At 40.8% G+C, this 144,179-nt stretch overlaps 2 protein-coding genes across 7 annotated transcripts; one reads left to right on the top strand and one right to left on the bottom strand.

Annotated features, from left to right (window-relative positions):
• Positions 1-50,492: 50,492 nt before the first annotated feature.
• Positions 50,493-90,929, bottom strand: SH3BGRL2 (SH3 domain binding glutamate rich protein like 2). Of its 4 annotated transcripts, none has more exons than XM_083858465.1 (4): positions 90,054-90,929; positions 67,985-68,170; positions 56,078-56,158; positions 50,493-54,938 (listed from the first exon to the last, which is right to left on the bottom strand). In XM_083858465.1, the coding sequence occupies exons 1-4, from the start codon at positions 90,081-90,083 to the stop codon at positions 54,924-54,926; spliced, it is 312 nt and encodes a 103-aa protein (XP_083714591.1). In that variant the 5' UTR covers positions 90,084-90,929; the 3' UTR covers positions 50,493-54,923. The 4 variants fall into 4 exon arrangements, with proteins under 4 accessions (XP_083714591.1, XP_083714588.1, XP_083714589.1 ...); XM_083858462.1 differs by lacking the exon at positions 90,054-90,929 and adding an exon at positions 89,592-90,046; XM_083858463.1 differs by lacking the exon at positions 90,054-90,929 and adding an exon at positions 89,592-90,046 and having other exon boundaries at positions 50,494-54,941.
• Positions 90,930-112,597: 21,668 nt separating this feature from the next.
• LCA5 (lebercilin LCA5) lies at positions 112,598-130,264 on the top strand. 3 transcript variants are annotated; one of them, XM_083856895.1, is made up of 9 exons: positions 112,598-112,697; positions 112,984-113,055; positions 117,434-117,810; positions 120,339-120,868; positions 122,404-122,541; positions 123,790-123,886; positions 125,018-125,163; positions 126,990-127,128; positions 128,867-130,264. In XM_083856895.1, exons 3-9 carry the CDS (start codon positions 117,612-117,614, stop codon positions 129,670-129,672), a joined length of 2,055 nt encoding a protein of 684 aa, XP_083713021.1. In that variant the 5' UTR covers positions 112,598-112,697; positions 112,984-113,055; positions 117,434-117,611; the 3' UTR covers positions 129,673-130,264. The 3 variants fall into 3 exon arrangements, with proteins under 3 accessions (XP_083713021.1, XP_083713022.1, XP_083713023.1); XM_083856896.1 differs by lacking the exons at positions 112,598-112,697; positions 112,984-113,055 and adding an exon at positions 113,805-113,926; XM_083856897.1 differs by lacking the exons at positions 112,598-112,697; positions 112,984-113,055 and adding an exon at positions 113,969-114,087.
• Positions 130,265-144,179: the final 13,915 nt, after the last annotated feature.

Here is a 144,179-nt window from a genome sequence, read left to right on the forward strand (position 1 = left end):
ATTATGCAGAATATAGAATTGTGAAAAACTGTCTCTGCTGAACTCAAATGCATGTGACCATTAAGTTTCTTATCTGCTGTGTCTTCTGATTGTTCCAGCCTTTGTAATGATCCTTTTTGCAGTTGCATAACTGCGTATTTATGTAGTGTGGCATGGGGAAGAGGGATGGTGATCTACCCTTCCTTCTTGGACAAATGCCACTACCCTTAACCAAGCCAAAATGCTGGCTGACTCAGTAAATTTGGGATGGCTAAAGAGTAAATAACTACAAAGCAGATTTACAGCACACTTGCTACTCCAAAGTAGTGACTGGTGTAAATACAGTTACCCTGCTGTAATTTCAAGGTCATTTACCCCACTTTGATTAAAGGGTAGCTTCTTTCTATTTGCCATGGGATGTGGGCAGCTAACTTCTAAATCTGTATAATTCCTTGAATTGTATTAAATTGATCATTTGCTCTGTCATTCATTCAATAAGCCAGATCAGCTGAACTAATACTCTTAATATGATCTAGCTCTGAAACAGCATACCAGGGAGTCTTCCAGTACAGGTTCAATTGTGTCTTTACTCCACTTTCTGAGTTAAGAATTATGTCTTGCATGATGGTAAATATTTAAATAACTGAAAGTCAAAATTTTTTCCCCCTCATCATGCATGGAAGTGGATTAAAGTTCATTGCAACTTGAACCTTGTTGACATAACTTGAGTAGAAGCCTACTGTCAAATTCCGGGGTAATTGTTAAATTCTAAAAAACGTGAAAAAAATCATTGTGAGATATGTTGTCTGGCCCTGTGCATAAAACCAGTTTGAGAGATTGGGGTTTTTTCCCTGAAATGGCAGTTATTAAATTACTGGAACACTGCTGTTTTGAGTACATCTTTTGCAGTATGACTTTCCTAGGACTATTTATGATATATTTGATTGTTCATGTAATTCAAGTCCCATTACAATCTTGAATATAATGGCCTTATTAAATGTGCATTTTTGTAGGCATGGTCTTGAGTGCAATATTTCTGTTTCTGACTATGCAGCCAGACTCATAGAATACAGGGCTGAACTTGTACAGCTTTTTGTTTTTCAAAATATGAGGCAATAATGCACATGTGAAATATTGACAGATTCATTAGAGTCATCTTTAAGTCTAAGGAACCTTAAAAATTTGCCATGAAAGTATGCATAAATATGTGTATTTTCTATACGCAATACTGAAATTCAAATTATACAATCTTTTGCAGTACAATTATTCTTTACAGGGTTATTGGGGTTTTGTTCTTCTAAATCCTTTCAATTTATTGAAAAATTAAATTCAAACCATTTGAAACTTCTTTTCTTTTTTGCCAACAAATGGTAATTTTTTTGCTAAGAGTTTTAAAGCTCTTGGACCAGAGTCTCTAAATATTTGATGCCATATAAGTAATACCATTTCATTTAGCCTCATCTCTAGCAGTGACAGTTGTTGGATTATTTTAGCACTTTTTCAGTGTAAAATTAAATACAAATTATCTATACATGTGTGTGTATATATATATGTGTACACATACATAGTATGTGTGTGTATATATGTATGGATTCTTAGCAGATTCTTTCAATATATGTGAAGTAAATTCTATTTCTTGAATGTGAAATTGGCAGGAGCTAATAGAATGATTCCTACAGCTCCAGCAGTAAAATGAAGCAGTTTTCATTCCACAGATCAAATATCAGTCTTGCAAACATAAATAATGTTTGTCAGTCATTTTAGACATAGGATGGCAAACAAGACAGAGCCATTTCTACCAGCGTAATAAATATTTTGAGGCATCAGTTGTAGATTCTGAGGGGAGGGATCTCAACTCAGGGTAGCTGGGGAATTATACTGTATTATAGTAGGGATCATTGTAGTATCAGTAACTTGCTCCAGGTGAGTCTTTGAAATCATTGCCATCATATTATCTGTTTAACAGAAAACTTCTGAAAATAAATCATAGAGTCATAAAACCTTTTAGATTGGAGAAGACCATTAAGATGACTGAGTCCCATTATTAAATGTTTCTCTGTAAGTTCAAAAGCATGGCCTATTTGCTTACAGGACTATCAATTACTTCCAGCTCCAGATCAGGAGAAAAAGGTGAAGGCAAAATGAAAATGCTGCACAGATTTTTCAGGTTAACCTAAGGGCACATTTCTTCAGAGTAAACACTTGAACTGCATGTGCTGGGAAGGAAGGTAAGAAAGGACAAATAGCTTTTGTGATGTGAGATCTCAGTCCTAAAATAGCTTACAAGCACTAGCTATCTCTTGAAAACTTGAATAAAACTGTTCATGGTGCATAAAGTTAAACCTTGCATGAAGCTAGTATGGGCTGAGAGTCATATTTAAAATGAGATCTATTTCAGTTAAAACTGAAGAGGATGGGGAGCTAATTAACTACCTGGATAGTGTATTTATCTTGGTTAGAAACACAGAATTATCTAATTTGATACCTAAAGCAAGACACCCATATGACATCTCATTGCACTGCAGTCTGATGCACCAGCCCCTTTGCTAATGTAAGCAGAGGGAGCTCCATGGAAGTGAGTGGGTTGGTTCCCATTTACCTCAGCAGAGTATGCTGAGCACTAAAGAGCAGAGAAAATACTTGCTTTCTGCCAATATCCCAGGAGGATTGAGGGAAATGTATGGTTCGGGGTGCTGCTTTTGCATAAGGTGTTCATGCTTTTGTAAACATTAAAAATAAACATTACTTTTTTCATGCTGTTTGAGTTTGGTTTTATACATTCTATGTTCTTCTGTGTCCCATCTTGCCTCAAGATGCCTGCTAATTTTAGTGTTGTGCAGATCGTGTGATGTAATCTGTTTTGTTGCCCAAAGTTTGAGAAAACCATTTTTGTGACACATCCTCCTATTTTAAGGTAACAGGAACTTCCTAATTTTGAATACTGTCCCCAGAAAATAACAAAGTAGGCTTTGAAGTCACCCTTAGGGAGCTGACTGGAAATAGAATGCCCACTTAAACAAACAAACAAACAAAAAATCCCCTAAGTTTCCTTATTTGGTCTTGGAAGTGTTAACAATTAGAAATACAATTAGCCATGAAGTTTAAGCTTTTGCTGGACACTGTGTGGTGTGAATGAAGTCTCTCATCCCAGAGAATCTGGAGCACTTTTGGCATTAATGGTGCAATTCATGGTTACATATGCTGGGTACAGTAAGTTCCTTCATTGTCTGCCAAGTATGATCTCTGTAATCAACCTTGTAATATCAAGTTCCACCCATGTTGCATTCCTAGAACCTCAGTGCACATAGCTACTCCAGATGTCAAGTAGTAGAGAATCAAGTCTGCCATCATAACAAAATACGGTGCGGTCAATTATGGCTTGCACAATTCCCAGCTATTGCTTCAATCCACTGCTTACATCCTCGCTGGAATCAGAAAATACAGCAAGTGTTCAGAACAAGATTTGTCCCTTAGATGATTAACATGTGCTGGGGTAGGCTCTCTCTCCAGGCATCTTTCTTATAACTATTCTCCACCAGCAATTAAAAATAAGAACACAATCAAATCTGATTCATCAGGTGATTGGATAGAACAGACTGGATCCTCTGATGATCGATTTTCTTTTTTGTATCACTTGCTTCTTAATATCTGGGAAATTGGGGTTCAGTGGGAGAAGGATTTTATTACCTTTTTCTTTGCTTGGCTCAAAGCACTGGGTGAATGTGGGCTGCTCTCAGACACACACATGAAGCATGTACTCAAAGACAGCTGTGAAGGCAGTGCCTTCTATGGACTAGTGGCCTTCAGTGCTTCAGTGTCTTTTTATGCTTGGGACTTCTCAGTCACCTCATGAATGCAGGCACACTTTTCTGTTGACTGCCTGACATGTCAGTGACATTGAATTTGACTTAATTACAGAGATACTTATTGATGGATAAGTTTATGTCTCTTGATCAACCAGGCCTGATTAGTGCACACTATAAAACTGTGCTGGCAGTTCCTGCTAGAGCACCACACAGTCAGTACTGCTTTGAGGGAAAAAGCTATTTGCATTTTTATTCAGTAGGTGGGAATCGATACAAGCTCCTATGGCATCACTGCTATCTGTCAAATCAATATCAGGTAGGTTTTAGTCTGCTAAACAAAAATAAATATTTGATTTTTGAAATTATTTAAAGTGTTTTCTGTCCTTATCTTTAGCTAGAGAGCTATTGTTCTTTTAGTGGTATAACCTTAATTTGTTTGACAAGGAAACTACTATTATGTTAGGGTTTTTTTGGAGTGTGTTTATGAGAGAAAACTAGAGAAATACAAGAAACAACTTGGGCCAAAAACTGGGCAACATGAGGTAATTGCTCCTCTAGTTTTTGCTGCTGCCCCTAGATGTTGCAGGAGTTAAATGACTACTCTATAACTGTTATTGCTGTATATTCATTACAGATGCTGTAATGGTATGCAAGTAGGGCATAAATACATTCTGAAGTAGATAAAAGTTTGCTTTGTCTTAAATGGCAATCGAAAGTGATTAACTACAAATGCTTGGAGTCAAAGGAGTGACAAATGTCATACTCCTGCATTGGCAGGGCTCACTCTGTATTTTCTCATTAATAATCTTCAGAGCTTCTGAGTAGCTTTTTGCAGTAGCACAAAGCCCTCCAAAGCTGAAAATTGATGTATAACTGCTAAAAATATATTTTTGTGGAGCATCTCTTACTGCTTTGTTTCTTTTTGTACATGTATCTTCAGGTCAAGTGCTTGTTTACTAAATTATTCCAGAATAGGATGTATGTTATAGAAAGATCTTGTAGTAGCTGCAAGTGAGTAAAATGTTAAAATAAACTTTGGGCTGTTTTACAGTCAAGGGTTTCAAGTCCATGGCATCATTTGGTACACTGGCTTCACTTCAAATGCTGCTCTTGGGCACAGGGTACAGCAGTCTGGGTCTACCCTGCCTGATAGGAATTTTTCCTACTGAACAACAGATTCTCACCTGGAAATTGGTGTCTGACCTGGTTTCAACACATTTGGCAGATAGCATAGAAGGCGGCCCTGGGCCAAGCTGGAATGGGGGTTTTTTGTAGTTCTACCTATTCTCAAAACATCAGACTTGGCAGGGCATGTTGGAACATTTTCTGCTGACAGCATGAGGTACGGAGTTTGAAGAAAATGTGTCCCTGGAATCACTACTTGTAGAGAGCCTAGCATGCTTTTCAGTTCTTTGCTGCTTGACATAAACCAAATATGCTGGAAATGCTCCATTTAAGTAGAAAAAAACCCACCACATTGTTAGGATTTATTCAGAAAATGAGGTTTTATGTAATAGCTAGTTCTTTACTGAAAAATTCCCCTTTTCCCTCTTTGCCCACTTCAATTACTGTGCATGCCTTTCTGCTCTGCTAGAGTGGCTCCTTGGATGAAGACTGTGATGTGTGTTCAGGGAATAGTTTACTGCTGTGATTTGTCACTGGGGCATGTGAAGTGACTTTTCTTGCTGTCTGAAATGCCAAATAGCGGCCACACCGTCTGAGCAGGTTGAGTAGTAACAATGTTTTTCATTTAATGATCTCAAAACAGAGTGTTCTGGATACAATAAACTAATAGAACAGATAGCTTTTATTAAATTTTGTCTTCCTGCTTAACAAATACAGGGCTACAAGGACAAACTGCAGTTTTGTATTCTATGATATGAAGGCACACTGTACATTCATAACCAGAGCTTTTAGCTGTGAGAAACAGAGTTGACTGCTCTATAAAATCACCTTGTTAGAGATTTTCTACTGAGTTCTTCTGTGATAACAATTTAATAAACACCAGATATTTATATAAATCTGACTTTTGGGTATTTTTATTTTAAAATCAGGTAAGTTTTCTTGCACAGGTAAAATCCCTCATTGTAACTTTTGATGCTTTTTGGTATTCCTTAGGTGAAGTTTCACTTATTTCAGTGAGGATTTTCACTAAGGACCGTTGATGATGCTAACAGAATTTATAGAAGTTTACTTACCAACTAGACCTCACATTGCACACTGGGAAATTTGGAGTATAATAGAAAAATAAGGACCAAAACCTTTAATTTTTTTTTTCCACTTGGATTTTTTTGGTGTTTGTGGTCATTGGGTTTGGGGGTTCTTTTGTGTATGTGGGTTTGTGGGGTTTGTTTCTTTGGTTGTTTTGGTGTTTGTTTTTTGAAGACTTTACAATGAAGGTATAATTACTTTAGTAAAATACTAGAAGTGGCAATGTATTTTGAGCTTACACAGTGGTGGCTCTGGCAGGATTCTTACTGACAAAACTGCTTTGTGCTGCAGACCAGTGCATGGGTGATTTTTTTCTTGCTTTATGGCACTTTATTAAATCTGCTTTTGATAATGGATGAGATATGAGACTTTTATGTGCAGTGCTTGTAACCCAAGCTCTCCTTAATGCCTCTAGTTGCACCAGCACTATGGAATACACCTGTAGTACCATCTTGATAAGCAGCTGGCATAAGTTGCCTGTCTCACAGGTCTGTAAAATCTCTTGGATACAGAAAGTGTTGTCTGAAGCCGGTTGAAAGCTGCAGAGGGATTGATTTACTAAAATCCTTGAGCTGGACCATTAGAACAAGAATTTCAATTCCAAATTAATCAAGCCTGTAATTTTTTTTCGTACTTAGACTCACAGGGTGCCTTTCAAAATATATTTCAGCATATTTTTTGTCAGTGAGACAATTTTTCATTCTTTCAACACCTTGAGTGTGACTTTGCCAGACACTGGTCCAGGCACTGGCTTCCAGGGAGTAGCACTGGGCTCTCTGCTATTCATGGCAAGTGTTAGAAGATGGCTGCCCAGCTCAGTAGGAGATGCACTGAGTAGAAGGAATCCATTTACTTTGTAATGTGTTTTGTTAGGAATTTTAACTGGCTGGGGAATAAGTGGGTATTTTAATCTGACCAAAATATTCTTGATATTTTCTTCACATTATCTCTTGATGCATGTTTTCATGGGGAGTAGGAATGTGTGCCGTAGGAACAAAGAGATGCACAAAGCATTAGTGGTTTGCTTGCTTTTGCATTGCAAGGATGCTGAAAATAACATGGTGTTTTAGCCAGACAAAGGGTTTGAGACTCTGTTCTCAATTTTTGGTGTAGCAATTTAGGCAGCATGACATCTTTGAGGCAATGTAATTCTTTGTTAAAACAGCAGCAGTATGCTGTGCAGTGCCTCCTTCACTGAGCAGATTTCCCATTATAAGCATACGCCAGACATCAAGATTAGTTCTCAATATCATTGTGACCTGGTGAGCTGTGCATTCTGGATCTAAATTACAAATTTAAAAGAATTCCATAATCTGCCGCAAAATCAATATAGTCAACAGCTTTTTTTTTCAGCACTGTGACTAGGCCAGGATATACAGATTATTAGCTGCAAAAGCTATGTTTAGGAACTAGGAATTCAGAAAAAGAAACGAAAAAACTCAACAGATTGTTTGTGTCCTATTTCCTTGATTTAATTAAGTTTTTTAAGTCATTGCATACAATACAAATTTGTCATGTCTTTCTTTAGCTTTGAGGAATAGGGTAAAGAAAAGAAATCCCTGAACTGTGCTCATTGAGGTTATTACTTACTGCTCTTTTTGTGCCCTCTTCTATTTCAGTAGCTAAAGCAATCAAATCAAGAAATGCCCTCGTTTTTTTGCTTATTAATGCTGTTTATTTTAAGAAAATCAGTATCAGGTTTTAAATCTCCAGCTGGAGCCTGTTTCTCTTTGATGCTTAGATAAAGTAGCCATTACAGTTGACAAGAATGCTTTAGAGAAGAGGTTGATGATACATTCAATCAGAGGTGGGGGTGGGCTAATTAACTATATTTCTTAATTTCTTTTTTCCGCTGTTAAAATGCAATCTGAATGTTTGTGCCAGAATTTCAGGTCTTGAAACTGGAATTTCCAGAGCAAAAGGAACAATTTATGTTAGCAAGGAGGAATTCATCCACGCCCAGTGGGATGGCCCTGCTGCCCTATGAAAGTTGAAAGAATGAGAAAGGGTAGCAATATTCAGCTCTGACCCACTTTTAAAATTACAACATTCTCATCACTGGTCAGTCCTATTTCTTGGGACGGGTTTACCTTTGAGGACTTATGGGATTGACTGAGCACAAATTTAAATATGTAAATAAATAAAAATAACAGATGCAGAATATCTATTCCAAGTGATTTAGTGGGGAAAGTGAAAATTCCCACAGCTGGAAACCACATCCACTTGAAAAATATTTTTTTGGGTGGCATTTGAATTTAGCAGGTTTGCACAACCTGCAAGCTGTCACCAGATTGCAGGATGAAGGGATTGATACAGGTGAGTGGTGATGAAGGCACAGACAGCTGGATGATGCATTTCATTACAGTGTTTCCTTGGGAAAACTTGGAGCCTTTCCTAACTGCTGATGTTTTTTAAGGAAGAGCTAAATAGTGTTCTGGCATCGATAGGAAGGGCGTTTCTGCAGCTCCACCTCCACAGCTTTAGAGCTTTAACTGATGGGCAATATTAAAATGGCTTTTCTGGCATGTACCTACCACAAAAGCAAAAGGTGTTATTTCCAGAGCTCCTCAACACTGGTAAAAGACCACTGTCAGTTGTTTAGCTTTGGGGTATTCCTTACCTTAGCAGGGGAAGGAGACCAAAAGAAGACTTACAGTTTACCTTGAATGGCTATTGTGCAAACTATGAGAGGTTTGTATGTTTTCCAGTGGTTTACAGGCAAGGACAAGAGGACTAAACAAGTTTTAAGCAGACATCCTTTCTGCAGTGTGGTGTCATGCCTTAACAATAGTGTTATCCCTCCTGGCAGGGCTATAAAGTAAGATTTTAATTTAACAGTAGAAAGCACAGTAGGTAATTTGTGTTAGTCCTAGGTCTTTGTTAATATTTTTTTTCCAAGGAAAAAAAAAAAGGAGACATCTAAAAGGGGTTGGAATACCTGGTAAACAACCAGAAACAAGACCTGCAAGGATCTGGATAAGAATTACTCTCTCCTTTGATCCTGTTCCTTCTGCAGTGTGGCAGGCTAATACAGGGCTGGTGCTGTGTCTGCAAGCTCAGTGCAGGACCTGTCACTCTGTGGGGCTGTAAATGAGTTCCTGCAGCCACTGCTGCCTCCTGGGACATGGTGGTGTAGAGAAACACCGAGAACCAGCAGAGCTTTTGCTCTCCTGCCCATCCCCAGAGCACCCTGAATCTTCTCGTGCAATGAATGTGCTGCAACGCGTGATTTGTACCGTCACAGCTTTTGTAGTTTCTGGTCTGGGATAAGAGACTAAATTAGTTTGCACAGCATTAAACAGGAATTGTGCTGAATGCTGAAATCAAATGCCAAATCCCAGTATCTTATTCATTAATAAGGTCTTTTTTAATTTGAGATGTAATTAGCTTACATCATAAAAAAACTCTAGATAAGCATTTTCTAACAAACAGCTGAAAAGCAGTTACATGGAAATGTTCATAATTACTGGAAATAAGAACTAAAACCATTTTGCTTAAAAAGCTTCTAGTATAACAGCAGTTGTGTTAGCCAGAAAATCAAAGCGTCCATTTTTGCTACATGTCTAGATATACACACATGGACACCCATCTTCCTAATCATGGTGCTGCACTTTTTAGTTTTTCTACAGCTCTTGCAAAGTAAATTTGAAAATGCCCAGCACCTTTCTGGTGTTACTCATGAGCTTTCCCAGATACACCAGTTTACCTGCCTTGTGTGCAAGCCCTAAAGCCTTTGTCAGCTGCACAACAGCTCTTTGACTTAACTTTGTCTCTGAGCCGCGGGAGGGAGATTTTTATAACATCACAGAACTCCTCTGTCCTGAAACTCCAGAGCACTTGGAATAGTACAGTGCCAATGATAGCTGGTTTTATGAGGTATTTTTATATAAGTATTTTATCACCCTCTAATGAAGATTAATGATGTGACAGTACCACAGCCAGAAACAAAAAAATACTACATATGGAAGTGTTTAAAAAGCCAGCAACAGCTCAGGGATGAGACTGGTGGCTTCCCTGCAAAGGCTCGTCAGCACACGGGATCCAATCCCTTCACCTTGTCCAGGGGATGAGTGTCCTCACAGGGCTGGCAGTCACCTCTCCACTTCACCCATTCTCTGTTTCCTGATTCCAAACCTAACCCTCAGCTCATGCCCATTGCTTACAGAAAGGATCAACCAGTCTGGCTCCTGCTGCAGCAGCACTGGCTCAGGCAGGAGAACATGCCAAAACCTCACCAAGCAACAGGGAAACATGAGCAGGTTTGGTCTTGGTGTTGCCCAGGCTGCCTCTGAAGAGCACTGGCTGTTCAAGGCAGGCCTGCCCCTCACTTGCTGACAGCCTTGCATTATCTCCCCTGCCATCCTTCCCATCAACTCATCCTGCTTGGCTCTACCAGTGACTCAGTCTATTAAATGGGCGTCATATTTTATTACAAACCTGAGCTGATTAATTACATGCTGTTAGGCAAAAAAAATGCAGGGCAACTGTAGAGGGGAGTGGTGATGCAATGGAGGTGCAAACAGAAAAGTTGTCACTTCTGGAAAGGGAGAGAAAAGGATTAAAGAGCTAAACATAATGAGAAGAGCTGCTTTCCTAAGTGGATCAGTCATGGGAGGCATTAGGAAAGCATGACATCACAGGGCTGCCGCCATGGGAAGCACTGCCACCCACTATGCCAGTGCCTTGCAGCTCCACTTGCAGGCCTGGAGAGATGGGGAGCTCCTTGTCCCGTTTCAAAAGTAGTCATTGCCATCGGTGCTAATTAAAACAAAAAATGGTGATGCATTTTAGAAGAGATTTTGCTTTAAATTGGGAGCATCTTAGCTAGTTTGGGGGGATCCAGAAGGAGAGTTAGAAACATGGTGCTTCCCTCCTCTGCCCAGTAGTAAAGCAGGAGAAGGAAGTGCCTGCTCATCCTGGCTTTCTGTTTGGGTCAGCATCATAAGTATGCAGTCTAATTAGGAAAGGGCAAGGCACCTCTTCCCAGGAAGAGATGGAGAGTTCCTGGCAGCTCTGCATCTCATCTGACGCCTGTGGGTAGGGAGGATACACTCCATCCCTTCAAGTGGAAAAGCAAGCATGAAGAAAATGAGTAAGGCCAGGGAGGATGGTGACTTTCCACTGCCAGATCTGTCTCTTGGGGCACAGACTGGGATTGCCTGTCTTTCAAAAGAAGGCTCACACACACACATACAAGCACCCTTTAAAAACAACTTGGAAATTTTGGGTCCAAGGCAAAGGGTTAGTGGTGTGGTTTAAGAAGCCAGAAACATCAGTAGATGAGAGCATGAATCATTTAAGAGACCTTTTGCAAAGGGGAAGTCAGCAGGTATCACACTGAAATTACAATGGGTGGCAGCTCACACCCTTTGAATCGCTGGCTAAGCCAATTTATTTTTTGCTATACATGTTTGTTGCTCATGCTTGAAATCACACAGAAAAAAACCCACTTCTGCTTGCTCTGTAAAATAGCCTGTCTGCTTAGTGCTTGAGCTGGCACATCCCTGGGTGGTAGGTTCACCCTGACTGGATGCACAGTGTCCACCAAAGCCACTCTATCACTACTTTCCTTCACTGGGGCAGGGGAGAGAAAATAAAACAGACAGCGCATGGGTCAAGATAAGGGCAGGGAGAGATCACTCATTAATTGCTGTCATGGGCAAAACAGACTCAGCTTGGGGAAATTAGTTTAGTTTATTGCCAATTAAACACCAGAGTAGGGTAGTGCAAAGTAAAAACAAATTTGAAAACACTCTCCCCACCCCTCCCTTCCTCCCAGGCTAAACTTCACTCCTGATTTCTCTAATCTCCTCGCTCCCAGTGGCAGAGGGGTGCAGAGGCACAGGAAATGAGGGTTGCAGTCAAATTATCACATGATTTTTGCCTCTTCTTCCTCCTCAAAAGGGGGCTCCTTACACTCTTCCCCTGCTCCAGTGTGGGATCTTCCAGGGGCTGCAGGTGGATCTTTTCTCCAGCCATGGGCCTCCATGAGCAGCAGGGGCACAACCAGTCCACATTATAGGCTGCAGGGGAATCTCTCCTCTGGCACATGGAGCACCTCCTGCCCCACTGCTTCACTGACCTCGGTGTCTGTGGAGTTTTTCCTCTCCCGCATTCTCTCTCCTCTCTGGTCAAAATTTGCTCCTGGGCAGTAAATTTTCCACCTCCTTAAATGTGTTATCTCGGCAGAGGTACCACGGTCACCAATGGTCTGTTTGGCCAGCAGCAGTTCCATCTTGGAGCTGGCAGCCATTGGCTCTGTTGGGCATGGAGAAAGTTTCTAGCAACTTCCCACAGAGGCCACTGCTGATATCAAAACCTTGCTGTGCAAACAAAATACACCCTGTTTTCCAATGCCACAGGAAAGCAGAGTAAGTGAAAGGGGGGAAAAAAACCCTCCCTTATCCACCACTATACTCTCAAAGCCAAACCCGTGGACTCTCTGACTCTGGAGAGGCAGCACAAGCCTCCTGTGTGATAGATGTGCACTTGCAGAACTCTCTGACAAGCCAAGGATATGTGCACCCTGGGTACACATAGTTCCTTAGAAAACCATCATGGTCTAGATAACATCCTCCTGTGGCCCCCCACTGTCTGGTAGGTGCTTCAGAGGCCAGCTAAAACACATCCAGAAATGGCACGGATTTTCAATGTGTTACTAGCAAATGCAAGTGACTCACTGCTTGCAAAACAGCAGTGTTATCACTGTCTCTCTTTCCAGAGAGGACAGGTTCTGTGTAACAGAGAAGCCAACAAAGAAATGTACATCATCATGTGCTGGGTGCATCCCTGGGCATTAGCACTGCGGACTGTCATCAGCTGAAAACCTTCAAAGAAATTAAAAATATCACTGGATTAGGAAATACTAATTTTTTAAAGAATGGTTACACACTTCCTGTAGACCTTTTACTTCAGGAAGTAAAATTTAAAATTATAAAGTTTTTTCAACAATGTAATTATGTCATGTGTCTCATCCTGTACCCTGTCTTTGCCTCTTTAATATTTTCAGCCAGCTTACTAAGTGATATACCATATTTTTGCATAGAATTATAGAACAATTTAGCGTAAGAGGTCTCTCTAGTGACCTTCTGACCCAATTTCCTGCTCAGGTCAGGACCAATTTCTAATGACCAAGAAGCTCCTGAGATAACCCTTTCCCATTACTGAAAATGTGCCTTTCCGAACATTCACTTTTTGGACACCTTGACTAACCCAGGGACGGGGTAGAAGGAGTCGGAGGTATCTCAGCTTAGTGGAGAAGGTGAACCATGGAAGATCTGAAATAAGAGGTTAGAGAGAGGGTTTGAGGCTCAACTGACCCATCTGTTACCTACTTGCACACAGAGACAGCCTGGTTTTCTTTTAAAACATGACAAACTGAGAGCCAGCTACTTTCTGAAAATAATGCGATTCCCAGTGAAACCAAGCAAAACCTCACTCACCAGAATGGTTCAGAAATTGAAAATTCAGAATTTGGCATAAGAACAGGGCATATGAGGCCCAACTCCAGGAGCCATGGCCAAAAGCTCCACAAGAAAAGATGGTAAAAAAGGAGGTGGACTTACCACATACCACCAGGAAAGGCCACGAAGCCTTTAAAGCTGTGTAAACTGAGGTCTGTATTTGTTATGAAATACCCAACAGACCAGCACAGAACTTGTGCTCCAGAAGGGAAACAGAACATACAAAGGGAAAAGCCTGATAGAAACCTGGAAAACAGCAGGCAGCAGTGACATCCTACTAAGGAGAAGGGTAAGAAAATGTAGACAGATAAACAGAGATTTCTCTTACAAATTTAGAAACAAACAGGATGGTATTTTCAAGCATAATGAAAGAAGTGATATTTTTTTAGCTGCTAAGTTATAAGTGAGGACATTAAGAATCTGTATTAGACATTAACAGGTTTAAGTCTTGCTACATACTCAGGAGGCCTTGAAAATTTGCCAACAATATAATTGACCTACTCATCTTCATTTTGAAAACATCCTGGTGTACCAGGGAAATTCCTGAAGTCTTACAGAGCATTTGCATTAACCCACTGATAAAAGCCATAAAGATGCACATGCTAATGGCACATTTATTCTGACATCAACTCAAGACAAACTGACAAGACTGCTGACTGACAGGATTGGACTGACACATGACAGGAACAGAAACTAATGCTGCTCAACAATTCAGTGAAAATGGTATTGGTAAGTTTTATAAGAAAGCAGATAACTCTGGATGGGCAGGGGAGGAGGGAAAAAGTGAGAAACAGCAGAGGAGACACCAAGGGTGGAGGAGGAGAAGGAAGGGGCTGGGGGAAGAGTTACTCCAGGAGCTGAAGCACATATCTACTGCACTGTGAGAATCCGCACCAGAAAAGGTTTATCCTGAAGAACTGCAGCCCAGGGAGGACCCCATGCTGGAGCAGGGGAAAAGCACAAGAAGGAAAGAGCAGCAGTTATGGACTGACCTCAGCTTCCATTCCCACATCTCCCCATGCAACCTGGGGGTAAAAGGAAGCAGAAGAGTTGGGGATGAAGCTGAGCCTGTTAGAAGTGTGAGAAGAAAGGTATTGTTTTAATGTTTATGTTTGTTTTTCACTACCTGAATCTATTTTAATTGGCAACAACTTCAAATATTTCCTCCCACCTCCATCAAGTCTAGTCTGCCTGCGATGCTGACTGGCACGTTACCAAGCTCCCTGTCCTTCCTGTGACACAAGACCTTTGTCACACATTTCTGAGGACGGGGCTGTGAGTGAGTGAGCCGCTGGAGGGGGATTTAGGCTGTTTGGGAAGTTAACCCACCACATACAGATCATGGGAAGCAAAAAGCAAATGCATTAACTAATTTAGGGAAAAAACTCTAGAAAACCCTAGATTATTACTAAAGCTAATAAATAAAGGGTAAGGGAGGCCAATCATAGGGATATATTCTTGTTTCTCCCAGGAGCCTGCCCTTGGATGCCATAGGTGGGGGCTTGTTGCCATCTCAGGCTATTCCAAAAACTGAAATTGAATGTTATTGGCAGATTGATTTTCCTTACAGATATTTCTGGCCTTGTACGTGTCTACTAGATTAAAAAAAAAACCCAAGCAGTTTGTCTCAAAGTATTGATTTTTAATCTTGTTTGCCCTTCATGTTTGATTTAACTGAAGAGAGGGAGCTCTTGTAAAGGTTTGCAACTGTTTGCATGTGCTGTGCTTGCTGTAATCCATCCCCTGAGCACCTTAACTATAAACACAAGGCTTTCCAGAGAGCTGCTGCCGAGGCTCCAGGGGCCAGTAAAGAGCTGAGATATGTTTTCCAAAATATCCACTAGAGGGTACTCAATGACCTCCTAGTGGGAACGGGCTTGCGGTCTAACGACTGGGAGAGGGAAGCCAAAAGAAAATGTACCCTGATCGTTGCGTTAACAATTGCAGAGCACAGTGCAGCTCCGGAAAGCACACTAAGCAGGATTTTAGAGGAAAGAAATGTTGGACGAGCTTAAATCCATCAGGACTGTACGTGTACTACAGCTCCAGTGACCCCAAACTGCCAGATGAAAATGGGGCAATGGGAAATCGGGGGTTTGTTGCCCTTTCCTGGGAAGTGTGAGCCTATATCCAGCCCCACTGTGCTGGATGTGGGGCTGGCTGCAGCCCAATTCACACACCTGTGACAGCACATTGCTGGAATTTCTTCCTTTCTTTCCTTCTTTTGCTGTCTGACCTGCATTTGGGATGACCTCTGTGCAAGTTGGTTTGACATAGATGAGGTTTCCAGGGGGGAAAAAAAGTGCATTTTTTCATACTGCTGGCCATTGAGAGAGTTGATGTGGGATACTGTGGTATAACCACCCACCTCATAAAACACCAGCGATTATGATTCCACAGTGGTCTAGGTTTTTTGTTAATCAGCCATGATCAGTTTAAATGGGTAGCCATTGACTGTTCTTTTTTGCTAGAAAATGAGATATTGCAAGTAAGACACAGATAGACCCTTTGTAAACCGACCAAATCCCCTGCTCACAAATTTACGCTTGTTTTATTCCAGCCTTTTATTTCCCTATAAAATGCTACAAAGGACATGTAGAATGCTAGGAATGGCCTCAGAATGCTGGCCCTGCAAGGATATGCCATTCATCTTTTACCTTCTGCTTCCAACAAATCAATAATAAGCATCTTATTTCAGTGTTGAAAGAGAAGATTTTTACTATCCAGCAGGACATCTGAGTTATTGACCTTGAACACTAATCAGTATGTTTGAATGTTCTCACCAGGTTTAGAGCTGAGGCAAAAAAAACCTAATTAAATCAGCAGGGGGCACAATTTCTTCAAAATATCACAGGATTATCCAGCCATGTGCTGGGTATTCTTTCTGTTTCACAGAGCAGAGCTGCCCACCAATGCTATTTCGAAAGATCTAATATGTTTTTTTCTGAGTTAACCTGTTCAGGCCCTGAATTTTCCCTCAGAGAAGCCTCAGGTCTTACCGACATAGTTCATGCTCCTGCAAAGGGATCCTCTGCCCTAGTGATGGGTCAGTTTTCCAGGACATTACTTAAATCATCCTGGTGTCCTTTTCTTCTTCTTTTCCCAAAAGTCCAGATTTCCTGGGGACAGCCCAAGCCTTGGCTGCTTTACCACTAGTCTGCAGAATGCTGAAGAAGTGCTGATTCACTGCCATGGGGCAAGGGAACCAAGCCCAAAGGTCTTGGTGGGATGCAGGAGGGTTGCCTGCATCCCTGAAATCCTTCTTAGCAAGAAGCAAACAGAAAATACTTTCCCACTCAGTATTCAGCTTACTCCCTATTATGTCCCAGTGCAAATAATCTATTGAAATACACCTTCAGGTCAGATTCAAAACTCAGGGATAAAACAAAGATATGGTCAAGGATAACTGTGGGTGAATGGATTTTGTCTACTTTTAGTTCAGGCTAATGAAATTTCCCCCATTTCTCTAGCACATTGGCTGTGTGTACTTCCCATTTCTTTACCAGTTACACCTCTGGATGATTTTCACTTGCTGAACAGACAGGGCAAAACCAGTGAACATCCAGAAGGTGGTCAGTGGGATGGTGCTCTAAGGTGGAACACTGTCAGGTCTGATGCCCACAGCAGTATGGACAGATAACAAAAGAAGCTATCTAATAAGGAAGTATCCTTATTTTCTGTATGTCACCTTGGACACTTGATCCAAAGGCTCATGTCATTTTCACTGGAAATTCTCATTCAGATTCTGCCTCAACTTCTTGGAAATTCAAGTTCACCTTCAGCCTTTGATCGATAGAGAAGAGGATTCTCTCCTTGGCATCACTGATTGTACGTAGATTTGGAGGCTCAGATTGACTGAATTTGCTTTGTCTTGCTATAAAAATTGGCAATAAAGACACAGCTATGTGAGTCAATCAAAGTTCAGAATACAGAATAACCCTAAATGAGTGGCTCGTCATGGCTTATAAAGCAACATATTAGTTATTTTAGTAATTACACGGTGTCTTTTTGTTTCATGCAGATTCCCTGCCTTCACTCTAATTGCATCCCTTTGCTTCAGCATTAGTTGCCTTTCATGTGCATCTTCCAGCTTTTTGATGCCTCAGAAAATGAAACGGGGCTGGTCAGGGGCCTGTTGGGGCTTTGTTGCACAAGTCTGAGTGACAATACAATATTTTGGTTTCTGCTAAGATTCTGGCAGGAGGAAATCTGCACAATCGAGAAGACTTCCCAGAAGACAAAGTGCTTAATCTTTGCTGCTTCCCCAGTGAATACACAGGTGTGGATTAACGGGCACCCACGCTTTTCTGATCTCAGGCATAAATCATGGCTCATGAAGTGGACACATCTTACTGCCAGTTGCTAAAAAGCCTTAGTGATGCAATTTTAAAGAGCTATTAAATGCTGAGGAAAAAAATATATACAAACAAGTATTTTCCACTTGGGAAATGTTTTCCAACCATGTTTGATGAAAAGGCAGTGGGGATAGAAGGCAGGCTCCAAAAATCTCTTTTTACTTTGTCCCCAGTGCCCCCAGCAAATGCATGTGTAACTCCCCTCCTACAAATGTATGTGCCAACAACATCCTTGGGACAGGTCTCTATCTCCTGACTAGTCGAGACCTGTAGATCAGGCAGAGAGATGCCTATGCCTGCCCAGAGCCCCTCTGGCACTTCATTGTAGATATTTGTGCTAAATGGTCTGACAGTGCTGGATTGCTCAGTAATGTGGTGTGAGAGAACTGGAGAAGCAATGACCACAGGAAGAGTCAATTGTCACATCTGCCAACATGGTCAACTTATTGTCTGGGTACTTCCAAGAATGGAATAATTGAAGACAACAAACAAAACACAAACAAAAAGCTGATTTTTTTTATTATGCTGGTGTCCGGTGCAGCTTTACTGGCTGGGTCTCTCACCGGTTCACATATGAAGGGTTCAGCCTTGTACCTTTGATGTTTGGTGGGTCTAAACCTCAGACAGAAGCGTGGTTACGGTGTGGAAGAAGGAGGACTCTCACGTGGGTAGCAGATAGGTTTATTCAACCCCGAAAACCACCTGAAGAGTGAGGCTCTGGGGCTGAGGTTGCCCATTAAGTACCAGGGGCATCTCCCAGGCAAGGAGATATCCAGAACCAATCCTGGGGAAGAGGGGGAGTGACCAAGAACAGGTGACAATTGGCAGGGTCATCTATGAACAGAAAGGGGAGTGGGGAACTTGATACCTGGCTGAGTCACCCTGAAGCCTTACTAGAACTTTTCAGGCTTAGGGCGGGGTGGCAGTGATTGACAAGATCTATCACTAGGGAAAGACCACAGGGAATTGGGAATGGGGGGGTGTAGGGATAAACCATTACAAAACATTAATAACAAAACATACAGAACTTTGGAACCCAAAATGCACACTGCAACATTTTATCTTCAGGGTTAAGGAGATAAACAGATAGTTGATATTTGCCCACCATAAAATCCCTATCTTTCAAACAATGGATACAACATAAGGAAAGACGCTGATCTCTTCTCTGTGGTGACCAGTGACAGGAACCAAGGGAATGTCCTGAAGTTGTGCCAGGGGAGGTTTAGATTGCATAAGGTTCTTCCCACAGAGGGTGGTTGGGCACTGGAAAAAGATCTCCAGCACCAAGCCTGACAGAGTCCGAGAAGCATTTGGACAATACTCTTGGTGTAACTCTTGGGCATGGTGCAGGGCCAGGAATTAGATTCAGTGATCCTGGTGATCCTCAGTGATCCCTTCCAACTCAGCACATTCTGTGAATATTTGGGTGTTCTTGGTAGCTTTTGGATATTTCCTTATAACCAGGGCATTGCAGTTTCTTCTTCAATATGTTTTCTATCAGTGCACAATCTTACCAAAGGCTTCACAAGTGTTTAAACTCCTTTTTGTCCCTGGCTGTGGCAGCTGGCTGATCTGTGTTGGTGTCTCTCTTGGGAGGTTGCTCCGGGGAGGACAAACTTCTGCAAAGGTGGAAGAGAGATCAGTGTGTGCACTTCAGGGTCTCCTCAACATAGAACAAGTATTGACAGCTGGACTGTTCTTTCAAGATGAATGGAAAGCCCTCAGCTACTTCTACTTCAAGGTAGAAGTAAGAAGAGATTTTCCCTGTGTTAATTTGTTTGCTGACCATTCTCTGAAGACCATCAGTTTCAACCCCATGTTTAAATATTTGATGACCAAAACTGTCTAAAGCATTTGAATACAGGAGTACTACTGACTGATGAAATGGAATTTTCTCATTTCTCTATCCCAGTCTTTTCTGTGTTTTGCTGCAGATGCCTAGATCAGAGCCTGCTGTTGGATTATAGTCCCAAAGATTGCCCACATTTTATGCAAAAAAGGCAGATCACAGATGAAAAAGGGGACAGGACAGCTCAATGTATTTCTGTGAAGGCTCATTTATCTCATACTGACAACAGCAAATTTTCTCTTTCATCTTGTTTCATAAATGCCTTTCTTTTGCTTTCCTGGAGTTTCCCTAGTTCAGGAAAGACAGATTTACCTAAAAAACATCTGCCCTCTTCAAATTTTTGACTCTGTGTGCTGTACTTTTGAGATCTCTAAACGTGTTTTAAAATGGTCAACAGGTTTGCATTTTTCCTGTCTCTTATTTCCATTTCTGTTTTCACTAATACATGTGTCACCTTTTTTTTGTTTGCTCCAGTTTTGTTTTCCCCCTGTAAAAAAGCTGAAGAAATCTCTTCTACGTAGCCCCTGATCCTCAGCCAAAATCATAACTGCTATGTGATGTGTGGGTGGATATACAAACTCTTGACAGTCTCTGTAACTTACATCATGTGAACCATTTCCCATTTTACTCTTTATTTAGCAAAATTTAGCTTGTTTTTCAGTGCTTCAATATGTTTCTCAGTAAATGTTATGTACAAGATGATCATCATGTAAAATGCTTAAGAAAGTCCAGTTCTATGCTTAAAACTTGTCTGGCACCAGCCTTTGGTATAAATATATACATATATATTTACACACACACACACTATATACAAAAAGAGAACCACTGCATCCAAGCTGTCCACAGGAGCAATGCCATTGGGAGCAGCAGAGATCAGCCAAGGTACTTCCTGGCAATGTCCTTGTTTTGGGGGGAGAATAAGTGTGTTGAGCTGGATCAAACCCCAGACTTTACACCATGGTGCTCACACCTTTTTCACACCACTCTTAGGTGTCACCCACACCTGGGATTTCTACATCTTAGCCATTTGGCATCTCAGGGCCAGAGCTCCAGGATCTGGAAACAAAAAGGAGAAGTAGCACAGTGAGGAGGGGAGTTAGGCAGGCTGAATCTCATGGGGACTCCTCTTGGTTTTGGAACCCTTCAGTAGAAAAGCATTGCCTTAGATGTATTTTGTCCCAATTTTAAACCTGAGGTTGTTAAATTGCCACTCTTCTTATCATACACACACATTGCCCTAAATTTTTGAAGCAAAACGAGTGATATTACAGCAGAGATGGGTTTCTTGCTCTACTAGATTATGTCATCATATTGATGTATGGACACCCAGGAACACATCTGTCTTGATTTACTCATTCCTAGTGGGCAATGCTCTCTTTGTTTTCCAACTTCCCAGCAATGCAGGCCATTAATTAAAATGTATGGCTCTCTCAAGTGCTATTTTAATTGCATTTCAAGTCCAACCTAAAGGGCTGGCAAATAATAAAAATGGGTATTATGTTCATTTTGAAATGCTGAAAGATATAGGGAGAACAGACAACTCATGCAATTAATCTGCAGCCCCACACTGCTCCATTCCTGAGAGAGCCATTTGTTTGATTAATGGATGTTATTTTATTTTTCTGTAAAAATCAACAATTTTAATATTGTTTTCCATCAGAAACTATTTGTGCCTTGCTTGTGGACTAAAGAGAAACTTACTTATCATGTCTCCCACATGCTGGTGAAATCATTACTCAGAGCAGCCTCTCCTGATCTGGAAGGACAGGAGCTGTTCCAGGCACTTTGCACACATGTAGCTCATGTGTGACTGTATTGCTCCATTGACTTCTCATCTTCCTTCTCCTTTCACTTCTCCTCCTCCTACCCATTTTGGTTGGATGGGCAGTGTGGAAAGCCCTGTGCTCACCTGGGGGGGCCTGGGGTGCTGCAGGGGAGCTCACACAGCCAGTGGATGGCAAAGCTTTGGTGTCCTGTTAGCCACAGTAACAGGGTAGACGTTCACACCTCAAGCTCCCAAACCTGGTAGGACCATTAATACCATCACTTTCATATTCAAATAGCTGTGAACAAGCTCCACATTTGCAACAGTACTTCTGCCCCACAGATGCCAGGTCCCATTGCAGAGGGGACATCCCTAAGGGAGATAAGAAGTCCCCAGAGGCATGTAGCAAGACCTGGATGTCACTGTCATCTCATGTGGCCTCTTCCATGGGGATCTCCAAGCAGCTTGTCTTATTTTCACTCAGCATCAGTAGAGCTCTAAACTTTCCCTCCTTGGTCAGTATTGTCTTATACCAGGGTTTTCTCTTGATAGAGAGATTAAGAAATTATGTTGTGATCAAGCAGCTGCATCCTACTTCCAATCACCACTGACTCCATCAGAAACACCTCTCATCAGCATTTCTTCTCATATGTCACTTTTCTCTCTTAGCAGGAAAATCAGGGGAGAGTTGTGTTATTGAAAGCTCTTTTTAGACCTCACAGTACCTTTTCTTACTAGAGAGAGGTGCTGAATATATACATAAGTATTAAAAATAAAGGAAGAGCTTTCCAATAAGAAAGTCTACTTCTTGCTCTTTGTACCACTTGTTTCTCCAGCCTCGCTTCTTTTGTCTTGGCTGGTGCAAAGCAGCTGGAACTCACCCTCAGACTCAGCCCATCCTTGCAGAAAGGGCTGGGGCAAAGCTGTACAATCTGCTTGCAAATGTGGCAGGGGAACACTTGCCAAGAAATTTACTTTCTGCCAAGGAGGTGCTTCTGGCTTCAGGAAGCTCCTGGTTGTTTCTCTAACCTGGGACATGACACGGGTGCTGCTGACAGGATCAGCAGCTCTGTGCTCCAGCTTGCCTCTGTGAACTCAGGAACCAGCCTTTCTGTTACCCATTTCCAAAAGCTCACCAACAGCATTTCACAGCTTCCCAAAGTGATAGTGATTCACAGAGTTTCAAGAGGCTAAATGTTGTAGAGGATGAGGAGGCATATACATTTATTTTAAAGTCAGTATATTGATATGTATTTGTGGGACCTGTGGTTTCAACAGAAGTCATTGTATGCATCCCTTCCCTGCTTACATGTGCTGAGCATAGCAGACATATCTGCCTGCTGATTTCATACTCATATATATAAATATTAGGGTTCCTAAATCATGGTTGTAGAGGAAATGTTTTTCTTTATTAACTATTAGCCTGAGTGGCCCATTTGGATGCAGCTCACTCTGCACCCTCATGAATTTTATAACAATCCTAGGAATAAATAGATTAGTCCCTGATTTAAGAGTGCAGCTGATATCAAAAGTGATGAGCAGATGAAGAGAGGCCATTGACTTTGTCAAGAAGAATCTGTGTAATACACATATGAGCAGCTGAAATGGGAGTTCCTGATGCCTGCTGTGACATCCTATTACCAAGTGTCTGCTATGCTCATCACACAAAACAAGGTGGGGTTAACAGGGTTTCATGTCAAACCCTGGAATTCTCTTACTGGGTCTTCCCATTCTCCATTTGAATTACAGACCTTTAGACTATTTTGACAGACACAATTATGTTTTGTTTTTTTAAATCCTGTTGCGACTGATACTTCTTTGGCTTGCACTCTGTAATAGTTTTGCTGCCAAATTCATTGCTTGTTTCATAATATTTGGTCTGACCTGACACCTATCTGTTACCTGGTAAAGCTTGTCCCCTTTACTGCAGAAGAGCATCCTTGGCTTAGACAGTAGCAGACTCCTGATTTATTGAGATTTCATCACCATCTTTTATCAAGATGAACAAGAGTTAGCTAATACAGAGCATGCCCAGTACTTACCAGACAATTTGAATTTCTCTAGTATTCCTTTAAATATTTTAATCAGATGAGTGTGAGGGGAAGCTTGGTCTCATTAATCGGTACACTGAAAATGTTCCTGAGGGAAGAATTGCAGGATGAGGGTTATTTTAAGCAGCATTTGCCTGCCTGTGCAGAACTGAAAATGCTTGTGATCTACAACACTTGACAAATAAAAATTTGAGCAATTATGTGGAGACAAGAAAACCTGTGTATTCTGTGCTGAATTATAAATCATGCTGCATGGACAGGTGCAAGGAAGCAATTGCACTGGCTAACAAAAGGCCAAACAAATCTAATTACGTAACAATGGCCTCAAATCCAACTTTTAATCTCCTCTCAGACCTTCATCACTATGAGGAAGGGAAAATCTTTGAATGTTTATTACACTATCAAGCATTTAAAATGTATTAAATAAATTAAACACTCAGGAGCATTAAGAGCTTAAAACCTGTGCTTTTTTGGACAAATTAAAGCTGGCTCTGAATAAATGTTAGCTTTCATGTGTTGCCTCTTAACTTGGTAACCTGTAATCCCAAATGCTTTCCCAGTGCAATGCACCTTGGCAGGTTTGGTTGCACCAGTCAGATGCAGACATGGGGGTACAGTCAAATTGCTTGGGCATATGCTAGATGGATGTGTAGGGTTACTGAAAGCACATTTGAGGTCAGTGATTATCATAACTTATCAGCTGGTTTACTTACTAACCACATCAGCTATGTTGTGTGCCAGGCTGTGATTTGACAAAAGTTCCCTTTGATGGCTCCTGCTGTCTTGTGTCTCAGCCATCCCAGCCCCAAGTTACATCCTCAGTGTTGCCTCCACAGCATTTATGGGACCACAAAATGATGCTGATATAGGCCTTAAGTGAACCTTCTTTAATGGATTTTCTTAGGCAGATCGACTCCTCAGTGTGGCTCACTGTATGGCCCCAGCTGCAGAAGTACTGCTGTGATTTTCCCACTAGTAAGATTTGGGAACATCCCAAATCCTCCCCATGTTGCCTGAGTGATCCTGGGCATTGATTACAGCACACAAGAGTCCATATTAGAGGTTTTGTCAGCTGTAATTTCCAGCCCAGTTTAGAGGAACTTGAAAGAGGCTCTTTGGGATGTGCTTATGGAAAGGAGCAGCTTTGGGACAGCTTCTTCTCACCAAAACCAGGACACCCTCCAATAATGAATTGGAGAGTACCATGGGTCCCAGCTGGGACCCTCTAGTCTTCATCCCACAGAGCCAATGATAGGATGGGCTGACAGAAGAGAGCCACTGGCTCTGGGAGTGGCTGGGAAATGCTCCCAGTTTCCTACAAGAGTGGTGTGGGAACAGCCACCCTTGCTGCTTACACCTGCATGTCCACAATGACAACAGCAAGCTCACATCAGCTTCAAAGCTAAGGGAAGGACACTAAGAGACCTTTTTTTAATGCTCCGGTGCTGTATTTTACCTGTTTGTTTCTTTTGAACACCTCCACACCTTCACTGCAGGCTGCAGAAAGGAGCTCATCCAGGAGCAATCTGGAATTAGTGTCAAGGAATGGCATCATTTCAAAACAGTTGATTGGGTCTTATGACAAGAGCTAGTAATACCTACCTCTAAGAACATTAATTTTTAAGCTTCTAAAATTTTCTGTACATGCTGGGCAGTGATAAAATGGGCAACAAAACCACAGCTGAAATGTTTGGACAGATGAGTCTCTATGATATACAGCTTTAATGACAAATTTGGAGGTTTTGCAATATGGTTAAAATGAATTAATTTAAATAAAGTACTAGATTTCTACTTAAATCCCAAGGATTTGTTATAAAGAAATATTTGAAACCTCCAGTAGCCTCTTCAAAAAGCTGTCATAGCCTGACTGCTTATGCATAGGTATTTTCTTCATGATGATGCAGGTACCTTAGTGTTTAGACACCAGATTTGTGAGAGACATTGTACATACTACAGAAAAATTAATTCCCAGAGATTTTGTATGAACTGTGGGCACAGAGGGGATGAAGGTAATTGTGAGACAGTGTAAAGTGGCACAAAAGTTAAAGCCATGTTCTGCAGCTGCAAAAAACATTTTAATTATTGCTTTGGAGACATCTTGATCCTGCAGTTGTGACCATGAAATCTGATGAGGTTTAGAAGAGAATAACACGGTAGAAGTATAAGAGGATTCTTTTTGGGCTGCAATTTATTTATTTGAACATTTCATTGCTCAGAACTTACCCCCAGAACAATCTAATATCGTATGGAATAATGGTCCACATAGACTCATCTCAGCTCCATTGTATACTATGATTTAAAGAACAAAGACAACATCTTAAAGGGTATTTTGTTACTGCAGCTCTAATAGAGCTAAAAAAATAGCATTAGAGAGGTTAGAGATGCTGCTTGATAAAATGGCTTTAGGCTCAAAGAGAGTAGATTTAGATTTGAAATACTGAAGCTATTCTTTTCTTTGAGGGTTGTGAGGCACAAGAACAGGCTGCACAAAGAAGCTGTGGACGCCCCTTCCCTGGAAGTGTTCAAGGCCAGGTTGGATGGGTTTTGAACAGCCTGGTCTAGTGAAGGGCATCACTGCCCCCAGCAGGGTGGATCTAGGTGATCTTTAAGGTTCCTTACTATTCATGGTTCTATGACAAAGTAATCCTCCAAGGTTACCTGCAGCACAAATGAGGTAAGAGATGTAATTGCAAAAGTCATCAAGTTTGATTCGGTGTTAGAAAAATGGCAAGTTTAAGAAAGAAATAACCCTAAAAGACATTTTATTAAGGTATTGTTTATGAAACGTACAGTGATTGTATGTAAACTATATCGACAGAGAAATTTTGAAACACCTGAAAGGGACCTTTGGTTACTGGCAGCTAAAGCATACCCTAAGACAAGACAGAAAAAGTGAAATGGGACACTTTGTATTATTGCATGCCCCTTTTTCTCAGCACAACAAGCCAAAATATATAAAATGTGGCCAAAAAAACCCTTCCTCTCCTTCCTCTCCTCCAAAAAAGCTTTTTCCAACTAGCAGAAAAATTATATGTGATAATTGTAACATCTGTAATCTCAAAATGACCAAAACCACCAATTACTATAGCAAGACACTTCAAATGCCATCTCTTGGGAAATACTATGTTTCTAAATAGGGATGTATAATTAGAGTCTGACTGTCACTATGCAGCTGTGTGCATAGAAATAAATATTGAAAACAGTGAAGTGTCTGGAGTCCAAATGTGAGAGGACCTATAAACCAAGGATGGGGTTCTGGTGAGCCCAGCATTACAGAGCAGGAACACACCACCACATTTTTGCTGATTTCAAGGTTGTTGTTTTCCATTTGCAGTGTCCTTCCTATTATTCCTCACATATATTCCCTTTACAGAGAGATGATGGTTTTCACCATTTCTCTGATAATAGCATGCCATACTCAAGCTGTCTGCTATGCCACAAAGGTCAAGTTTTCATATCTCCCACACCAGAAAGCACTGAGTGAATCTGATCCACAAAATCCTAGGGTGGACACACCTTGATCTCTGCAGTCCAGGAACAAAAGGATTGTGTCACACAGCTCTTTCCTGGATGTCTAACTCAGCTTGCCCTGCTCCCTCTGTAGGGTAGCCATCTCTATGGAAATAGAGAGCCTACATCACCCACTGATGTCTTCTTCTGTGCTCTGAACATGCCCCTTTATGACTACTGGCTGCTTCATATTTATTTCTCTACTAATTAATAAAGCAGGATACTTGAAAAGAGAAAGTTGGGATCTCAGCTCTCTGTAGTTTTGCTTTTGCTCTCTTGTTTGGAGTCTCATTCCAGGCAATGGAGAAGCCATCATTTGCCACCAAAAATCTAGTTCACTGTGCTCACGCTTCTTAGCAGGCTGCAGGATTTACAAGGAGGATGGAGATATCCTCTTTTGTTTCACTGGGATACTGAATCCAAAGTACTGGAAGCCGTGGTCCCAGTCCAGTGCCTTGGATGTCAGAAAGGACAGGGAATTATACCCAGCTGGAGCATCTCCTTCTGACTTCAGGTAGGGCAGGACTGTCACTACCTGAGGGGTTCAGGGGGGCTCTTATATACATACATACTTGAGCAGGATTCCTGCTCTCTCCTGCCCTTGCAGCAAGCTGGCCTCAGGCCAGCCCTCGGTAGGATGCTGGAACACTGTGTCTCAGAAAGTCTGGAAGCAAGGCCATCAGTGCCTCTCTGCTGCTGCAGGCACGTTGTGAAGATAAGTTAATTAATGTTTGTGAAGGAAGCACATTATGAGGTAAGGAATGCCACAGGAAAAAAAGCATTAGGAAATTAGCATAAGAGAACAGGGCTTGGCTGGCAGGCAGTAAATACGGCCTGGAGCCACACGTTTAACAGCAAGGAAAAACAAAATACTGAGCAGCTTGGTCCCAAAGCAGGGCTGGTGCTTCCTCGGTTCAGACCCAGACAGCAGCCCAGTGGGAAAACCAAGCAGGAACAGGTGGCAGCGCTGCCCCAGAGGGGTCACTGCATCTCCTTGGAGTGCTTTTAGTGCAGCTCAGCCTGCACGTGGCTCTGTGTGAGTGTGTGTGTGATGGAATTACCCAAGGAGAAGTAAAGCAAAGCATGCTGAGATGAAGCTGCAACCTCCCACTCCCCAGGAGCCAGGGGACAGTGCCAGATGGTGCTGGAGGTCCACAGCAAGATCTGGCACTGGGAGTCTCTGAATTCCCATTCACATCAGGGCTGTCACGTGGCTTCAAGCACTGTTGGAAACTTATACAAGAGAGGGTAATTTCAGCCTTCATCCTGTAAATAATGTTTTGTTTGCTGAAGTGGCTGAGTGGGGAAATGAATTCCAGCATAGAAATGTATTTCTGTGATGACGAGAGCTCACAGTGAGTTAATCATGCCAGCAGCATACTTTGCACTATTACCCAGCAGCCTTTGTCTAACTATCACAGCATTTTATTAGACTAGGAGTTCTCCCTTGAAAATACAGTTTGTATGAAGAACGGGGAGGGAAAGAAAAATGTGACTGCAGTGAGCCAGATGTCCTGATTTGAGGTAAATCATAGAAATTTGGATATCTAAAATGGTCAGAAAAATATCATACAGGTGCCTCTAAGATTTATTTAGAAGTTTAGCGTGAAAAACACATTTCAAACCAGAGAGGGGAGGAAGGGAGAAGCACTCTAATTTAAATAATGAAAGAACACTGATTTGTTTCTATGTGAATCTCACATGCAGGAGGACACAGCTTCCCACTGGCACCTCAGTGCCAGCATGGAGTGGATGTTAAAGGCACATAAATACCTTCTTGGCAAAAATGCCAGCTGGATTTAAATCCAGTGAAGCCAGCTTTCACAAGGAGTGCTGAGAGGGCAATAACAAATGATTCCATTAGCATTAATGCAGTCAGCTTGTGCTATTTATAATGTAAATATCATCTGAGTATAAAAATTGCCTCATTGGCGGAACAGAGGTAAAATTCCCATTCATCACGTTTTAAAATAGCCTAATCACACAATATGTACTCAGTAACTGTAAACGAACAATGTTCTTAACATAAAGATGATTGATACTGGGCAGATATCTGTTATGTGATTTTCTGTTGATGGAAGACATAAATATTTTGACCCAAACATAAAAACTCTAAGTGTATAAAGTGTTTACATTAATACACCAAATAATTTATTTTATTCCTTCAGGGATTAGGGCCTTTAAAAGTATATAAAGGAAATATGGTTATATCTTATTTATTCGACCTTTGAAACATACTACAAAAGCCATACATACACTTATGTTTTCACACTGTTGCAGCAAACAACTCCAGGGGCTTGAACTACACACTGGTCCAAGCATAAAGCCTGACCACTATCTCCAGTCCTCAAATACTGACATTGTTTTTATTTGGGATACTCAGATGCTTTTATTATTCAGATGATGCTCTTCCAATGTAGTCAGCAGAAGAGCAGCCAGAAAGTGAAGGAAAGACCTTTTTCTGGAGCAATTATGTAAAATAATAAAAATATCTCCTTTCCAAATGTTGTTTGAATGTAGGACTGTGCAGCAGATGTAACCCCCAAAGAAGAGGTGTCCAACATCCTGTCCCCACCACATTTGGCACAGGCAGTCTCCCAGTCACCACTATCCCCACAGTGAATGTGCTTCCCCTGGGGGCCTCATGCACAGCTGGAAAGAGCCTGGTGCCACTATGCTACTCAGAGGTTTATGTCCCATCTCATCAATGGGAGGATTTTCAAACCAGCTCTTTTCCCACCTGCCTTGTCTTCAAGATCCTACAAACCCAAGAAACTGTCTCAGAACCTCTCTGCTGATCCAAACAGAAGACGCAGCTGTTCTCCCAACATACAGAAGCATGGTTTCAAAACCCTAGCTCCTCAGTTCAACTTAAAACACTCATCCTTAAAAACTATCTTATTCCCTGGTCATTGATGAGGTGAACCTCCCCACCACAGCACATGCTGCTCTGCTTTAGGTGTCACTGACAGAAATTGTCCACCAGGAAACTGTGTGACATGTTCTTTACATCATGACTCAGACTTTTGCAAGAAAAATCAATTTAAACACATTATGTCATTGCAAGTAGGGCAGCTGATGTACCTACTTACCTTATCTCATCCCACCCAACATTTTTAAAATTCCTCTTTGAAAGCAGATGGCTTTCTGCATTCACCTGGAAGTTATGCCACAATTTATATCACAGATAGTTAGAAAACAATGCGTAATGTAAGTTTATTCATGGCCAGTTTGCATCGCTTACTCTTGTGCCCATGTAGTGTGTGCTTGAATAACTCCATTCAGGAAGTCCCAGGAGAGATGAGAGTCCCATCAGGGATTCTTTCTCTCCCATTCTAACTCATTACTCTCATAAGTAGGGAACAAAGTTTGACAGATACCATGACTATCACACAAAACCAGATCTCTCACACAAATTACTTGGAACTATTTAGATTTCAAATAATGCTCAGGAACAATGGACTATTGTTCTGAAATTCATGTCAGAATAAAATAGCCCTTAACATCACTATACTGCTCTAGACAGTGACACTTGGAGGTACTTTCTCTACAAACTACCATGCCTGGTAATTCTGCCTTCTGTGCCACTGAGTCTCCCACTAATTCAAAGGACTCCACACAACTCAGCAAGATGAGCAAGGCAGGTTGGAAATGATGTAAGTAAAAATAGCAGTGAGTGATGCCTTGTCTTCATTTTGAGCACACCCATGTTCCCCAGTTCTCAGAGGAGGTAGAAAACCATCTGCTACCAGGCACCATACCTGCTTTTTAAAAATGCAGCATTCCACATCCCCCCTTGAACCAACGGGGAGAGCCCAAACCCACTGCTTCCTTCAGCCAGCACACGGATGTGCCTGGTGATGCTACCACACACCTGAAGAGAGGACAGGACCCTGGAGACACCTGAGCCTCTCTTTGCTGCATCAGCCCTCCAGAGGTCTTCCAGGGAACCATTGCCGATACTGAAGTGGAGTTTGTCATAGATCTGCTGCAATTTCCAACCAAACATTTTCAAAATCTACTTTATCATGAGGCTCACCATTATGGAAACAAAAAGTAGTTTCAGACTAGTTGGTTTTTTTTCATGCAGCCGTGTCATCCAACACTTCAGATTTTCTACAAGAAGGTTGGCTGAGTTTTATTTGTTTTCATTCTCAGTTTACATTGTATTTTTTGTATCAAAAATGTTCTTAATTAAAAGCTTTGGATGCAATGTCCACATGCAAAGGACTCTACCTCACCATGTTTGACAAAGCTGCTGACAGTAGGCAATAAAAGGAGATTACTGAGTTACAAAGGACAGAACTGTCACTGCCAGCACTTTTCAGGAGTATGCAAATGTATAGCCAAAGCCTTACTCTTCAATAATCTCTCTGAAACAGGCTGTTCCCTCTAACCTATTATGTAGCCTAGAAAAAATTAACTATGTTGCTGATGCGACTTGTGGAGACACTAGAAGGATCATCCTCTTCTGCCACAGGATTCCTCCACACTTCACAGACGTTTGTGCCAGTAATGCCTACTGCAGGGATGAGGGAGGAAAAAAGAAGGGTTTGAATATTAGGAGGCTCAGATAAGCATATTCCTGGATAGGAATATAAGGCTTTTCTTATCACTATAGTCTGACAGACTAAATTTTACAAACAAGAGAGAGAAGGGAGGGAGAAAGTCAGACTGTGACCTCCATCATCCACACCCCCACAACTACAGATATAAGGGATAAAATTTTTGAGAGAACACGAATAAGTATGGTGCCAAAAAAATATAACTTTCAGTTTGGCTGAGTTTGTTGTTTCTAAGGACTCTCATAAACACTGCCTAACTTCCAACAGCTACAGCTTTCCTGTAAATATTTTGCTCCTGAGGCACTTGTGCACATGGCTCTGCCACCTGATTTGAGACACTCTGATGTCTGTACCTTTGTCTCTGCTAATAACTCTTAGCAGCACTTCAGGTGTATTGCTGGCTGAGGCTGGAGAAGATCCCAGACACCCACTGCCTTGGCAGATTGGGAATTCGCTTGCTATTTCACCTGCTAGGCCTGGCCCAGAGGCATTTTGGAGAACACCAGCTGCTTTGAGCCTCTGCAAAACCCAACTGCAGAAGCGCTGCAGAGGAAACCACCTTTTCCCATGCTTGGTTCTCCTTATGAATTAAAAGGACCTGAAAACCCATAGGTGTATTCACTCTTTGGTAAAACTCTGCTTGAACCAGAACATGTCCCAGATTATCTCTCTGAGTCAAAATTGCATGGCAGTACACATCTTACCTCCTGTGGCTGTTTAAGGGGGAGGTGAAACACATCTTCAATGCCTCAGCTGCACATCTAAGGTATCATACCCTTTGTCTCCTCTTTAGCTAGATGGGTGGCAGTCACTTGTTTTGCTACTCATCACATAAGCAGCAAAGAATATTTGTCATCTGAACAAAATCGTATGTGTCACTGCCCTGCTTTCCAAAGGTGGTCCTCTATGTACCGTGATTTATTCCATTTACCTGTAATTTGAAAAACTAGAGTTGAGTCGTGAAATTTATCCAAAAGAAAGTGAAAAAACTCTGAGCTCTGCACAGAGAATATTGTATTACTGTAACTGAAGATGAAGAAACTTGGTTTAGTTGGGTTGGTAAGGACAGACAGATTTAGCTACAAGTCTTCTAGGCAAAAGTCAATGCTCCTCTAAAATTCTTGAATCTTTCTTTTGTTTCTCTCATTAGGAAAGCAAAAGAAAACATGAGAATTCAAAAAATGCATATAAATTTGCAGTGAAATGAAATTCAGAATTGCCTCATTTTATAGCTGATTGCTGGAAAATAAGCTGAAATAACAATATCTGGAATAAAAATAAGTATTGAAATAGGCACTATGGAGTAAACTTTCCCTTTTTTCTAAGTACCTCAGAGATAAGATACTTTACAAGGTGATAGTTAGCTTTCAAGGAAAATCAGGTCCCAGCATTGCCATTTCTTTGTGACTTGGCAGAAAAAGCCCTCTCAGGAGCATCCAGTGAAGCAATCTGACTGTTTTCCAGCAGAGATAACACATGCTAATGGGGCACTGCTCACAGTGAAATGCTGAGAGCAGGTTGTATTCCCGACTTTTATGAAAGATACCTTTCAATCCCACAGTTTACTTTCATGCTGCTTTGGCCATGGCAGTCAATAGAAAAGCATGTCAAATGGATTAGAAAAAAAGAGTGACATAGATCCAGCCTGAGAAGCGACTTTTTGAAATGAAAGGTAGGACTGTAAAGATAACTGAATTTAATATTTCAAATTGTAATTATAAATGACGAGTGCACTTGGAAAATGGAAAATACTTTGAAGGAATAATCTTTCAGATGAGGAAGAAAAGAGTGGCCCAGCAAGTGCATAGGTCTCAGTGAGTTACCCAAAAATGAAAATAAGTATAAGAGGATACAAATAACAAATATCTAAAAGACACTGACAAAGAGAAAGAGAATTACTCTTTCTCATTTGTCCTTGTTCCTCCCATCTAATTGCCTTTTTACATTGACTTGTTTGCCGGGCTGTTTCCTTTCCTGGCCAATATGCCCAGGTGGGCAAGGAGGCCAGTGGCATCCTGGGCTGTATCAGCAATAGTGTGGCAGGACCAGGGCAGGGATTGTTCCTCCTGGCACTGGTGGGGGCACACCTCAAATCCCGTGTCCATTCTGGGGCCCTCAGTTCAGGAAGGACATTGAAGTGCTGGAGTGCATCCAGAGAAGGGCAATGGAGCTGTGAAGGGTTTGGAGCACAAGTCCTGTGGGGAGCAGCTGAGGGAGCTGGGGGTCTTTAGCCTGGAGAAAAAGAAGCCTGTGGGTGACCTTATCACTCCCTGCAACTCCCTGAAAGGTGGTTGTGGCCAGCTGGAGAACAGTCTCTTCTCCAAGTAACAAGGAATAGGACAAGATTAAATGGACTCAAGCTGTGCTAGTGGAGGTTTAGATTGAATATTAGGAAAAAATTATTTGAAAGGGTTGTGCAGCATTGGAACAGGTTGCCCAGGGAAGTGTTGGAGTCACCATCCCAGGAGGCATCTAGAAGCTGTGCATCTGTGGCAGCTCAGGACATGGTTTAATGGTGGACTTGGTAGTGCTGGATAAATGGATTAATGGACTGGATGATCATATAGGTCTTTTCCAACTGAAATGATTGTGTGATTCTGTCTGATTTTTTTTTTCCTGTTGCTTTTCCTTTTGGTGCCAGGAAAGTGAAATATAGAAATACAAGATACTAAAATCATGCCAGGAAAACAAACCTAGTGAATTGTCTGATGGAAAGTAGAAAAGAAGCGAAAACACAAACATACAAATAATGTTGTATATAATATATATAACATTATGCAAATAATATAAATAATATAGGGTATAAAAATAGATATATATGTGTAGTTTTAGTCATTAAATTCTGGATTAGAAATAGCAAGTGATAGAAATGAATCTATTATCAAAATTCAAATGAACCAAAATCACAGATGTATAAAGCTATCTATCTGATGGATATTTAAGAAGAATATCGCTAAATAAATAAGAACTGTGAGATGCCTGCAAGCAAAGGCCCATTTATCATGGTAGGACTCAGAAACCAGAATATCAGTGACACCTCTGGAGACAGTTCAAAATAAATGAACAAATAGAATTAATCCATTTGCTTTTGTACAAATGTGAATCATTGGTACCTGAACAAACTGAGGCATTCCTGGGTTCCACATTTGTCCTCGTTATCCACTACCCACACAAACTGGTTTCTCATTTTTGTGTAAAATGAAAAATAGAGTATGATTTCATTTCACAAGAACATTATTTTTTCTTAGGAAAAACCGAGACACATCAGAAAAACCAAATAGGATAAAAAACAACAATCCTTCAAAACATCTTAGATTTGTGGCAAGTTCTCCAATCTCTGAAGAAGTAGTTGACATCCAAAATCAGAATTGCATAGTAGACTGGCTTCATGCAAAGCTGGATCAATTAATCCTGCTCACATCTGGAGCTACTACTCTATTCCATTATTCCCTTTCTTCAGTTCATTTTCTGACTTCCATTTTGCCATTGGTCACTGAGGGCCACACTGCAAACAGGACTGGGCAAATGAGGAACATCAACACTCCTGCAGTGCCAACAAACTGCAGTGCCTGGGGATGGGAAAGCCATGGAGGGGAACTGTTGGAATCCTGGAAGTGGTCTCCACCCATGGCATTTGAATGGAGGGAGTTTGTCGAGCTACCATCACAGTGAACAGCAAGGCTTTGTGTAGGAAACTCTATGAGATGGCAATAACTCCAGAAGGTCCTTCAAGACACAGAAGCGTGGTGGTCATCCATGTCTGGTCACTGCAACACAGACATAACTGATGGTCTCATTCTGCTGATCTCCTACAAGTGTGAAATTCATTACTTTGTAATAATGGGTGTTCCCTGCAGAAAATGATAAGAAATATAAATGCTAGAATGTTTAATTTTATTTTACTTTTTACTTTACTTGCAGGGAAAATGCCACTTCAAAACCAGGGGAAAAAAGTCACAGCACAGTTGGAAAGAGACGTGGACAGTTAAAATTCTCCAAAACTAAATCCAGTGAGGGACATAATGCAACAAGCTTCTTCAACTGTATCCCCAGATAAAGAAAGGCAGGAGATATATGGGCCTGCTGAGGAATTGTATAGGAGAGCTGGTGACAGAGGAAATGGGAAAAAACAAGCTTGGTGCCTTCTTTCCTTGGTCTTTATGGGTAAAATCAGTCTTCAGGTAGTGCTGGATAAATGGATTAATGGACTGGATGATCATATAGGTCTTTTCCAACTGAAATGATTGTGTGATTCTGTCTGATTTTTTTTTTTCTGCTGTTGCTTTTCCTTTTGGTGCCAGGAAAGTAAAATATGGAAATACAAGATACTAAAATCATGCCAGGAAAACAAACCTAGTGAATTGTCTGATGGAAAGTAGAAGAAAACAAATGTGAGCTCTGTCTTCAAGCAGGGTAAGAAGGAGGATTCAGAGAATTACAGGCTCATCAGACACACCTTCATCTCTGGAAGGTGATGAAAAAAGCCAGTGTCCTTAATACCTTCTTTGCCTTGATCTTTTCCAGCAAAACCAGACCTTAGAAATACCTGGGATTGGATGTGGCTCCCTCCTTGAAGGGAAAAGGAACTATAAAAGACTTACTATTACACCAAGTAAATGTTCACTATTGGTGTCCTTGTCTGAAGTATAGAAAAAATATTTAAATTCAGGAAACAAAAGATTATGAATATTTTTATAATGAATATTTTAATAATATTTTTATAATGAATATTTTTAAAGATAACTTGAACAAGTATGAAAATACATCATATCACACTGAATTTTCAAGACAGAGGCATAGTTCTACTTCATTCTACTCAGTCTGTCCCTTAGAATTTGCACTCATATATTTATTTGTTTGTTTGTTTGTTAGTTTATATATTTATTCATTAAATCTAAATGTAAGATAATGTACCAGAAACTTTGTGCTTTAGGGTATTCAATGAGCACCATGGAAAAGAAATCCTTGGCCTTTACCTGAATTTAGTGTTATTAGTTCTGCTCAAAAAGGGACATTTAATTTTTCCTGCAACCATTTTCTGTCTTTTGTCAGTTTTGTCAAACTCTCCAAAATAGAGAAGATTATCATCACTATCACACCCTTTTTTCTTCTAAATGCTCATGTAGACAAGGCAACCACACATCTCTGATGCACTAACAATAATTTTGAGCAGGCTAGTATGCTGCCTTTGCAGTCTGAGACCCTCTGAAATTTGTGTGGACTGAGATGACCCCTTGGGCAAGGTCAGCAGAATCTCAGCCACTTGCTCCCCAACCAGCTTAGCCAGTAAGCAGATTATGGATGCACTTGGAGAGTTTCTGAGTGCTTAACCCAATGAGAGTCCTGTGTTTTGCACTCTCAGGCCCATAAAGATGTGCAAGGCTGCAGAAGCTGTTCCATTCTTGATATGGCTGAACTATTACCTGCAGAACAGCTGGTTAATAGGGAACAGTCCAGCGTTATTTGTTTATAAACCAGCTCATAAATGATGAGCACTACTGTGTTACTTTCTAAATCCATACCTTTCCTCATCATTCATTGTAAAGAGGAAAAGCCAAGTTAACAATGTATCTGTCAACATACGTTTCACCTTACCTGCCCCTGCATTAAGAAGCACCTATAAAATACAAATATTATTTTTTTTCACAAAAACAATGTTCAAACCCTCATGCAATACTTATTTTCTTTAATTTTAGAGGAGGTAATATGAATTTTATTATATTTATATTTAGGATTAGTGATTTTCTTCCATTGGATGACTGCAATTTTATCTACCTGTTTATGAGGCTGACAAATGTAATGGAAAACTCTTAATAGATTGACAGATCATACCTGGGTAATTTCCAGGGTGTTCCAGCTCTGCTACTCCTCCCTGTGCCCTCCCACGCCATGTGTCACTGTAGTACACTTCCACCCTGCTCTAACCTCCCACACAAATCCTTTCAACTGATATGGAGTCCAGTGGATCATCCAAGGTGTTTCCTTCAGCATCCTGGTGGGCTTCAGATGTGCCCATCAGCTTCAGCACTGCCTGTAGTGTCTATGCTCCTGCCAGTGAATATCCCACCTCCTGATGTTCACAGAATGGTTTATTGCTGCCTTCTCCTTCCACCCCCATCCCCTCCCCCCGATTTCTGTTCTTCTTTTCACCACTCCTACTTGCCTTTCTCCACCCAGTCTCCTCCCAAACAAACCACTTGGTTATCTCCGTTGTGCTACATTTATTTCCAAAGGCCGGACACCGCTGTGATGTGCAATCTCAGCATTAAATGTCATTAATGATATGCTTTCCTGAGCACAGCTGTCCTTACAAAGCTCAATTTCCCAAAAGAGCTTGAATTACCTGGTTCATACTAGTTTCAGCTGGCTTGGCTTGTATGCTTTCTGACACACGATGTCTTGCCTATGTCTTGATTCCTCTATTCAGCTTCAAGTAAGCTCAAGCACTGTCTTGTCCCATATAAAGCTTCTCCTGTGACATGTTTTTTCTTGATCCCTGCTTTTTTGGCTTCACAGCTCATCCTGATCTCCCTTCCCAGTCACAAGTCATTAGCATGAACATGTCCTTGGGACACCATTCTGCTTCCTGCAAAGGCACCATCTCAACACCATTCTTATCCTCTGCAACCCACAAGGCTTTCCTGGTGTTGGAGGGAGACCCAGTCTGAGCACACTGCCAGTCTGGGCACTGCAGCAGGGGCAGGACCAGGGACAGATACAATGTCCTATTGCCTGCAGGCTGCACAAAAATGTCTCTGGGCTCAGGTCTGCCTGGATCTGTGACTGCTGGAGGGGAGTTTATCTGTGTCAAGGTTTGTGCTTGAACAGGCATGTACACTGCTGCTTTGTTTCAGGGAGGAAACAAATTTTCTGAGTGATACAGCTTTGCTGAGAATTGACCAAACCTGGGTTTGGCTAAAAAGAGGAGGAAGAAAACCAAAGCATTTTGCCACATTACTTGACACCTGATGGGGAAAAGGCAATTTTCCATTCTAAGTACCTGGGGAAAGTATCTTCTATTGGCAGATATTTTGCTTTGAGGTGATAAATAATTTATTGTAATAATTTTAGTAGGAATACAAGTTTTGGGAGACCTCTCTTATCCCTGCAGCTGATCAGTTCCCCTCTCAGGCACTGGCTGCAAATTCGAGACAGGTAATTTTGTGAACACAAAAATCTGTTATAATCAGGACACTTGATGAAAGGGTAAAGGAAAACACAGAAGAAATCTAGGATTCCTTCGAAACAGAAGTGCAACAATTAAAAACAGAGAGTGATGTTTTAGTACGAAAGCACAGAAAAACAGGACTTTCTTTTTATTCCTATCATTTATAAAGTATTTTATGAAGACATCTGGCCAGTGTGAAAGGAGTCACTTGCAGTATTGATTGATCTTCCTTCCCAACACCTAAACTAGATGAAATTCCAGTTGAGCAGAAAAGCCTGAGTAAGCATTTTCTGTGTAAGAGGGTTTTTTGTATTATCTGGTATCAATAAAGACCTGATTATGTTCTTATCTGATATCAGTAAAGATCTGATTGTATTCTTTCCTGATCTCTACTTCATAGAAAATGTATTTAAAGGTTATCATTGCTCATGTCAGTGACATTCCTGCTAAGCTCTGTGCCACTCCTGCTCCTTCCTTTGCTGCAAGGGCTGGACTCCTTGTAATCATATCTAAAAGGTCCTTCTGTGTGGTTTCTAGTTCAGTAATCTACTGTGGTAACAAACCATGGACAATGGTAATATTTATAGAGGTAATTGAAGGAAGGAGATTAATTAAAGGCCATTTTGAAAGGAAGATGGTCCCATTCCTTTAAAAAAAGGATATCAAGACCATGCAGCTGTAACTGCTTTGGAAAATTTACTTTTGCTTTTAAAACAGATGTCTCTGTTGTGATTTAATTATGAATAAACTGGAATAGCTGGATGCTATGGGAAATCTGCTGCAAAAGCAGATGTCAGCCAAACTGTTTTAGTTCATACAAAGCACTTGTAAACTCCAGAGGGTTATGGCCTCTTTTAGTTAAACCACAGAGCTTACAACATATAGTGCTTATTGTCTACTTAATGCAGTTTGTGAAAAGCAAGTTATTAGGGAATGTAGAGATTGTGCCATTACCTGACTTGTCTTGTCCTTCCCTGAAGAACAATTCAAGGATGTTCTGCTCTTTTTTGATATGTAAAATCAAGCACAATCAGGATAGTACCTTATTAACACTAAGCGCATTTTCAATCAAAAAAAAAGGTGATGCAAACATACAGGCTTGGAGAAAATCTTAAGCACAGCTGAGACCTTTGAAGTTCTTGTATGACCAATTTGCTTTGACTGGCCTTTTATTTTACGCTGAAATGATTTTTTTTTTCACTAAAAGACAGAACTTCTAAAATTACTCTAAGCAGACTTTTTCTAATTTCCCTCCATCCTCAAAATCTTGCCTCATAGTGACTACAGCAAAGTTTTGGGCAATTGTAGTACAACAAGGAGAACAAGCTGTGTCCCTGGAGGTCTGGGAGCTGTGACACCAGTGCATTGGAGATGGATATGGAATAAAACATGGAGTTCTCTTATCTTTTCCACAGAAGACAGGATTTGGGTCCAGGATTAGATAGCCAAATGCCTGCATTCAAGTAGCCTGTGGGCGTCCATTTGTGGTAATGGAAGCTTTGATGCCTTGTTCACATAAGAACATTCATCTACTTATCTTAAATTGAGCTGAGCTACATCTCACCATTAATATGTTTTCTAAACTGAATAAAAGTCTAAAGAATGAATTTAGTTTTTGTAACACCAGCTGATGAGGTGGGGGCATATATAGAGTTGCTATGATGGAATCCTTAACATTGAAGGGTTGTAACAAATATTTAGATGTGGTAGTGTGTGATTGAGTTTTCTGAAGTTCTGTATGGTTTTTGTTAGGTTTTCTGCTTGTTTAAAAATGTTTTTTTCTAATGGTTCTAACGGGTTTTTCCTGTACCCCCTGATGGTCTTCTCCCTGAGATGCTCTGTCAATCACCCTGTTAGATCTGGAAGATTCAGGGCAGAAAGACATGGGATTTGTTTGGGGGACAAGGCAACATCTTTTTCTTTTGTTCTGTTAAGTTCCCCTGTTCTAGGTCACACCCCTCTTTCCTTGCTATTGGTTCTGGGTTCCCCTGTCCTGGAGAACTCCGTCTAAAGTAAAAAGGGGAAACCCAAGGCCGGGAGCCCGTCTTTTGCCCGAGGTTTGACCAGGACAACAATAAAGCCTGGCAAAACCCAAGCAAGTGTCCACTCTCTTTCTTCCACATCTCTGATCAGGCTCCAGCCTGGGATTCCAGACCTGCCAAAAACTCCATCATATCACCAGAGGGCAAAAGCTAGCTGGTGGGCCATCCTGAAGCCGTGATATTTAAACAATTGAGACAGTGCTGTTTATGTCCTGTGGCTGCTCTGGCCATGGTTTGCTTTAACAGAGCTTGGGCTTCAGGTGGTTTGGGTTGTGAGAAAGCACACTGCTGTTTCCAAGATATACCTGTCCATCTGTTGGTCCTTCTGCTTACACAGCCAAGCAAGTGTGCAGGAGCACCATTGATGACAAGCTTGTGCTTCCTGCAAGTGCATCTTTGAACCCAGCAATGAGGAGGGATAACTTTACTTCAGGAATTTTGATGAATTTATGTCTTCCTACATAATTGCAGTCTGGGCTGCTCAGTAATGTGTGTAGGAAAAGCAACAGAGATTCACAGGGGCCTGTCCAATTGCAGCCTAATTTTCTGACTTGACAGCAGCATCACTGAAATTCTCTGAGGGTTTTTCCCATTTCCATGTGCCTGTGCAAAGAGAGGCATTTCACCTCTCCCCCAGCGATGCAGAGCTCCTGCCAGCCTCAGCAAAACAGCTGCTTCCCTGGAGAAACCACTCCTAGGAAAGCACATACTGCTATGAAGCAATGAGGCAATTGGCTTAAAATTGCATTTTTTTAACTTGAAAAATGTATGTGGTTAATATTTCATTCTGCATATAATTATTAATCTCTATTTCAGCTTTTCTGTAATCTATTTCTAGGCAAAGTAGGGATGAAAACAGGACTTTATATAACCCTGATGAAAGCATCTGTCAAGTAACAAGAAAGAAGTACAACAGACTTGTTAATAAAACAGTGAAAGTATCTGGAGATGTAGCATTAAAGCGAGGAAGCTTAGTGCTCTAATTAAACCATCTGCTTTTAAAATTGTTTTCCCTTAGCAACTGGCTTGATTGCTGGGGCATCCCTGTGTGGCACTGAGCTGAGCCCCTGGACTTGCCTCAGTCAGTCTTCCCTGGGCATGGAGGCACTGCCCTCCACACCAGCTGTCTCAGATGGTGCAAAAAGGGCCCCCAAAGCCATTGTTCTCATGCAGGACTGTTCCAAAGAGATGGCTCCTGTCCCAGGGGGTGATGTCACCTTAGCTTCCCCATGACCAATCCATGACTTCCATTTTCTATCTCATCCATACACCTCCTTCACTAGGTTCTATGCTGAAACAATAAATACAGCCCCACCGTTTGAGGGAACAGGGAGGAGGAATAAACTAACCTTTCTCCATCCACTGAAGAAATTTCCTTAGTTTAAGCATGATGACTATGGACTGGTTTATAACATGAAACAATAAATATTTGCAAGTTTTGATCCAGGGCATAACTGGAACAACTTTGCAATTTTAAAGCCTTGTGAAGAAGTCAGTCCCCATGTCATTCAGGTCTACTGAAACACCATCAGGTGTCTACTGCCTAATTTATTTTCCACACGTAACATGCTTTCACTGCAGATGAGCAGGTTTTCCTACTTTGTTGTTGTTGAGTTTGTCTGCTTTTCCTGACGTGGTGTGCAGGAGAAGCAGAAATGCCATTTCTATCACCACAGGCATCAGGACCATGCTCACTGTTTGCTTCTTTTTACTGAAGATCTTTCATCAATCTAATGAAATAAAATAAGAACCTGCAAATGTCAACCACTGGGATCCAATGCTGGCAAAAGCAAATGGGCAAGAGCCTCCCCAGCAGGAAAGTAGGCAGCAATGGGGGTGGCTGACTAGAGCCAATGTGCAGAGCTGCTGGGAAGCAGTGGCACAGGTTACACATACTGCATTACCTGCCCTCATTGAACTCAGCCTTGTAAATCCAGAGAGCAAAGCTGAAAGCATGGGAAAAGCTAATTAAATGCAGCACTCAATTAAAATCACTCTAAAATTTTTTATTAGTTTTGTGCAAAACACTTTACTCATCCTTTTACTACTCTTCTCAGTTTCTTTATGAGGAAAGACTGTCCAGGGGAGCTGAAAACCCAAGGTGTAAGGTAATCCATGAGCCTGGGAAAATAACCCTTTATGTGCCAGTGTGATGTGGTCTAAACAGATTGCTGAGCTGCTGCTGGCATGCTCAGCTACCCTGAGAGGAATCACAGAACCACAGAATATTGTGTTAGAAGGGACCTCTGGACAATCTGGTTCAACCTTTCTTGACAAAAACGTGGTCTAGGCAAGATGGCCCAGGACACTGTCCAGCCAAATCTTTAAACTGTCTAATGCTGGGCAGTCCACCATTACCCTGGGGAGATTATTCCAATGGCTGATTGTTCTCATTGTGAAAAATTTTCCTCATGTCTCTGGTCAGAATTTCCTCAGGAGTAACTTTTACTCCTTACCCCTAGTACTTGTGATGTGACTCCTTGTAAAAAGGGAGTCTCCACCTTGTTTATAGTAACCCCATAAATACTGGAGCATGGTAATAATACTCCCCTTTTCTTCTCAAGGTTGAACCAATTCTTTTCCCCATGTGGAGCCTTTCTAGTCCTTAAATTATCTTTGTGGCCCTTCTCTGGACGTTCTCCAGCCTGTCCACATCTCTTTTTGCCTTGTAGGGACCAAAACTGAACACGGCATTCCAAGTGTGGCCTCACAAGTGGGATAATGACTCCTTTATCATTGTTAATGCTGTCCTTGTTGATGCAGAAGCAGCTCTTTGGCTTGAAGTGATTACTGACCACCTTCTGGGCTGAGAGAATTGAGTCTAGCCCAAAGAGCGGCAAACAGGTAAAAATAATCCCTCTGAAACTTCCTGGAAATGGTAGGAATTGCTGTTTGAGACTTTTCTGGTTTTTTCTACTTCTGAAAAAGCTTGGTGTTGGCAGAAAGACACAGAGAAGGCAGAAAAGGGGGTCTGTCTATAATAACTTTTATTTTCTTCCTCTTCAGCTGTGCAAAAAGAGGAGCCTACTGAGAAAATACGTCTCTAAAATTAAAGCTAATTTATCAGGAGCACCCCTACTTATTTACTTTAATTTTAAAAGCTGCCTTCTGTTGCATTAACAGAAGCTTGAACAACATGTTCTTTATAGGCAGGCGTAAAGTGCTCATAATGCAAATGGATGACAACAGGCTCACACAAAGCTCCTGGATGCTCTTCCAAGAAGATGGACCCCATCCAGCCCCCAGCTAGAGTCCAGTGGGGCAGGAAACACATCTCGTGGTAAGGCTTGTACCCTACAGGACTCAGCAGCACCCCATAGCCCCTCCTGACACTGCAGTCAGCACAGGGTGCCAGCCAGGTGCCCAAGGACCTGGCATTTTTAGACAGAAGGCCCTGCCAGCCTCTGACCTCCCTCACCTGGCTGAATAAATCCCATGGGCTTCACAGCCACAGTGGGTGATGGCTCTGCCACCGTGTTCCCCATGATGAAACTTCTGTTGCTGCAAGTTGGTCTGGTCACTCTCAGATTTTGTGTTTGCTGGGGAGAGGAAGAAGAAGAAGGCACCCAGAGAAGACACTTGGTGCCTCACAGACAACAGAACACAGTCAGTGTTCAAACTGGATAAAATACTTAAAGGTGGCATGAGTATGGAAAGCCAGTGAGTTTCAGCTGCCAGGATCTCTGTACCTGTGAGTGGTAGGGAAGTCTCACCATACTGAGGGTTTGGTTACCTCGTTTCACAATATACAGACTGTCTGTGCTGTCCTCTAGATGTCAGTGATAGACAGCACATCCCAGCTCCCTGCTTCCATCCACACCCCGCCATGGCTGGGCCAAGCTCTTCCCTCCCTCCCTTTCCCTGGCTTCATTGTCTCTGATACAGGACTGACACTTTGTGGCAGCACCGAAGGATTCACCTTCTAAAGCAAGCCAAGATGCAAATCCATGACTTCCAGTTTCTGAAAAAGCTGGTTTCCAGTTTTCCCATGGGTAAACTGGAACATGGCTCCTTGGTACCACAGTGTGTCACTATGCACTGGTGAACCATCCATCTGGATGTCCATGAAAGCATGGCTCTGCTTCCCCAAAGCAGGTGTGCTCTCCTCAGAGGTGATCAGGTGATCCTTGATCGAGATGGGAATGCCACACCAGGGTGTGCTGATGGTGTTACAGCAGGACTTTCCAACAATGGATAGCTAAGGAGGGGCAGGAGAAAGAAAAGGCTATTCAACAACTTCCTGTGCTAATTTACATTAAGTGAACTTATTAATGGAACTGCTGGTAAAATAATTTTCCATCAATGCCTTTCTTGATGAAAAATGAGGTGATTGAAAGTGTACATATCTGCTCTCTTTGGGGCTTCTATCTTTCAAGAAAAATGCAAAAAATACTTATTGGGTTGGCTTGTTTTCCATCTCTTTATTCTACAAAGAAAATGAGTGATGTTTTTCCAAACATCCCTAATATAAAGATCTTCAGTTAGCACATAGTGAAGACCATACTCACTAGAGACCACATTCTCTAACTTCACTTTTTTCAGCCTCTCACCTCCCTTTTTATTCCCCAGGATGTGAAAAAGGTCTTCAGAAAGGTACAACAACTATATAGTTTGCCTTTATTGATCCCCTACAATGCTAAATCTCTAAGGGCATCTTTTATAAGGACTGCTGCTGATTGATTGAAGAAATTGCTAAGATACTGTAATGTAGTTGGGTGGGATACAGAAAGCTAAGAAAACCTGAAATGTTTTTCTAGTTTCAACTATTACCATCCCTGAAAAGAGTTTTATATAAATTTTAGGTCATCCTAACCCTGAGAGGATGTTGAACAGGTCTTCATTGTAAAGAAGGTCCTGTAAAGTTACAGTGATCAAAACTCTACCCAGACTTTACCCTAGGAAGAAGATAATCAGCATGTTTGTTACACTTCCCTTGATAAAATATCCCAAAACTTCTCATTTGTCTTCACAACCTCTCAGCTGGTAACACAAGGCAGGGAGACTGATGTGAAGCTGGGAGTGGTGGCAAAGAGAAGACACAACAGCACAGAGATTGCATTTGAAGGCAGAAGAAGGTGTAAAGCAAGGAGAGAGGACTGGAAATCACTCTGATAAATGTGTTGAAAGTCTAGGTAGGATGGTACAAGAAGGGGTGGGGGATTCAGTTGTAGGAGCCTGCTGAGAGATGCATGCAGGGAGCAGGCTGGGGCAAACACCACAAGAGTGATTTTGTTGAAACAAAAACAGTGATTTTGCTTTGACATTAGGAAATCCAGGCAGCAGCACTGTGCTGAGGGTGAATGAGAAGCAGCAGCAAGGACTGCCAGAGAAGGGGAAAGGGGGAGAGCCTGAGCCCTATACAGAAACAGTAGGCAGCATTCAGCAGCTGAAAGGAAGGAGACAGATTGTGTACATGCTTGGGGAAAAGTGGTCATTGCCCTTGTCTTGCTCACCACAGCCCACAAACAGAGCCATGACCCCAACAGATCTCAGGGCCCTCACATATAGGATCTTATGCTGGAGTTGCTGCTGTTTGCCAAGGATAGTCATGTTCCTTGTTTGAACTGGTGGAGAATTGGGATCTGCATTTACAAACATTTTTAAATAGATATGTCTATCTATTAAACTGAAATAAAATTTTAAAAGTTTTAAAAGATGACTGGCTACCCATATATATCTTTTCCAGATATGTATTTCAGTCCTGCAGCTGTTGTAAGATCAAGGAGCGCATCCCAGGCTATCGATTTTTCTGACACCTTTGAATTAACTGAAGGTTAAAGTCTGTCAAGAGAATGTTTAATTCATGTATTTAGCAAGCACAGTTCTTTCATCTGCCCACACAATATGCCAGGAAATATGCTAAACTGGAGCAATAGCTCAATCAGAGCTAAAATGAGAAACTGTTAAACAGCAACACTTCTGCCAAGACATTGAGAGCAAGTATCAAGATCATCCCTAATTATGAATTCTGCTAGCTGAAGTAGTTAAAGAGCTCATTCTGGACTTGATTAATGAAGCTACTCCATGCTATTGACTAGTGGGAATTTCCTCATCCTGGGGCTCTCAATTGGCCCTGGATGTAAGTGGTGCTATCAGGACAACTGGACTTTGCCCTGGCTCAGCCACTTCTTCTACCTGACAAAAACATAGCTAAGGCAGAAGAAACTAACTCATATGACAGGTAATTCCTGCAAGGGAGACTTATTCAAATGAAAGAACAACCAGGACAATGAAGACAAGCTGGTCACAAACACAGGTCAGCTAGAATTTGGAAGAAAATTTCTTTTTTGCTGTAAGAGAAGCAGGAGTTGAGACAACCTTCCAACTAGCAGAGCAGAGCCCAAAAACCACAGGAAAAAAGTATCAACCCAGACCCAATGTTGTGCTTTTAGATGGAGTTGGGTAGTTTTATGACATAGACTCTGTGGCAACAGAAACAGCAGAGGACTTGTCTCTGTAACCCAAGAATCTTCTCTAGGCTGATTATTTAATGCAGACCATGAAATCTGTTGCTTTGAAATGCCATCCCCTCTGCAGGTTTCAGTAGGTATAAGTGGGTTTGATGGATATTCACACTTTGCCCAGAGCAAGAATGTTCCAAAGGACATGAAATGGCCACTTAGGGCTTAAGTATTATAGTCCAGCTGGAGCAGCACTGATGCTACAGCAATTTACCTTAATGACTCGAGCATATTTCACAGCAATGTTGTATAGGTCTTCTGACCTAAAAGCCCTTTCATGGCTTAAACTCAAATTTATGCCACTCACAGAATATATCTAAAAGAAAAAAAGAGCATTTCCATCAAAACCAGGACGAAAAACAGAGGATTTGAAGCTATGAAAACCCAGAGACTAAAACATGATGAAGGAAAATTACACCAAGAGTGCCAATGATTACAGAAGTCTCATAGTAGGAAGACCATTACTTTGGGGGTCAGCAGTGGAAGCCATAAAACAGACATTACCAGGTGCACCGTGGTAGGGCAGCAGCAAGATGACCAGACTGCAGCACCAGTCAGAGGCAGTGCTTGTGGGACCACAGCCATCTCAGCAAGCAGCATTCCTGTCTTTCAGAAAGGGCACATGGCTGTGTCACTGCTCCAGGCAGGTGATATCAGCAAAGGACTCTGCAAGGGGCTGTTCCCAGCAGACAGCCATTAGGCAATAGCTGAAAGAGGACAATACAGGCGTGTGGGCAAAGAAATCCAAAGCAGAAAAGCTGGAGCCCCATCCAGATACAGCTTTAATTAGAAAATACACAACTAAATGATAAATGTTATGTATCTGAACACATTAGTGTGCTGCTTGTATCATGCTCAAGAGTGATTCAGCTTTCTCAATTCTCACACCTGAAAGGCTGACCTCTTCACACCCACATTCTTCCCACCTCCCTCCATTAAGAGTATAAAATAGTGAAATTCAGAGAATCTAAAGAAAAAGGAAGGGATGAGCTGTTAGCCTTAACATCAGGCTCCATGGGATGGATTTTGGAAACGAAGGATGAACTGGTGCTTATGTGCTGCATACTGGAGCCCCACAGTGGCAGCCCCCACGCCTTACCCAGCACCGTGTGTGCTTTCCTTACAGCTTTGCCCTGTGAAAGAGAAGTTGACACACAAATTGTCAGGAAAGAAGGAAAATTGGCTGAGGCTATCTTGGAAATGCATGCAGAAACCACCAAATCCGATAATTACCCTTTTCCTATTGGGAAGGTGTGAACTGGAACTATCTAATGAAGAGGAATAATGGGATAGTAGCAGCTGGAGAAGCAGAATGGGACAAACCTGAGCTGTTATCTTCAGCAAACCTCACCTGCTACAGCTCCATATTATTTGCCTGGCCTTGCCCCTGGACTCTTGATCACCTGCAGGTTTGTCTCCAAGCAAGCAGTGATTTGCTCCTCACTGCTTTAGTCACACATTGGTGAAACAAATCCCTCATGCTTAGGTGCAGTTGTGCTCTGGTCCCTTTGGGAGTCAGAAAAACAGTGATGGCTTTTGCTTGGCATCTGGGGCTACAAGTCCTCTACACCCTCAACTCTGGCACTCCACAGTAACATGTTTGCAAAATCTTGCTGATACCAGAAGTGCTTCATCCAAAGAAACAAGGCAAGAAAACAAGCTACTATTTTTTTTTTCTTTGGGTTCCCAGCAATTGAGTAACTCAATCTGCCAGGTTTATTTGTGGAAGGCGCTGTAGTGCAGACAGATGTTGTCTCAGCTCTTATTTTTCACATCTTGATATTCATTGATTGCAGTGGAATTGATCTTGATCTCTAAAGAGATACAAAGGAAAGATAAGCACAGGTTGCTGTGTGGTGTGGTTGACAGGAATAGTATCCCTAGACCTGGAATTGTGTGCTTTCCCTGGAGGGTGAGGTTCCTCTCCTGAACTAGATGTATGTACTGTGGACAGCTAAACTGGATGGAGCAACCAAGCAGCTAGAGACTGGCACACACTTCTCAAGGTCTCTGCTTCTCAACTCCTTGTTTCCAAATCAGAGTGTAACAATTTCTTTCTTGTCTTCTGAACACAACTTTTCAAGGCTCCAGCTGAACTTTTCTTTAGAGTGCTAATTCCTTAAACCTGTAATTTCCTGTTTCTCAAATTTACCAGGGGATTGAATCACATGCAATGGTCACTTTTAAAGAAATCATACAGAGCACTTGCACCTAAAATGTTTGCTTGTGCTGCACCATGCAGCCTGAGGAGGCTACTTCAGATGAGACCATCCAGGCACTTTCAGCGACAGCTTGGTTGAAGTCTAGGGAATGAGCTAGGCAAGTCCTTCTGGAACCTGAAAAGCAAATGAGAGTTCAGTAGGACCTTGCCACTGCCCAGACTGACTGCCCTGGGGCAGAAATGAGATGCAGAGCTGGGATGCATGGAAGGATGACAGCCAGGGGCCAGGCATGCCACACCATGTTCTTTGCCTGCTTTCTGCTCTCAGAGTGGTCTCTGGCAGCCAGTTAGGAGGAATGGCAGTGCCACTAGTTTTCACACAGTGTGATGAGATCGTAGCAGGCCATGATGCTACATGAGCAAAGTGACACAGAACATCACCTCCTCTGCAAATCAAGAAGATCCTGGCCACTGTGTGGCAAAATCTGTCTGCTTCTACTCACCATGACATAAGAGCTGAGCTACTACAGCTCCACTCACCTCAGAGCAGTGCTACTGAGCCTGCATCAGCTGAGGATCCCACTGCAGGCATTTCAGGCTTGCCTCTTCCATCTGTACCTTTTATGCATCCTGCCTAAAGTAGATGCCATAGAACCTTGCTCCAGGGTGCAGCAAAAGTCACAAATGGAGTTTTCATGGCAGCAACCACAATAGAGATTGGGCAAGCTTTAGACAGGAATGATAACATATTAAAACCTATTTACTAGACTGAGAATCAAGGGGAGACTGTAATTACGCAACCTGTACCTTTGCTTAGCCACTTAACTGGTAAAATGTATTTAATTACCTTCTATGGATTGGCAAAGTGTATAGGCAAACCAGGAACTCACATTCCTTTCAGACATAAAAAGCAGTGAAGGTTTTAGCCCCAGGAACAAGACTTCATTGTGTGAAAACTTCCCATCCCCAGTATCCAAGCCACCCCAAAGGATCTGCCCTTTATTTCCAGGTAACCCAAGTATAAAAAATGGAAGACAATACATCATCCCTTTTTTTTTTTTTTATTTACCTGGGGAGACCCCAAACCAGCAGGTATTCTGGATATATTGCAATTCCCATTCAGTCACCAGGGTTCAAAGGCAATTAATATCTTACAGAATCAGACTCACCCATTCCAGGTGAAAAGTTCTGCAGAGGCTGCCCAAACCAAAGCACTAAGGCTGCCACCAGAGCAAGCCGCAGCAAGAATAAACTCATAATTTTTCATTGTTTGTTTTAGCACATACTACACAGTGCAAATTTCCTTTTTTGAATTACAATTTTTTATTAGATGAACACAGTTGAATACATAACGTGTACACGACCTAGGATGCAACATGCTCCCTCCCCTACCGAGTTACAGAACACTGACGCCGTGAAGGGGAACACCAGCTCTGCGTTTGTGACCCCACAGGGATGTTACAGATGGCTGGGAGTGGAAGCTTTGCACACAGGTAGGTCTGCACAGGACAGGATGACACACATGAGAAGGGGTAAAGATTAGGAAGAAGGGAGTAGGCTGGATCTGCCCTGGTTGAAGGACTGCTCTCAAGAAGACGTTCTCTGTTTTCCCTCCCAAATTCCTCAGGGAGCAGGAGAGTGAAGCATAGGCCATGATGCAGTTGGGAGTCCTGTGGAAAGCAGTGGTGTGTGGTGTCACATGTGTCACTGCCAGCCAAGAGTCCCTGTGAGAAGGGTGCCAGAGCAAGCTGTGGGCCATTCTACACTGGGTCTTCCACTTGGGCCCTCTGTGAATGGTGAATATATGGGGCTCCATTCTCCTCCCACTGTTCATGCCAAGGTGCAGTGAAATCAGTAGATAAGTTACTGAAAACTAATGAGATTTGGCATTTTCCTAGTGATCACCCCACTCTTGCACTCCTGTGAAGGGCCACAAGGCAGGGTCCTACTTCTGAACCATGGTATTGCCTGAATAGGACACCTCAAATAAATGGCCTGATGGTGGAAAAGGACAGGGAGGGACAACCAAAAAATCCATTGAGAGCTTGGCAGCTACTCTTCATTTCAGTGATAGCACTTGGGCTGCTCAACATTAGAATCAGACACTATTTTAAAGAATGCGTAAGCATGAATTTATGGGCTTTACTCCAGGTTCACTTCCCTTGGAAGGTTTGATTCTAGACAGTCAACAAAAATGAAAGAAATTAAAAAAACAAAGTCACCTGGGAAAAATCAAGAGTTCAGAAGACTCATCAAAAACTGTTTCAGTCTTACAAAGCATGTGCCTTTTGACTCAGGCCTCAAAATAAATTTACTGTATTATTAAAAAAATAGCAATATAGAAACTACGCCTTTCTCAGTTCAAAGTTTAAGCACATCTAAGAAGACCCCACAGAAACAGTCCTCTTTCTGGCAAGGCACTATCCAGTAGTGTGTGGCACAAACAAAAACACCTCTATCAAAGCCACTGATACAGTGAATGTGCATGTGCACGTCAGCCCACACAGCAACTTTAGCTAGGTAAAAAGACTAAGTTTCACTCACACTGCTCTCCATTTCAAAAAGTGGGGTAGTTGTAAGTTTTAGCTAGAAATTGGGATCATTTGGTTCTTAAGCATAACTTTATATGCCAAAATTTTAAACAGAATTAAGAATTTCCTATTTCTTTCAATAAATGTCTCTAGTTTCCCCAGACCTTTGCAGTTACATGGTAGCTACATTTCATTACTACAAAACTGATTAAAAATATTCCAGATCATCTTGTGTAACAAACTAGAAGTCTACTTGCTTTAATTACAAAAATAAGGCTGTCATACAACAGACAAAATTCACACCCAAACATATATACTTTTTTTTTTTTTTAAACTAACTATTTATAATTCAAAAGCACACATTCTAAGGGACTTACACTGCCAATCCATGCAGGCAAGCAGGATATCTTTGGAGCTAGTGTTGTCCTTCACACAATTGACTATGCCCACATGCATGCCCTGAAATAAACCAGGTTTACTTAACAGCTGGAACAACACTAACTCTCCACTAAACGAGAGCCTTCTATTCTACAATTATCAAAATTCAAAAGGAGTTCTGTGAAACTAATTTCACCCCTGGAGAAATCAGTGTGGTTTTTCCAGTCACATCAGTAAGCCTGGGATTTCACCCAGGATTACTCATGTGTATATGCTTACACACTTAGATAAATTTTTCAAACCTGGGACTTCAGGCAGTTCTCAAAGTTTACAACGTATCAAGTACATGATAAATCCAGGATGGCTTCTCAACTGCAAGTAATCAACTGCAAAATTACATAAATTCATATCTCTATGCATTTACAATGTTAAATATTTAACTTCTTTTTAGGAATAGTTATATTGAACGTGGTGAAGTTAACAATGTACAGCTCCACCTCATGTCATATTCCCTTCCTAGAGTGAGCTTCAAGTCTCATGAAAATATGGGACTGGTTACAAGAATGTCACAGTAACACAGACAACATAATTCTTAAAAACACATGTACAAACATCAATGCCCGTTCAGGATTCCTCTAAAGAAGGTGCTCTGGCAAAGATTTTGACCAGTAAATACAACCACAGACTTCAAATCTGTGTGTGCCTTTGCTCCATCTAGCTCTTCAGCTCAGCTGAGCAGCCACGTTTGTTCAGTCTGGTAAGAAGGCTAAGAGGTGACCCAATGGCAGCCTACAACTATCTCAAGGGCCATTAAAAAAAGAATGGTGCCAATCTCTTCTTGTGAGTGCCAGAAAAACCCCAGGAAAGGCAGCAGCCTCAAATTAAAGCCTAGAAGTCAAAGCTGGACCTTAAAAGACGAAGTTTTCATAAGGAAAGCACTGCAGCAATGTCACAGGTTACCTAGAGAGTTATGAGATCTTCATCGCTGGATATTCTTAATACTCTGCTAGACAAACCCGCATCTGATCCAAGCTAGTGTGGTTCTTCGGCCTGATTTTGACAGTGCTGGACCAGATGACCTTCAATTGTCCCTTCCAGCTGATGTGTTTGGTATACCATGATTACTGATGTCAGCAGAAGAAGTGATTTGTTCCACAGTGATAGTGTTGCTTTCTGACGCTTTTTACAAGTCAGGCTTCCTTCAAACCACACAGTCTGAGTGATGCTGTGATTGTAAAGTAGCTTTTCTACATAGTGGTTGTCTTTCATTTACCCAAAGACATAAGGACATTCACTGTGATCGGCACTACCTTGCTAGTAAGAAATCACTTGAGTAAAAGCTACATTACAGCATAGCTGTTATTTATGTATCCAGATTTGATTCAGAATGCATGATGAAAATTTACTTCTGTCTAGAATGCATTTTGTAATTGTTATTGGCAAATCATGCATCAATGTAGTCCCACTGGAATAATCTCCACTTCCTTTACTTGGCTCCTGTTCCTCAGCTGAACAACCTCTCTGGCCTCTTTTGGTAAAGCACACACTCAGCTTTCTCACTGTCTTTGAGGCACCTCCATACAACCACATCTGGGGATATAACCAGGACAACAGCTAGGCAAGTTAGGCATGTTCTTGGACACTCTCACTCCTGGTGGAGTGTTTAACCATCATGGGACTGAAACCTGGCTCTCAAAGTATCCCCCTGACTCTCATGTGGCTTGTGGTGGAGCTGTGTGTTACTGAAGGTAAACTGAACTTTTTGGCAAATTTTCCTTTTAAGACAGTCCAACTATAGAGGTCCAGCCTTGGGGGTTAAGACTTTCTCAGTTAAGAGATAACTTCATATTATCAGTAGCTATTAGAGTCCCTTTAGCTCTTCTGAACTCCCCAGTATTGCCACCAAGTGTTTAACTGAACATTTCACCTGCATTTGAAAACATGTCAAAATATTTCACTTTGGCACCTCCTTCATGATAGCAATCTGTTTTAAACAGTCAGTTGCAATGTGCATCATTTGACAAATCAAGTCTTCATTAACAAGATTAGCAGCCCATGTCTCTTAAAATAACCATGATCTAGAATAAACATCACAATAAATAAATAAATGTAGAGCAAAACTATGGCAGTTATTGGCTTAGACTGGGATCTCAAGATTGATGCTTTTTACCTTCTGGATCATAGCCAGCACAAACATCATAATAACCACCAACACTTCAACTATCATGATGAGCTAATTTGAACTATAGTAGTGGGAAGAATTAAAAAAGGTAAGGAGTATGACTACATTAGTATACCCATGAACAATACAAGCCCTACATTTTCGCTCCTTATTCTGAAACATACATGCCTGTTAGAATATCAAGGCCAGTTGCAAAATCCAAAGACAAAAGTGAAACATCAACAGTGAGCATTTTTACAATGAAAGATGAGTAGCCCAGCCTTAATCCTATTTCATATGCATGTTATTAGCTCCACATTATTGGAGAGCACCATCTCATGGCAAGCAGAATACTACTAATGACACATGTTTGCTCTATCACAGTGATCCATTAGGGAAGCTGTTATGTGCTGAAGAATAGAGTCACTCATTCAGGAATGTGCTTGTTGATAATTCACATGGGTTTTCTACGGTTCTGACTCCTACTGCAAAGAGAAAAAAGAAAGAGTATTATTAATTATTATTAACATAACATCAATGTTATGAATACATTCTCATCTCCCATACCTGTGACCTTTGCATACAAGGTGACCCTAACCCCGTATATTTGCATATAAGGTGACTCCTAACCCACTTGGGAGCTGAGGATGCATCTCTCTGAAGTATCACCAGACTGAAGCAGGAACTTTACAGACACCCCTCCAGGCCTCCAACACCATATCTTCTAGGAACAAAGCTGCACAGAAGCTGCTATTTCAGATGGAGTCAGAACATTATATTTTTACTAGGACAAGTTCTCCAAGCTACAAAGTGAGGCAGGCTGCCAAAATAACCTGCTTCTGTGGTTCTATGAGGCTCCTTCCTACTCCTGTCCCTAAAGGGGTCCAGGAATAAATGAATTCCTGGCAGAAGAACTCCATAGATACCCAAGAGCTACCACCCAGGCCTGAAACAGTACTAGTACCAAATATATCTTTATCTACAGTATCCAAGGAAAGAAAAATCTTCCCCTCTGTGTCTGATCTACTACCAAAAGGTGCACCACACAGTTTGTTTGAACCAGTGTCCAGACTTCCATATGGCAATAAAATTTCCTCTGTTACACTGCCTTCAACAGAAAGATGTTACCTGGCCTTGTGTTTTGACCTCTATATACATGTTTGCTAAAATTGAATTCAAAAAGGTTAATATAAGCTCTGACTGCTCCAGCATTTCATCATTAAAAAAAAAAAAAAATAAAATAAAATGCCTAATGCTAAGCCATTACCCCAGGCTTCAGAAAGTCCAGTGATTAAGATCCTAGTTCTGTCTTCTGTTATTAAGAAGTTAATTAAGCCAGCTGCTTACAATTTAGACTGATAACATGAAGGAGAATGTAATCTTTAAACTTAATTTATCTGCTGTCCCAAATTATTCCCACGTATATGCTTGCTTTCATTTAAAATGCTTTACTTTTCCTTACAACCCTCAATTATTTCATTAGCATTAAGGTGATATGGACAAGGTATGGACCACAGCAGGGATGCATCCAAACACAGAATTCCACCCCACACAGAGATTAAAGAAAATTCAATCTCAACATCTCAAGAATTCCATGAAAAGTCTGCAATACTACACTAACCTTTGAGGCCAAAGTAGGTTTCAATCCAAGAAAGGAGAATACAGTGTTGCTCTCCTTTGATTCAAAAAAGCCATCATAATCCTGGAGAATTAAAAGAAGAAAAGATGAGTCAACATTTGTATTCCTATTTTCCTGATTGATATTACCACACTTCGTATTAGACTAAAGAGTGACATGTAATAATGCTCAGAAAAATATTGATACTTACCCCTATTCTCCTACCTGAACCTACAACCTAAACTGCAATGAGATCACAAACTACAGTGGCAAAGAAAAACACATCAATTCTCTAACTTCAACATTTCTCACTGCTTTGACAGGGAAGTACAAGCATGTACTTGCATCAAAATAAACTCTATTGTAGGTATATTTTAAAGGTATTTAAGTGCAGAATTTCTCCTAAAACCTTTATGGCGCACTAGATGAAAGTGCTTTACCAGCATTTCAGTAATGATATACTGCTATATCAGTGTGAACTGGGATACTTTGCAGTTGCATAATTATTTAAACAGCCTCAGCCCTCCCAAAACCACAACCCATAGCTGTATAAGGGCAGTTTCTCAGCCTGACCCTCTATACTAAAAGCACCTGTGAAAGACACCAAGCGGCCAGCAGGAGTGTATAATGGTCCTCAGGCCTCGGATATATTAGCTGACATAAGCAGAAAGAGTAAACCTTCTTAAGATGACTTTTTGTTGTTTTCTTCTTAAAACATGACATATGCTAACTTAGGAATTAACAAGAGTTTACAATTAATTGCCAGAAAGTAAATCCAAGTAAAACAGGGAAATCAACTAAGCCATGGTGTAAACGGAAAGATTACTGAAAGGATTCCCAACAGTGCCATGGATTTAAAAGGGACAATGTAATCATTGAATACCTAGAGGAGTAATAAGTAATACTGAAGCTCTGCAGAAGGATGTTTGATTATGCCCTTGACCTCTACAAATGAGACTTCAAAAGCTGCACAGACACTATTAAAGCTTAAAAAGGTCTGTTATGACTCTTGTAAAGCAGATGGAAACCCATGAGGGACACAGGCTATATAAGCAAGACACAAGAAGACAGCACATGATCTACCTGAGAAATAACCTTAATTTGCTCCACAGGGCTCAGTGACAAGTGAGTCACACTGTCTCGGGAGCTGAACATAGAGCAGCAGTGGATGAGTACAACCTACGTGAGAAGGACCCTTTCTTCAATATCAGGGCTGGTCTAAACTGCCTGAAGATGCCCATTACAGCCCTGTAGACTACCAGTAGCCAACCTGCAGGCACACAGCCATTGTGGCAGACACCTTTCTGGGTCTCCGCCAGGAATACTCTCCCTCCTAAGCACCACGGGCAGTCTTCACTAACCCTCAGACACTTCTTTGTCTCAGCAGTTTGCCCAAAGAAGGTTCTGTGTTTGTTTAGGTGAGTCATCATCTCTCAGCACCATTCCCAAGTTCTGAGGCTCTCCTGAAGTCTCTTAATCTCAGTACTTCAATTAGCTATAGAAGTATCACAACTCTAAGACCATGGTTTTTCACTCTTTGTTAATAAATTGGTAAGAAAAGAAAGAATGGAAGGACTAAGAGACTGAAAATAATGTCATAAGAAAAAAGGCTGCACTCCTGGCTCTGACAATGACTGACACTCAGCTAATCCACCAACATCTGTGGAACATCTGTTAACATCTGTTTAACCTAACCTTTGTAAAGTAATTTAATACTTACTAATAAAAAAGCTGTCTTCAAGTACTAGTTATCATTTTACTTTCAGAATTATCAAGTCCTGACTTAGTATGTTTTTTCCACATTTTTACTGATTAACAAACCTGGATTCACTTACTGAAAAAATTGTGAAGGTTAAACAGTGAGCTAAACTAGATCTATGTTTGAAAGAGTACAAAACCCAGTGGATTGATTCATTTTAAAGGGACCTGAATATTTAAGAACCACAAGAGATTATCCACCAGAAGCAATCTCCCTGATGTTTTGAAATATCTACACTGCAAAATGTATTTAAATGCTATTGACACTTACTTTCATGGGCGATGGGAGAGAAAAAGCATGATGATTTAGATAAAGTAGAAGTAAATTATAAATAGGAGAATTTTCCTAGTGATGTCTGCAATTACAACATATGATCTCAAAATATTGAAATGTGAAACAAAAAATGTTACAAAAATGCATAATAGTCCTATAAAAATGTTAAGAAATCCCTTTAGCACAGTAGTTTCTTAAAAGATTATTGAGAAGGATGATCTCAATGACTCAATGACAGTGTCATGAGTGGTAGGAGTTCAAAGTGAGCATCTCTGGCTTTTCCTGTAACACAAGCAAGATAAAAGATGCTCCAAAAACACCCTGCCTTTGATCTTACCATTAGAAGGAGAGGAAGTCTATGCAGATTTGGGCCACATGTAAAGACACTAAATCCATGGGTGAGGACACAAAAATTCTTATCTCAATAAAAAGCATCACACTGCTACCAGCAGTAGATGCAGGGGCTGAAGAAGGAAAACAGCACAAGCTCAGTGAAATGAGAATTTCATAGCCAGGCAGGAGCCCAACTCACTGGTGACCCAACAGGCCCCATTTGGAAAAACTCTGTGGGACATTCTGCCTCCCACAGAGGAAGGACACCACCATTCAGTGGTTTTGGCAAGGCAGTGGTTCCCTCTTGCTGCATCACACTTCAGCACCAGCAACAAATTACTACAACCCTCTTGTCACTGTCCCAAGCAGCTCTAGCCAGGGAGTGCTGTGGCTTTGCTGGGATCAGTGGAGCAGTGCAGTCCTGCCCCTGTGCAAGGAAGTGGCTCCCATTGTCAATGGGAGGCACCCAGAGAGCAGCTGTTAACCTAAAATGATACCAGTACAGCAAACTGCTACCTACTCCCCCACTTCAAAAGGCAACCATGTGTACAAAAATAATTTTGACTGTTGCATTTTAAATTATGAAACTTGGTGCTTTCCAGAGCTGCTAATCACACTTCATTAATGTACAGAATTCTGGCAACATCAGTAGCTGAATACTGACTAAAAACTGAGTACTAAAACTAGTAGGACATGGAGATAGTGGACATGAATCATCAGCAATGCAGAGATGCTCAATCCCTCTGGAGAAGTTGAAAAGCCAAAAATACAGATGATAAATCCCATGACTGAGAGTATGAAATGTTACCAAGAAAGACAAATGCCAGTTAGGAAAAAAAAATATATATCTCAGGATTGTTTAAAGCAATAAAGAAGGGACAGGAGGATAAAGAAGGTAAGTAAAAAGCTATTTCAAGGCAGAAAAGGTTTTTTAAGGATAACAATTAGGTGACTACTTCAGGCATGGTTCCTCATCCTTAAACTTGGTGGCAGGTCCATCACCCACCCTGTAATCTAAGCAGAATACAGATTTTCTGTTTTAACACCACAACAGTTACAGCATTCAATACGCTCAATGAACAGCTAGGGAGTGGATTAGCAGACCTAATAAGCTCTTGCTTTGTTGAAAATAAACTGAAACCACTGTAGGTGAGCTTCTTGCCTGTAGCTCACCTACAAACAAGCAAAATCTTGTTGGCCTTGTGTGGCCTAAAGCTCTGCTTTGCTTTCCCAGCTCCTACTGAGTGACTCTAAACCAGGATATAGAGACAAGTAGTGGCTGCAACCGTCTTCAGGACCAAAGTTACCCCAGAGGGTAATGGGAGGAAGGCTAGGAAGGCTGTGAAGTTCACTATGGCAGCAGAATTTTTGGTACTGGATGTGTTAGTGGACACATGGAATGCACTTTCAAAGCACACTGAAGATGCTAAAGGTTTCCACCAGAAGGTTCAAGTTCATGAATGAAAAATGTAGTAAGAATTACTAAATATGCTAAAGTGACATTTATTTCAGAAAAAAATAACTAGAAACAATGAAAATACTCAACCATTTTATATCTTGACTTGTTTGTGGTCTTTCCTAGGCTTATGGCCACTGTTGGGACAAAATTTGACTTGATGGACCTCCAATCTCACAAATGTAAGGCCATTTATGCTAATCTTAAGATGTATCATACACTTAGTTCTTAAAATGATCATAGAATCATAGAATGACTTGGGCTGGAAGGGACCTCAAAGATCATCTAGTTCCAATCCCCAAAAATCAGCAAAGCCATGTGATGTTGTCCATTAAGTATGATGGTAAAAGGAAAAAGAAGAAACCAAAACACAAAACAACCCAAGCCTCCAAGCTTCACACTTCCATGGCTTTGTTTCTAAAATTTGAATCTTTGCAGCTTATCCTGGAAATGAAAGGTGCTCTTGCTACTTTGCACCTCTTTAAAATCAGATTAATCAAAGACAGGAGAACTTTGTTAACATCTACATTATCAAGTAATCCCAAAGACCATATTGCCCAAATGCTACAGAAAACTAACATCAGTCTTAGTCTGAGACACTGGACAAGCATTCAGGAAATGTGATACAAATATCTTAGGCTCTTCTGGCCTTCATGAGGGTTTTATGCCAATTTACTCCAGTAGGAAAACCATTGGTCATTGAAGACCAATTTTTAGAAATCCCACTTCCAGAGTAGGTTCTTCTCTCAACAGCAACGGGCAAGTTCACAAAGCTCAAGCTGGCTACATCCCAGCTGTGATGATCACTAGACCTTAAGTGTGATGTATTCCTGGTGCTGGGAAACCAGATCACTGCAGTGATGTGATTACAGACCCTGCCATAATTAATTTGGCTCAGGATTTTGTTAAGCAGGTATACTCAGGATTGTTTAAATAAACACTGTCACTGCTGGGAGAAACTGTTTACTGCAGACCAAAGTTAAAATTGGCAGTACTGCATAAATAATTATTTTGGCTTCAAGGAGCATAACAGAAGTGTGAAGGCATTGGGTCAAAGTAAAACATTAACACAAAGTAGATTTACAATTAACAATTTTACCTTCATTACTGCACTGAGATTAGGAGAACATTACATTTAACGAACTTTCAAAGACAGCAACTGTGAATAAAATTCTTTCCACCAATTTTCTTTAAACAAGCAAGTTGGTTTTGTTGCTGCTCACTTTTAGTTGGCAACAAGAGCTTGTTAAACATCTCAGAAAAATCTTTATTGCTTACCACACTAAGAAGCAGAAAAACAAGAAACCCACCCAAACGTAGCTTTTCCTAAAGATTTTTAAAGTGCAGTGATTACTGGACAACACTTACAGATTACGCCACTGGCATGCTGTTCAAATTTATTTGTCAATATTTTTAATATAAGATTATGATCTCTCTGTTCTTCTAAAAGGGGCAACATAATTGTTCCTTTAAGTAATAGTGAGGAACTCATAATCTAAACACATTGAATCAGCACTTTGCTACTGACTGAGTTAATACTGTATGCCATTGAGAATGAGCTGTTTACATCCTCCCTGAAAAGGGCAGTTCAGTTCTCCAGAACAGATGACATTCATTTACTGATCTGATTAGGATTACAATGGAAAACTCTTACGCAGCACAGCTCTCCTCAGAGAATGTGTGTGCATGTCTGAGTCTCTTCTAATATTATATAAATATACAAATAAAAGAAGATCTTGTCTGTACAACACAGGACAAGCTAAACATGACAGCTTTCATTACCTAACCTTCTGATAAGATCTCCGCACAGGATTTTTAAAGAGCTTATGGAATTGACTCTACAAAGCAACTTGTTACTCTTCTACTAAAGGCCAGATGTTTATTTTGGTAATCTGTTTAGCTGTAGCCTTCCAGAAACAAAGGCTTTAGTAAAAGGGAGCAGATGTCAGCCACAGCTCTATTGTTTGGACAGTACAGGACAAACTCAGGCTGATGTGATGTTTGCCATTCATGCAGCAATGGTGCCAGGGTACACAGACATCCACTATCTAAGAACTGATAGCCCTCAGCAGGGAGTCCAGGTGCAGCAGGACTTCCCTTAGATAAGCACTGAAGACCTCAAACCTAATGCCTAGTGCCCACCTGGGGTAGGGGAATATTCAGGGGAGTTAGTGGCAGAATCCGTAAACACTGTGGATGGCAAGAGCTGTCACCTCCACCTTTTGTGCACCTTCCAGCACGTTGTGTCGTTTTACAAATTGTATGGATAAGAATATTATCAAATTGGACCATGACAGGAATTTGAGAAAGGGAGAGATGGAAATATCAGGAAGTATGGAAGTCAGCCTGTTACATGAGGTAGTGACTAAAAGACACAGAATTACCATGCTACACAGAAGCTCCGTAGGTGCATATTTTAACTTGACACAAGTGGAACAGTAATGGACTGAATTACTTATTTCACACTGACTGTTCTCTGACAACAGCCATGGCCTTTTCTAGATATTGTTCCAAAGTACTGCTACATCTGTATTCTTGGCAATACTATGTGACTTCAAAGTATAACTGCCACTTATTAAGATTTCTTAGCCTTTCCTCATATATAATTTATCCTCTGTTTTAGAACTGGCCTTTTAAAAAGACTTTAGTTAAAGCAGTCTAACAGCTTCAATAATAAAACCTGTTTTTTCAAGAAAGCATGGCACAATAGGAAGTTTCTGTTCCATGGAAAGAAGAATTAGGATCCCAAACAAAATTTTTAATAATTATGTCATACTTGCTCATAAGTTTTGCAGAATATCAGTGTAATAAATATAAAAATGAAAAATATATGTACAGTATTTTCTACTATATCCTGTAAAAGTAACAATTCTAATTTTATACCAGTCCCTTTTAAGTGTTCTAAAATACATTAGCACCCTACATTATTATATTTAGGAAATAAAAAGTCTGCAAACAGAGTAAAGTATCTCCAGACATGTCTTTGACACCTATCATCCTTAGGTAAAGGGATGGTTTACAAAATACCTGTTACTTCACTCTGAAACAGCTATTAATGAAGTTCATCTAGTCCAAATAAAACCTGTGGTGCTCCACATGGTTCTACTTTCTCCACTATAGGGTAAACAGCAGCACTATAATACATTAATGAAATGAGTCCTGACTTCTCTGAGGAAGATAAAATTCTTGGACAATTTTATTTTTATTTAGTTGCCCAGCTTCTACTTTTCAAGCCTTGACACTGGGCAAGCTGGCTACTCTACACTCTGCCAATGGAACCACATTTCCCTTTAAAAAGTACATATTACACAGAACTAAAGTGCTTTTCCTCAGGACACAGAAAAGCAATGGAGAAGTGGATAGCAAAAGCATAGGCATAGTCTGGAAGTTATAACTAGCCCTTGTGAATGATCTGAACAGAATCCTCCCAACATGGAGAAGAACACTTGGGCAGGGGTTGCTTTCCAACACCAGCTCTGCCTTCTATATCCCTCTCTTGAGACAAAACCTTAATCAGGATGATAAACAGGGCATGTCACCTCAAGTCCCATTCAGCCTAGGGTTTCTGGTTCCTGTGAACCAAAAACTGCTCCAATACAGTTGCAAAAGGTAATTAAAAACAATTTCACACAGAGCTTAAATTTGCCATACAGGAAACTCTACTTCTGGTGGCAAAAATAATCAGTGAAGAAAGTTTTAGCATCATTAACAATTAACAATTGTTATATGATCTCTGAGCAATTCACATTAACTTTTATCTAGCAAAATTATCCCTCTTCTAAAAGCACACCTGGGCCAAATAAATGCTAAGTGAATCAAACAGCATTCTCCAAGGGTGTAGAGAATCAGATGTAGACTTGCTGGATACCAAATTAGCCTCACAACTCCTCTAGCTCCTAAAGTGAACACACAACACAGGCATGCTAAGGTTAATTCTGCCACATTGTTTGAGGATATAGAGACAGAGTTCAAGTTCTCTGTACCTGCAGGCACAAGAATTATAACAAATTCCCCAAAACCAGCCAGGGCAGAAAATCTGAGGTGGCCTCTAGCCAGTTTTGTTAAATTATCTTCTTTCTTTTATCAGTGAGCAGTTACTTATTTGTAAAGTGACACCTATAAAAAAGGAAGAAAAAGAAAATGTATGCATCTTGTCACAATCTTAAAAGAACCCAGAACAGAACGATTCATAACAGTGCAAAGAAATCAGGGCTACAATAATTGTCTGTGCACTGAATAGTTTCCCATAAACACTGCACCTCTTTCAGCAGCCTATTTTATTTCTTGCTTGTCTATATGCCTTTGCTGTTTTGTTGGAGTTGACACCCATACATTACATTTCAGGGAAGGACAATAAATATCACATATCTCTCTCTCTACTGCTGCCCACTAGGCACTATCAGGATGTACCACAACACTCTAAACCATAGGAACAACCTCAAAGGAAGACAAAAAAAAAAAAAAAAAAAAAAAGTCAGCCTGCTAGGTAAATATTTTTCCTTTGGCTCAAATTCCCACCTGGAGACAGATTTCCTTTTAATTTTGGTTGGCCTAAATTTCAGGCAATTCCCCTTCAGCGGCAGATTTCTGCATATAAAACTGCCACTGTTCAAAGCACAAGTGTGCAGTTTCACTGGGAAGTGGGTATTTCTAGGCTTCTGAAAGATCCAGGAATCACTTCTAGTCTAAGAAGAGTTGTGTACTCAGCTGTGGAGAATTCAAGAAGAGGGAGGTGTGAGGCACAGGCCTAATTTCAGACGTTCAGTTTTCCAGCTTTCCTGGTTTTCTGCTTAAATATCTGGGCTGCTGCAGGGCACTGCTGCCTGGGTAGAGAACCTTGTAAAAGGATGTTATGTAGATACTCACACACCCCAGAGCCATGTCACTGAAGAACATGGAAACAAGGAACAAGCAGACCAGGCTACCTGAACTGAAATGGCTGCAGTGGACCTGGACTGGGAATTAAGGGCAAGCTGACCATAGCTCAGTGGGCACATGACACATCGGGACGCAACGCAGAGACAGGCTCATGATCAAGGGATGGACCTGACCACTGAAGTCACTGGACAGGTTATCCAGAATGTGAAACATGTACCATGATCAAGCAAATCAGGTGGGTAAAGCCCCTCTGCTGCAGAGAACAATGGCTGGGAAACCCAGTATGGGATTACTTTCTTGGGGGAATATAATCCACAATTTGAGTTGCATTTCATAGCTGTAGGTCAAAGTACTATAGCAGGAGCCACTAAATCTAACTGAGTATGAGCTCTGTAAGGAACTGGGCAAGACAAAACTGATTCCAGTGCCCAACAACACAACACAACCTACCAGGTCCTATTAAGGCTCTATTCCAAATTAACCCCATTTTACTAATCATTATGCAAAGTGCATGAGTATTCTCCAGAAACAAGCATTAGACACTAACATCTCCTCACTCTTAGAGAGCACTTACTAGAGTAAGATAACTACACTAATTTCACATTTACACTACAGCAAATTTGAAAAGCGGGATCATCTGTCTGATTTGTCTGAAAGGTAGACTCTTTTCTCACACACAGTTTTTACAGCAATGTCACTAAGATAAAACAACAGGTTGTAAAGACATGAAAATATGTAAATTATCATATTGTTGGTGCTAATACATAGCACTTGATTATCAGTCAAATTATTTGTGTTCTCATGCGCTTGCAGCTCTTATCTTGTTCACAGGAAATAAAAATTGTTCTTCCCAAGTACTTTATTTCAAAATCTCTTAGCATAACTTGTTACTGAAAAATGGGGAGTGCATCTCAGAAGACTAAGAAAAGGAGAAGACAGATTAAAGATTAATGATTATATCTAAAATTACACCAACTCAGAAAACCCACAAGGTCTTGCTCACACTTCAAAACAGTTTGTCTGATGGTAACAGAAGGATCCCTCCCTCTGTGGGGACACTCTATGAACCAGTAAACATTGACCATCTTTTTGTACCTTTCTCCCCTCCTACATGAGCTGCCAGATATTCAGCTGGTTGACACAAATTCATTTTGGGTACTTACTGAAACCATTAAAGATAAACTTCCTCTAGCCTGCAGTTACATCCTGAAAAGTGATTATTTGAAATGGTGATGTCCTAGCCAGGAAAATCTAGTCTTAGATAAACCCCTTGTGCACACTGCTGAGGTTTTTTACTAAGAGAAAATAGTGAGAAAAAATAGCCCCAAACTACTAATGCTAATACTAACACAGAAAAACCACTATAGCTATGAATATAACATTGAGTCATGGACATAATATGCTTGTGAACTTCTATTGAAATAATATGACCAAAATAAAATTTGTATCTATTTTGCTTGGCACCATCTAGTCCTCTTACCTTTAGAAGAACAGCAATGGACCTGACCAGTTTTTATCACAACAAAGTGTGAATTGTCAGCAACAATGCATAAACCAGAATAAGTACATAGAAAGTTTCCTGATAAGACTGTAGGATGCAGAAAAACAGACATAGCTTTTTAATAGAGAAAAGTAGGTTAAAAATTGTCTGGACACAAATCAGAAATTATAAGCTACAAATTTCACTAACTCAACTAATAGAAAACACAGTATTTTTTCAGTTTAAGTTACTTATTAGAGATTACGCTTTAGTTTTTTATGTCAAGATAAATACATGAAAACACTCACTGTGGAAATGACAAAGAGAGACAAGATGTGCAAGGTTTGCTGACTTTTATCTAATTGTAATATTTTACCCCCCTTCCCAGCACTGATCTCCTTTGCCTTCTGCATAATGTTTCACCTCCACTCTATTATCTAATAACTTCTTTAACTAATGCAGCAGGCTAACTCATGACTGTTGGAGATCCTGCACATCCTTTCTCCTTCATCCTAGAAAACATAGTTCCTTCCAAAGCATGTTTGCTCTTTAAAGATGTTCATGTAGACAGTGAAGTCTAGTAATAGGATTAAGTCTGCTCAACCAAAATGGCTATCAGCTCAGCAGACAGATTAATGAGATCATCTCACATGTTGCATGACATCTTCGGCCTTGCTAATTCCAAAGAGCAACTTCTAAGACTAGGTTAAAACACTCTATAAAGGCAATCTGAAAGAGTAAGAAACAACAGCTTAAAATGTTGTCTTTCCCAGGCAAACTAAAATCACACGAACAATGTAAAGGTTGTTATTTGTAAGTGAGGGGCTGATCCATAAGCAAGGGTAATAATCCCTTCCACGTCCCAGATACATTTCTTTGATTGACTTACCTTACCTGGAAGTAAGAAGATAATAGTTATACTGCTGAGGTAAACAAGTAAGGCCAATACAAAGCACGTGGGAAGGATGTTAAATACTTTGCTTCGAGAAACCAATTAGTTGCTGCATCATACCCATTCTCTTTGTTGCAGAGGATCCTAAATCACTTTTTATATGCTTCCTGCATTAAGCTAACAATTGCACTGCAGTCAACAGGCTCTCATCAGACCTGAGCAGTTGAATCTGGCAGGGACTAAGTCAGAACCACTTTGGATGTACATATCAAAGGCTATTGCTTCAGCTTGCACTGGTGGATGCAGACGCTTACACCAAAAAAACAGCCCACTCATCAACCTGTAGTCAGATTTACAGCAAATAGTGTTCATTTATCCTAAATACTCTGATTGCATAAAGACACTCTGACCATAAGCAAAATTTACACTGCGACAGCAGCAGAGAAGGAGCTTAATTACAGTAACAATAAAACTCAATCTAGCCAGTGTTCTCATTTACTGTGCCAAAGACAGACTTCCTACTGAATTTTTGTGCTTGGATTATATCCAAGCAATAAGAACATCACAAATTCCCAGCTTACAGTGGTCTGTCTCACCAGGCACTTTACCATCAACAGGTTGTGCATGAAGCTTGTGACATTTCTGATTTTTACATTCCTGAAGGGAATCCCCTAGACAGCCCTAGGATTTACAGAAGAATGACCTGAATTTTCCCTGCATGATCATTACCTGATCCTATTACCCCATCAATTCAGATTCTAGTAGAGAAAGCCCCACGTTTGAATGGCCAGCTGAGTGTACTAATATCTTGTCCAGTGAGAGCCATAACAGCTACTTACCCCACAGTACCGGTCATCGCTGAATATCTGTGGTGGCAGTGGATTGCCTTGTGCAGGCTGCCTGTCCTCAGGAATATTTTTATACATCCACTGTCTCTTCTCCTCTGACATGGTGATATCCACTTCTTCGAACTCTATGCGATTGGCTTCTAGAAACCTCACCACATCCTGTTGCCTCTTCTTTATCTAGATAGAAGAAGGAAAAATAAAAAACCTAGAGTCAGAGCAAGTCCTCCACAACACAGACACGCTTACAAATCTGAGAACATTCCTCCTCTCCCATCCCACTTTCATAGGATGGGAAGGCACAAACTCAGAAAGACAAAGGAGAAAATATTTTTTTTCAAACTTTCATAAAAGTTAAGCACTGCTGTTTCTTTACATGTTGGCAAAGGTTATACTTCTTCAATTGTATAAGACTGTCTGTTTAATTCAGCTTTGGTAATTTCAGCCTTTACCTTCTAAAGACATTTTTAAAAAGCAAACTGTAAGGGTCTCTTCAGAAGCAGATGTTAAAAGAGGCAGTTGGTTTTCAAAGACATTAGGGGCCACATTTTTAAAGTACACAGGCACCTAAAAATGCAAGGTAAATAACCTGGCAAGTTTGAGAAGAATTTACTCCTAAAAGTGTTCATTGAGATAAACATGTCAGTACATCTGAAAAAAAAAAAAAAAAAAACCACCCCAGCTACACACATTTTTGTTTTTCTAGACACCTACATGTTTTTTAAAATGCAGTTCAACAGTTTCCCAAGCAAGGCTTGTTGAATATCTAGGTAAGAGTATCTGCCAGCATAATACACATGCCTGAAAGTAAGCATGATGTCATCTCTTGAAAATGAACTTTTTTGTTAAAAAAAAAGCATGAGGTTTGTATTAAATGTATGGGGTTTCTGCCCCTCAAAGAGAGTATCATCTTTATACAAAGAGGCAGAACATTGGCAGGTTTTATTTCATTGTAGTTAAGATTGGTTGGACTTAATGATCTCAGAGGTTTTTTTCAACCTTAACAATTCTATGAGATTAAGATTAGCCCTTAAGAGCTAGCTGGGCTTCAAGAAGATACACTCAGGTAAAGACAACCTCTGCCTCAAATAGGACTTTACATCAAGACAGTAACCTTTGAAATGGAAGTCTGTGTATTTTTTGCATCAACCTAATGAAATTAATACTTTCAGAAAGGAACTATAAATCACATGCCATATTTTTTACAGCTATCATCACAGTGTTATTTGAAAAAAAACTCAGCTGTAATAATTTTACAGTACTCCTGGAGTGTCTTATCCATGCAGTTGCTGGCTGGCATAAAGCCCAGGTGGATGAATCATGCCTGTGGGTATCATATGACCTAGATACTATTTGGAAATCAGAGGATTTTCAAAATGCACGTGCTAGTTGCTCCTGTCACACAACCAAGTCTATCTACCTAAATGCATCACAAAAATACATAAATTTGAAAGCAATACTGATGGAATTCTTATTTCCTTGAAATAAGGCAGCCATCCCAAGAAACTACAAGTACAAAGCTTTCAAACAATTACTGTCTTTCTTAAGAAGTGGACTGCACAGTAAATTTGTGTCACGGTGTCTTATTCTTTTTCCTTTATTTGCACACACTGGTACAGTTTTTTAGGCATATGTGAAAGAATCACTGTTTCATAGAGAAGGCAGCTCCTAAACTTGCATGCAACAAATGCATTATCAACAACAGCAAAATTACTGCATCAACATCACTTGGTGGTACCAAAGGCAACACACCTTTTACTACATCCCTAAAAATTCAAACTGTAAAAGTGAAAGACAAAAATATTTTCCTCTGCCTTTCAACAAAAAGGGAAGCCACAAAAGAACACAAGAGAGACTGAGATAGTCCTAATGCAAATATTAAATATCTTGTTAAACAGAAAGGAGATGTCTAAAATTATATGTGGGAGAGGTCATTTCCTTATAGTGAAGTGCTGCTAAAACTCACATGAAATGCTCTGCTGCACCGGTCAGAGCAATCAGCAAACTCCAGAGTGGCTGGGCCAGCCCTCTGGCCCCAAGGCCAACTGGCATCCTCTGGCCAAAGCTATTACACCTGCAGCCTCTCAAAGCTGCTGCTTGCAAACTGCACACTGGGAATGATCCCTGGCAGGCTGTAACATCTAAATCATGGCCACGGGCTGCTTGTGAGACTCTAAGTTAGCCTTGGCCAAAGCTGACTGTGCCAGCAAGCATTCTTCAAACAGTTCCAGAGTACCAGAGCATTCCATTCTCAAGGCCAGGAAACACACCAGTACAGGTGTATCCACATGGACCATTTTGATCTGCTGACTCCTGTAAACGGAGCAACTTAGACCTAGTCAGTTCCCTATTATTCTACAGTTCACACCATTAGAATTCTTCCACAAGCATAAATTTCCTAATGCCTCATTTTATTTTTATAAAACTAATTAAGATGTTGAAGTGAAGTAAATTGGGGTTTTCAGTTTTTTTAGCCATAAGCCTTACAATTCTCCACATGACATCTGTATGAGATATCAGCTGTGGATGTACCAGCTGCATAAACCTAAACAAAATAGCCTGAAAATTTCAAGCCAAAAAAACCAGCATTTTCTCCTCCCCAATTTATTCAATTCAGGCCTATAAACTGAAACAAGAGCATTAGTTGTATGTAAAATCCTATTAAATTACGCCTTGTTGTTCAAGATGGATGCTCAGAGCATCTGTCACAACAGCAGCCAGCTGATTATTCCCCAAGAAAACCACAGGACCTTTGTCTCTGTCCACAACTGGATCTGTGCCGCAGAAGTGCGTCAGCCTCACAATCCTGCCTGCAACTCTCATCCGTGCTCACCCAGAGCCCTAAAAGCTCCCAGTTTGGCCACAGGGAATGTGGAACAAACACGGCACAAAGGACAGTGTCAGTCCTCACTTCCTTCTTAGCCTGTCCTGTCAAGAGCCCAGTGGAGAAAAATGCACCCTCACTTGACAAACTAGAGGTGGATAATACTCTTTGTAAAGTATCTTGCTGCTTCCAAGGTTTCTCAGGTCTAATGCAACTGAAAGGAACCTGAAAAAAAAAACCTCATTGTCAGAGATACCTCTGAGGTATCTCTGAGGTACCATGTTAAGAAAAACTCAGTTTATGGCTATTCATACACTGCTTTGGGAGAGCATTTGTAATCTCACATGACAGACTGCTTCAGCATCAAAATATTTTGGGTAAAAATAGACTTTGTAAAATACACCTTCAAAACATATATCCACTGTGAAGTTTCAGAGGAAAATCTTTATGTAATATGATCTTAATCTATCTTTAAATGCAGTGAGAAAACTCTGATGGAGTTAATGGTCTGCTATTATAGTCCAACGTTTGCATCCCCTATTTTTAGCAGGGTAATTCTTTTCTGAACATCATTTATCTGGGTTTGGTTTTATTGTTAATATATTTCTATTCACAAAACTAAGATTGGAAAAAATCCCCAGAGACAACTCAATTTTATCCTTCAATTCAGAGCTGGTATCTTTATTAGGATTAAAAAGCAGCAAAAATAGGATGTCCATTGTGATACATAAAACTGCTAAAACGAGCTAATCACTTAATCAGTAACCCGATTTATAAAACAAGTCTATTACAGCTAAAGTATTCTGTTTTTCTGTCCTAGTTTCAATTTCTTTATACTTTCATTCCTTTATATATCTATTTCTTAATTTGCAACAGGTAACAGGAGGATACATTTTCAGACTGCTTTGGAGAAACATTTCAAAGACATACTCAGGGCAGTCCACGTGGGACCACTGTTCTGACTCAGCATCCTTGAATTAATTCCTCTTAGGAGTAAAGGGTTTCTTCAGACTTCTTTTCCCCTCTAAGCTCCATCGCTGAATTGATAATAAGAGAGCTCATCTTCGCAAATTGTTCCCACAATTAACTGACTGTCTTGAAATATTTGCTTGCTTCTGTTCAGAATCTACCTCACTTCAGCCACTTCACTTTCCACATGTTTGCCCAGACTAAAATCTGTTCTAAGATTTCTGTTTCCCACACAAATATCGTATCTCCCAGCTAAGCTGAACAGTGATCTCCAATAGCAAGAGAAATCTTATTGCTCATTTAGTAGCAGAATGAGAAAATGAGGATGTTACCAGGAAAATCATGTCCAGGTTAGAGCAGAAGTTTAGAAAAATCAGATTACATCCTCTATCCAAAGTTCCCTGGAAGCTTCTCATCACTTCCCACAAGTGACAGTTTCCTTCTTTTTTGGTCTGTCTATGGTTCCTGAGCCTGTTTTCAGAAGTTCTCCTGTCCTAGAAAGGCTTCCCTATTGACAGCTGCTGAACTAGAGGAGCATAGCCTGTGGCCTCTTCATTACTAAAATTCAGCTGCATTTCATACTATTTCTATACTATTTTAACCAAGATATTCAATACCTTGCAAAAATCTCAGTAGTCCAGGATTTATCTAACTCAGATAGGATAAACAAATACTACTTCTACTCTACTACATGCAAGACAACACAAGTTGCAATGTTAATAGGAACTGTGCCATGATTAAAGAGAACTTCTCTGCCTTTTACCATTAGCCCAGTTAATATAAATGGGACAAAGCACACACATTCTCAGTTTCAGATTTCTTCAGTGTCAATAGGAGGAATGTTGCTGAGTGTCTAGAGCTCACAAAGTGGATGTGGAAGGTTGGTCCTCTGCTGTAAACTCTACATCCCCCACTTTCTGGAGATAAGGCACTCCCTGGGTTTTTGTCCTCCTGCCTGCAAGTGGAGGAAATGACAGCAGGTACCACTCCACGCATTGGCTGGTGACTGAGATGTGCAGAACTGTTTTACAGTCTCATCCTCTTGGAACTGAAAGCCTAGCCTAAACTGTCCACTCATTCCAGACAGATCCAAAGAACAAATAGCCATTTTTCTAACACAAAATCCCCCCCACCAAAAAAAAAATATTCAGACCACACATGGTGAGTGAGAACAAAGCCTCACGAAGTTATCTTCTAAGCTGGTTTGTCAGACCACCAGCACATTTTAGAAGCCTGACATTTAAAAAACAAGAATTGAATGCATGTCTAAGTTTACCTCAAATACTTGTTTCACAGTCTGGCACACCTGTGCATCTAAAGATGGAGATAGTCCTGCTAATTTCCTTCCTTTTTTTTTTTTTTTTTTTTTTTTTTAATTTGGTTAGTCTTTCCATACACCTGCTCTCACTCCAGAAATGCATCAGCCACGTTATCAACCCACTGACTCAGCCAAAAACTGAATGCATTGCAGTTGGCAGGGGCACCTTTATGGTGCAGTTTGATGATACAACTCAGCAGATCTCACTGCAGGCTGTCACTGAGATGACACAATAGTCCTCCCTCCTGCCAAGTAGCTCCTGCAGCTTCCCTCACGTAAGCATAATGCAGGAACCAGGGGAACAAGGGAAGGAGCATCAATAATGTCAGCACCACAATCTCATCAGTTTATATCAGGAACAAAACTGCATCCTAAGAAAATGGCTCTGCAGTGGCTAAAGCATGACCAGCTACAGGTATTTGAAATATGAACTGCATAAGCAGCATTTGTGTTACATAAACACAAGCTCAACTCACTCCCACAACTGAAAATATTATATGTAAGCCTCTGCCTTTACAAGTCATGCAAACATAACCAAAGAGACTGTTGCAGTGTAAAATGCAGATGTAAATAGCTACCGCAGAGGATTACTTCAGTTCTCACACAGTTGTGACTTAACATATACTCTCAGATAATAAGAAGATACAATGCTTTAACAAACAGATACAAGCTCTAAACACATTAAATGAACAGAATTTTAAACTGTGTTAACAGCATTCTCTTCTTATGTTTCCACTATGTTTCTGTTCTCATAAAGAAGCAACAAAAAACTATCCCATGCATTCACAAGCTTGAAATGCAAATCCTCATGGTCCTGTTACATTTGAGACCAGTACTGACAGAGATTTTCTGCCAAATTTCTCTTTTCTTTGCCTGACTTAGGGAAAGACAGCATAACTGACCCCTGGCAAGGGAAAGACAGCATAACTGACCCCTGGCAATTTTTATTGCAGTGAAATGGCAGCACTGAGACAGAACTTTACAAAGGTTCATATGATTACTTCATTGTTCTTGGCACAAGAAAATACAACTCAGCTATGTACATACAAGAAAAGGATGAGAAGCCATGATGAAGAGAAGAAGGTTAACAGAGAAGAAAATTTTAAAATAAAAATAAACAAAAATCAGCATTGCATAACTATTTCTGAAAATAAAGTGAGTGGCCCTCCACTTAGCAAATACCTCATTGCATCTGACAGAAGGAAAACCCTGTCTTCTCATAACAGGCCTCCAAATAGCTAAAAGCACCTGAATCCTTCATCCTCAAAAAAAGGAAAGTCTCAATATCTTAAAAATTAACTACAGAACTTTTCAACCTGAAGAGAAACAGAACGGTGTGTGAACAGTGGCCATGTGCAGCCAGCACTGCCCTGGTCTCCTGCTAGCAGCAACTTTCCGCTTGCACACAGAGACATAATTAAGGACACACAATATGAAAACACTATTACACTGGGAGGGCAATCTGTTCAGCTTTATGCAAAACCAGTCTGCAGGTCTCTGGGAGCTGCTGAATACTGCTTAGCCAAGGACTCTGCATACCTTTGCTTCTTGGCAATATTTGCATGGTAACTTTGAAAAGAATCCACTATTTAAGAAATGCAATTAAAATTTGAGACAGGTTTGGTTTTTAAGAGATTCTTAATCACAAGCAGTCAGCAAATGAAAACATTTTCTATAAAGCTACAAAGACAGTTAAACTGCTCCTTGCCCAATGCCTGCTAGCCTCATATTTTCCTAGCCAGATGCTGCACTCTAATAAACACATTCAAATCTATTTCTGTGTTCACATATGTCTATCACAAGATAAGGGGAAAAGTTTATTATTTAAGGCAGTTTTTCTGAAATCATTGTTCTCTGAGCAAGTAACTATCACTGCTAAAAACAAGAGATAACGGGAGTTTGCTCACAAGTTTACAAGGTATGGTTTCAATAAGCACAAAGGGAAAAGGAGAGACAAAAATGGAAGAAACAGAAAAAGGGAGAAGACCAAGAGAGGAAGACAACGTTCTACAGAAAAATCACCTAGAGACAGTGCCACATAGGGTGGCTTTGAGATGTGTGCAGCTGAAAAAGCCTCTGAAGTCATCCCTGAGTCTACTTCTTTTGAATTCTTCTGTATTTTGGGAAACAAGACTTGCCACCAATGTACACAAATAAAGTAAGTGATTATATAATTTTCTTCTTGCAGTAGAGACAATGTGTTCTTATAGCGTTGAAAATCCATTTACACAGGAGTCTCTGATGGACTGTAGGAAAACAGATGCTATGCACCCCAAATTTTAACTCCTTGCTTCCTCATCAAAAGAATAAGAATGGCATTGATGCTGTATCTATCTGCCAATTAATGGTGTGATTTTTTTTCTATTGCATCAATGTGAAACTAAAAAATACAGCATTGCTGTGGAAATAAGAAATGGCTAAAACAAAGTGAAACTTGTAGACTGCACAGCAGGAATTGAACCAGAACTTGGAAGTCTCACTGAGGGTACAGGCAGCTCCAAATCAGTGAGACAGACTAAGAGCCAAAGGACTCCATGCAGACCAAATAACATGGCCAGAAGATTCCCTGCCCAGCCTGGCAAGCAGCAGGTGACCGCCAGATTAAAGGTCAGGATGCGAAGCTGGTTGTTGTAGTACAGGAGCTTGCAAAGTCTGCTGCCAGTTTAGATATAACCTACAGGAAGAATCTGTGGAATTATACTATCCTGAAAACATTTTTATTTGATAAAATGCATGCTTGAAATAATACTTTTGCTACAGATACAGGATCTTTCCTCGTCATAGGTATTTTCTTGTGAGGATGCTGGGAAAGCATGTTGGTTCTTCAACAGTTCTTCACCTCTAACTAAAACAGAGGGCAGATTACCAGAGCTTGCCCATAACTTCATTTGATTTTAAAAATCTCTCAGCCAACAGTGAGCAAAAAAGTCAGAATTATTAGAATTATGTGTTAGGACCTTTTTTTTCCTTTTGAACAAAGCTGAGGATCTTGGTGGTTAGCACAAGAGACAGGAGAAACTTTGACCAGCTTGGAAGATCTCAGGGATTCGTAAAACATATCCTCAGCTATCAAGAACTTCTCCTGATGGAACCATCCTGCAGGGCTAGACTATTGCTTCAAAAGGCTAACAATTCAAATCTTAGCTGGCAGCTAACTTCTTTCAATAGATAGATGTTTTTGTTTGCAATTTACCATATGTTTCAGTAGTTCAAGAGAGTGGTTAAATGAAAGTGTTATTTTCATGCATTTTTCCAGCAGAAACCTTTTAAAGATGCCAGAGAATAATTTAAATCTCTGCTTGGCATTCTACATTTAACTCCTCCTTGTACTACTCCCTTTAGTCAAAGTGGCATATTTATAGCAAGTATTTTGCATCATGAAAGAAACCCTTTCAACAAGCAGCATATATCTTCCCTTTCAAAAGACATATACATAAATACAAGTATGATAACTGCAATCCTTATAATTTCAACTATTTTTCAGTTCCTACTAACTAAATGCAAGTTTTTCCTCTGATCTTCATGCTATATTACATTTATTCATGTTTATTTCTTCTGATTTCTCCAAGTTATTTGATTCTGAGGAATATCCTTTGCTCCCCAGCAAAGTCCCAGCCCAGCAAGGTAGATGAGAACTGTCAAGTCTAAACTATTGGAAATTCAGTCCTGCACAGATGAACAGAAAGTTGATCTTTCAGTGTCATAGTTGTGCAGAGTAAGCAAAGTGGGGAATAGTTTGCACATGGGAATGCAAAACGGCTATAGCTAAAAACAGGGATTTAGAGATGTTGCTTGGTTATGTGCATCAGCTTGCTTGGTTGGGAAGCAAAACATAATTAATCCATTTTGTTTCTTTATTTTCCTAAAGCATTAAATATTTGGTAATTGATTAAATTTCACTGAAATAGCACCAAAGAGAGCAGCCTTATAAAGCAGGTTTTGGAAAGTAAGCAAATGCTCTGATATTCAGCAGTGTGCCCTGGCAGCCAAGAGGGCAACCCACATCCTTGGGTTCACCAAGCACAGCACCACCAGCCAATCCAGGGGTGATTATCCCAGTGCATGAACAGTTCTGGGCCCCATAGTTTAGGAAGAATGTGAAGGTCTTTGAATGCATCCAGAGGAAGGCAACAAACCTGGTGAAGCTGGAAGGAATGTCCTGTAAGAAGCACCTGAGAGCCTTGGGCTTGTTTAGTGTGGAGAAAGGGAGGCTGATGGGCAACTTCATGACTCCCTACAGTTTGCTGAGGAGGGGAAGGGAGGTGCTGACCTCTTCTGCCTGGTATCCAGTGATGGGATGTTTAGTATCTTTCTCAAGGGAGGTTCAAACTTGTCGTCACAAGGAAGCCTTTCCTCACATGTAATCAAACACTGGAAAAGGCTTCCTAGCTTGTCATTGTTTAAGACACATTTAGACAATGCCATTAACAATGTGCTTTAATTAAGTTCTGGTGAGCCCTGATGTGGTCAAGCAGTTGGATTGATGACCATTGTAGGCTACTTCCAACTAAAATATTCCATTCTACTCTAAATTCTGTGAAGAAAATAAATTTTAAAAACAAAAAATCCCCCTAAGAAGAGATTCACACACATTTCCTACAATGTAACATGTTTACCACTTGAACTTTCAAGATGAAAACACAGAACTGACTTTTTTTTGTGATGAGGTGAGTCAGCAGAACACAGAAAGTTTTTGAACTAGTTCTCTGTATTTATCAGTCACATTGTTTTGTCACAATTAATAAAGCATTCCCAGCTGTATTTTCTGTATTTACTGCAAATGAGATATAAAAGAAAATTTTCAGCACTAAAAAAAGTAGGTCATGTTTCTTCCTTCTCATTAGCTTTAAGCAGCAAAACCCAGTGGCATAAGAGTATTTATCCATCAGAATGGATAAAAAACACCTAACAGTCCCTGAGACTTAACAAGCACGTAGCCTTGTTTCATCTGGGTGGGGTCTTAGTTCTGTCAGCTCATGATACAACAAGTTCATCGGGCCATCTCCTGCCATAACAATGAGCTGCACCCTCTGCATTTTGTCACTTAGGGCCCATAGCCCAACACCCAGGTACACCCAACTACAGCTCCAGCCACTTCCGAAACGAGAGCCAGTGGAGGCAGAAGGTGGATCCATAAGATGCCACATGCAGCAGTCTCCTGCCAGCAAGGGAGAGGTTTAAAGCAAGCTTGAGGACTGCAGTACTGTCTAGCCCAGCAGTGGCATGCTGGGTTTAGTGCAGAATCCTGTTCCTACATAAACACAAGGTCACAGCCATATCATTCCCATAACAGGTACTAATCCTCCTCCATGAATTTGGGGGAATAAATCCCCTTGACCACTTAGAAAAAACATCTAGCCTTTCCTTAAGAGGACTATGCTTGCATTTGCTTGTTTTCTCACCTTAAAGGACCAGAGATACTATGATTCCAACATGCCCCCAGAGTTTCAAACATGAGTTTGTGAAATAAAGTTATCAATGCTTTCGCTATTTTCTACTGATAGTTACTATCCACATAGCACATGTGTCATTCTGCCAACTACAGATAGACACACCCCTGACAATGCACTTTAAAATAACAGCAGTGCAAGTTTTCCAGAATTCATTGTGCTAAGTTTTTTGCATATTTACAGGTTTTCTCAGCACTATATGAAACTGCAAAAGAAAAATGCACTTGTGGCTCGAGACAAATGTCATATTTCAGATAAAATTGGATTATGTTACTCAGCATTTTCTCATGTTTTTGTAAAGCTAGGAGGATGGATTTTCTAAACCAGGGCTGACTGCCACTGCTATTATTTGGATCAGTAACAAAATTATCTTTGACTCAACTGAGCAGAACAAGGTTTCTAACCTTATTAATAAATGTCAACATTATTTCTCTTTCAACGAATACAACTATATCTGTGTAGCTTGTGTGGTTTTGCAGCTCCGTATCTGTAAATTCTCTTTTCTTTTATACTTCTACAGACCCGTTTCTTAGTGACAAGGTGCATCCCAAATACAGCAGCCATCTGACTATTATCCCATAAACTGCAGACACATCTCCTGTAAGGTCAACAGGAGTCACCTCCACACAGCCAAAGGTATTGCTGAATGCCACGCTGCATAAGCACACTGAATTTCAGACCTCCCTGAGGCCTCACACTGGGAACCTTTACTAGAAAACAGACTTTGCTGCAGGCAAGCCAGTTTGACTGAGCAGGAAGGGACTGCTTGCACATCAGGACCTTCATAGCAGCTGTCTTCTTTGATCAAAGACTAGTTTTGTATCTCTTTTCTAACTAATTTTAGCTTCCAAGCTGGCTCCTACTGAAGAATGTGATGCTATCTACATCCTTCAAATGCCACTCCTGTCTCTGTTTCTACATAAACCTATCAGATCACTCAATTAGATGTTTCAGAACGACTATCTGACCTTAGGAGATGCAGATCCAGATCAAAGGTTTAATGCATACTTGAACTGCGTTTCTTTAGATTGGACGGGGACAATAATTTCACTAACCCTGCAGCAATTTAATCACAGGTTTTAGTTGCTGATGCTCTACTGTTCATCAGATCAAAGGAAGCCTCCTTTCAAATGAAGGCACACAAAAATCCATTTGATTTTCTCTGAAAAACACAGATTAAGAAACCAGTCTTTAATTGATTTGTAATGTTACTATTAAATTGTTCCAAATAATTATTCATGAAGGTTTTAATAGCACTGATAATACCCAATATCATCATCTGCACCATATGAAAATGCCAGGAAACAAAACAAACTCGTGAAAGCTTTAATAGAATTTCCACTATTAAATTCTGATGAATTTTTTATGAGTCACTTTATCTTGCTTCAAGTGGGACTTGTCCAGTGAATTCAGAGGACCTGTGCAACACAGATGGGTGAAAAGAATCACAAAAGCCACATCTCCCAACATACAAAGGTAAACAATATTCTGCCCTTTTGTAACAGCATAAAAATCCAAAAGCCAATGCAAAAGCACATTAGCATGTGTGAATGGAACATACCCAATCATGTTTTGATTTGCATTTAATATGAAGTACAAGTTCATAGTTTCAGGCCTCTTCTCACAAACAAAAGCTCTGAGGGAAACCCTGCTGGCAGAGTTTGCACCAGAACAATCCCATGAAATGGGACATTCAGAAGGCCAGAAAGCGTGGCTGTTCAGGGCTTTGCCACAAGCAGAAGCTTGCCATGAGTTATCATTACCCCTGTGACAGTGGCACAACTAGACATGGCCTGGCGCTGCAGACACTTGGTTCCACAGGCCAGTGTATCACCCACCCACCCACCTGAGCACCCACCAAGGCAAATGCTCACAGCTGTGATGGAGGAGGCCAGAATACAGCCAGCTGTTCAGTCCTAGAGCTCTGAAACAGGCAGAAAAGCAACTTTGAAGTTATCAGCACCAAGGTCTTCAAATGCCCCTGCCATCCCTGTCAGAGCTGTCAGATAAAAATCTTTGTAAAACTGTTCACACTGATGTTACCTTTTTCCTAGATAGGAAGGGAACTGTTTTACTCCACTGTATGTCCCCATTAGCCAGCACAATCATATTGGTGGGTATCTTACATTGGTATAATAACTATTCTGATATTCTGCAAAACAACTCATTAGCTGAAGTAAGGTATATAAATAAAGCTTTTAAGTACAGGCCAGACACATGGAATAACATAAAGTAATAGAGAAAGGTGAGCAAGCACCAGGATTTCAGCACTCTAGCTTACACTGAAGATAGACATTTACAGCTGCAACAAAGGAGCAGGCATTTTTGACATGGCCCCAACAGGTGCTGACATATCTTGAGCATCCTAAAGGCACCAGGACTTTATTTTTCTTCTGAGAATGCTAAAATCAGTGGTTTGGTTTTACTGAGGGATAATTAACATCTATCAGTGATTCAAAGGTTCAAGTATCTAGACATAAACATATATATATATCCCCATACCCACATATATATGGATATTTGTATTTCTCCATATATATGTGTGCATGCAAAAGTACATACCTACATATGCATATTCAAACAAAATGCAAATTGATGCATATGCAAATGTCATTCCCAGGCATTAACTTCTGCAAGTTTATTCCTTGCAGTAAAGTGACCAACACCTTGTGTTTTCCCATTTTGTCTTAGTAGGAATGATGCGGATTAATTATCCAGGGACAGAACAGCAAAACAAACAATAACAAATCCTGGAACTCTTAACTGTGAAGACAAGGTCTGTCCTATCCAAGGCAGATGGGCAGCAACAGAAGGGCATACTGTCACTGATGATTCACTTGACTCCCTGAACAACCTGCATCTCCTAAGAACTTCTCTTCAGAAATCAGCCAGCAAGACACTTACCCCCTTTTTTTTGTACCAAATTCAATTATGGTGAAGTACAATATTAAATCTAGATTAAGTAAGCTTGTTTACTGATGTAAATCAAATTGATTTTCCATTCCCCCACTAATGAGATAGAAATTACTTGTTTTGAGTAGGTTCCTCATAACTGTAGCTCTTACGTCCACAAAAGGACCCACATGCTTTAGAGTCAGCCCCTTCAGAATGATAAATATCTTACATTCAAGTAGCACACCTGAATGGAAGGACTCCCACAGCTTTGAACTGTACAGCCCACATAAGACAAGAGAGGAAGTTTTGTGTCCATGTTCTCTTGCAGTAAGACTATGTCAAATGAATTGCCTGTACAGCGTTTGTATCTCAGTCACTGCTTCTGCTTGGTCACCAACAACTCTGAGTCATTCCTTGAAAGATCAGGTCACCCTTTGCTCATCTACATGAAATGTGATGTGTTCAGAAATGACAGTGACTTAGGTCTTTGAACTGAATCCATCTGCCCATCCAACGGGTGACAACTAAACAACACACTAACCCCAGGAGAGAAGATTATGGAAACAATATCCTGGCTACGGAGGAATTCAGAAGCTCTTCTGAGCTTTGGCAGCTATCTGCAGACCAATTTCATTGACAGTCATAGGTTAGAAATACCACCACTGCCTCTACATTTCCCCTCACCTTGCCAAGGAACAAAATTTGCCAACTTAAGAGACTTGTGAAATGTTAACTATCTTCTGTAAAACTTATTAAAAAATTAAGTTGTTAAAAAACACTGACATACTTGAACACAGTCTTTTTTTTTTTTTTTTGGATACAGTAGATTTCAACAAGGAATAGATTCCATAGAGCAGTGCATTTCTGTGTTCATTACTCTTCTTCAAAGTTTCCACACTGTAAGAAAAACAAAGATTGCAGCATTTCCTTTTGGACAGACTCCCTGAGGGGGCCAACACTTGAGGCTGCAGGTGGGGAAGCTGTTGCCCTTAGAGCAGTCGATAGTGAAGAGACAGACTCTGGGCTACCAGCTCAGTGACAATTCTCTTTCTCCAAGTTGCACTCAGATTGATAAACACAAAAGTGATATTGATTTTATACAATGAAGAACTTCCTTAAATGCTATTTTTCCACAACTCCCAATTTCTGAACATTCCTAAGTAATTTGTACTAAAAAATTGCATGCAAGTTAGCTTTTACTTCAATATTCTTTTTCATTTATTATAATCAAATTCAATTATATGCAACATCCAGCAATCCCTGGCACTATGACCAGAGTTAGGAAAAAGAATTTCTAGACTTTAACAACATGGGTGGAAGATTAAGGAGAACGGGTCACTATCAGTGAAGTATGTCCATTTGGGGACTTACACGTTGATACTGCTGTACCCTCTATAGGAAAACAAAGAGGAAAAGTCTTCATAACCTCAGTCAGAACAATACTCCTTTGAAGTTTTATTACAGCTAATTGTAATCAAAGGTTGGTAACCAACCTTTTGCACATGACACTGTGTAGTCCAAAGCATGTTCTTTAAAGTAGCATTATTTCTGACATGATCTATCTGCCAAGAAGAAATGTAAATATTTGGAAAGCACTTGAGCATACAAGAATGGTGCAACAGTTAGGTCCTAAATACCATACACAAATTCAACCTGCATCCTTGTGACTAGAGTTCACACTCAGCTCCCTCCTGAACACATTCCTGAGCGATCTGAACTGGTGTTCACAGGCCCACAGTTCTCTCCATCACAAGGCAGGAGAATAGAACTAGAGTTTACACTTATTTAGAATACAGACCTGAAACCTAGATGCACAGACAGTGAGTCCTTAAGGTGAAAACCAGCCAAAGCCTTCAACATTGACCTCCCTTGCCTCACAGAATTCACAGTCATGAGTGAAGCTCCCAGGCTCTCTCTGCCACAACCCTGTAAAATAGGACTGACAGAAGTCAGCAAAGATGAATGCAAGTCACCTAAGCTGATAATAAGAAACTTGAGGAAGAATGAAGGAACTAATTTTGTTCCTCAAAGGGACTAAATCCAGAAAGTCCCCAGATCTCTCCTGTGCACCTAATATAATTGCTAATGTCCAAGATGTGGATACACATGATGTGTCTGGTGACTGAGCAAGGATCCACCTGTTTTCTTCCAGTATCCAGTGCTCTGTAGGTGCACAGCCAAAAGCACCACCACCTTGAAGGGGTGAAGTGACACAGTATGATGTTCATGTAGGATTCATGAATCAGGCTTTGAGGATCCAATCCAATGGGTATATCCTCAGCATGCAGACAGATCTAGACAATACTGTAGTTAAGCACTCAAAATACTGCTACTTCCCATGTAAATATTGCAGGATCGCTTCCAACTGTAAAGATTATTGTCTCATTTCTGGAAAGCTAGCTCACCTGCTGCTCTGATCTGATTTCACAAAATTCAAATATTAAAAAATCTATCTTAATATTTTTAATTTACAAAGCTTATTATTTTTTTTTTAGTTGAACTTTAATAAATCACATGCAACAAGTTGTCAATCTCTCCAAATGACCACCATAACTAACACTGTTTTCTCAAAAGGCACTTGTATCACTCAACCAAATCACTTTCAGTTTTGACTGTTGTGCTTTTGGGGTGCAGAGGCAAACAAACAAACAAACAAAAAAGTTAATATGGTGGATATTCTAGAAGTGATATATTCTAAGTCAACTTATTCTACAACTCCAACAAGAAGCACAATCTTTCTGGGAAGTGCAGTGAGAAAGGTTGAGTTACAATGACTTTTTACAAACAAGGGTGGAGTTGAAATTCATCATCCAGCGGAAACCAGCTTAGCCTTAAGAATGCTAGCACTGTATTTGTCTCCATTAGATTACCCAACAACACGTGAACCAAATGAACATGACTATAATTATTCTGACATTCCAATGTTTTATAATGTGATTTAAAGTCATACCGGGAAACAAAAAATCCAACTCATTTGACCTCCATAATACGCTTAATCAAAAGGAGAGCTTTAGTCTCATAAAACCAATATTTGCTATAGAAACAATTTAACTATAACTGCACCTATCTTATCAAGCTTCCTAGTAAAAAATCCATAATCCTTTTCAGTTGCAAGAGTCAAAGTCCAAGTTTTGGTCATTTAAAAACGTCTATTCTTTTCAAGTTGTTGCTGTTCCTTCCCAAACTCTCCTGTCCTCCCAAACATGTTCTCCTGAAGAATGTGGCTGAGCAACACTTATCTTTGCACACTAAAAGGAATTCATTTCAGTGACCTGTTTTTCTCATCTTGTGAACATACAAAAATTACAATGGGAAAGTGTTTCACATATCTCACTAGTCAGAGCAGATTGTACCTGCTGTCTCATTATTTCACTAATTCCCCTATATTATCTGTTCAGCTCAAGAGATGAAGCTTCAATAAATTAATACCATAAAGGAGAAAGTATAAGTGAAGCAGTTGTTTGAAGGTTCTCCATTATTTAACAGCTCTTCCATGATATTCCTCTTACCTGATCTTCAGCCCTCTAACTGCAAGACTGAAGTCTCCTCTGGTTTGGCTTTTCTAGATAACTGTAGGAATTCCAAACTTAAAGTCACTTAGCTCATACCACCAGCTTCCTGAAAAAGGTAAAGCTGCTTTAAGACACTGAAAACCACTGAACTATGAGTCCATATGTAGTACACTAGCACAAGTGTAAATTTTTACTGATAGACTGGAGAAAGTGAAACAGATAAAATTACAGTCACCTTGGAATGATTTGGTGAAAAATGTGGACATAAACTATTTCCTGAAAACAGTGAAGCATTGCTGAGGGAGAAAAGTAAAGGCTACTTTTAAAGTAACATTTCTCTTCGGCACAAAAGAACATTGATTGTCCTTATCAGGGAGGAGTAGCAAAGCCTGCCTCCCCAGCCCAACAAAGAAGTGCTTGGAATTCGAGACACAGCTTACCAACACAAGTAGAAATTCAGGTCAGAAAGAGCAGGAGACAGTAAGGCTTGTAGAAACATGCCTGTCTGCCTATTCAGAGGCTTCGCATTGCGATTCAATTGAATCTGCCTAATGCATGCTTAACACAAGACGAGGTGATTTAGAAATGTACCCGCACGCACAATGCCTCCCTCCTCCCTTCCCACAAGAAGGTCTCAGAAACTTCTCTACAGCGTCCCTGCAGGCTAAAAACCCACTGTCCAGCTTCCCGAAACGCTGAAGACCAATGTTTCCACTCAAACAACAACTACATTTTAGGATCTGTGAGTTATTTCAAGCTCATGAAGCATTTATAGTCACAAGTTTTATTAAACAAACAAAAAGAAGTTACAACAATTAACCTCTCGGGGGTCTACGAACTTTCAGATGTGTGGAAGATGCTGCAGGGAGAACTCCAAAACCAAATGAAGGGAAAATTCACATTATTCTTGGCTCCTTCTCATTTGCTTTGATTACTTCCATTTCTTATTCTTTGGGATGCCCTCAAAATATTTTACGCACTAGACTCATAGAATTATGTATGACAATTACATATTTTTATCTTCTTTAGCACAAAACAAATTACACCAAGTATCGAGATCAATAAATATTCTAGTAAATTCCAGATAAAGTTATATTTATGCAAACTAAAGCCTTCTCTGAGTATACAATCAGTGTATTTGTCAGGAATGTTTCAGCCAAATGCCTATCATTTGACCTGGGTATTCTGAAGATTTCAAAAGGAGTCGTACACAAAGAGTTTAGCTCATTATATTTGCCAAAACAATAGCTTACTCTGTGACTACATAGACTTTCCATTTTAAAATAAAGAGTAAATTAACAAAGTATGTCTAGAGAGATTGGAAAAATAATTATGTCAGAATGACACTGCTTTTTTTTGTCAGTCAGTATTAGGTATAGAAGTTTCTGGTCAATTACAGCAGGTCAGATACTAATCTGAGAGACATCCACTCTTACAAGCAGCTAGCCTACAATTTGACTCCAGTTGACTTACAGGTAGAAATTAAATCATGTATTCTGACATTTTTAGCAGAAGACAGAGTAGGATCTATATTAGGTACTCCTTTTCCTCAATTGGGCAATAATTCTGTCTCATGAATAGCACAGGATCCCAAAAAATAGCTGATGTAGTGCTGAAGGCTGGAGGAGATGACAATTGCATGACTCAAATAACTTTTTCTTTCCTTTCACTAATGTTTAGTTCTAGAAGGATGATAGTAAGTTTAAATCTTCCTTTAAAACTGTTTAGAGACATGAAATACAGCAACCACCCTCTTCTCCAGATGCAGATTCCCACATAACTAGCTAATAATAGTGTTTTCTTTATCATTTTCCTCCATCCTTAGCCTGGATCTAAGGACACCCCCTGCAAAGCTTACAGAAAAAAGAAAAGCCTCCGTGATGCAACACTGAAAACAGCAGGAACCGAGCCCGTAATTACAGTTCTTAAATGCTGTGATAACACAGATGAAAAAAAAAACTTACACGAAAGAGATGTCACAGCTCTGGTCCTTGATACCTTCAATCACTGAATCGTGTGTTCTGCTCTAGTTAGCCTGCACTCACATGTACTGCTGACTAGATGAAGAAAGTTGGCTATCACCACCATGCAAACTGTTACCCATATCCTGTCATCTTCTTGGTGTCCAACCCAGAAAAAAACCCAGCCAGGCAACTGATGTGCAATTTAAACTGCTTGTCAAACTCAGATTTGGTTTGCTGGGTTAACAGATAGTTATGAGGATTATATTGCTCTGCTAACTATGTACCTTGCAGGCAGACAGGGTAAGGAGAGAGCAGAATCAAAAAATCCTATTAGTAACCTCCTTGCAGACTGGAGATGGGGGTGAGTGAACTATGTGGCCCTTTTCTACCCCTCCAACAAAACAAAACACAAAACTATGTTTATCGTTCAGCCCATGGGGCATGAAACAGAAACTAAAACCAGCAATGCCACAGTACCTCAGCATGAACCAACTGCCCGTGCAGGGAAGATGATGTTTCTCTTATGCATGCTTAATGGACATGGATTACAGAGTTCTGAAGATGCTGTGTTTACTCAGTTGGCTACTGAAATGGATAATTAGTTTTTATTAGCTATAATGCAGCCACTAAGCATTTTGAACACTTCATGCCAAAATATATCAGAACACATACCTGTCATCATGTTACTGAACTGAAAACTAGATCCATACAATAAAAGGCTGAAGGAACTGAACACACAATAAACCTTCAGAGAGGAGTGTGCTACGTCCTTCTGCAACACAGAAAGTGCTGCTCGCTGCTGGAGCATACAGAGTATCAATTATATCTAAATCCCTTTGATGTTTCTTTTAAAAGAACGAATTCAGTAGGACATTTATGCCCAGATTTCCTTAACAAAAAGCTGTCACTCTATATGAAAATATGGAAATTCACAGGTCACACGCATAATTAATTTAACAAGAGAATGATGTACAAGCTTCAGTTAAACAGAGAAAGCAGCGATACCCTTCAAAAGCGAGTCCGAGAAGAGCTGTACTATTCCAGAACATTTCTTGATGCAGAGAGGTGCTGTTGGCCTGAAGCCTGTCCCTGGGCTCTCCTGTATTGATGTGTCCGCCCTGCCCTGGGTGGCGGGTACCGCACCTGCCGGGCTCGGGGGCTCCGCACCTGCGGGGCTGGGGGGTACCGCACCTGCGGGGCTGGGGGGTACCGCACCTGCGGGGCTGGGGGGTACCGCGCCTGCGGGGCTGGGGGCTCCGCACCCGCCGGGCTCGGGGGTACCGCACCTGCGGGGCTGGGGGGTACCGCACCTGCGGGGCTGGGGGCTCCGCACCCGCCGGGCTCGGGGGCTCCGCACCTGCGGGGCTGGGGGGTACCGCACCTGCGGGGCTGGGGGGTACCGCACCTGCGGGGCTGGGGGGCTCCGCACCTGCCGGGCTGGGGGGCTCCGCACCTGCCGGGCTGGGGGGCTCCGCACCTGCCGGGCTCGGCTCCCCCGGGAGGGTCCCCCCGCACCGCGGCGCTCACCGCCTCCCAACAGGGAAAGTTCAGCCCCACTTAGCGACCTCTGAGACCCTCTAAACGCACCCAAGACTCGTTCCCTACAAAGGTTTCGGGGCGTTTGGTTTGCCAAAGGCAATTTACGAGCCAGTGAAGCCTGGGCAGCCCCGCGGAGGAGAGTTGTCTTTCCCGCCCCCATCGCGCCCACAACCGCGGCAAACTCAGCCCCGCGTCCCGGGCAGCCCGCGGAACGGCCCCGGCTGGGTGCCGGCTGCGGGGAGGAGGCTCGGAGCGAGGGCGGGCTGGGGAGGACGGGCTGCCGGCCCCCGCAGGCTGAGCCCCGCAGCCCCGGCCCCGCAGCCCCAGCCCCGCAGCCCCGGCCCCGCAGCCCGAGCCCCGCAGGCTGAGCCCCGCAGCCCCAGCCCCGCAGCCCCGGCCCCGCAGCCCCGGCCCCGCAGCCCCGGCCCCGCAGCCCGAGCCCCGCAGGCTGAGCCCCGCAGCCCCAGCCCCGCAGCCCCGGCCCCCGCAGGCTGAGCCCCGCAGCCCGAGCCCTGCCCGCGCTCCGCTCCCCGCTCGCCGCCGCTCGCCCCCACTCACCGCCACCGAGCCCGAGGAGGAGGCGACGAAGACGCGGATCACCATCTTCACCTCATGAGCCGCGGCGACAGGAGCGGTGCGGACGGGGCAGGGAGCCTGCCAGGAGCCGCTCCCCCGCACGGGACGGGGCCGGGGCCGCCCAGCTCCGCCCCGCCGCCCCCGAGTGTGCCCACAGCCCGCAGCCCTGCCCTGCCCTGCCCGGCCCTGCCGGCGAGCGCAGCCCCCTCGGGCGAGCCGGGTCGGGCTGGCAGAGGCAGCGCCGGCGGCGGGAGGCGGGGGGGGGGGGTGTGGGCGGCGCGCAGGGACCGACGGGCGCTGTAGTCCTGCCCGGGCGGGGACAGCCCCGCACCGAGCCGGGAGGAGCCTGCCCGCCCCCGGCTGCCGGGGAAACGTGCGGCAGCCTGCCCGCCCCAGCCCCGGGGCTGCCCCCGTGCGCCCGCGGGAGGCTGAGAGGGGCTGGTGCCCCTCCAGGTGCGCTGCCCGCAGAGCGAGGTGAGCCACGCCTGAAATCGCTCCCCTCCGCCAAGGGGGCTGCTCCTCGCTCCAGCTCAGGCTGCTCCTGCTCCTCCTACCCCATGCGGAGCCTCCAGGTGTGATCCGCTGGGTCCGGGTCTGCCCCCTGGTCGCCGCTTACCGAGGCGGTGGAAAACGAGCCGTTCTGGACATTCCTGTCCGGGCATTCCTGTCACGGCAAGCAACAGGGACAAGCAGGAGAGGCAGGACACTGGGGGAGAGGGCTGTCCTACGCCATACATCCCAAAGGAGTTAAACAGCGCTGCCCATTTTCATTCCCTGGTATGGATGTACAGTTCCCAATAGTGTCAGCTGTGGAACAGATGTTATTAATCAGGAGGATAAGCGGATAACCCCAAATAACCCTTCATCAGTCCGCTCATCTGCAAGTGACCAAGGGGAATTCGGTCCTCATCAGCCTTTGGGGCCGGGAGAATGCAGCTTGCCTTTATTTAAAGTCAAGAACCGCACAGCTGACAACCTTACACGTGTTACTACAGCCGTAACCCTCATCCTCTTACTTTCCTGCACGCAGCCAGATGGTTGTTCATTCCCTCTGACAAACTTCCCCTTCACATCGTTTCACCCCAAGGATGAAGTGTGCTGTGTCATCCTCCTTCACACCTTTGCATTGCCACTGCCTTCAGTGAATTTCCACTGTTCAGACTAAGCACAGACCTCGACTTGCCGCTAAATATTCCCTTAAAGCTTGCTGTACATTTTAATATTGATTATTTATTTTGAAATCCTGAATTTCTTGAGGAAAGTACCTAGCAAGAGTCGTAAAACTCTAAGTGCTCTCTTAGAGGTTCATTTATCTTGTGGGAGTCATTGGAAAGCTTTTTACTGATTTCACTGTCCTCTGGACTGGAGCTTAATATCAGGAATATAACGTCCTAAAATGGGAATTCACGTACCAATCTTGCAGAGATGTATGCATTACTTTGCTTTCGTGAGAATGCTTGTTGAAAGAAAAGAAGTAAACTTTATTGGAGTGCACTTAGGTACAAAGGTTAAGATTTTCTGGCTCCAGTGCTCTTGTCTTCACTTGAGCATAACTTTTGCTATGGGAACCACAAACTGGGGAACGACAAGTGTTTATTGTTTAATTGCTGCTGAATGACCAGGGAAAACAGCAAAGGAGACAAACTTCTTTTGTGTTGGTTTGTAAGGCAACACCAAGCAACTTGTTAAAATAATGTGATAGGTGAGTAATTATAGGAATTTGTTGGAAAACTCCCATTACCTTACTCAGTGAATTTCCTTCACACTGCAGGATTATTTCTGACAACAAATTTTCCTGCATTTCTCAAAGTTTTCTTTAAAAGATGGAGGTGCTTGCTTCCTACTTATTTCTCTATTTACTCACTACTAGAAAATACTGGGTTTAATATTCTGGTTTAGCCATACTCTCATTTTATGAAATAAATAAAATCAGGGCAACTCACTGCAGCTGGCTGTACATGATTCACTCACAGCACTAATACATGGCTTTAAACTATAATATTAATAACTCCTGCTTGCTAATATATTTCATAAGTACTGCAAGGCAGAAAAAAGATAGCAAGACTGATTCTGAAGGGTGCTGGACATCTTTATCTCTCACTAGATAGTAGAAGAGAATGCTCCTACATCTCAGAGACAGCCTTAACACATAACCAATAACCCAGAGAAGGCATGTGGCAATGGCATTATATGGAAAAAGCATAAGCTGTAAATAAGAAAATTAAGAATTCTAATGGGCTTGTAAAAACTGTAACTAAGGTATTTTTTAAGATTGTTTCCTCTTCCTATAAGAATCCTCTATTTTGTTGGTTCCAAAAGCCACAGATGCAGTCTCCTTTCCCATGTGGAAAACAACTTTCATTTCAGTTCATTTGAAGGTCTTTATAAGCTGCATAAATTCTCAAAAGCTATGGGGGAAAAAGGACAGACAAGACACTGCACATTTTTCTTTTTTATTGTTTTTAGAGACTCCCTTTTGTTCCTGCAACCCTTGGGTTAGTAGGTTCCTACAGCTGGAACTTCAAAACAGAGTCTGAGCAGCTAAATTCATGCCCACAGTTGATAGACTCAAACTGAGCTAAAATCATGACCAGTCTGGTCTTCATGACCAGACCTCATGAAGATCTTCCCTCTATCACACTTGGCACAGCTTAAGCCAAAGCTTCAGCATCTTTACTCCACTCATATTTAGAGAAATCATCAAAGAGTAGGGAGTTCCCTGCCCACATTCAATTTGATAACAAATGCAACAACTTAATTAAAGCATTCTTTCAAATACTCTTTAGAATTGATTTTGAAAAATCTCAGCCCGTATTTCAATGAATTTTCTTGTAAATCTCAAATTTTAAGTATATTTATAAGATTTTGGGCTAAAATTTTTGCACCAAGGACTTTCTGGTGTCAACTTTGTTGCAACACAGGAATTGAAAAAATCCAGACAACTTTCTCATGTCTCTCTTTTGCCACGCTTTCTATACACATAATGAAGCTAGTTCATTATGGAAGTACTCCAGAAAAATAGGAAAAATAAGCATTACTCTGAGAACCTGAAGATTTTAAAGCTTGTAGAGCATCATCTTATGTGGCTCCTAAGCAGAGAATTGCTCCTCTGTGGAGTGTAAAACCTATAAGACATCACCCTGTGATATTTTGCATTTTCATGTGGTGTACAGGTTAAGACTGGATATCACCCTTTGTCCTGCATCTGCTTCTGGTAAATGTCCTGAGGCCACGCCTTTAACTCCATTTCTATTGTACACTTCTGGACACTTGAAGACAAACAAAATGGTATGAACTTTTAGTTAAGTAGAAGAAAAGTAATAAATTAAAAACATTGCTAAAATGATTTATGAGCAGTTTCCCATGTTTACAGGAGGTACAGAAACACTGGAGTAGACAATGTGAATTTATGGGGGGCAGGGGTATTTTCTAAAGATTTTGTGGTAAGAATGATTCATTGTTATGCCAGATCTTCACGGAAGATTAAACAGAACTTTACTGCTGCTAAGGTAACAAAGTACACACAAACCCAAGGCTCATGAGTATGTGGAAACAGAAGTATAAAAGTACAACTTTGCACAAAGAACATTCTAGTTATGATAAAAGATGATTGTATAGTAAGATGCAACAGGCATACAACAAAAATATGGGAGACACGGAATATTATGTTCAGGACTGAAAACAATTTTAAAGTGGCTTTATTTCCACCTGAAAGAAACAGTCTGCCTGAGGCATTTTAGAAGTTTTCTGGACTGTGGGTTTTTGGTACCAATCAATTATTTCTCTGGGTTCCATGAAACATTGCTAAGAAACAGTGAAGTGTCATAGACTCTGCAATAGTCCACATACTTTAAATTTCTAAAGAGGTCTTTATCACTTTTTTAAAATTCCAAGTACCAAAACATGTTGAAAATTACAGATTTAGAATGCCATTAAAAGCTCTGACAGTTCAGATCAATCTTTTTTTGGTAGAAATGTGACTGTCATGGTAGAGAGCAGGAAATGAAGTTAAAGAGTAGAGAAGACACAGTGCTCCAGCTTCAACACAGCTACCGAGTATCATCAGCTGCTTTGCACTGCAGAACACCAGAGAAAGATAACCTAAAGGCTCTAAACCTCACAAAATGGCCAAGATAATGTAATGTAAGTAGAGGACTGTTTCAGTTGTTGAGTAATGGCACTCAGGGTGGTGGCTGATAGCTGTCTTGGCCAGACACAGCTTGAAAGCACATGAGATAATGCTGCCTGGAGCCCAACTCTCTGCATACATCCTAGAAACCACTATATTTTTAAGGTATCATTTTGTTCACAGAAGTAACCTCCAGGGTACATTCTCTCCATTGTGCTTAAATGCCTGCAGCAGTGGGCTGTGCATATTCTTATGAATCCTCCTCTACATGCACAACAGGTCAAGCAGCTCCTCTCAAGATCACTCTATCCTTTGCAAATTTTTTTTGCATGTTTTATTAATCATTGATATTTCTCAATAACAAACTCAGTTTCACCCAAAACCCTCTTTTTTCCAAAACCTTCTCTGTGGACAGAGGTTTACATTCAGAGCATTTTTCAGTTTTCCCCACAGCCAGATTTTGGAGATAACATCACAAGATAGAGCTCTTTCTCTTTTGACTTGAATTACTCAAAGCCATGTATTAAAGCAGGCTCTTGGGAAGAGACAGAACTGTAAATTTTTTGACAAAGTTTTTGATTCTTGCATTTACAAATTTGTGGCATGTTGAGGAGAGCAGAGAGCTGTTCTTCACTTCAAAATTATTTCTGTACCATCTCTTTATAACCTTCAGAAGAAAATAAACACAAACAAACAAACAAAAATTTAAAAATCCAGATATCTTAAGTAAACCTTCCTTCATGTCATTTAAATCTAAATATACTTGATAATTACAAAGCTATGTGAGTCCATTCTTCTCAGCAGCTGCTCTTAATTGAAGTCACAATCTTCTGCTCTTTAGTTAAAACATGACTAGTTGTAGTATCTGTGGCTGCTTTGATTCTCTCCATGAATTCCCAATACTAAGGACCTTTGAAAAGAAAAACAGTTTCCTGTGAAATTCCACATCTGATATAGGTCAGTCATCTGACTTGCTCAGTCAACTGAACCTGGAGATTAAAACATCTTTCATGTTCTATTTAAATCAGTCATCATTCCTTAAACTTCCAGCTACATTGTGTAAGAAGTTCTAGGGTTCAATTTCTACTTGTGTCTTTAGCGATCCACTGCTACTGAAGGTGGTGGCTCTGACTGAGGAGCAGGAATTCAGCAGGTTTCAGTCAGTGTCAAGCCTTCTACCCTGTCTACACTTCCAGGACAAGATACTGCAAGCAAATCAGGCCCAACAATGTCAAGTCCAGTAGGTTTGCATCCGTATTTCTGCTGATTTGAACAACCTTTAGTAATCTACATTAGCGCAGAGGGATGAGGAATGAAAGCTCCCACAAATTTCATTTCCCCATCTGCAATTCCAATGAAACCTAAATTAGCAAGTACTCAAGATGTGAAGTGCACTCAGAGAGCAGCCATGGAGCCTTACATTCCTGCCAGCCCTTTCCGGGAGGGACCTTCTGCCAAGCCCTTGGAAAAACAATCTACCACATCCATTTTGGCTTTTTTTCAGCTGTGTTTCCAGATATGTTCAGTTACACTCTGACAAGGCACTTTAGAAGATTAATTTCTTGCAGGATGCAGAAGTGGGTCAGCAATAATATTTACATATGCAAGGACAAAAAGAGAGTAATCTTGCAGAGAATAAGGAGCAGTCGAGTATATGAATTTTGGCAACTTTCCTAAAGCGTATCCACTAAATGAACGAAGAATAGTTATTAGTTTGATAGTTTTTATGAGTTTTTTAGATATTTCACAGAACAGAGAGGTGAGGAACCATCTCAAATGTGGAAAGCTGATGTGAATTTAAGGATAAGGATTATATGAGCTCTGCATGTCTATCATGGGTTCAAGCCCACTTTCCCACTGAAGGGACACAAGACTGTACTCGGTCACAAGTTTGAGGCAGTCTTCAGGAATCATCAGAAAAAAATCTTTGGCCCACTTTAATCCTCATCTCTGAGGCCAAAGGTGTCCTCTTGTGCAGCATGGGTGGCCCAGTAGTGGTCTGCTGGTTCAGGTGTAGCCCATCTCTCTGCAGAAGATGACACAAGAGCTGACAGAACCCTTCCCCACAGACAGGAGGCACAAGCAGCATGAATTTAACACCACAGAAGCAGTGCAGACAATTGCAGACAACCTGCTTTCTTCTGGACCAGGGGAGTGATGCCCTGACATTGGACATTGTTGGCTTCTTGGGCAGGGGCCAAGGAGAATGAAAGAGTGGAGAAGTCACACGGGTCCTGTTTCCCAAACTGGTGAGGGGATGACCCAATCTGGAGAGGGGACTAACAAGTGGGAGCTGAAGGTGGTAGAGAGAAAAGGCAGAAAAGGAAAGAGTGGCAGCAGTAATTAGGCCTGTGCTGCAGACAGGCTGTATTGAACTACATGGGAAGGAATTGCAATGTCATAGGTTGTTTGAACCAAGATGACCCTTTACTGCCTGGACAGAAGCTGAAGAAATGTGGATTCAGAGCAGGAACACACAGAATGGAAACAAGGTGCTTGGCCTGGCACCATCAGGTTAGCATAGATACAACTTGTGCAACCAATACACTGAATAAAGGAACATGTAGGAAGCAATGTAAGGCAAACAAAAAGACAGCCAAATAAATGAGAAGCCACACTGTGTCAGGTGATGAGTAGAGAAATCATTCATGTCCTTCCATGTATCGCCTTACAAGTCTCAACCCAAACTGTTTTGAACTAAACACAGACCTGACTGTCAAAGTAGATATACATTTTGTATTCTTTGGTAGTGTAACCCTGCAAAATTTGCTAATATTTGTTTATTCCTTTTAGATTTGTAGAATAAAGTTTGTTACATTTTGTATTTCCATGTTCTGTGTTATGCACAATGTTTTCCCTGATCAAGTCTTTGGTGCAGCTGCTACTCTGTCTCAGAGTATTTATTTTTCTAAGATTTATTTTCTTCTGCTATAAAGGTACTGGGGAGGTAGCAGTTGTAAAGTAGTATTTTCCATAGAGGGCTAATTAACCTGCAACTGTTGTTCAGTTGTAAAATGTAAAGTGGTGAAAATGCTAAGTGGAATTTTTAGCACTTCCCAAAAGTCAGCTACAAAACTCAGTTCTGCTACCCCTGGCCACATTTGATTTTACCATCTCTTCTTTGCAGAAAAAGAATGACATTCTTTGCATCCGTGTTTTTCCACTGGGAGAACTGCTGGTTGACACAATAAGTATGTATGACTTTTGTCAGTGAAGGCTCAGCTTAGGCCAGCTTCCAGACTAGTCAGATCATGAATTGAATGGTAAGAACAAAAAGCCAATACAGCCCCATTTGTTTGGGGTTTTTTAATTAACTAGAAAAGCATGATGAAAGAGACACAACTTCATAGGAAATCTGTAAAACAAGCATGGCCTGATCAAAATGAGAAGCTATGAGAGGTTAGCAACATTAGTCTTGCTGCAAAAGATATAATTTTGTCAATTCATCCAAACCATCCTCTCAAGATACATACTATCTATTTCACTAAGCAACAAACATCATGCAGCCAGCAGGATCAAGTCTGCTGCTCTGCTAATGGCATGGCAAGGGTAAGCATGTCAAAGCTGCCATTGATTTTTTCTAAATGCGGCTAGACTGAACTAAAATTACTTTCAGAATAGCAGATATAAAATAACTAATGAAGGTATGGCCAAGCAACTATGCTGCTAAACCTATTTTGACAGCATACCTGTCTCAGTCATAACCTATTTTAGTCATGGTCAGCATAGGCTGCTCTTAGATTACTCCTGAAAAAAAAGCTACAGTATTTTAAAAACCTTACTTGTCTAAATTTCTTTATTTGTATACAGGAAGTGGTCTTTTGACCACAATTTGTCCACAAATGGACAAATATGATATAACAGCTCTATCAGACCCTAAGTGGGTGAATATTTGTGATGTCTACTTTCAACATGTAAACCTCCTCCATCCCCCAAGCAGTCCTATTTAAAACAACAGGAAATAACTTTGACTCAGTACTAACCTTTTAATGATGATAATTAAAGTTTAGGAAAGTCTGAGGAATATTAAACTCAACAGAATAGTGTCATAATCAGATGCAATATTTTTCAATGGAGTCTACATAATAGGACATACAAGAGACCCATTCTCAGAGTTTTTGGACTACATAATAGGCTGCACTGGAGGCAAGTGTGAGGGGTTCCTCCTCACATCATCAGTGGTTCAAAGACTATCAAGGGTTCAGCAAAGACCTCATGGGAGACTTGACAAAAGGGAAAAATCTTGTTTCATATATCCACAGAGCCAGTTCAGATCTTGCATTTCAAATCCCCATTGAGTCACTAAAGCCTGCAGCTGCAGTACTTATTCCTATTGAGTAGACCCCACTCAGACAAGTAGCATTCAGTGAAATAAATGGGACTATCTGTGTGAAAAGGCAGATACTCCACAAGATGGGTTGCAGATTCAGGCTGGGAGACAACTGTGAATCATCATGAAAGCAAGGGCAGACTTCTTTTTAGAATATGACTGGCAAGGGCCTTACAAACCTTCTATTGCATGACCCAGTGGTGAGACACGGGCCTAGAGAAATCTGTCTTGGTTCTGATTTTAGCAGCCAACCTATCTGCTGCAGGCAGAAAATCAGAGAATCATATGCAGCATGCATATCTTCTTGAAAGCAACTTCAAGAGCGAGAGTCTCTCTTGCAATATTTCTTTTGGGATCTTTCAATTTTGTCACTTTCTGTGATGTAGCCATTAAGCATGGCAAGCAGTAAATAAATGTTAAGCATAGTCTTCATACCTACAGACATCTCCATCTTACTCAAATTCAGCTTTATCTGTGGCATCTTCATGCTGTCTCCATGTTGCTGCCACTCTCAAGGCTGGGTTGCATTAGTCTGGAATTGCATCTGGTCCAACACAGAAGTTGAACCAATGAGAATGATTTTTATGGCACTAGGATATAATGAAGATCATGGCTGAGGATACAGTTTCTCTCACAGGCTGGAATTCATGTGTTAAGAATAAACCCTTAAAGTATTCAGCGTAAATTTCTCATGAGACTGATCAAAAACAGTGCTGTGTGCTTCCCCAGGAACTAAGGGCTATTTATATTTCTTGGTACAAGTTACACTAACAAATAAACCCAAGAAAACTGGGTTATAATATTTCTCCTATCTCTGGAACTTGCTGAATCCTAACACAGATAGGAAACTTTGTCAGTGAAGCAAATATTTTTTGTCTGTCACATGGAAATTCATGTCTTGCTTTAATATGGGAAAGACCATTTCCAGATGGGTTTAGTGCCACAGAGATGGTTCTTGCACAGAAGAAGAACCATCTCTCTTATCTACAGAACATTACTATGGACTTACAAAATTCAAGTTACATCCACATACATAATATATTTTATTATATTTATATTCTTCAGGAATTCAAGAGACTAGAGGAAGAAAAAACAACAACAAAAAAAGCAATCCTGTATACAGTCTTAATCTCAGCTCTCCACTCTCTGTTTCTTTCTGTGACCTTGGAGTTTTTTGTAGTATTGATTTGTAGCATTTCCTAAAATAATAGTTGTTTTCTAAAGGTTTTGCTGTACTTTTGCTTTTTTTTTTTTTTTTTTTGACAAAGACAAAAAGGCTTGTTTTAGTAATAATGAATGATTCATAGCTCCTGCAGATCATTCAGGGACACCATTCATAGTTAATGATTAAAACGCAGCAATCAAACATGAAATATTTGAAAGTCAGCAGTGATGCCTCTGAAGGTAGATCTTTGACAGAAATTGCTGACAGAATCAGAAACTCTCCCTTTATAAATATATATCCAAACATAATAATTTTGCTCTTTTTTTTCTCTCCTTTTGCCTTCTCTTCATTGCAGGCACATTTTGTATGTGCAGTTTCAGGTCAATATTCTAGCAAGATGGCAGTTGTCTATAATTTAATTTAGTATTTTTCTCTCCTCATTTAAATTTTTACTCATTTTCAGCCTGCAGTGATTATTTGCATGGAAAGAAATTGTCTTCAAAGTCTATATTTAGCCTGACATATCGGATTAGAAATGTAAGCCAATCATCCAATGAGGATAATTTTAAATCCTGTGGAAATTGTGCCAGTCTATTCAGTTTTCTCAGCTCTGGCACCCGTTTTGTGTGAGGTCACATGACCTTTAACTCCAATGTTGAATGTAATTTCCCACCAAAAGGAGTACATGCAATACCCTTAAAATAGTCATTTTAGAATTTATAAGGAGAAGAAGCCTAAGCAGCAGCCTTTTTTTAAGTTGATGAACTGAGGGCTGTGATTGAGTTTTAAAATATGCAAAGAATGAACAGAAATGTCAAGATAAAAAAGCAGAAACTTTTAAAAAAAGCTTTTTTAAAAAAGCTTTTTTTTTTTTAAAGCTTTTTTTTTTTTAAAAAGTCACATTCTAATTTTCCTAGCACAAGCAGTATTCACCAATTCTTAGTTCAGGGTCACCCACCAGTATTGGTAGACCTGCATTTTAGCCAGTCCTGTATTTATTATATTTGGTCAACATTAATATCAGTTAATACTATTTTTAAGTTCTACATCTGCCTTAACTGCTGCTTTTCAGCTCAGTTTGCCCCCATTCTGCCCCTTCAAAAAAGCCAAACCTTTTGGATTTTTTTTTTAAATAATACTGCAGGTTTTTGGCAGTGATTGTCCAGGGATGACTATCACATTTGTCATCTCCATCAAATCTATTTATATCTATTGGTTAAAATCCAGCTTGTGATCACTGAGCTGCAGATGGAGCTCCCTGAACAGCCAAGGAGTCCATGCGTCTGTGCCAGGAACACTTGGAGTCACTGTGGAGAAGAGGCTGAGAGGATCTGTCATTACACAGTCTTTATCCCATCAACCTCAGAGAGGTGGCAAAAAAAGGCAAAGACTGCTGACTTACCTATGTATTAGTGTCAGGACTTTCAGCAGGCTTCAGGGTTTTTTTCAAGGTGACATGAATTTTACAAGTAATTAAAGACAATACAGGGAGTAGATGTGATGTCAAACTTCCAATGAACTATTAACAAAACATTAAACAGATGTACTTTTAAAGTATGGAAAATGCAGGGCAGTTCTTTCTAAAACATATTTTTCCAGCAGAGCTTGTTAAAAGAGATGAAGGCAGTTCTAACCTATAAACTTCTGGATGATCTGCGACAGGGATATTTTTGTTTTCTAGGGCATGGGCTCGCTTGAATATTTCATTCCTCAAAGTGCATGAACAGGAACTGAAGAAAGAATTTAGAAAAGAAGGAAGACAGTCAGAATATTCTCCTTCAAAGCCATGAGCCATGGAAGAGGATTCCATCCCTGTGCAGACCTGCACTGGTTTCGAAAGGGCTCCACTCCAGGTGGACATCAGGGTGTCTCCACATGGAGCGCTGCAGAATTAGGCTAAACTGAACATATTTAATATGATCTCAGAGAGCTAAGCTGCTTATCACTGTGTGACAGATAATACATTATACAGCTGAGTAGCTAATAGATTAAATAGAGAAAGGCTGATGGCAGGGCATTTTCACTTCCTTTGGCTTACATTCGCTCCACTGTGAACTTGGAAGGTTCAGGAAAGATTCTCTGCTTCCTCAGTTTCTCCAGAAAACTTGCTTTAAAATATTTGTAAAGTAAATAGTGTCTTCTGTATATGAAAAACTGAGCAATCCATAAGTCATCATGTTTCATGAATCTTGATATGAGTGGATCTTAAATAGGAGTAAGAAATTAGTAGTTAGCTAAATGTATTATTACAGGAAATCAGTCAAAGGTTAAGAACTCTTTAGTTAGGTTCTGGAATTTCAGTTTCCTAAAAAGAGGTTTCAATCTACAAAAGTACAAAGGAAATATCTCTGCTCACGGAAAGATATTTGCATTTATTTGTACTGGTGTGTACAAGCCACTGGTGATCCCTGTCCAGAACACAGCCTGAGAAGGATCAGGATTTCACATTTGCAACTATTGTCATAAATCAGATTAACAGAATGAAAGAGCTAACAGCACTTGCATGAAAATAAAGAGGTGGCTTTATTTTTTGCATTTTTATTTTAAGAAACTGTGTTTATTTACTCAAACTATTTCAGAACTGTAACCCTGTCTCCTTCCCTGTGAAAATGTGACCACAGCCAGTGCCATGGAGTTCATGGTTCAGCTAACACTCTCCATTAATGATCCCTGTGCATGCTTTGGGAGGCAGCACAGGCCAGGGCACACTCCTGGCTTGTAAACAGCAACACAGTTTCAGAATCACTGCATCACGGACTAACATATTTTGAAGGGATTTCTGGAGGCCATCAGTCAGACAAGCTGCTGAAAGTAGGGGCAGCTATGTTGGGTTGCCTGGGCTGTGTCCAGTTAAGGTCTTAATATCTCCAAAGCTGAAGACTCCAAAACCTTCTGAGCATCCTTCTTCAGTGTTTGACCACCCTTGTGGAGAACAATTTTTTCCTACCATCTGGTCAGAATTCCCCATGTTGCAAGCTGCCGCTCATCCTTCCACTGGGCACCTCTGGAAGAGTGTGGATAAATGTTCCCCACACCCTTCCCCACGTAACAGCAGACAGCACTGAGTTCTCCCTGAAGCATCTCTGCAGGCTGGGCAAAGCCAGCAGCCTCAGCCTCCCCTTGAATAGCCTGTGTTCCAGCTCCTCACTGGCTTGGTGGTCCTTTACAGGATTCAATCCAGGTTTTAAATGTTTTTCTTGCACTGGAGATCTCAAGGCACATTGCTGAGTCATGTTCATCGCTAGGATCCCAGGGCTTTTTCTGGAGGACTGCATCCTGGCCCATACTTGCCCCATGGGGCTACTCCGTCCCCAGGGGTGACAGTGGAGAGTGCAGAGTCCCACAGGCCGAGGGCAGCGCTGCAGAGCCGTGCTGGGGTCACCAGGCTGCTCCACCCCCGGTGCTGCCTGTGCCCGAGCTGAGGTCCCGTCCCCAGGGCAGTGCCCCTGGCACAGGACACGCAGCCGAAAGCAGCTGCCGACGGCAAGGGCTGGCCCCGGCCGCAGCCCCTCCACGGCACTTTGGAGACCGCTCTTGTCTGCACAGCACGGAACGAGCCCCCAGCCCAAGAGCCAAACCTCAGGAGTCGGAATATAAACCCAAAGCCCCAACAAACTCCAAGCCTTGGTCAGCTCAATAATAAAGACATCAAACAAAGCTAGCTCCAGCTTCCATCCTTTAGAGATGTCTCTAGTCACTAACAAGCCCTTGTAAAAAAAAAAAAAAAAAGGCAATTGGATGAAAGGAAGAAGGACGAATTTAAAGGCGGGACGAGGCTGTTTCCAACCCCTCCATGGCCTTTTAGGGCCGGTTTTATCCGCTGCCTCCGCCGGTGCTGAAGCCCCATCTAGAGCACGGCCGCGCTATTGCGCCGCCCGGAGCGGGCACCCGCAGATCCGGGAGCCGGGGCGAGCGACAAAAACCTGCTGTCGCCTTTAAAGAAGTGGAAGAAGAGTTAAGAAACCGAAGACAAAATGGCCTGCTCGGCAATCCTGTGCTTCTGCTGTCAGCGCCTCTGGGCAGTGGCATCGCGGTAATTTGAATTTCAGACCTTGTATAGAATAAGTTAATGTTGAACCAGCCTTTTCAGGCTATAAATATAATCACTTGGGTAACTACAGGCAGCTTTAGCTAGCAAGTGTCATCAAGCAAACGAATAGAAATGCTGATACGGGATACTAATGAAGGAATTAACGGATTACGGGTTTATTAACGTCAGTCAACACAATTTCCCAGGAACCCAGACTGTCAAACAAATTTGATACTGTTTTAATGAGATTAACCATTAGACTGATAATGAAGATTGTGGCTGAAATAGTGCCTTTGCCAAATAGTTGACATAATCTTGCATTAAAAAAACAACTATAAACAAAATCAATGTAGCATATTACATATTAATTTTTAAAACTGGTTAACAACTACTTCATAAAAATACACTATAGCTGAAGTGTTTTCATTTCAAGGGATTGCATATTTTTCAAACTTATGGAAGAATCTTTTGGATATGAATTTTTTCAACATATTTATCAATGCCCTTGATGAGAACTGCATCACTGTACACAAAGTATTGCAATATGGCACACAAATTACTGCTAATGTGAAAAACAATAAAGGTGACAGTTTCATTATACAGACTGACTGATCAATTATTGAGATTTAAAAATTGTCCAGTTTTGTTAATTCAGATGTGATCACAAACAGAAGCTCATGCACCTGAAAGCCAAAATCAAAACCAAATATCAAGATCTGGGACTGAGTCCTAAAATGCAATAGGGAATGCCAAAAGAAGTTCATAAGAAGTAAAGGGGTTAATCAACAGCCACTGAGTGTTGATACCACACTAAAAGTCCTAATGAAAACATACATACTTGAGATATGTACACATGAGAATTTAAATGACACACTGTCTTTGTAGGACTGGTGTCATCAGCTCCATCATTCCTGGTCCATAATATGTATTCTGGCATTGCAGGATCCCAGAATGTCTGAGCTCCCAGGGACCTCTCGATATTGCCTGAGCCAATACCCACCTGCTCAAGCAGGGTCAGCTAGGGTAGGTTGTTCAGGACCCTGTCCAATCACATTTTAGAGCATCTCCTCAACCTTCCTGGGCAAACTTCTTGTCTTTGATTGCCTGCACAGTAACAAGTCTTTTCTTATGTTTAAGTGGAATTTCCTGTATTTCAGAGCCTGTCCATTGCTTCTTGTCCTGCCACTGGGCATCGCTGAGAAGCACCTGATTACTTTGCCTTTACTCCCTTCATCGGGTATTTACAGCCTCTCATACACCAGAGGCCTCAATCCCTACATTCACAACATGAGCAGTTAACACTTTACATTATAGTAATGGAGCACCTTATTTTATTATGTGGAAGTGTTAACTCATCACATTGTAAATTGTATCCCTGTGATTCACCAGCAATCACTTTATATTACTCACTTAGTATTTCTCCACAAGGCAGCTGTGAGCTCAAAATTCAAGCAGGTATACTAACACAATGAATTCTGATAAATTTGTAAAACCTCTGAAATCAACTATTGCTGTGAAATATACACAAATGTTTCTTTCATTGCACTATATCTGCCCTTTTAATATTTCAATATTTCACAGCCTTGGGAATTTCTGTTGTTAAAAACAAAATCCAAAACTCCATGAACAATGTTCAGTGTGCTTCTTTTATACATCCTCAAGTTCAGCTGAGTTCATGGAAGCCCTTTCTCTGGTGCCTGTCAGATACACAAAAGGGGTGTCAGGAGTGCAGAAGGAGCTCCAATACCACCACGATCAGAGAATACTCAAGAAAATCCTCTTCAGGGGGTTGAAAGCAGTCATAGTATGAGAAGTGACACCAAAAGACATTCTTTCAAGGAGTTATAACACTCAATTGTAAAAGGTGAGCTGTCGCTTCTCAGCCGATGACTCAGGAGCACTTGAGAAAAGAAAGAGTGACGAGGTCTTCTATAGATCACTATAGAGCCCAGGACATGGGAGGCAAGCTCTGAAAGTGATTGCTTTTGATTTTTAAAGGTAGGTGAGCATGCAGTAAGAAAAACAGCTGCCCAACAAAACCAGAGCTTATTTTGACATATGCATTAAAAAGCATAAGGACACCATGAATACTGAAAATGTCAAAACGGAGTGACATTAATTTGCATTGCAATTTTAAATATTTTGATTATACAATTGCAGATAGTTCAGAGCATGGGAAATATGTGCTGATACACAAAGTATGTTATATCCGGGAAAATATTCCAACATACATTAAGGAAAAAATCTTCAACTAGACCCTAGGTACATCAATATTCATGCTCTAGTACAAATATCTTAATCACCTCATAGACCATGTTTATAGCAGTAGACGGAGGGGGAGATTTCCAGTGGGCAACTCCCACTGTCGACAGAGCACAGCGTTCTGCATGTCCAACAAGTTCATTTCTGCAGTGCCAAAGCCCTGGAGGAGGCTGGGATGAGCAGGATCTTCATTGTGTCCTCAGCGAACACAAGGAGGCCCAGCAGCTGTTCCTCTTGCTTGGTCCCTGCCCAGCCAGACCTGCCAGGCAGTTTCAGAGCCCAAGTGAAATGGCCAGCATGGTCTGAGAATGCAAGGGGAACACAGGGCAAAAATCCATCTTTGTAGCCACCATGGTCTTCAGTAGCTGCTGCACCAGGGAGACCATGGAGAGGAGGAGCTCTGTGCAGTGGGAATTGTGTGCATTTGTTAAAAAAGGCTTGTTAATACCCATGCCTGCTCCGAGACAGTCACAATCTGACAACTAGTGGAATTTACAAACACTCTAGCTCTGGTCAAGGTCCAGAAGAGCTTGCACAGTCCAGCTAATGGAATAGTCCCGGTTGATTGAAACAATAACAAAGAAGGCTCTCTTGCGGTGTGTTTTTATAGTTTTTTCAATTGCAGATCAGTTTCAATGATCTGTTCTATAACCGCTGCCCCCCCCACCACCACTACCCAATTTTGTATTGTTTATAATACATTTCACCCCCAATGGATTGTTCCTTTCCCCCTGTAATTGGTTTTGCCCTGGTTGCCTTTGTTCCCTAGACCTGCCCTTCCTTCCTTCCACAGAATTGTCGATCCTTCCCTAACCCTTCCCCTTCTTCTAGACTGTTCCCTATCAATATCCTAATCTTTGACACCCTAGTGGTGAGTTTAGAATGTTCCCTCCCCTTGTGTTCTTTCATTGGTCTATGATATTGTACTCCTCACCTTATGTTCCGCCCCGATGTAACCCTTATTCATTGGAAATTGTATCCTCTCCCAAGACCTCCCACGCTCATAAGCCTCTGTGAGCCCAGGTTCTGTGTCTTTTTCTGTCCCTGACCCTCCTGGGAATAAACACCTTTGGAAATCACGCAGAAGGCTTCTCCCTGTTCCATGTCCCTGCCCTTGATGCATTCCACCTGTGCCATAGAGGCGCTCTGTGCCCTACAGCTGCACCCTAGATTGCATGGCTTTTGGGGGGCAGCCCACTCTTGGGGATGGTGCCGGGAGCCAGCTGGGCTGAAGAACTCTGGCATCGCATCAGGTTCAGGATTGCTGAATGCACTAACTAGAGGGTATTAATAATATCTATAGTAAAAGCACTGACTTGGGTGTCCCTATAGATCTAGTCAATTTACTAACTAAGGGGGTCCTAATAGATACAGTAAATGCATTAATTACAGGATGTATTTCATAAATCTATTTTTTAAATACCCTAACTACGGGAGGTTAATATATACAGGGTCTGTCCAGAGGTCCCACAAGCATAGCTCTGTGCATGAGGATCTCTTTCAATGGCTGTGGGGCAGCACTTGTTTGAGCCAATGTAGCAGGTGAACGTACTCCTGCACGGCCCTCATGTGAGCACCTGCACTGCTGGCCAGCTGCTGAAAGAGGTTGGGCAGTTCAGCCACCCAGAAGCCAGAGGGCAAGCTGATCTCCATAGGAAACCTCTCATTGCCTATGACAAAGTGGTGAAGCTGTTTTTTCTCCAGCAAGTGGTGGAGGTGCTTTGGGATATCCATCAGTCACTGCTGGAAATCCCTCCTGTGACACCATGTCAGGGCAATGGTGTTCAGGGGGTGCATCACCACAGTCTTCAAGGCATAGCTGGAGGAACCGACGCCCATCAGGAAGCATATGAGGAGCTGCAGGCACTTGCAGTGCCAGTTGTCCTGGGGGGCTGCCTGGAAATGTGCCTGAAGACTTTTGCCTCTGCCACAGCGTAAGTCTCAAGCCACGGGACGTGGCTTGGGACACCTGCTTCTGTAGGCTGGCTGGCCACAAAGATATCTGAGTCTCCTTGCTGCACTCCAAAGATCATCTTGGCCATGAAGTTTTCCTTGTCTTTGCTCAGTTGAAATTTTCAGGAGCGGCTGAAGGGCTGCAACATCAAACGCCAGTGGCACGATTGAGGCAACAGCAGCCAGGCTACTCTCACAAATCGATAGAACCAGTAGACAGTTTTCTCCACATCTAGATAGGAGCCAGTGAAGAGGGTGTGCAGAGGCCTGGGTCTTGTTTTATTCTCAACTTCTCTTTGAGATGGTAGAGGAAACAGCACGTCCTCCTTCCCCAGCTGCTCCCTTGTGCAGGTGCACAGTAGCTCCACATGCACACAAAAGTTCCTCTGGAGCATCCCCACAGTGTCCAGCTCCCAGTGGAAGGCATGTCCTGGAGGGGGACTCAGGGGCCCAAGCACACAGTACACAACACAGTCTTGTGCATGGGGACTCTAGCCTTCAAAGGCACTGCCCACTCTGATGGCTTCTTGTGGCACCAGGTAGAAACTGTTGGACAAGCCTCGTCCATAGATTTCTGTGAGTTTGCCCATCAGGTCCTTTATCAGTGAGCAACCTTGGTCCAGATCCAGAACAGGCAACTGTATGCGCTCCTCAAAAAGGCTTCCGAGGTTCCTTTGGACGTTGGGGTCATTATCTTCTTCCTTTGGATCATGGTTGCGTTCTTAATTTCCAGCAGCATTGGTTTCCTCCCCCTTCTCATCATGGTTCACTTCTTCCTTTGCATCATCATTGCCTTCTTTTGCTTCACTGGCAGCATTGCTTTCTGCCTTTGCCTCAACATTGCTGCCTTCTTTGTTTTCATCCTTGTTGTCTTCTTCCACATTTGCACTGTTGCTTTCTATTTCTTTCTTTGCAACAACAATGTGCCCTTCCTCTTCTTCCTCCAACAAATTGCTGCTGGTCCTCCTCTTTGTGGCCACTGTTGTCTGGATCACATCTAATTTTCCCAACTCCAAACCACAGCGCCAAGAAAAGGACGAGGATTCCAGTCATAGCCCAGAAGTGCCACACACAGCACAGCTCCCCAGGCCCCACCATTCTGCTCCACGTTCTTCTGCCCCTGCTCCTGAAGCAGATGAGTCGTCTGCTGCTTCAGATACTTCAGCCCATGGCTGCATGTGCTCCCACCTGGCCTCATCCAGCCCATTGCCAGCCTGCTGCGGGTACTGGATGACGCCTTGTGCAAGCAAGAGGAGGAAGGTAATGGCAAGCATGGCATTGAGTGATTGGGCAGGATCCAGGCTTTCCCCTCCCAGTTTCTTATGATTTGATAAGGTATTTGCTGTTATGTTAAGAGTCACTCCCTGCTTATTCCCTATTGGATTGTCGCTGTACCCATCCCTGAGATCCACCCCGTTTATAAGTTGCCTCCCTCAGATACTTGGGGTCTCTCCTCAGGCAGAGCTCTGAGGTGAGGATCCCCCAGGCCCAATAAACTCGGATTGCTCAGCCTTGGCAGAGTCTGGTCTTTTTCTCTCCTGTCTTCTCTGTGTTCCTGCTCCTGGTCAGCCAAGAACCCCCGTGTTGCCGTGGTGCCAGGGCTGGCCGAGCCAAGTGACACAGGTGTCGTGACACTACTATACACTGAAGGAGAACTCCTGGCTACCCAGACCTGCTTTGAGCTAAAACCTCTATAGTACAAGCCCCTCACTTCTGAATAAAAATATTTTTGCAAGTGTGTATGCTAGCTACTACCTTTGGTGTATACACAGGGAGATGTATATAAAGGTTTTTGCATGTACAAGGCTCTATTATATGGCCTATTCTGATGGAAAACGTCAGGAAACATAAAGGCTGAAGGAGCCAAAAGGGGTCTTATTTGGCGCTTCATACCTTGTCTGATAGCTTTAACCAGCCTTTGATCTTTTGCAGAAATTGAATGTCCATGTCTTAATCTCACAGCGAATTTTCACATCATATATTCTGGTTAAAGCAAGTGGCATATCACTTTGGTTCCCTCATTCATATGACCATGCATTCTATAAGTCCCCACTTCTTACAGAAATTGTGGTTTTGAAAGCAGTACTAGAAAGATACTCCCTTTTCAAATTTGAGCATCATTTTTGTTCTGTCAATTTGGAGAATCTGTTTATCTATCATATTAAGTGCAGTTATTGTAACAGTTCCTACTCTGTTTGCCACAGCTATTTCTATGGTGCAGTGGAAATCAATAGTATTTTTTCTATACATCAGGGATTTCCCATCAGTATTTATATACAACAATTAAATGAGCACAGCTTCCACTCATCTTAATAAGCGTGGTGGCTTTATCCCTTTTGGAATCTCTGGAAGTAGCAAACTGCGACATTATGACCTGATTTAGTGTTTGAAGGTTTCCACCCCCCTTTCTAGAGCGTCCCTCCCCAAGGCTAGGGCTGTTCCTTCTGAGCCTTCTACTTCCCCCTACAGTTCTTGAATTACTCTGTTTAAACGACCTTCCCAACCAAGCAAGCAGTTAAGACATCAGACTTGCTTTACACAGACTGAAGAAAACTGCAAAACTTTATGTCTTGCTCAGGTGATTTATCTATTTGTCCTGTCCAAGGGAATGTGAAATACAGCACCATCAATTATCAACTGTTAGGTTGTTAGGACAATATCTAGAATACATGATTTGTAGTTTCTAGACTAACAAATTTCTATCAATTAATCCCTATGCCAACATTTCACAATATCTGAATTTATTCCAGCTCAGTAGCTGATTCAGTTCTGTTGGCATTATTCTGGATGGACCACTGGATGGAGAAATCTGATGTCATTTGTTATAAACAAGAGGCTATTTTCATTATGACTCAATACCTGTATTCCACATACACACTGCCTAAATTCAATACCTGTTACCCATATTCAGTAAGTAATTATTAGTTAGTGACTAACGAGGCCTCAAATTGTTAGCCACGGCAATTAATCTAGAAATTATCAACACAAAAAAAATAGTCTCTCCTATGTATTTTAATGCTTTCTTATGTATGTTTGTTTGTTTAATTGCTTTTTCTGCTTACAATTTTCCTAGCTACGGTGGGCATGGAGATGGATTATGAATCCCTTTCATCCTATTTACAGCAGCAACAGCATCTCAGATTCTGGCCTGGCTTGCTGCCAGATACAAGCAATACATTTCCTCCAGTTGCAAGCAATAAAATTATTCCGTCTTTGTCATTCCCTGGATCTTTTTGAAGGACATCAATGATTCTCTGCCAGCGTTGCTGTGATGAATTATATGCTTTCACTGTTTAGCACAAGGGTGAGCTACACAAAGCCACAGAGGATGAATTTTAAAAAGATCCACATGAGTTTTTATTGTTTATTGAAACCAATTTCATAATAGCAATGCAAGTACAGCAAAAATATTAAGTGTAATTAGGAAGACAATCAAAATTAGGAAATTCACGGACCAGTTGTTGGTGTTTTTGCATACTTCATGCCTGTTTTCTTGGATATTAGGATAAAAAATGAAAGCTCCATTCAGCTTGGGAGACTCCATGTCAGGTTTATGCTGCACAGCTGCTTCTGTGCTTCTGAAATACCAGTATACATCTCCTTGCCTTTTACCAGAGTTTATGCTGATGTGTTTCTGACTGTATTCTAGACTACTCACTAAATTACATTTTCCAGTAATTTAATTAAACATATTCAGAGTTCTCGTGTACAGTACACATAATTTTTGAGAATCTCTCAAGTCTTCCATAACCATGTTTGGTTTTTTTTTTTTTTTTCCTTCTAAAATTTATAGTCAGGAAGGAGGGGATAGCAATATTTTAATTTCAAGTGTAAATTAAAACTGTATTTTCCTCACATATTTCCTTATTTTTATTGTGAAGTGACAGGCTGCGCCTGAAAATATTGCCTTAGTAAACAAAAACTGGTAATCCTGTTTCCTCCATTCTTATTATTTTCTTTTAATGGTCACTGAGCATTCATTTTGAACATTCAGCATTGTGGAGACACAGTTCTGCCAAGGGCAAATATGTCTGCCTCTCGAGAATGTCCCATTTATACTTTACCATACAGGTTATAATCTTCCTCTGAAATGTTCTAGTTTATCCTGCTCCACCCAAATTCTTGTGTCACTTTCATCACTGTGCTATCATAACGTACTCCATCAGTAAGTAAAGCAAGCAAGATCTCCTGTTTCCTTTTCCCTTCCTCTCTACAGAAAGAAATTTGCTTAACTACATTTGTTAAAAAAGATTAGCATTAGGGAAGAAAAATAGCAGTAACTTGGAGTAATAAAAGCCAAGGTTTAGAAATTCTCTTACTTCTTTGTGGAATAAACCGCAACAGCTTCATGACATTGGGTCTGCCTTTGAATTCAAACCTTTTTGCCAGCTTCAGGCAATACCTTCATCCTTTTGTCAGTACAATCCATTTCTGTTCCCCCCTTTTGCTCTCATCCCTGACCCATCATTATCCCCAGGTCCCCCCCTGACCCAAAGCCTTGTGTTCAAACTGGCCACGCCAGAACATGCCCCAAGGCTCCCCAAAGGCTTCCTTGGTCCCACTGCCCAGAGGGGTTGTGAGGGGAGACAATGGGTCCCAGCACTGTGGCAGGCTGTTCTGCTACCCTTGTGCTCCCAGGTAGCTCTCTGAACAGAATCAGAGCAATAATGAGGTTGGAAACGACCTGAGATCATCAAGTCCAACCTATGACTGAACACCACCATGTCAATTAGACCATGGCACTAAGCACCACATCCAGTCCTTCCTTAAACACTCCAGGGACGGTGATTCTACCACCTTCCTGGGCAGCCCATTCCAATGACTAATATCCCTTCCTGTGAAGGAATTCCTCCTAATGTCCAACCTAAACCTCCCCTGCAGCAGCTTGAGGGAAGCTATATCCTCCAGTCCTGTCACGAGCTGCCTGGAAGGCTGACGCCCTCCTGGCTACAATCTCCTTTCACAGAGTTGTAGAGAGCCAAAAAGCCTCCCCTGAGATGCCTTTTCTCCAGGCTAAACACCTTCAGCTCCCTCAGCTACTCCTTATAGGACTTGTGGTCCAGACCCTTCTTCAGCTCTGTTGCCCTTCTCTGGACTCACTCCAGCACCTCAATGTCCTTCCCACAGTGGCCAGAACTGGACACAGCCCTCGAGGTGTGGGTTCAGCAGTGCTGAGTACGGGGCACAATCCCCGCCCGGGTCCTGCTGGACACACTATTGCTGATCCAGGCCGGGACGTCATTGGCCTCCTCGGCCACCTGGGCACACGCTGGCCCATGTTGATTGAGCTGTCAACCAGCACCCCGGTGCTTTTCCATGGGCTGTTTCCCTTCGATTTCCTTCCTTTCCAGGTGCCCAACAGAACCGAAATGGTGAGGGCAGGGCAGGGCAGGGTTCCGGAGCCGGCCGATCTCGGGCACAGCCCCGGGGGCCGCCGTGTCCCCTCGGGCGGCTCGGGGGAGCTCACCCGGCCCGAGCCCCGCCCGCAGCGCCCCCTGCAGGCGCCGCCGGGCACCGCCGCACGGGGAGGGAGTGCCGCGGGGTTCAGCCCCTCCGCACTTCCCGTTAGCAGCGTCTCAGCCAATCACCAGCCGGGTTCAGCCTCCCACTAATGGAAAGACCGGCTGTCGCCGAGCTGGCAGGGCGGACAGCCAATGGCTGACGAGGAGAGCCCGCCCCCGCCCCGCCGCCCGTTGCCGGGCAGCCGCTGTCAATGGCCGCCGCGCGGCCCCTTTAAGCGTAACGCGGCAACCGCCGGCGCGTCCTCCGGGCGGGCCGAGGGGCCGGGCAGGTACCGCCGGGACGGGCCGGGGCCGGCGGGGGGATCGGGGACATCGCGGGGTGGAGGGAGCGGCGGGGGGGGACGGGACCGCCCCGGGGCCGTATTTTCCTGGGGGCTCTGGGGGCTGGGAGCGGGCCCGAGCCTAGGCCTGGGGTTGGCCTCCGAGAGGTCTCGGGCCTCTGGTGTTCAGTTCCTTTCCTCCGAAGTAATTTAGTGTATGTAGGTTTCGGTGATTGCATTTAAAATGTGCCATCGCGAAGTGCTGCTTGAAAATACCGTTGGGTATGTTCTTTAGGAACGCCTCGGCTGAGCGAAGGAGAGCTGCCTGGCTGCGCCGCGGGGACCGAGGGTGCCTCTCCTGAACTCGGTGAGTCCGCACCGGGGTGTGGGTGGGAACAGGAGCCACGGCGCGGCCTCCTGATGCAGTCTGATTTAGAAACATAATCTCTTCTCCCGGTTGTAGGACTGGCCGGCATGTGCTCTCTTTGAAGTGCCATTTCCTCATTTCAGACCCGGGATTTAAAGCAGCTGCTTCATTTTGAGATCTGGCACAAGAAACTGGGACAGAGTCAGGTCTATGTAACATTGGCTTTTAAAACCATACAGCGTTTTAATTCACCAAAATGCACGACGAGGCAACAGTCTTAAACTGTGCCAGGGGAGATTTGTATTCGACGTTAGAAGCAATTTCTTCACAGAAAGGGTGATTAAACATAGGAATGGGTCGCTCAGTGTAGTGGAGTCGTCAACTTTGGAAGTGTTTAAGGAAAGACCGGACATGGCACTTTGTTCCTGATTTAATTGACGTGCTGATGTCCAGTCATAGGTTGGAGCTGATGATCTCAGAGGTCTTTTCCTCCCTAATTGATTTCTGTGATTTTGTAAAAATCTAGTTAAGGTTTTCTAGTAAACCTAGAAAAACTGTGTACAGCTAAGTCAGCAGCTGCAGTACCTAATGAAGTTATACTTAGTCCTCAGTAAGGCTTATCACTCAGTATGTTTTGATGTCATAAAAGTAAATTATTTTGCTCTTCTCTCTTCTGGAAAACCTACAGTATTTGGATAGGAAAAAGATGGATGCAGGGATAGGAGGGAGACGAATTTATTTTGAAATTATTCTTTGCTCTTAAGTACAGCACTTCAATAACTTGGATTAATGCTTTTGTACTTGTGTGAAGCTGGCTGTCCTGCAGTGTCCCTGTCTCAGAGCAGGTGGAGGAGCGGAGCAGCCGTTAGAGGTCAGTGTTTGTACGGGGGAAATGCCATTCGGTGACCAGCAAAGGCACTGAGCTTCCCCTGCTCTGGGAAGGGTGTTGATACTGAAAAGGACATTAAAAGTTTTATGAGTCTTGCACTACTGAACTGAGCTTTGGGTGCACTGCATGAGAAGAATGGCTAAGTACTTTTCCTTTCTATTGCATAATACGTGTAATCCCACGGTTCAGTTTCAGTTTGTGTGGTTTGCTTAGCAGTAATAGGGAATCTCCTGTCACCATTGCAGTTGTTTTGTGTTCTCTGTTCTGTCTGTCGTCCTTTGCGATGACCTGGTGCTTGACTGGTTTGTTGGGTTTTTTTGTTTTGATACAAAATATGTGAATAATAGCAATAGATAGAAATAGCAGAAGTGAAGGACTATGAAATCCTGGAAGCAGAACTCTTTCTAAAGTTCATGGAAGTCCCAGATTTCTTTCAGCCACTCTGTCTTGACATGATCTCAATTCATTAAGGCTTCTTAAAGCATGCCTTGAGCTTTTGAGGGGAGAGGATTGGGATTTTGGTGGTGGTGGTGGAGTTTAGTAGACCCACTGCTAATCCACAGTGTTTCACTCCTCACAACTTATTAAACATACAGGGGAAAATAGATACCTTTGTGCATCTTATCCACACGAGTTAAACTTCCTTTGTAAGCAACTCAAACTAGTCTGTAACAACTGGAAAGTCAGGGAACCAAAATATTTCTTAATTAAACAGTCCTTATGCTCACTGAAGTAAAACTCAAATATCCGAGTTTTTCTTTTGTTCTCAAGATTAACTGTGCATTCTTTTGTTAACTAAATTGTACTATAAACTGTTGGAAAAATTAATTGGGCAAGACTTGACAGATTAAGGGCTTTTTTGTTTCTTATGGAAAATAAGATATTTCCAGTTTATAAAACTGAAAACCATTTGAAGAGCCAAAAGAGGTTTTTGGGGATTTCTCAAAGGAGCTTTCTTTGTTTTACCTTTTTCATTTTTTTTTTTCATTCTATTGCTTTTCAAGTACTTCCAGAATGCATTGAAAATTCCTCTTCATTTATGTCACTGTATGTCAAAATGATACTTAGCAAAATGTTCTCAGGACTGGGGAATATCCAGTACAGGAGTAGTGGATAATTCTAATCCTCCAGTTCTTACAATTTGTTTGTTTTAAATACACTGAGTTATGAAAAGCATTCTTCAAAAAGATTATTGCCTCTTCAGTGAACTCTTGTGAGGCTATAAAATAACTGATCAGCTCCAAGTCGGTACGTGAAAGTAAGTGCTCTTGTTTTATATATACAATTAGACATGAACTGCAGGCATTTATGCTTTCCCTAAATGTAAGAATATGAGCTCTGTGCCTCCAGAGTACTATTTTTATATCTCATATTATTTTAGTAGTTTAATATAAATATATGAGTTTCTATTTTTTTGCGTTCCCTGAAATTCTGTGCTGTGGAGACAGACCTGATGCAACCTTGCCTGTGCATCCTCTAGAGAACAGATTGTCCCTGAAATGCTGCTTGTTTGAGCTTGTTTTGCTCTTCAAGGAGCAAAACATTCCTTCTGCACAGGTGTTTGTGGGGCCAGGAGTTAGGAAAGGAAGTGTTTGGGAGTAGGGAAGCACCCTGATATGTTCAAATATTCTTACATGATCGTATTTACAGTTATGATTAGGTGCATCCTTTTGAAATAATTTTAGTAACTCCATTATCTTGTAAGGAAAAAGAACACTCATTCCTGATTATTTGGATGTTCATGATAATGATACCTTCCAGCATGTGTTTAGCAATCTCTAGGACAGGTGATCTCAAGCATAGCTTATTTAACTTTCTAGGCTTTGCAGTGAAATTTTAGCCTTCCTCAGAATCTCTTGACACAAGTTTTCAGCATTTTGGATCACTTTGGCAATATTTAGGTGTTTAAAAACATTATTTTGGAAAGTTACTTCCTAAGTAACAAAAATACTCTTTTCCAGGTAATTCAGTATTAATTTCCAAGCATCTTCCCAGTTTAGAAACCTGATGGGATATTTATTCCTCTCATTCTTTCTGTATAGATTATGAGGCCAAATGAATTCCTGTCACTGGAGACAGAGATGTGCTAACAGTGCATTGAGCCAAAAGGCTTGAATTTGTAGTGAAAATTGTCTAGGCAGCTGACACTTCTGTTCTGCTTGGCTCTGCAATAATGCATGTATAGGCAGTGAAGGCTGAGAAGCAGGCCAAGTTTGTTTTATTGGGAAATAATATAGTGAAAAATTTACAGCTCATTTACAGGTGTGTTGAATGGCATGCAGGGTAGAGCAGTTTTGACTGAAAGCAGCTCAGTTTTTTGGTGTGTAATTTGCTGTGCCATTTAGAAATCAGCTAGGGGGTTATGTCATTCAACAGATGGAACTGATGGGCTCCAATGCAGGTCCTGTTTATTCACCCACTAGAGGCTTGATATCTCAAAGTTGGGTTGAAAAGAAAGAGATGGTGTAATTAAGCTTGAACGCTGCCAAGAGTGGTGAGAGGCAAAAGACAAGGGAAGCTGAGCACAGTCAGTAAAATACTTCCTAAACTGTCGAGAAAAATTTTTTGACTGAGAAGGTAAAGAAAATTTTGGATATATTTGCTCCATTATGTTCTCAGGAAGTGTTTTGAAATACAAAATGGGATGATTTCACCTTGAGATCATGAGATTTTTCAGTTTGCATCAGGCTGCACGAGTGGCCCTTCTTATTTTATACCTGCTGCAGGTGTAATGTTTATCATATACTGGTGGTGTGGTCTCTCTTATCAGATATAAAAAGATATAAATGTAGCTATAGATACAGAAATACACATGACACAAACATGTGTGCTCTGGCCAGTCCTTGAACGCATGAAGCACCAGGTGTTGTAGAGTATGGGAGTACTTTTTAGGATGAAGATTGGGATAGATAGGTACAGTCTCATTAGGGGTCAGGGACTGGATGTTTTCCAGACAAATGGGACAATTGATTTTCAAGCCCATTATTTAACATCGTTGGAATGTCAAAAACTGAGAAATGGAAGATTAAGTCAAATTCTGCAAATATCTCAATTCTAGTCACACAAGTAAGTTGTTAATTCATTTGGTTAAAAGAATTTAAAACGTGTCTAAATTAGGTTCCTCAATATCAACAAACTTTCACTTGTGTTCCGTTCTGTTTTCCAAATTCTTCTTTTCCCTTCTCTAACATGGGAGTAGTTTCTTATTCTAGCTTTAACTGTTAATATTCTGATTTCCCTTTTGGGATTGAAATACCTCAGACCATTGAATGTAATACGAGTAGCATTCCTAGAGTGATGCCTGTGATATTTAATATAAGAAGTTAATATAAATATAATTACTAATATAAACAATAGGTAACACAGTGTGTGGCATAAGGTTATAGGAATCGTGAATAATTTTACAACTTTTTTACCTTTCTTTCTTAAACAACTTTCTTAGCAAAACCATTCTCACTGGTTTTTTTCTCTCTCTCTAAATTGTTGCAGAAAAATGGATTCTGAGTGATAACTACTGCTTGCTGAACTGAACTGCAGAGGTCTTGTGCTTGGAGATGAAGATGATAAACCAGAGGAAATAATCCAACTGCTGCCATTGTGCAAAAGACGCTTTGTGCCAAAATGAGCAGTTTTTAAGAAAAAACTGGAAAGCCATTAAATCTGAAAAATGGGAGAAAGAGTAAGAAGCCCAGATTCTGAACAGGAGAGGAAATCAGATGAGGATAAAAATAGTGACTCCTATTATTCAGATGAAGGTGATACATCTCGTTCATCGAGCCAGTCACCTGCACTAAGCTCTCCGTCTACAAGCCAAGAAAAAAGACACCACAAAACACAGACTTCAAACAGCCTGTTGCACTACCAAGGTAGGTAGGTAGCAGAAATTGCTGCTTTGTAACTGCTCCAAAGAGTTAATTATCTTTGAAAACTCAAAAAAGATAAACTAGCATGATGAGCATCTGCAAATGCCGTTCATGTGAATTATGCTACAGACAGCAAGTAGACAGTAGCTGCTCCATTGAAAACTGAAATTAACCTGCAAAAGGAGTAGTTTTGGTGATTTTCAGAATTCTTAATAATTTTCTTAACAAGTGAATATGGCTTTTATACTAGCCTTTTTTTGAATCATGCTGATGCTTTTTTTTTTGTCATTGACAAAAAGCTCAAGGCCAAAAACCAAAGGCAAATCCTTGCTATGCAGTCTGTAAAAAGGAGAGAATTGTTAAAATTTCCCTGACCAAATAACCTACAGTCTTGTGGAAGTCTAGTGGATTAAGCTTTACAGGATAATACCGTGACTTTAAATAAACAAAAGGCCACTAATGTGGCAAAAAAAAAAAAAAAAAAAAAAAAAAAAAAAAAAAAAAAAAAAAAAAAAAAAACACCAAAAAAAAAAAAAAAAAAAAAAAAAAACAAACAAACAAAAACAAACAAACAAACAAACAAAAACATTTTGATGAAAGTTAAGGTTCAATTGGAGATTCAAAAGAAAGTTTTTCCTGCTTCTTCTGTGAGGGTAAAATATTTCCAATTTGAGATGACACAACTCCACTTTGAGCTCCCTCACAGATCTAGGTTGCTTTTTTGATACAGTTTGTAGAAGAGTAGAAGGGTTATGCAGGCCCTGGGCTGAAGTAGAGCTGTGAGGAAATTCTGCCACACTTTGACAGCTTGTTCTAAATAATTGTATACATTTTTTGGTGAAGTCATAGCATGCCCTACCTTTCTTGGTCAGATGTTTTTGTTCACTGATAAATGCTTGATACTGTGTGAATCATTTGGTCTGTGTTACAATCTAGGCTGTATCAGAAGGTCTGACCTTCAGTGTTTCATTTGCTCAGGGAATTATCTCTTCAGATCCTTGACAGTGTGGGTATCCTGGTGCAAGTGGTGTTTTGCTGAGCTTCTCTGTGTTCAGAAGTGGCATCTCTGGTAGTTGTGGGTTATCTGGAAACCGAAAACTGCAGTTCCACCATGCTATTTATTTTGGAGGGGGCAAATGTGTGACCAGTTCTTTGTTTATATATCCAGAATTGAATATAATTATTATATGAAGGTATTGTGAATGTCATATCACATTGTCATGAAATATACTATTCTCCAATGTAACTATATGATCAAAAATGCAATATTGGTAGTGGAATTTTATGTGTGCCCTAAATAAGGAGAAATTCTTACAGGGGCTGCAAGTCTAGGGTTAATGGGAACTCCCTTAGTTGATGATAGGAGTGGCATCGCTGCTACAGTGCATGTATTAGATAATCTTTTCACACTTGAATGTGACATAAGTGTTCTTTGTAAAGGAAAAAAATATGCCTTCTTTTGTTTGGCCAAGGTGTGGAAAGAATGAGCACCGAGCAGAAAACTAATGAGTATTTTTGCAAAATGTCTGGAGGAAATTATAAGAAGGTATTTTTAAGCTGTTACTTTTGCTGAGAAGTATTCTCAGTAGAATAGAAACACGGTGAGTGGCAAAGGGGAGGAAGAATTTGCTGTCACACACACTGTCTGTGTGCACATAACTGGACTATTGCTCTATCCCAGCTTTTAATCCAGAATTAAAAACTGCTGCTCAGTGTACTTCCTTCAAACACTGATACACCTTCAGGAATTATGCACTCTCTATTAATTTAGTTGTTTTAAGAGATATTTTTAGTGGATTATTTGATTTATTCTTTGAGCCTGGCACATAAGATAGAAACAAAATGTTCAGCTTTTATGTGTGGGAATGACAATAATAATAATAGTAATAAATAGGAATGCAAGCAGTGCATACAAGTAATCAAATGAGAATGCTGTGTGGAAAATAACTTGTGATACAAGAATAAATTATTCAGGGAGAACTGAGTTTTCATGGGATTTATAATTTTGCTTTGGAGGCTTTTTGCATTGAGCCTTTGAAATCTGCTGTTTTGTCTGTAAGCATGGCAGCTGGATTTGAAAATACTACTGCATTTGTCTGGGAGAATTACATCTTGCATAATACATAACTAGCTAATGCTCAGCTAATTGTTGCCATTTTAAAAGCATATGATAATTTTGTATGCATTTAGAATATAGTATTTCTAAAGCATTTTAATAAATAATATCAAATATTAACAAAATATTACTCTTATTTCTGATATCATTTGCAGATGATTACTTTACAAGGGTCCTGTATTAATGGCTGCAGATATTACCTCCTACAGTAGATCACAGACCTAAATCTCCATTTTTCAGCTATCAAAAGGAGCATAACTCTATCATATATATGCCTTTTATTGTCTGTTTTGAAAGCTGCCTTCCCTGCTAGATATTGTATGATTGTTTCAGGCAGAGCTTGGTTCCAAGGGTGTCTGAATAGACAAACTGCTTTGTCTAATAGTAAACATGCTTTTTATTTTTCCTCTCTCAGCCACAAAGAAATTGGATTCCAAATATGCACCAAGCAAAAGAGGAACACGGTGGGGTTTCCGTTCTCAGAGCCTCACTAGGGATTCTCCTGCAAAAGATATAGATCTTGTTACAAAAAGAGTTCTTTCTGCTAGGCTGCTGAAAATCAATGAGCTCCGAAATGAACTGACTGAACTCCACATCAAACTGGATGAGCTGCAGAAGGAAAACAGGGCACTGAAGAGGCTTCAGCACAGGCAGGAGAAAGCCTTGAATAAGTTTGAAGATACAGAAAACGAAATCTCTCAGCTCCTTGCTCGGCACAACAATGAGATTAGAATATTAAGGGAGCGCCTACGAAAATCTCAGGAGAGAGAACGTGCAACTGAGAGACGGCTGAAAGATACAGAAGATGAACTGTACAGGAAAAAAACTGTCTTGCAGAAACTGAAAAAGCTGTCTGAAGATAAGCACCTTGCTGAGAGAGATGACCTGGCAAAGAAACTAGCCTTAGCAGAGAGCAAACTGGAGGACAGGGAAAAAAGAATTAAGGTGGGATGACTTTCTTTTTGTAAGAAATTCTTGTACAGATAATTCTTTCCACAATGAACTGTAATTTTACACAGCTGTGGAACAAATAGAAAACCAGTATTTTTTGGTTTTACCCATAAGTAGAATCAAGTAAATTATTTCCAAGGCGATTATATAGTTACATATGAGGTAGTTGTGCATTCAAATTTCTGTTTACAAATTAAGTGTATTTTGTCAAAATATATCCTGTGGATTTGTGTTCTTAAATGCTTTTATACCTAGCAGTAACATTTCAGAGGTACATGCAGATGTAACACAACTTTATGCCATCTAGTTTCTCCTTTTTGAGGGAAGCAGTTTGTAAAATTTTCTGGGTATTTAGGGAACTTTACACTAAAATTCTAAAAAAAACCAAAAAACAAAAAAATCTCTTTTCCAATTTTTGAAGAGCATTCATACAGTGTTTGATTGTCCACTATTCTGCACATCTAAGAGCTCAGCTGGAAAAAATTACATCATGTTTTTTAAATACTGAAATAACCTTTAGACCTTTTTATGGGTATCCATTATAAGAAAATTGTCCAATATATTTTAATTTTTATATTTTAATTTTAATTTCATCCAGAAAAAATGCTTATGGTTTTGTAAACATGTCTAAGCATGTCTACACTGTAAATAGCTCTATAAACTCATCTTACTTAAAAACTGTGTTAACACTATTAAATCTGTTGGTAGTTGTACTATTTTGATAGTAGATATATTTTATATATAGTACATAAGTTTTATATTATTCTTAGCTTAAATTATGTAATTGAGATGGCATTAAGGTTTAGTGTCAAAATTAGTAATTAAACCTAAATTACATTACAAAGATAATAGATTTGGAAATCCAAGGATTAAGCTGGAAACTAAGCTTTCATAAAATAAATCCCAAAGTACCAAGATATAAATGGCTGAGTTAGTCAAACCACCTCATCGTGTAGTGTCACCATCTGTCATCTGTACTTTTATGATTAGGTATTTCAGCATTTGTGATACTGGATCTTGTTAAAATGAATCATGCTTTAAAAAGTAAGGGATTTTTGTCTAGTTTTTTTCCTGCTTTTATCAACACAGCTTCACTTAAAACAGCTATTACAAGATGAGGGCATGTAAATAAAATCATAATCACAAACTAGTTTCTAGTAGAAAGGTTAAAAATTCCTTCTTGTTTCCTTCCTTCTAATGCTGCACTTTCAAGGAAAGATTCTCTCTCTCTCATCAGTAGATTTGTCTTCGAGATCTGGAGGTCCACTGTGGCAAGAGCCTTACAGGAAGTAGCGTGAATTTCTATTATGTCCTCAAATTACTTCTCAATACCCAAAAGGATGAGCTGCAGCATCTGCAGGTGCTTTTCCCCTTAAAGTTAAGATTGAAGATTTAAGTATATTCAGCATTACAGCAATGGTTGAGCCCATATCTAAACTCAAGACACTGGTTTATTGTGATTTTATTTAAGTAATTTGTCTATAAAAATTACTTCAGTTATTAAAAATATTATTTTGTTTTAATTGAAGGATCTGGAAAGAAATCTTGAATTAAGTGGTAGCAGTTTTCAACGAGAGTTACATTCAAAGAAAAAAAAGTTGTACGAGGCTCAAGAAGAAAACAGAATTCTCCAAGAAGAGCTTAATCAGCTAAATCAGAAGCTGAAGGTAAAATGTGAAAGGAATAGAAGTTGCTAACCATGTTCTGGGATTTTATCTTTGGAAGTATCTGTAATCAGGTTTGAATAGTTTACCAGTGGCTGCACTCTCTGATGTGTACTTAATTATATACCACATGAGAGTTCTTTTCCTGCATTAAATTGAAATGTTCTGTGCTCTGACCTTACAGTGTTTATAACAGGAATGTCTCTGTGTTAATCATTATTGTTAGCATTAGTTAAGAAAAGCAAGATAAAATACATAGCCAAGCATTGAGAATAAACCACAAAATCTATGGAAAATTAGGTTTTGAAGGCTTGAATTTAAAATTAAATCTACAGGTGCAAATAGTGCTTTTTTTACTAATATACTTGCATTACAGTAGGTTTGCATGAAGATTAATGTAATGTATTTGTGATGTCCATGTGTTGCTTAATTTGTGCAAATGTTTATTTGGACCCCAAACCACCCTCATTGTTGTCCAAACTCTCAATAAAAGACTTAAAATATTGTTATATTCTACTTAGTTTATCTTTAGGAAAAAAAAAAAAAAAATGAGCTAAAGAACTTAGTTTCTGGGAGAATTTTCCTGAAACTCCAAGTCTCAGTATGTTGGAGATGCACCAGTTCACCACGTTCCCAGCTATCCAGCAAGAAGCAGTACTGTTAGTAGCTCTAAAATGTTTAGAATAAGAGTTTTAAGCCTGATTGGTTAATGGAGAGTTTACAGTTTGAAAACCTTTTCTTTGTCAGATGAATTCTGATAACTTACTGTTCATTTCTGTATTTTATTCAGTAAATGTGCTAAAAGAAAAGTATTGCCTCCATCTCTGTGATACAATGGGCATCTGCTAACCGATACTGACATGCTCTGTGACAAATATCATTGCTTGCTTTGAAATGTTTAACTCTTCACAACACTTAAAATTCAGCTGTGCAATGTATACACATGGTGTAAGTTTTGTTCGTGTTTATGGAAGCACTGGCATTTAGTTTTATTTTCTCTGCAGAGATGGGTTCTTTTCCTCCATAGTATTTCGCTAAGGAGTTTTTTAGGGGGAGAAAGTTGTCTGCTTTCTCACAGCATAAACAGAGTTAGAAATGTGATTGTTATCCTTAAAACGCTGGATGAAACAATTGTTTATTCTGAAACAAATTTATTACCATATCTATTTTTAATTTTATTTACAGCTTTGCTAGTGACTGATAAATGAAATACTAGTGACTCTTTTTTATACCTACCTCTTTCATTCACAGGAAAAAGAAAGAGAACTTGAAGCAAAAAATATATATGCTAATCGTATGTTGAAGCCATCACCTAGAAAAGACACAGATATTGTACAAAGAAAAAGAGGTAACTTGTATAAAGCAATAAAAGCAGAAAAATTATTAGCATCTCTTCAAAAAGTCTCAGCTGGGTTATACCTTTTATGCCAGTCAGTGCTCAAGCCTGATGCTGCTTGTTCAAGCACATTTACCTTTTTGCACTTCTTTCAGCACAGCACTGGTTACAAAGCGTTGGTTCTTTGACTGTTCTGTAACTGCAGCAGAGCCAAAACACGGAACTTCATCAAGCAGCAGTTTTAACTCCTTTCATACCAGAAATTCCTGGGTAAAGGAAGGGAATGTTGGTAGTAAAATATACAATAGATGATAGATAATATTTACTTGACAATAAATTAGAGAGGCTTTAAAAATATGTATCTTCACTGCTAAGAATATTTTGGTGATCTGCTTTATTTCTTTTTTACTAATTCAAATGTATTGTCTGCCAGATGAGCTGCACTCATTTTTTCCTCAGAGTATATGTGTCCCAGAACATAATCTTCTAAAAGTATCAGTACAGTGATTTCTTCTGGTGTAACAAGACAGTCTCAAACCTTTTCCTCCCCACATAAATATGTGTGTCTGTGTGTGTGCTTAGACTATTTTCACTGGATCAGTAGAATCTACTTGTCAGAAGAAGCAGAAATTTATGGGACTGTTTTAAATATTTAATGCCAGTATTTCAAACAGTTTGTCTGCTCTCGTTTTATTATAGATGCTCTACCATTATTCCATTTTAGGTTCAGATTTTTTTAAATGTGATTCCATAGAGATAAGTATATGTGTTTCAAAGATTCAAGTAAGTGAATTTTAATTTTATGATTTTGATTGTGTGACAAGGAGTAAGATGAATGAGATATTTTGTGAATATTTTATTAATGAGACTTTTAAACTAATATTCAGTGCACTGTAATGATTCTATAAGTAGCATTAAGGTGAGGTTTAAATTATTTTTTCAGTAGAATTCTTGCATGCATATTTTTTATGATTAGGTTTTACAGATGCTGAAAGCAACTGTGTGAAACTCATCAATACTTTCCACTTCCACTGTCTTCAATACAGTCTTTTGTTTGCTGCAAATCATGAAAAATGAGAGCCAGGTATACAGTGGGATATTTTCAAGTGGAAACACAATTTAATTAGTTTGTATTTTCTACAGCCAACAACCAAAATATTAAAAAGGGACCACAGCTCACAAAAGGTGTACAAACCAGTGGATGCTTCTCACCAGCGGAACTTCTTCCAGAATCAGAACTTGTCTGTGGTGACACAGCAAACAAGAAAGAAGGAATTCTTCCTAAAATAGTGAGTTCTATAAAAATTTGTCCCAATAATTCACTTATCAGATTGTAAAATGTAGAGCTTACATTTTAGAAAATGTGTAAATATACATGTGTAAATATACAGAAAATACAATTTCAAAAACATTCTGTTCTTTAAAACAAGATCTACGTCTCCAGAAATATACTCCATTTTTTTGAGAGTTTATCATATTCTCTGTCTTACTGAGAGCCATCAGCTCAATTTATTTTTTTTCTGCCACTATTACTTCTTTGAAGTTTTTAAGACTTCATTTTTGGTTTCACATTTTTTCTAATGCTTATTTAAGCAATCTGTTAAACAGTGATGGCTGACTTCTCTCTATTTTCTCTTTGGTCTCCTATTATGGTTTCTTTTATTTTCCAGAATGATTTCACAATGCATAAATCTAACACTTCCTCTTATTGTCACAGTGTCGGTATTTCTTCTGGTTTTCCAGCTTTGTCAATGTGCTTGGGTTTTTTTGGTTTTTTTTCATTTCCCTTCTTAGTACAAATAGTACCAATTAGAAGTATTGCTAACACTTTTGTGACCCCAGGCTAAAATCAGATACTCATAGGGTGTAACAAATCAGAATGACACAGGTTCTGATACAAATTGTACAAATTCTGATTACATGAGGCTAAGATATTTTTTCAGAAATAATGGTCTGAGAATGGTCTTGGCTGGCTTCCTGTTAGGGCTGAAGCTTTTTTCATGGCAGTTTCATTTATGTGTTCTCTCTTCCCAAAACCTTTCTGTAACTATGGATGTAGATTAATGTATTCTTCCAGTATGTACTTGAGGGTGTGAGTTACAGAACCACACAGTTGGTGCAAGTGCAGCTCATGGAGTTGTCCAGCTCTGTGTTCTCTATATGGCTATTGCTTTAAATAATGTAAATTAGATTTGGGTAGTCTATGCTTTCATCAGCTTTTAAAATCAAGCATTTTAAATACCTGGCCACCATCTCCTTATGTAGTTTATATTTTTTAATATAACAATGATAACCTTGTATATGAAGGAAAAATATTTGAAAGTTTTTTGGCTAACAGTCGTCTTCTCTTTGTTTGTTAAGTAGTAGCTATTTCTCTTAGAAGAGTATTTTTAATCTAGAAGTTTATTTTATTCTAAAATAAGCACAACCTACAAAGTTAAATCCCATGTGTTGGATCATGCTGAATTTCTCTTCACTTCATTGCCACTACATTACTGTGTTAGTGATTTTTACTGCTGATGTTAATATCTTTTCTGCAGGTTCTTGCCTTTTACATATGGATGTATAGTCACTTGCTAAAATTGTCATCCGAGATTAAACCTTTCTCTTTGATTGTTTGTTACTTAATACTCCATAAATTTAAGTACCAAAATAAATTGTCTGAATCTACTTGCTTGAGTAAAAAAGTCAGATTGTGCAAGTAGACAGCAACTAATAGCTTGCTTGTTAAGAGAATATGATGGCAAATATGGCCTTCTATTAAACTCCTTGAAGAAGACAACTTCGGATTTCTAGGGAGAACCAACCTGAGAGTGATAATTTTGCTTTATGGCACTGGAGCTGCAACTTCCCTGAAATGTGCAATGCAAAATAGAATTAATTGTCTATTCATTTTGTTTCAGATGTATGAAAGTGTACTAGAAGTGATAATATTTTGGGGGCAAACCACTGGGTCGTCAGAGCTGGTTTGGTTTAAAGTCACCTACTCATTTTATGTTTAGCAGTAAGAATGTGATTTCAGAATGACAAGGAAGTTCTTATGATTTTGTTAGGTTATTTGTTTTATTTTACTGCTTTTCCTCATCAGCTTAAATTTTCTGTTCATTTATTTCAGGAAAAAGAAACTCAAGACAAAGGATGGAAAGAACAAACAGAACTCCTAAGACAAGACCAAGACAGGGAGAGGGAAGAGAAAATGAAACATTTTCAGGAAATACAGTCCTTAGAGGAGAGGGTTCCAAAACTTCCTGACGGTAAGGAAATGGGCAGCTGAAGGCTGAAAAATGCACGGTAGAATACTAATCAAGTGAGGCTGCTGGTTTCTGGTGAGAAGAGCAAAATGATTTTCAGAGATCACTACAGTGGAAAATTATTTTCTGTTATATTATGCAAAGAAGAATCAGAAAGAAATACAGGATATAGAATAATCTATGCCCTGTACTCAGCTGTGATTAGGTATGCAGCAGCAAAAAATGCTGTCCACAAAAAAGTATTGGAGTTTGAGAGATTGTGCTTTACAAAAAAAGAATGACATAGAAGGTAAATGCTGATGTTATCTCTGACTTCCTAAACGTTGTTGAGGTAGGAAGTAGATTTTTACTATTGTAGAACAAATCTGTATTCCTTAATATAGCCCTTATTTTTCAGTACTTTCTACTGCCTTACATAATTTGAATCAGATCTGGTTATCTGAATCATTTGGTGTGGCTTTGAGAAATGTCAGTTTCTATCATTATATATTAATATTGCTTTTTTATTTATTTGGTTTTCACAGCATCTTAATGACTTAAATACACAAATCAGTCTCAAGTATTTTAGATGGACTGCAATGCACCCTGTCATGTTAAAGAACTCTTTCAGTGATTGCAGTTAATGAATAGTAGTACTTATTCTATATGACAAGAATTCTAAAAATCTATAGCTGCTTTCAGAGGTAAAATCTGTGAAAAATCTTCTATGATAACTTACATAACCCAAGAATTTGATTTTATGTCTCTGAATAAGATGATTTAACCACCTTACCCATCATACAGTTTAAGCTGGTATTTCCTCCACCTTACAGACAGAAGCATGGCTCTTTACTTAACTTGTATAATAATCTGCTATTGAAAAAATATCTGTATTAAATATATTAACTGAACTATTGCAATTGTTTCTGAAAGCCTGAGCTGAAGTACAGTAGAGAACGTGGAACTTTGTGAAAACCTAAGTCAGAAATTCGAGTAAAGCGTTCAAAAGAGAATATCACCCTGTTGAAGCAGCCAAGTAGTCACATTTCCACTTTTACACATCTGTTATTTTGGGGAAAAATATTTTGAAGAGAGAAATATTTGAGAAGCTTCCTCTTTCTGCACATAAACATTTCCAGGTTCTGTCTGTAAATTGCTGTCTTGTACCTTTGGTGTCCCTTCATAGCTGTGCACAGTCACTCTGAGTCCCCACAGTGATGCACGGAACACTCATGTAAAGGTCTTCTCTGTATGCAGCTGATGCAGGGTATTAAATCATTCACTGCTTGAAACAGGTGATGACTCCTATGACTTTGAAGCCTGATAGCTTCACAGAAGTAGTTACTTTTATGAAAAAAAGAACCCACACATATATCCCAGGACTGTCCTAATGTCAGCAGTGATGACAAATAAAAATAAAGTACCGTGTAAGTAAGAACCATTAAAATCAGTAATGTTGTATTCATTTTCATTCAAACTCAGGAAATGGGAAGGCAATTGACAGAAATCAAATTCCTTCAAAAACTCTAAAACATGGGTAATGTCCCAATGCCTTTGAAAGATGACAGTAAATTTTTGTATCTTATCAGAGAACCAGGAGTGGATTTAGTTGTAATTTTTGCAATTTTGCAGCAGGAGGATGACATTGTGCATAGAAGAGCATATTAAAAACTCAATGACTTTTGCTTGCATTATTTTCAAAATCTTATAAGGGTATTTTAAAATTAAAGCATTTTAAATATTGTTCAAACATTTTTTGCAGAGTGGCAAAGGAAAGAATATGACAAAATTAAAAAAGAGAGCAACTTTTTATTGGATAAAGAAGAGAAAATAAAGATGGAGACAGAAATCCACAAACCTGAAGTAGAGAGAGAAAGCATTGAAACATTGGAGGAGCGGCAAAAAAGAGAGTTCCTGCTTGCTAAAATGCAAGAAATTGATAGAGAAATTCAAAATACAACAAAAACAAAACCAACTTCCCAAGCACCACTTATAAATACAGCAAGAAAATCTGATTCCCTGGAGAAGAAAGAGAAAACTAATCCATTCTTTGAGATTCCTGGGACGGTTACTAATGGATTTCCTGTAAAGGACAGCCAAGATGATGGCATAAGAGCACAGGGGCAGAAGCAACGGAATGTTAGGACTGTGGATTTAAATAGTGAGTTAGCTTTTGGTAGTTACGTACCTTCCTTTGGGAAGGGATCAGGGAGACCAAGTTGGCTCACTCAAAAAAGTGACAAATTAGAAGAAAATGTTAAGGAAAATGCAGATTTTGATAGTAAGAAAGAAAAGAAGTCCAGTTTAATGGAACAACTCTTTGGAAGCAGTGCCAGTACTATTGTTCTTTCTAAAAATAACAATACACCACCCTTGGACATAGATTGGGACTCTAGTAATAAGCCTTTTGTTGATAAAAACAGTAAAGTCAAAGTAAAAGAAGACAATGGGCTTTTTGGTGAAGGAAGAAGCCTAAACAGACCCCGTTTGCAGTACACTACACACAGGCCAGGAGTTAATACTCTTGGTTCTTTAGAAGATGAAATTGAAGAGGTAGTCTTACAGTGATCGTGTTTTATATGTTTCATATGTAAATACTGAAAAACTATTTTCTTGTAATATTTATTAGATTTAGATTTGAAATATTTCAGATTTATTGTAAAGCCTTATGAAGGAATAATTTACATAAATGGATATGTGTATAGAGGAGAGATGCACAGGAGAGATGCTTGGGGTTTTTTTTACCTGTAGGCTGCTCATAGTACACTGCTTTTCATTTGGAGTATTTCTTTTAGGCCTCAGATACTTTTTTTCTCAGGCACTTGGAGAACCTCTTAACTGTGCCAGGAAAAGGCATGTGTAATAGCAGCCATGAAATGAGTAGAAGAGACATTCTTAGCACTAATTCTCTTAGAAAGAGAATATTTTGTGCTGCTGTCATGGTATCTCAGAAGAATATCCAACAGAAGCACAATTAACTCAGGAACAGCTGCTCCCTCCTTTTGCATAGGTTTCTTGTGGACCTTACTACCAAATGTCTAACTCTTCTCATATATTCAGATTATATTTGTTATACAATGCCATCTTTTGTAATTTTTGAATTTTCTATGTAAAATTCCAATCATTACTAAGTAATTTTTTAACAAATTTGTTTTATTAAATGAGTTGACTAAATTTCTTGTGTGTAAATAATCTTTAACACAAATTTCTGACTTTTTATATCATATAATTGATATTGGGGGGAGTTGGTTGCAACTTTGCTCGATGTTATTTACTGGTTGGTGCTGTGTACACGGATTAAAAAGATAGGCAATGAATAATTTAGCAGAAGCATTCAGAAAATAAGGTGAAGGTCATTCCTTAAGCTGAAGGTCATTCCTTACTAGAGCAAGAGATTTTGAAACACCTCTCTGATACACTCCCTGATTCAAAACACACTAAAATACCAAGAATTCTTACAATTTAAAGATCCATTGAGTCAAGATTTTTTCTGAACACAGTGGCTCTTCTGAACAGAAAGGCTGGTGTCTTTATCATGCAGTAGTTCTCTTTGCTCCTCTCATTCAAAAAGAAAATTAGTCACAGATCCAGATCCAGGGTGTGGGACAGTTCTCACCAGGTGCTCGGTAGTGAAGGGCAGCTCATGTTCACCTGCTTGCTTGCAATCCCAATTACATTCATTGTAATATTGCAGAACTTATCTAGCTCATTTTGCCTGCAGATGGTCAGGAAAATTTTAACCAACAACAGTGAATTCAACTCTCTGTTATTTTCCTGCTATGACTTTTTGTTGTGAATACTGTGGTGTAAGAGGGCTGTGGGTAGACACTGTGGGTGTTTGTGACTGGGTGATTACTTGTCCTACCTGTGGGTGGTGCTGCCCTTCTGGAATCAGGTGCTTTGCTCCTGGAGATGACATTGAGGTGGATTGTTTATTTTTATTTCCTGTCGTTTCTAAGGCATAAAACAATAAGGATACTAAGGCATAAAACAATAATGTATCTGCTGCAGTTATTAAGGATCATGTAGTATGGAGGGGACTATTGGTTTTGTTTCTTTGCAAGTCAACTCATTAGCATCAGGCAAATTCAGATCACACTACTATTCAGTACAACTCTTGTGCTGAACTGATGTACCCTGCTGTTACAATTACAAATGTAGTTTCTAAGCTGTTTTTTATTATCAGCCCCTTCTTAAGTTCACAAATATTCACATCCTGTTACCAGCCTCTTCCTAAAGCAGATACTGTGGTGATTCACACAAAAAATAAAAGGTGTATCTGCATTAGGAAGGTAAAAATAAATTGATCTGCTGGAAACAGTGTCACAGGTATAATTTCCCTTTTCAGCAGAGGGCTGTCCATCCCTACAGCTTATTCTTTTCTCTTGCTGCACTTTCTAGTTTTAGAGTTACTGGCACAAATACCATTGCAGATAAAATGTGTAAAAGCAGAGGTAATCTGATCGTGGGAGGAAATGTCTGTGTCCTTGTAACATCTGTGAGTTGCATTTCTGCTGTGGAGTAACAGTTTTCTACTCACTGGAAGAAACTTTTGCAAGGTCTTAAAAGACTCTGCAGATGTTACAAATGGACACATTGATCCCCTGTAGTCCTCTGGACCCCTGGTCTCAGGGCTGTAGCTGGACAGTCTGCATGTTGCTTTTAGTGGAGGCAGTGTTTTAACAGCACTTGATTGACTGCAAAAAAAATTCCAGCTTTTGCACTAAAAAGTAGGTCACAAGAGTTGTGATGATGGTTAGTGTATGATTTGATGTTTTTGTCCAGTTGTAGGTTCTGTTTGGTGTTTAGACCATATGGGTATTACATCTGTTCTTACTTTCCTTCTGAACCACCAAAGGTGATGGAAGAAATTCCTCTATTCCAACAAGGAAGGATCATTAAAGTTTGATTAAAAGTTTTAGTGGAATATTCAGGGACATTATTACTGCCCTGGAAAAAATGGTCTTAGACTTCTGATATCCAAGAGAGTGGTCATCAAACAAAAGGAGCATCTGATGAGGATGGTCAGGTGTCAGGGTTCACCTGACAGAGAAAACAGAATATTTTAAAAAGGAATATTTTTCTCTTTGAAAGAGGTGATGAGCTGTTGTGTCAAGGGGAGTATAAAAGATTTTCTGTAATCCAGAAGAAATGTAAACTGCTGGATGAGAACTTGGGAGACCCTTCACAACTCTGAACTGAAGCCTCTCAGCTGAGGGAAGAAAAAGGAAGTGGGAAATGCTTAAATATCTTGAATATTTTTTCCCAGATCTGTGGTAGTTTTGGCCTAGCTAAAAATTGAATAGGGGGAGGAAGGGGGGGAGGGAGGGGGGGAGGGAGTGATATTCCATAAACTTATGGCATCCTATGTTTGTGATTTTGCTTTTTCTATTACACCCATGTGTAAAGAGGTGAATTGCAAATCTATGATGCTTCCAAAGTGAGGACACTTAGAGAGAATGAGCTTAGGCTACTTGGTAGCCTCAGGTTCATTGTTGGTCCCGAGACAGGTCTTATCCAGCCAGGCCTGAGCCTATATTGCACTGTCAGGAGATGGGACAGAATAGGTAACCTGGCATGTTAGCAGTGTGAATTTGTTCTTGGGATAGGTGGCTACAAGAGCATCAGCAAGGCTTTCATTGATACTTGTGCTCTAGAAAGTGCTTTGGGTGAGCCTTTACTGTTCAAGAGAACAGTAATAAATTCTGCATAGTGGTCTGAAGCAGAGCCCAGCACAAGCCAGCACAGCAGACACAAGTGCCTGCAGGAGAGTCGCGGTTGCAGGAAGGGAGGTTTTGTTCCCAGCATCGCGTGGCTTCGCTAAGCCTGACCTACTCTTGTTCCAAGATGACAACTTTAAGCATAAGAGATGCCCCAGGTGACATGGCTCATTTATAAAATTCCCTTTTGTTGGATCAAATTTAACGTGGTCTCCTGTTTCGAATTATCTCTTTGATTAGCTGCAAAGTTTTGATGTCTGCAGGAGGAGAACAATTGCATCAGTGTGCGCTGTCAGCCGGGACTTGTGGCTGCTGGGGAGTTGCTAGGATACCTCTCTAAAAGGTACGATTCACTTGATTAACCACCAACCCGGTTTGCATGAGAAATATTTTTCCTATCTTTGTTTTGTGCTAGCATCAACTGTGCATTAGATGTGCATGTGTGTTTAGAACAAGCTACGGTTGATTTTCATGTGTGTCCATTTCCTCCTTTTGATATGCAATAAAACCCTCTCTGCTTCACAGCAAAGAATCCAGACCAGTTATAGTAGCAATTCCAGTAATCTGTAAAATGAGCTTTGCTTCCAGAGGGGAATATCAACCTAGAGAACCAAGGGAAGGTTTGACTTTGGATATGCGTTTTTGGCATTACGGCTAAAGCTTCACTTTATATTTGTGAAGATGCAAGGGAAATTTTCATCTTTCAATATGTATTATTTTGTTTTCCCACTTTGAGTAGGGGCGTTGGACCAGATGGCGTGCCAAGATCCCAACCAAAATTATTCTATGATTCTGTCATCCTTGCCACATTCCTCTGGTACTAATGCTTCCTTGCAGTGGAAATGCCTTGCACAAAACTGCTTCGTTCTACTTGCACGAAGTTGTCTCGGAACACCTCCTGTGTGTCTGTCTGTTCTTGAATACAGGAGCATTGTATTCAGGATGCAAACTCTAACTCAAGTCTCTCCCCAGTAGCTGCTTCCTACCTGCTTATCTAATGCCTTCTTTTTACCTCCATTTTCCTATTTCCTGAAACATTTTTTTCAGACATCAGAACATCTTGCCATAGTTTCTATGAATCCTCCTTTGTCTCACAACTCTCTTTCTGCTCTTTCCCTCAGACTTCCATAAATTCCTTTTGCTGCTTTCACTTTGTTTTTCCTCCAATTCCTTCCTTCTGTCTGAACTGACTTCTGCTTTTCATCCCCTAGGCATGACAGTTATCCTCTCCCTACGTTCCATTTATCTCCTTTCTCAGGGTTTCATTCCTCACTCTCAAGCTCCCTACCAGCTGTGTTGTGCTGTGTTCCTTCTCACCTGTGGGTGGAAGTAGTGCTGCAAGAGGGTAGGAAAGACGCTGGAAAGGGAGGCGACCTTATTTTGAAGCTGAGCTCTAAGATGCAGGTTCTGGAGTGCTCTGTCCAGCAAGCAGGCATCGAGATATGTGTACCCAGCTGGCCTGGGTACCCAGAGCACAAGCCTTTCCTACTCAGTTCTCCTCATTTTTCTGTTCATTCTTTTAACTGGGGAGAGTGGCTGGCTTTGGAAGTGCCGTTTGTGTCCTTTAGGAGCTGCCCATCTTATCCCACCTCTGCAAGCCATTATGATTTCCTCACTGTCCTTTCTTGCCCTCCTGAAACTGCCCTAGTGTTCCAGGCTGTTCTTCTCAACATCCTCCCTCGATGGCACGTCTGTTTTATTCTGAGTGTAGACCACCCCTGCTATTCCAAGTAACCTATAAAGCTGCACATTGCTGTGCAGGGATCTTGATGACCTGCTAATCTGAGTGCCTCTGACAGCCCTTCTGCCGATCCTCCTGCTGCTCCCACATCCCAGCCTTCCCAGTCGTTTTCCCTTTATGGGAAGTCTTCTTGTTTCCACTGCTGTTCTCTATGCTGTGATATATTGGGGAGTCATGGGATTTGGGCTATGTGCTGCTGTGTTGTGCAGAGCTTCTAACGAGCTGTGAGCTTCACAGTTTGCTGCTTAATAATTCTCATGGTAGCAAGCATGGATAACGCAGGTGCCGTAAGTCACTAGAGATCACTTAATTACTAGTACTCAGCATGAAAAAATCGTGTTCAGATTGGCAAAGGGCACACACTGAACTCCCATACCTGACCTTCCTCTTGCTGTAAAGCTAACTCTGGCTTTGAATTCTCAGTTGAAATCTCTTAAGCTGCCAGTGTGAACCAAGACCTGAGCCTTGGGGAATGATCTTTGTTTAACAAGTAAGCATTAGTTTGACTGGTACATGGTTTTCCTTGTCTCATAACACATCATGGACAGTAACAACAGCACCTGGGTTTCGGAGACGTTTTTGACTCAACATGCTCTCTATACCTACAGGTCTTATGCCACCCATGTGAAAACCTTGAGGAAATGAGAGGTGAAAGTGGCCTTGTCCGAGTCACAGTGGCCAGTGGTGGAAGTTAGACTAGGAATTTCCACACTGTCGTGCATTATAGGGTACTGTCCCCAATTTTGTTTGTGTATGGGCATCCTCCTTTCAAGTCTCAGGTATAGTGCAGTTCTGGAATGAGATGTGTGCAATTTTTTTATTGCAGAAAAGCATGAATCTAAGATGGAAACCTTCCCAGGATTATTCTAATGTCTTCTGAAAATCATGGCTCTCTGATATTTTGTTTGTTTGTAGTGACTACACCACAAATGCTGGCACATATAAGTAACATGTGTGAGCAAAGGATGTAGTTTCACCTCATGTGGTAAATCATAGCATCCTCCTTATACTATATCTGCAATCCAGTGGGGAAAAAAAAAGCATGGTTAAAGCTTGAGCAACATTTACAAGATTCACTGGAAATACTTAATTTTAAGCAATATTAATATTTTTATCTTCTCATCATTTATAAATTACACTCAGGGTCTAGAGTTTCTCCAAAATGTAATCAAGTAAATCATGATTTTAATGAGTGGCAATCACTAAACCTGAGAATAATTGTCCTGACTTTCTTAGTAGGAAAGCATTGCAGTGCCTCTTGAATTCAACACGAGATTAATCTTCTTGGTGAAGCAGACTCTTGTCCTGAGATAATGTATACCCATGTATAAGACCTGCACATCAGTACATTGGAGATCAATAGCTCTTTTCCTGATTTGGCCAAATGATGGTGCAATCAGCCAGAGTTCAACTGGAAGATTGAAACAAAGTGTGTGTTGCTGTTCAAGGTACTTCGTACTTTTTGGAAGGGAACATGTTGAATTTTATGAGTGAATCACAAAGTAACTGCAGGCTCCTGATGGCTAAGGCTGAGACAAAGCACTGCTTACCATGCCCTGGTTGCTCTCTGGTGCTTGTTCACTCACATGCTTCATTTCTGAGTAGCTCTTGTAATCACTGTCTGTTGTTATCTGCTGTTATCTGTGTTATACACTCACACAGTGGGCAAGGTTGGAAGGCACCACAGTGGGTCACCAGGCGCAACCTCCCTGCTCAGGCTGGGTCATCGGACACCACATTGTACAGGATTGCATCCAGATGGTTCTCAAGGAAGGCTCCACAATCCTTCTGTGAAAGAATTATTTAGCTCATATTAAAGTTTTATTAAATGTATCATGGCCCACTTTCCCTTGTGCAGAATGTCCTGCTAGTTCGATGTACCTTTCTTTCCTTAACCATGATCTGAGGTCTTGGTCCCAACATTTATGTTGTTTGGGACAAGGATGCCTTCTCACCATAAGCAATGAATGTTTGAAGAAAGCTTTCCAAAGGCTTCTTTCCCCAAATTCAGAAGAGATATTAATGACTCTGTATTTTATCATCTTAGGGATTATTTAAGTTATTGCCCATAGACGGTTGCTGGGCTGTTCCGTGGCTGCATGGGCAGTGAGTCCCACAGCTGTGAAGCTTTCCTGTGTATCAGAGGAGTTCCCTTTAGAGGGCACCATTGACTTCTCTGAAGCCTACGCTGATGCTTGTGCTTGCTGTTAATGAGGCTTGTTACCCCTCTGAGGTACGTTTCAATATTTTTTTTTGCTCTAAATATTTTGGGTGCTCTAGGCTACTGCACATTATCTACTGTGTGAAAATAATTGACATAAAATGCACCTTGTAAGAGACTTCTGAGGCCTTGGATATGATAATTTTCTCAGCCACCAAGCAAAATGCTGGAAGGAACATACACTCTAGGACGCTGAACTGTTTCTTCTCATGAAGGCTTTAAGAGGACTGGAAGGCTCAGCTTCAAAACATAGAGGCAGCACAAAAGTGAGTCTTCATTTCTACTGTGTGGTCTGGGAGATGCAGGTTCTCCCATCCTGTGTGCTGTTTGACAGCAGATGGGATGTTTCTGTGGTCAGATGTTTCATTTCATCTTCCTCTCTCCCACGCTCAGTCTCTTTCTTTGTATGCTGTCCCTAAGGAGGGCAGAACACGGCTGCATGGTCATCTTCCTTCATGAAGTGGTACCAAATGAGCACAGCTTTAGGAGATTGTTTGTGTCATGAGTTACCTTCTAGAATAAAGGAAGTTGCTTTTAGATTTTTTAATCTACATTTCTGCTTCTTCTCTTTAATGAAGAATTACAGATATCAGGGAGGTATAGAAAGTGCCTGCTGTAGTCTCACAGCTTCAGGCAATGCATGGTTCAAGAGAAGTCCACAGTGATGTAAGCAGGATAATTGTGAAAATAAATGTCTGCTCTGCAACAAAAAATGAGATTTAATTTTAGAATTGAACACTCAAAAGAATGTAACTCATTTTTCCAGACAATTATTGTAATTTTATGAAGAACATCCAACAAAATAGTCATTCAGATGCTTACCTGGTCTCTCACTCCTTATTATTGCTTATATCCTCTTCTGTGCAATTGCATCAACATGGTCCTCATACTGTGGGTTTTTATTTTCTATTTATGCAGTTAATTAACTCCAGGGCTGCCTGAGCCTTTCTCTAGTATTGCAGATAACTGAGGACTGTTCAGTGTTTGCACCATCTGAGCCAGATTTTTGATCATGCTTGTAATGTTGTCTTCTCCATTGGCTGGAAAGGTGCCCATGGCCCACAGTGGGAGCAGCTGACTGGTACAGGCAGAGGGACAGCACTGGGTTGGAGGGTGAAGAAAAGCCTGGCTGAGGGTGTAAAAGCCATCCTTTGGAGAACTGCAAGGGGGTATGGCAAGCACCATGGAGCTCTCATAGGGCAGAAGGTGGAAGGCAGCCCAGAAGATGTCCCTAGGTGTGTAATCTTGTGAATCTCACCAGCCCATCACTTACTGCTTCTTCCATCCCTGTCACTGGTGATTTTCAAAACAGCCAGCAGATCAAACCTCTTATTCAGCAAACTCAACATAAATTTATTTTGTGTTAGTGGCACTTACTGTTACACTGTTGCACATCTATCCCAAAAGTTTTTCAACTTCACTCTTGCAACACACTGAAAGCATTGAATCTCTTCTGAAATGTTACAAAATGTCTTTTTTTCCTTGTTAAATAAACAGACCCAAGTTGGAAGAAAAACCTAGTTCTACCAAACATCTAGTTTATTTATGTAGTCATTGATGGCAGGCATGTTTACATCTCTGTGATCCTAAACCTTAGGGAATTGCATTTCATTTCAGGGCTGCTGGGTCTGCAAATCCCATGAGACTTTTAGCTTTGATTTAAAAATAAACAGGGTGGGTTTTTTCCTATGGTTGTGGAGCAAACCTTGAAAATAGAAGTTGGAGGCCTCAAAGAAAAAGGAAAAAAAAAGCACATTTAAGAGATAAAAATATATTATTAAATAATAAAAGTTTCCAAGTGCATATTTCATCTTGTGCCTATATTAAAAAAAAAAAATAAAAAACATAGTCATGACAGAAGGTGACAATTCATGGGTTTGGATTTCTTTAGAAAAATGTTTCTTCAAGTCCCCATGAAGATGATCACAAGTTTCAGGCTGGAATACACCATTACACTGAATGCTGTGCTCTTCCTACGTAAGAGGGGATGTAGCCAATTAAATAAATACATATTATTGGAATCTCCACCCTAAAGGAGGAGAACAAATACACAGAATCTGACTCTTGCACAGCTCCTGGCTCCCAGGTACTTTAAGGGAGCCATGCAGTTACTACACCCAGTATGTCCAGTTTCAGACTTGAAGGGCCATATTTTAATCTTAGCTCACATGGGAGCCAGTGGGGTTGGTGACAACCTCTCTGAAATCACACACTCTTTGTACATTTATTCATCCCTCCTCAAAAGGGTGAGAACACTGGTGTGTCTCAAAATATTATCATTTAACTTAGACATTATTGTAACCCTTTCTGAAACCTCCCTCCTCTGACAGTTCAGTGGTCTGAGACATCTCAGAGTTGAAAGCATTCCAGTTTGTACAATCCAAATTCAAATGCAATCACTTACCGGGTGATCTCAGGTGTTTGGTCTGCTCTGTTTCAAAACCCTTTATTAAACACTTGACTCTCAAACCAAGTTCAAGAGCACTCAGGCACCTGATCTGCATGGAAAGCAGTGGACAGTAGGTCCTGACACACTCCTGAGGCCATAAGTGTGGAGCACCTCTGCGTGAGAAGGGCCCAGCAGGCTGCAGCAGTGTGTGGGTGGAACACAGATGCTATATGTGATATCTTGTGTTTATCTCATTACCTTGCTGCTCACAGTGATCCTTCATGGGATGAGCTGGTTCCCAGCTGTCAAAAAACAGAACTAGCAAAGCAGAAGGTGGCCACAGACACAAACTAAACCTCAGCCTGGTGTTGGTTCTTGCCCTTTCTGAGCAGTTTTCTGCCACAGGCTCAGCTGTAGCATAAAAAAGAAAAAGACTTGGCACCCTGGATACCTAAGGCTCCAAATTCACCTTTCTACCACAAAATTGCATAGGTAATTCAGTCCTCAAGTGAGTTCACATAGCAGCTGAGAAAGAGGCTTTCAGCAGCAGAGGAGGATGCTTCTCTTCTCACAAGTACACTCTTGGCTCTCATCCTTCTGGAGATTTGTCCCAAACAGAGCAGCACTTCACCTGCCTCAGCCTGAGAGAGGTTTTCTACAAAAGGTGTGTTCTCCTGATCTTCCTCTTCTGAAGTTACTGTCCATGCTACCTCTGGATAGTCTGCAGCCACTGATGCAAAAAATAATGAAATTGTTCCTTTGTCACTATGTCTATAATGGGTTCTGCTTGAATTTTAAGCCAGACTTACCTTTCCAAAACACAATTGACTCACTCCCTGGCAAGTCCAAATTCAGCAGTATTTTCTTTATTTAAATGGACACTGTAGTTAATACAGTAATAGAGTTGCATCTTTCACATTTTTCTAAAAGTTTTCTTTTTACTCCATTTTATGGTCTTTTATAACTTTCATGCAACATTTAGATGACCAACACCTAGAGCTCTATTTCAGCGTAAGAGCAGAGAAGCAGAAGGCACCTCTTCATCATAAAACCCAGTCCTGCAGTCAGACAAAGGAACACGTCATCTCGTCCTTAAATAAAGCTGAATTATCTCAGTCTTAAGACTGAGTTGTTTCTGTTGCTTGTGCTGCCTTCTAGAAAGCTATTCTCACAACTTTAGTGACAAGAAAGCCTCTGATTATCAAAGTTACTTAAATGGTACTCCTTTATTTTTCCACTGACTTTAAGGTATTTCTGAAAGAAGTTACTCTAGCTTTGCTTTGTGATGCTAAGTAAGTCAGGGTTCCCTTATCTCCTCTGGAAACACAGCTCTGTATCCCCTTTACTGTCCATATACCCTCCAAATTTGTATAAAGTCCTTTCCCTATGAGCTTCTCAGGCAGAAGTAAATTGTTGCAGGTGTCTGCTGGAATCATTATTAAATACTATTTTGAGTTGAATTTGAAACATGGATGTAACCAGCTTCAAAACTAAGGGAGCTAAGACCCAGGCATGTGATCTGTGCTTCATCTCTTAATAATGAATAATTATTATGTATTATTGATTTCTTATCAGTTATTGTAGTTAACAGTATTTTGCTCAAAACACTAATGAACATGTGGCTGCAGCTATATTAAAATTCTGTGACAGTTATTCGAATATAATGAAATTTGTCATCCAATGTATTGCTGTTAACTGATGGAACCTACACAATCCCTGTAATTTTCAGCTTTGTGGGCTAACTGCCTTTCACATCTAGCAAACATGAAGACAAAGGACAGTTATGATGATGGACGATTTCCCATTGTTTCTATTGAGGACAGGAATGTTCTTATTTAAGCAACTGGTGTTAAATACAAAAGGCATAAAAGCTCTTGCTCCTACTCAGTGTGGTATGCCTTACAAATTTAAAGACAATGTTAATCTTTTAAGCCATCACTTTGCACCAAAGCTTCAGGATTAGCTCACCATCCAGTGTGACCCTTCAATTTCTTTTCCTTTTCCCAGGATGCAATCTCTGCTCCCATAAGCACAAATGTTCTTTTTCCACGTATGTAACTATTTGGCTTCACTGTAAATTAATTCCATTTGCTTGTTTGTGCCCAGTTTATTGCATCTGCTAGAGGGAACACCATTCCCTTTTTTTGTTTTTTGTTTGTTTGTTTAACAATCCTTATGGTTTTGTTTTATGTATAAACTTTATAAACAGTGTTATATATGCTCCCAGTTCACTGATACAAGTTAATAATGGGAAGACGCAGGGCAATGCACTAAAAATATGCGTCCTTAGTAAGGATTTCCCAAGAATGCTTATCTTTGAGATCAGGTAGTTGATTGGTTTTATCATCTATTGCCTTAGTGATGATTCAGCAAGGATGTAATCTATAATAATCAATATTTCCTAGATATACATGTATTTGATATATTGGATTGACATTTAGATGTTTTTCAACAAAATTTGTGACATGACTAAAAAGATATTGAATTACCTTGGAAAAAGACTTTGTTTTCTTATTTTCTTACTGGTATTGATTGTACACCTCTCTTGTAATTTGTTTAATAATGAAATCCCATTTATACCCTTCTTTTAAGTTTGCTAGAACTGATATTAGGCTGACAGAAGAATGGTTAATTTGGTAATCCTTTCGATGCCTTTGACATACAAACACACACTGAGAGCAGCCCTGTGGAGTAGGATTTAGTGGTTCTCATGAATGAAAAAGAGGACACAAGCCAATAGTGTGGACTTGCAGTCCAGATAGCCAACCACATCCTGGCTACATCAAAAGAGGGGTGGCCAGCAGGTCGAGGGAGGTGATTCTCCCCATTTATTTTTGAGACCCTACCTGGAGTGCTGCATACAGGTCTGAAGTCCTCAGCACAAACCAGACATGGACCTGTTAGAGCAGGTTCATAGAAGGGCCCCAAAGATGCTCAAAGGGCTGGAATTTCTATGCAGACAGACTGAGAGATCTGGAACTGTTTGGCCTTGAAAAGAGAAGGCTTCAGGGGCACCTTAGAGCAGCCTTTCAGTACCTAAAGGGGGGTATATAAAAATTCAGAGTGACTTTTTGCACAGGCAGATAGTGATAGGACAAGTGGGAAGAGTTTTAAACTGAAAGAGAAGAGATTTAGTTTGGATGTTAGAAAGAAATTTTTGACTGTGAGGTTGGTGATGCCATGGCACAGGCTGTCTGGTGAAGCTGTGGATGCCCCAACACTGGAAGTGTTCAAGACCAGGTTGGACAGGGCTTGGAGCAACCTGGTCTAGTGGGAGGTGTCCCTGCCCATGACAGGGGGATTGGAACCAGATGATCCTTGAGGTCTCTCCCAACCCAGACCATTATATCATTCTATGATACATTCCTGTATGTAGCTACATTTTTTCCTTCTTGCTTATTTTTAAAGGCAAAAATATATCTCTCAATATATAGTTGCTGTTGGCATAAACCAGCATATTTTCTATTCTTTTCAGTTTGGGAGAGAAAGAGACTGTCAAAGTGTTTTTCTAAAATCAGATGCAAAAATCATAAATTAATTATCCAGAACAGAAGGAGTAATATGTATTTGTATACTAAGTCCATCTATTTCCAGGGAGCATCCTTTAGTGGTGAGAGAATTAATTCCTTTTGCTTCTCTTCATCTTGTGGGTACAATTGTTGCTGCTGTGCTTTTACACTGATGCTTCTCCACCGTTACTCAGACTTCTTTCTTCATTAATTCCAAGTGACTGCTGTTCATGTCTCTGTTCTCAGCATCTTTTGTAGCTATTTACAGACTGGGAAGGTTGGTTTGCTCTCTTCAGTCTTACTTTGGCTAGTCCTGGCAAGATCCCATGTTTATCTGAGGAAGTGGTTGGGATCTCATTGCTTTTCTCATCAAACCATAGTGAGGTTACCCTTTCACATATAAATGTCTCAGACACCTGAGAAGCTGAGAAGTAGAGATGGGTAGAAGACAGTTTTCCCTTGCTGCAAAATTATTTCAGCTTTCAAAAGCTGTCCTATCCTATTCTGGGACAAATATTTTTCCAGATACTTTATGTTTACAGATGGGTTGAAAGAGCTGGAGGTGTACAGCACATGTATGCAGACTCTGCCACCCTCATCCAGGGCAGGAATTTGATGTGTCTCCTGCAAGGCCCACAAGGCAGCTCTGAGGAGAAGGAAGTATAGGTTGAGAAACCTAAGTTTAGGAACCTGATTGTAGGTTGTAGAAGCATATCAGACATCTGAGCTCCTGCAGCTGGTGGGTATCAATGGAGCCAGTTCAACTCCCTCTGAAGCAGATGCCATGTGCTAAGTCAGACAAACTGTGTTGATCCACTGCTTGATTCAGTCACCCACACATGGGGCTTCGAAATGCTCTGTGCTACCTTGCCTGGCTTTGCAAGGCAAGCAACCTCTACCTCCTGTGTCAGGTCTACAAGCTCTGTGTAACCCTTGCATTAAATAAACATCCCAAAGTGGCATTGGGCAGGAGCTTTGACCTGAATCCATTACCTCTAAGTCAAGTAAAGAATAGATTTCTTTCTCTGGTTGGTAGATATGTCATTTATACAAAGTGGAACAGCCTGGATAGCTGAGGAGAATTTGTTAGAGTGGGAGAAGAAGAAAAATCAGAGTGAGCAATGCCTGCATCCCAAAAGCTATTGAATATTGCCAGAGGACCCATTGCCATAGTAATTAATAGTAGAATATTTGGAGGAAAAAATGTTTGATAGCAGACACATTCCAGAAAACAAAACAAACAAAAACAACCACGACAACAACTACCAAAATAAACAAACAAACAGAAACAAAAACAAAAAATGGAAAATTCATGACCTGATGTTCCTGATCAACACACTTGGAGTAGAGTTCATGCTCAGAGCACTGCTGAGAGTCTGGTTTCCTTTCAGCTACCTGGCTGTTCTCATGGAATGTGAGGTTGAAGGGCTGGGCTCACATTTATCTGCCTGGCTGGACTGCAGCTCTGCCTTTGGGGGAATTGCTGAGCTGTATT

This window comes from Zosterops lateralis (genome assembly GCF_965231275.1).
Source record: "Zosterops lateralis genome assembly, chromosome: 3".
Classification (NCBI taxonomy): domain Eukaryota; kingdom Metazoa; phylum Chordata; class Aves; order Passeriformes; family Zosteropidae; genus Zosterops; species Zosterops lateralis.

Coding starts and splice junctions, on each gene's coding strand:
- SH3BGRL2 (XM_083858462.1), bottom strand. CDS start 89,774: ATGTATGGCGTAGGACAGCCCTCTCCCCCAGTGTCCTGCCTCTCCTGC. Junction 68,171..89,591: donor ACCTGGAGGCTCCGCATGGG/GTAGGAGGAGCA, acceptor TCTTCTATCTAG/ATAAAGAAGAGGCAACAGGA. Junction 56,159..67,984: donor GCGATGACCGGTACTGTGGG/GTAAGTAGCTGT, acceptor TTAATTCTCCAG/GATTATGATGGCTTTTTTGA.
- LCA5 (XM_083856895.1), top strand. CDS start 117,612: ATGGGAGAAAGAGTAAGAAGCCCAGATTCTGAACAGGAGAGGAAATCA. Junction 123,887..125,017: donor TATTGTACAAAGAAAAAGAG/GTAACTTGTATA, acceptor TATTTTCTACAG/CCAACAACCAAAATATTAAA. Junction 125,164..126,989: donor AAGGAATTCTTCCTAAAATA/GTGAGTTCTATA, acceptor CATTTATTTCAG/GAAAAAGAAACTCAAGACAA.